General features: G+C 42.7%; 3 protein-coding genes across 9 annotated transcripts; 1 reads left to right on the plus strand and 2 right to left on the minus strand.

Moving 5' to 3' along the window:
- Positions 1-16,453: 16,453 nt before the first annotated feature.
- Positions 16,454-26,116, minus strand: TRMT12 (tRNA methyltransferase 12 homolog). The gene is made up of 9 exons (XM_051969176.1): positions 26,005-26,116; positions 25,615-25,907; positions 23,547-23,761; positions 23,043-23,211; positions 22,578-22,776; positions 22,336-22,486; positions 21,940-22,049; positions 20,183-20,340; positions 16,454-18,544 (listed from the first exon to the last, which is right to left on the minus strand). The coding sequence occupies exons 1-9, from the start codon at positions 26,114-26,116 to the stop codon at positions 18,074-18,076; spliced, it is 1,878 nt and encodes a 625-aa protein (XP_051825136.1). The 3' UTR covers positions 16,454-18,073.
- CSTF2 (cleavage stimulation factor subunit 2) lies at positions 25,931-44,642 on the plus strand. Of its 7 annotated transcripts, none has more exons than XM_051967914.1 (15): positions 25,931-26,237; positions 27,562-27,640; positions 27,819-27,988; positions 30,935-31,071; positions 31,489-31,608; positions 31,733-31,852; positions 32,756-32,873; positions 33,713-33,775; positions 35,619-35,678; positions 36,260-36,401; positions 37,068-37,246; positions 37,884-38,140; positions 40,917-41,012; positions 42,032-42,157; positions 43,698-44,642. In XM_051967914.1, exons 1-14 carry the CDS (start codon positions 26,180-26,182, stop codon positions 42,152-42,154), a joined length of 1,722 nt encoding a protein of 573 aa, XP_051823874.1. In that variant the 5' UTR covers positions 25,931-26,179; the 3' UTR covers positions 42,155-42,157; positions 43,698-44,642. The 7 variants fall into 7 exon arrangements, with proteins under 7 accessions (XP_051823874.1, XP_051823872.1, XP_051823876.1 ...); XM_051967912.1 differs by having other exon boundaries at positions 25,932-26,237; positions 35,619-35,687; XM_051967915.1 differs by having other exon boundaries at positions 25,935-26,237; positions 37,068-37,240.
- Positions 44,643-48,941: 4,299 nt separating this feature from the next.
- NOX1 (NADPH oxidase 1) lies at positions 48,942-102,775 on the minus strand. The gene is given in 17 exon segments (XM_051969177.1): positions 48,942-49,191; positions 49,194-49,234; positions 50,822-50,946; positions 58,294-58,313; positions 58,984-59,118; positions 59,317-59,372; positions 59,374-59,566; positions 59,786-59,867; positions 65,723-65,871; positions 67,638-67,722; positions 67,948-68,029; positions 68,031-68,056; positions 75,455-75,498; positions 75,501-75,584; positions 76,238-76,361; positions 102,234-102,351; positions 102,678-102,775. Coding segments are annotated over 17 exon segments (1,623 nt in total). The 3' UTR covers positions 48,942-49,030.
- Positions 102,776-119,125: the final 16,350 nt, after the last annotated feature.

Consider the following 119,125-nt stretch of genomic DNA (forward strand, 5'->3'; position numbering starts at 1 on the left):
ATCTGGGGAGGAGGGTTCTACAGAAGGGTTACTATCTCCCCTTGACAGCAAAGAAATAAGGTTTGGAAAGGTGGTCACATAGGTTGCCCAGGGCCATAGAACAAGGTGGAACAGAAACTCGTTTCCTTGGCAATCCATTCCCCCGAGCTTCCTCTCTGGCCAGCCTATGCCGGGTGCTGGCTCCTCGGTGCTTGGAAGGGAGCTAGACAGGCCATAGAACTTTTTACCACTAGAATTTACAACCATGAGCAGCATAGATGGCTTTCAGTGTTCTAGGAACAGAGGAACATGGAAACTCATAGTCGTACCCAAAGCACTTCCTGCTAAACTAGCCCTTTCCTGAATTGAGGAACCATTTGTACCATTAACATCGAGTGCTCTACCTCCATCAAAGCTTCATTTGCCAGCCTCAAATAGGGTTAGCCTGTGTAACTCTCCCTTGAGAAGTAAACGAGGGCCTCTGTGAAAATAATGGGGAATCATGGAGACTAGGATGAGAGTTCCTGTGGCCCTACTTTGGGCTCCCTAGGTAGACTATACTCATTGGACTGTTTTGGCTAAGGTCCACACAATATAGAATCGTTTTTAAGTTAGTTAGTTTAAGTTAGTCCAGATATGGTGGAATACTCATTTACAGAGAGTTGTATCTCTGAGCAAAAGGCCAATGGGGCCGTCCCACCCACACTAACAAAAACCATCAGGAAAATGGATAACTCCCTTTCTGTGCCAATCAAATCTGTCCAAACAAAGTCCTCGGAATCCAATGTTTCACAGTTACCTACAAATGGCTTCATAATGCGTCTGTGTTCATACTCATATTACGATAACAGGATGTCAGAGTAAGGACATCTGTATATCCATCAGCCCTCACTCTAGGAAAAACATGGTTTTGAATAGACCTGAACAAGAAATAACCCTAAGAAAAGAACGTTCTGCTCAGTGGCTGACTCACACTGGTGCAACACATTACTCTGCCTCTCCGTGTCCCAGGTAACTCTTAATTAAGACCTGGTTACAGACATAGGGCTGAGATGCATGGAGACAGAGAGCTTGCTACACAGAAGCAAACACAGGTTTAGAGAAACAAAAAAGGGATCCTCCTCTCTGCCCCCCCCCCCATGAATACTCTGTCTGGCCCTTTCTTATACCTACAAAAGGGCAGGTTTCCACATATGCATCTTAGCAAGTAAGAAAACCATTAATCAGGCTGGGAAAACAGGAGTTCCTTTAAGAAAAAAAGATGCCACACTGTGGGTGCCCAGCCCAGTCCTGCCCTCTCCAGAAATCCTCTTTCTTTTCCCCTATCAAAGAAACTGATACAAATATTCCTGTCTTCTGTTATATTTGGGAAAATTGAGTTTTCCAACCGCTTTAGGTATCTCCCATTCGTGGCAGACTAGGATGCTGACCCTGAGTCTGCACACCTACCAGTATCGACAACTATACAAAAGATTCTGCTTTGTCTCCTGGGCCTCCCCGGGCCTCCCCAGGCCTCCTAGATGGAGACCTGGGAACCAGATACAAACAGGATACCTTCTTCCACTGTTACTGCACCCTTGTTACCTTTCTTAAAGGTGCACCCTCGTCTAGAGGTTAACATCAGCCTCATAGAAACCCTGTTCAGTGTGGGTGGTACCCATGTACCCACTGAAGAGTTGGGGAGACTGAAAGGTCTACAGCCATTTGCCTAAGGTCACCCAATGAGTTATTCACCCAGTTGAGATTGGAGCCTAGAGCTTCTGTTCCCTGACTTAGAGAGTGCCCTTCCCTCCCACCCCCACCCGAATGTCCCGGCCCCCTTCTGATTCATTGTGTTTCACGAGTGAGCAGAAACCAAAAATGTTCCCTAATTCCAAATAGTTATTCCTTAGGAAACTGAAAAGTCAGCAATAAGAGCAAGGTGCCCGGGCACACGTGAAGAACCAAAATGGAGAGCAGAAACTGATTTTCTTCCAAACATTTTCCCCTTTCTTTTCAAATTTCATGGGGAATTAATTTTTTCCAATTACGTTTTGCATGACTTCACACGTGCAATGTATAATATTGCTTGCCTTCTCCATGGTTGAGGGGAGAAAATTTGAAACTGGAAAGTTAAAAAAAAAGAATGCCCCAAATAAATAAGATAAAATTTATAGTTGTCTGTTCTGTCACTTTCTAGCGAGTCCTAGTCCCATCCCTCAACCCCGGAATTTGTTTAGTGAAAAAATTCTCTGCACCAAAGAATTACAATTAAGTAAAACATAATTTGTGTCGAATTCCATGCATACACAGTATACCATCTCTCCCGAGAAGGAAACATGTTTCACTTTCAGTGCTCTAGTTACAATTAGTTACAATGATTTGTTCCAAGATCTAGAAACTGATACAGAGAGCCAGCCAATGGAGACAACTTCCAAAATCTTCTCATTCTGAAATTTCACCTAAATTGTCACTTTTTTGATTTCCTAGCTTAATTTCCCGTGTGGGGTTCTGTGGAGTTTTGTTTTACTTGTTTGTTTGTTATTATAGAACTTTTTTTTTAATCTTTGCTATTCCAGAACTAACTTCCATATACAAAAGTGCCTTGGCTTCATTATCTAAAAAAGGAATTGCATCTATTTCTTGGTCAGAAACACGACATGGATTTCCAATGTCTGTTTTCCTTCATAATCTTGTTAAGTACAACAATCATCGATGACAATTGCTGCAAAACTAGTTGCCGAATTTACATAGCCATAATCAAGGCTGCTTGTCCTCTTCTGCCCACAACTTCCCAAATGATTCTGAGCCCAAAAGAGATAGGGCCATTGAAGCTGTCAGAGGGTGGGAAATACAGTCAGAAGACTTATCTGAGTTCAAATCTGGCCTCAGATGCTACCTAGTTGTGTGACCTTGGGCAAATCACGTAATCTTGTTGCCTCAGTTTCCTCATCTGTAAAATAAGCTAGAGAAGGAAATGGCAAACCACTCCAGTATCTTCACCAAGAAAACCCCAAATGAGGATCACAGAGAGTCAGAAACAACAACAGAATAATCTCTAGCCATCCTGGGAATCTTCTCAAAAAAAAAAAAAAAAAAGTAAACAAACTTTCACAAAAGCTGTCCTAGACTAGCAAGTCATATCTCCACTCAGACAAATGCTTGAAACATAAGGAGAATATAAATATCTAGTATTGATTATAACAAAACATTTGATTAAATAGAGTAAAATGCAACCTTAAAGGCTCCATTTGAACCACCAATATTCTCTCAGTAAAGAATGCAAATGGCAGATAGCTTAAAGGGCAATGGAGAGAGCCATAAGTAGACTAGAGCATGCTATGTACTTAAAAAAATTGTTGTATTAGAGAATAAATCAAAGTAGAAATAAATTTTAGAACAGTACCTTTACACTTTCAAAATTAGAGTATATATTTAACATGGTAGAATTCATAGACTTAAGGTTTTTGTATTTAATTTTTTTTTTTCATTTAACAAGTATTTATTCTCTCCCTCCCAACCCCTCCTCTGGAAAACTGGAAAAAAAAAAAAAAAAAAAAACAAAACTAAACCCTTGTAGCAGATATACATTGTCACACAAAACAAATTCCCATTCTGATATAATATCTCTCTTTTTGTGCATTTGATGCAGACCTACCATCTCTCTCTTAGGAGATGAATACTATGCTTGATCACCAGTCTTCTGGAATCCTGGTAGGTCATTGAATTGGTCAGAATTGTTCGTCTTTCAAAGTTAGTTCATTTTACATGTTGTTGTTATTGTATATTGTCCTTCTGGGGCCATCACCAGTTGCCTTGAGTTATGTCTTGCCACTGAATCTCAACAATACTGTCGGTTCTGCTCAATTCACTATCATTCCATAAAATCTTCCTTGGTTTCTTTGAATGATAATATTTCATTATATTTATATAGCATAATTTGTTCCGTCATTCTCAAATTGATGGGCATGACCTAGTTTCCAGTTTTTTGTGTCTACAAAGAGATGTTATATTGGTATAGATTGATCTTTTTCTCTTTTCTCTGATCTCTTTGGAATATAGACCTAACAGCATTATCACTGAGTCAAAAACTATACACTGTTTTAATAATTTGGGGGGCATAGCTCCAAATCGCAGTCCAGAATGACTGGGCCAACTCAGTTTCACCATTTTTGCACTAATGTACTAGTCTTCCCATGGCACACACATTTTGCTTTTTTTTTTTTTTTTTTTTTCCTGAGGCAATTGGGATTAAGTGATTTGCCCAGGGTCACACAGCTAGGAAGTGTTTGTCTGAGACCAGTTTTGAATTCAGGTCCTCCTGACTTCAGGGCTGGTGCTGTATCCACTGCGCCACCTAGCTGTCCCAGATTTCGTATTTTCCTTTTTCTTTTTTTCAAACTTTTTCAATCTCAGGATTGCTTTAATTTACATTTTTCTAATTAGAAGTAATTACAGTGATTTTCAGATGGCTTTTGATAGACTGGGTGTCTTCCTTTGAAAACTGCCTATTCATATTCTTTAACCATTTATCAATTAGAGAATGACTTTTATTCTTATAAATTTGAATCAGTTCTTTATATCCTTATAAAGACTTTTTTTCAGAGAAACTTCCTGCAAAGATGTTTTCCCTAGTTATTTCCCTTCTAACTTCAGCTGTGCTTGGTTGCATTTGCTCAAAGACTTTTTAATTTTATATAATTGAAATGGTCCATATTATCTTCCGTGATCTTCTTCAAACATTGTTTGTTCATGAACTCTTCCCCCATCCATATATCCAAAGGGGAATTTCTTCCTTGCTCCTCTGATTTATGTGATTTTTTATAACTAAGACATCTAAAACTTATCCTGATATATGGTGAGAGGAATTGGTCTAAATTTAATTTCTGCCAGACAGCTTTCCAATTTTCCCAGCAGTTTTTGTCAAAACCCAAGTCCTCTTCCAGTAGCTGAATCCTTTGTGTTTCTCAAACGCTAGGCTACTGGGTAATTTGCACTTGCATGTGGTACAACTAATCTATTCCACAGACTGGACTATCCTTTAACTAGTACCATGTTCATTTGATGATAGCTATTCAGTCATTTTCAGCCATACACAACTCTTCAGAGCTCCATTTGGAGTTTTCTTGGCTAAGACACTGGAGTGGTTTGCCATTTCCTTCTCCAGCTCACGTGACATAAGAGGTAGCTGAGGCAAACAGGGTTAAGTGACTTGTTTGGGGTGCAGGTTTGAACTCGGGAAGAGTTTGTAGCTAATTTCTCTTTCCCTCACTGCTGGGTTTTGCTAGTAATGAACAAAAGTGCCGTCGATTTATACAGGTTCTTTTGATATCCTGAAACTTTGCCGAAGTTATTTTTTCAACTAAAAATGACTGGTAAATCACATTGACTACAAAAAGCGATCACTTTGTTTCCTCTTTATCTCAATTTCTTTTTCTTTTCTTAGTTCTATTGCTAGCATTTCAAGTGCTACATCAAAGAGCAGTAATGATAATCAGCATCCTTGCTTTATTCCTGTTCTTACTGAAAAAGCTTTAGTTTATCCTCCCTCCTCCCCCTTAACATATACTGATGGCTCGTTTTAGCTAGAAACTATTGACCATATTATGGGAAGGCCCATTTGTTCATTTTTCTAGGGGGGTGGGGAGGTTGGAAGGGGGTAGAGAAGAAAATCGGTGTTATATTTCGTCAAAAGTCACATAAAAGAGATCATCCAGGATATACCTGGTGGGAAAAGGAAGTGGCCATGCTCATGGCTTGAGGGCAAGGGATAACAGATGAGCCCCAAACCTACCTAATGTTAGCAACCTTAGCAAAAGACCCTTTCATGGAGGATTTTTCTACCCCTGCAAACAGTTCTGTTGGCGTCACATAGATAGCCGTCCAAATAACGTTCTCAACCAAAACATATGATTTGGTGACCCTATATGGAAACGTCCATTGCCTTCGCATCTGAGTTTATTCACGCAGTTCGGAGCAAAGGCTCATCCACAGGTACATAAATACATTTAACAAGTGATATGAAAGGTGGAAGGGCTGAATGGAGTCTGTCAACTACTCTCAACAGCCAAGCCGTCCAATTCAAATAATCCTTTTTATTCTACAATAAGTAAATAGCCCACTTCAATGTTTAGCGACCCCTATGGCTAAATTTTTGTAGAAGATTCAAATTTATTACTGAACATCCTTTTGCCCCTCTGAGCAGAGGACTGGGATGAGGAGGTGCTTTGGGCCCAGCAGGAGAACAAAGCAGTTGTGCCCCAACCCTTTCTTGCTTAAGATCTTGCATGTTTCTGTGAATGATACTTCAGTGCGTTTGGGACAGATAATGGTGAGGGAGGACATCTAAAGTGGGAACAAGTAAGGAAGTGGCAAACAGACGATCCTCCCTCTCCTTGTGTATCAGGCAAAGGAGCCTTTGCTTATAGGATAATTATTTTGTGGGAAGGGACCAGAAGAAAACACTTACACAGCCTTAAGCTCAAGAATTTATTGTGAAGCAGGAGCAACGCGATTCTATTACAATGAAGATTTGTAAGGTTCAGAAAAACAGCCTTCTCCATGTGAACCAGAACACGATACAGGAAGGTCTTCCCCCCATCCCCGTTCTCATTGGAAATGCCATGTGTTCTCATATTGCGATACATCATCTGAGCAGTTCATGCCAGGGATCCATGGCCCTCATATCCCTCCACCAACAAGGCCCTGGAGTTTGAGCTCCACCTCCAGACATAAACACTCCCAAGCGGGGCTAGGTTCCTGGAAGCCCTGTCCACGGGTACAAAATGAGCAGCCTCAAGCTTTTCCCTACTTTGTCACTACTTCTGACCAGAAGTCCACTGCCTTGGGGCTCACTTCTTGCTTTTCTCTAACTCTAGAATGATCTTTGTCTTCTTTGCTCACCACATTGTGCTAGAGTCTGGCTCCAGGGTGCCCAGGATGAATGTGAGAAGACATGACCAGTATCTCAATCCAGCACTGCTTCCTTCCTTTCCCCAATCTCTTCTCGGACTTGGGGGCCTTTAAGGTAGCCAAGCCTTTAGCCAGTATCCCTCTGAGAACCTCTGAAGCTCACTGCTCCCTCCCTCTCCTGCTGGACTAATTCCTCTAGCATACAAGCAAAAAAGGATGCTTGCTGTTGCTTCACTTGGGTAGAAGACCTAACTGCTCAGAATGGCCAAAGATCAGCTTCCTTCCAATCCTCCCAAGGTACCGGTGCAATGTGCTGGGGCACGCTGGGTGGGGAGAGGGAAGAGCTGCTACCCAAGAAGGGCTTCCACAAGGAACCTGGCCCGTCACTTCCCCCTACCAAAAAAGCACTCCAAATTCTGTTCCACAAACATCCATTAAGCATTTATTACAAGCCGGGCCAAAGAGGTCCAAACACAAAAGTCAAACAGCTCCAGCCCTCAAAGGGCTTCCATTCTATTCCAACCCCAAGTCTGGAGAGGGAGAAGCCTTTCAGCAACCACCAGGGCCAGCCCTTGCCCGCGGGCCCTAGGAACCAAACCGTTAACCGGCTCAGGCTCTATCTAGGTTGTTTTTCCTAGTACAACTTTTTCCAAACTTTGTCTGAGGAAATCAGGAATTGCACAGTCTTCCCGAATTCTTTTCTGGTCAACAAGTAACTCCCTACCCATTTGCTTCAGGTAATTTAGAGATTGGATTAGCAAAGAAAAAAGTTACACAGTGCACTAGGAAGAGCCGAGTTCAAATCCAGCCACTGACAAGTATTAGCTGTGTGATTCAGGACAAGTCATTTTTATCCCATTTGTCTTAATTTCCTCATCTGGAAAATGGGGATAATTATAGCTCTCTCCCTCTCAGGGTTGTTGTGAGGATCGAATGAGGTAATGATTATTTTAAAAAGCACTTAACACAGTTCCTGGCACATAACAGAAGCTATATAAATGTTGGTTATCTTATTAAAGAAAAAAAATAACATAAAATAGCTAAACTGGAGAATTCCCCATGGATATGCTCTGTGGCCTTGTTGGTACGAAAATACAAGTGCACACAGCTGAATGCGGTATTGTCGAAGGGGAGGAGGTATGGTTCGGTGGGGAGAGTCCAAGATCCTGGGTTCGGATCCCAACTGTGCTGCTTCCTATCTATGGGACAATGGGTAAATCACCTCCCCTCTGAGAACCTGTTTCCTCCTCCATAAAATGACAGGGTTAGAGCTCCGAGGCCTCTTTCCATGGGCCTATGAAGAAAGCAGGGAAATGGGAAATGAGACAGATTGCGAGAAGAGTCAAAAAGCCTGATGATCACGATCAGCCAGCATTCAGAGAGTGCTTGCTGTCAGGTACTACATTAAGCATTCCATATATATTCTCTCCTTTTATTTAGACTAGTCAAATACATTACTCTGTAATTCAATTGAAATTACTGCACACTTTCTCCTGGGTAGATTCTATTAGTCTTCCAGCAGTCTCAAGGAACCGAGAGAGACAGAGGCCCCGAGTGGCCGTGCATCTCTGGGTCTGGCTGGGCTGGCCATCTGGTCCATTTGGTGATAAAGAGTTAACTAGGTGCGGGAGCTATTTGGACAGCTGTTAATTCGACTTGGCAGCACTGGCTAATTTGAGGTCCCTCGCTTTTGTTCCATTTCAGCCAGGGAGTACTGGCATTTTCTTTTCTACTCGTTTGCATGCTTCGGAGTCTAGGCGCTCAGGGCCATAGGGCAGAGGGAAGAGAGTGATCACTCAGATCATCTGGAGCTTGTTCACGCTGATCATACACCCACTGAGTACTTGCTGCAGATTCCCTTCGCCTCCCACCGGGTAGGCAAAAGGAAGCTGAGTGTGGACAACTTTTGCCAATTTTGACTTTTCAATCACAATTAAAACACTGATAGAAAACATGTATCGTGGAAAGAAGGCTGGATTTGGAGTCGGGAACCTGGGTTCAAGGCCTTCCTGTACCAAGACCCCCTCCCACTCCAGTGCCTCCTCTGGAAAACAGGGGGTTGGAATAGCTGCCTCCTGAGGCTCCTGTGGGCCTGTATCTCTATGATTTTGCAAAATTCAACTGGCCCCTTACGGAGCAGACCAGTTGCTAATAAACTGCAACCAATTCACTGAGCCTTGGCATTCATTTAAAATAAACAAGCAGGTTTATCGAGTCCATCCTGCCCATATGGCTTTCTATTTGAAACTAAGTAAACCTGGGCTGGTCCTGTCTCAGCATGAACTGAGATGACATTCCCCCCCACCATTACTGCCCGCTTCCCAATAAGTACCCCATGCCACCCCCACCCCCACCCCTTGAACCATGTGACAAACCCACACGATCCAGTCTACCACTCCTCTGGGGAGAGATGAGACTGAGATGAGATATCCAGAGAAGTCCAAACTGGGGTCATGACTAGCAAAAAGACAAAGGAGATGCTGAAAAAAGGAAGACAGGTATTGGATCACTGTGTATGTACACACACACACACACACACACACACACACACACACACACACACGGAAATCAGAGCAGGCTTCAGAGAGCCTTTCTGGGGAGTGAATTAGGAAGGAAGGCAAGCTCTGAGCCTCAGGGGAAAAATGAAGAAATCCACCATGCCTTCCCTCCTCTAAGATCTGGATCCGGGAGGTCCGGCCTGTGAGGAAATCTCCAGCTATTGCTTTCCTTAGTGGTCCCCTAGTCCCCAAACAGAAAGAGGATATTTTCAAGGTAAAGCATACATAGTCAATAACGACAAGTCACATTTCAACAAAGCACTGCCCTCCCCACGCCCTGCGAGGTAGAGAGCGCACACAGCATCGCCCCATTAGAGGTCAAGGTAACTGCATTTCTCTGGGCACTTGAAGGTTTCCAAAAACCTCTGTTCACGTCTGCTCTTTACAACGGGCTGTGAAGTCAGTAATGATTCTGGTCCCATGTCACTGATAGGGAAAAGCCGGCTGGCTCACTGCTCCAGGGCAGGCTCTGTGCCTGGGGCTCCTGGCTCTCCCCACATGCTGGAAGTTCCTAAACTTCAGATTTTCCTCTGAGTTATTGCAAGGGTTCGTTTCACCCTACACAGTTCCAGCATAATCAACAAACACGCTTCCTACAGAATGAAGAAATAACATCTTGCACAAATAGAATACTCTTTTTCAAAAGTTCCTAGGTGCCACTGCAATGAAGAGAATACAAAATCCATTTAAGAGCATCGCTGAATCGTTTGTCATTAGCTATTTTTTTAAGAAACTGACTCTATCTTTGTCCACAAATATACAAAGATAGGCTACGACTCTCTTTGGAGGCTGGGGGGAGGGGGGGGAAAGGGAGGTGTCCACAAAATTGTCCTTCCTACAAAAGAGATTCTAGAAAAGGCTGGTCACTATTATCCTCAAGATTCAAGAGAATAAAGGAAGCTCCCGAAAGACGCACCCCCCCCCCCTTCCCTGCTAACTGTCCCAAAGGCAGCCGAAAGAAACCAGGTACAGGTAGGCAGTGGCGGGACCATGGATGATGGTGGAAATCTGGAGCAGCTGAGCTCTGTAATGGCTCCATTTGAGCCTCTGGTCCATCAGGATCTGCTTTCTCAATCTAATCTCTCTTTTGGACGCCAGAAGGGTCAATTATTGCAGATTAGCAAAACACTGGGCAGAGGGGCTACAGAGACGGGGACGGGGACAGGGACGGGGACAGGGACAGGATGTTCTCAGCAGAAACAATGGGCCTGTTTTTTTCAAAGGGACAGAGAGGAGTCAAATAGCAGGCGCGTCTGGCTCTTCAGATTCTAAGGGAAGACAGAGCAACCTTGGCATCTGGGAAATGAGCTCCAGCTCGAGATGGCCATTGTTAGGGGTGATATGATCAGAGAACACATCTGTAGCACCATGGTGCTAACAAGCTGTTTGGGAAGCCCAGGCCCTGAGGCCCCCTAGGGCCTTGTATGTCTATTTCCAAAGAGTGCTGGTCAGCTAGCCAGGGGGCCTTTATCTTCCCAGGTTTAAGACTTGGAACTTCCTGAGCATGCATGAAAACCAGGGAAGACAGCAGCTACCTGGGGGCTTAAGGGCAGAAGGGGAGGGGCCAAGAGTCCCCACACAGAATTCCCTCCTCCCCACCTCAGCTGACTCCCTTCCTCCTCCAAATGTGTGCTCTCTATGACAACAGGGGCCTGGTTACACTCCAGGGACAGATGAGGATGATTAGGATACACTGGAGCCCCTGTGGATTCTCAGGTGGTACTATAATCCTGAGAAGTGAATTGCTTCTCATTTCCCTGTGGGCTCTAGCTCCCCCCCATCCAGGACAGTCCAGAAAGTGCATGGGAAAACACCCTAGTGAGCCATTCTCCACTTCCAACTCTTCTTCAAAAGCAGGGAGATAAGGCAAAGGAGGAAGATAGGAGCAGATCCAGAGGCAGCGCTCAGTGCACTCCCAAATCAGCTTCTCATCCGAATCCCGCTACACGGCATTTCAGACTCTGAGCTAGCATCCAGCAGCCCAGGGATGACCTAGAGCATTCGTGTGCAGAGTCGACACTGGCTGCCCAGTGACCCTCTCCACACCGAATCCCATTTCTCCACCAATTCCCATAATCGAACTCATTCTGTATTCCTATGAAAATATCTGGGGTACGATGCTGTCTAGGAATAGGAGAAAGCGGAGCGTACACACACAACGTACCAGGGGTGTTTTCCCAAGGTACAGCAGCCCAGGACAAGGGCTGCCAAAATGTGAGGGCAAGGGGGATGAGCAATGTGATTCAGGGATGGGGGATTCAAAAAGCTGAGGGAGGACGCAGAAGAAGCCCACCAAGGAAGATGACAGATACTTTGAGGAAAGAAGTCTTGAAAGGGGCTGGAAATGGCATAGACTGAATAGGGAGAAAAGACTGGCCTGTGTTTGTTCTATAAGAGAAAACCCCCAAGTGAGGAAACTCCATCTACCAAAGCACTTTCTCTGCAACTCAAAGTCTGAGAGAGTGCCCTAGAGCCCGGCTTCTTAAACCGTGGGTCATGCCCTCATGTAGAGTCTCATAACTGAATGCCAGAGTAGTGAAATTATTACTGGTAATGGTTTGATTTGGATACCTATATACGAGGTCACATAAAAATGTCTTGGGTGAAGAGGGGTCAAAAGTGGAAAAAGTTTAAGAAGCCTTGGCCTAGGGCATCAGTTTCCAATCTCTGGGTCACAAGCATCCTGGAGTCTGCAAAATTCCCATGTACAGCCTGAACCAGATTAAACCGTCCTTGAGAAATTGTTTTATAAATAAATACAACAAAGATAATGTGAATTTGTGATTTTCTAAGTCAATATGTAGCCTAAGGGACTCCTTTTCTACTGGTGCCAGTGGTCCAGAGAACTGGGGAGTTGGAGTGACTTCCGCAAAGTGACACGAGCAGCAAGATTCTGAGGCATCATGCAGCAAATAACACAACAAAACGAGAGCAATCAGTAGCAACAGGACGGGAAATGGGAGTCATCCCCGAAATCTGCTGTCTGCGCATAGGCAGACCACTGATTTGCCAGAATCAAGACCAAAATTAGCACAAAGGTAGAAGGTTAAAAGAAAAAAAAAGATATGCTACACAGTGAAAACAGCTCTAATCTGAACCCTATAACCAAGTTACTGACGCCCCCAAGTGGAAATGGATGGAGACTTCGAATAGATCTTTACACACAAGTATAACTGAATCCTATGGAAGACTATGATGAATACTGCCTGACTAGGCAGCAAGAAAGACTAGAGGGAAAAACCAGTCTAAGAGAAAGCTTGACATGACATCCACCTAAGCAAAATCCTCTGAGATTGGAGTAAACTAATACTTGTTGACTTTCCTGGAGGAAATTTAAGGACACGAATGGGAAGACAGCAACAAGCAGATGAGTTTCTAACAAACTCTTTTCTTCCTCAAGGACAGTGGAACCATGTCTGGATTTCATCATCCCAGTCAGGGGTCAGGGGAAAAGGGGATCAGAAATGACATCAAAGAAAGAGTAGACCTGGATAAGGCAATATAATCGGGAGGAAAGCTAAGAGAGATTCCTAAATGATCTCAAGGAGAGGAAGACACCCAAAATGAGGGCGATCATGATTACGAGTCAATGTGCTTCGGTTCCTCTTTGTTAAGTTTTCCTTATAAGAATAAAGTAGTCAAACTTGAGGGGCACGCTAGTGAGGCAGGGGAGACAGGAAGCCAAAGGTCTCCTCAAGGCAATCGTAGGGGGAGCAGGGCAGAGGGTGCACACAGAAGGGTAGTCCCTTGTCCCACCTCCGGGCTATTTGTAAATCAGAGATGCTGCCTTCTTGGCTATTCAAGGAGCTAGGGCCAAGCTGAGGACTGGCCTGGGAAAATGGTTATCAGTCAGAGAGAGGAAATATGCAAAGCAGAGTAAGAATAAGCTCCTGTTGGGGACAAGATTCTGCTTGCTCTAATTTCCAGTCAAAGAGTAGCAAAAGTGGGATGTCCTGAAGAAACAGCACTGGGGGAAAGCAAGCGCTATTAGCGGCAGAAATCCAGAAAAATCACAGCGACCGGAAAGGCCCTTACCCTGGGCAGGGAAGGCTTACGCTGCTGGGGTAAACTGGGCAGGATACAGCTGAGGACATGCCCCCCACACAGTGGGAGTAGCTGGGCTCTGGACTACAACTAGCAGGCCACAGAAAGCTGAGAATACTGAACCGCCGGTTGTTTTATCATCCCTGCTGAGGTCCCACACGTAAGTCCCACTGACCATGGGACAAAAAGCTCCTGTCTGTTTAGTCTGGTATTAGAGATCACCGAGAATCAAGCCCTCTTGCCTTTCCTGCTCTAATCTCCACCAGTGCCCTCGACACAAGCCCAACTCCCATGCCCTCTCCTTCCCAAAACCTTCACTGAAGTTAACTTTGCCAGGAGGGAACTCTCCCGTGGAATCCCCGTACCGTTTACACCAAAGCTACATGGCAGTCATTCCACAGACAGACACTCTAGATGTCCCAAGTCCCACACTAGCTTTGAGGCTCTGGGACAGCTGATCTCTGGCTATCATTGCATCTCCTATAATGTGGCAAAAACAGTAAGGACGTTGCAAGCATCCTGCCCTCACAGTCACCGATCTAGGGATTGTCTTTGCTGAGGATCTGTCCTACCAGCTTTCCTCCAACGGAGAAGCCCGCTCAGCTGCAAACAGCACCAAACCAAGCAGAGGGCCTAGGGAGCCACCCCGATTAGCTCGAGGTGGGGTGGAAACAGAAATACTCATTAAAAAGCCAAGTCAGAGAAAACCTGTCCTCCAGTGACTCCCCACAAAGCTCCCAAAGGACCTTTGTCTAGCTTTGTGATAACAGTCAGAAAAGGGAAAAGGACCATAAAGGACTATTAGAAACCTAAGCTTCTAATCAAGTCTTTGGTTCAGTTTGAAGCTAGAAATTGAGAATCCCTATGTTACAGAAAGGCCGTGACCAGAACACTAGACTTAAAATCAGAAACATCTGGGTTCAAATACTGCCTCGGGCAGTGTGTGACTGAGTGACCCTGGGCAAACCACTTCTCTGAATGTAAATTTCCCAATCGGTAAAATGAGGCTAACAAGGGCCCCTTCCCTCAAAGGGGGTCAGAAGGCTTAAGGAGACATCCGGAAAGTACATGACGAATCTAAAAAAGGCTACAGAAATCAGAGATGTCATTATTGCTTCATCTTGCTCATTTTTGAGGGAATTCAGCTAGAAATGGGCCTGGAGACAATGGGGGCAGCCGGCAAAATGAATCCGAGGCCTGGGACGGAGGCTCACCTTCCTCAGAATCGCCGAGAGCAGTTTTGCTTGTACTCCAAGAATAGCTGGGCTGCCCAGGCCCAGGCTGTGAGACGATGGGCCCAAGCTGGAGCTCTTGATTCCCTGCTCTCAGCTGTTCTAGTCATATCAGTATGGGAGGGTCCAGTGGAAGTTCAGAGAGTGTAGAAAGCAAAGCTAATAGAAAGCCCCAAGGGACTTCTGTGCACATGGCTTGTGCTTGCCGTGAGCCCCCTTGGTTACCAAACCACACTGAATGGCTGCTGGGCTTAGATCTTCTAACTCTGGCTGGGTTCTGAGCCTACTGTTACTCAACACCCCCTTGCCAAGGTAGTCTGGCCCAGACTCCCTCCCTGAGTTCTCCCAGCCAGGCCCAGGCTCTCATCTTCCAAGGTTTCTGCCCTCATTCTTTCTCTTTTTGGGGGTTCCTCAACTGGGCACCATCACCCGTCAGCTCCAGTAGCCGCTGCTGCTTCAGTAAAATGTGAAAAAGTCTCCGAGAAATAGTCCGATGGGGATGCAAAGTGCTGAAGGTTGGCACCTTTTTCTCCAGAGGTTTGTTTAGGGCCAAGATGCAATTGTGTCTTTAAGGCTAATATGCTTCTGTAGAGCTGACGCTTTAGGTCTGGTAATGGGAATTCTGAAGAAGGTCAAGTCTCTGCCACCGCTCCATTCAAATCTCACAAAAGAATAATGGCGGACATTTTGCTAGTGCTCTAAAGCTGGCAAAGCACTTTACAGACGTTATCTCATCTGGGCCTCGTGACACCTGTACTTATAAGAATTATCCCCATATTTCAGATGAGAAAAGCAAGATTTAGAGATGAAGTAATTTGTCCAGGGTCACACAGTTAGGAAGCATCAGAGACAGGATTTGACCCCAGGTCTTCCCGACTGTGAATCTAGCACTCTGTACCGGGGTTTGGCAGAGCTGAGCAGGGCAGGGCTACTGGCCTAGCAGATGAAGAAAAAAAGTTCTCGAGTGGCTTCAAGGTCATGCACACATGGGATTCCTATGTTACAAGCTTGACGTCGCCATTACCATCTCGCTTGCTTGTATTTACGCCCCCAGAACTTATAGCACAATGCATACCATCTAGTGAGTGGCTAATAAAAGCTTTTCCTTTGTGCTCTATCAGGTAGGTGGCCCCCCGGCTTCCTGCTTCTCCTTCTGACTCAGCCATCTGAATCTATTTCCTATAATGCCAGTTTCAATTGGCTGAGCTATGGAGTGGCCTGGAGCTGAAGCCAGAGCCAGATGCAGGGGCCTTCATGCCCCCGGAACCCACGGTGACCCTTTTTCTACAACAAAAACTGAGTCTCTTCACATCCAACATATCCAGTCTTGTGTTAGCAGACACGAGAACCCAACGAACATTTCTCGGGCCGACTCTTATCAATCACACTTTTTCTTTCTTTCTTTTTTAAAAACACGGTAATTGAGGCACTTGCGGTTACAGAAGCTGAACATACTTCAGACCCTACTTAATTTTATTTCCTATTTTCCTATGTTTCGGGTCTCATGAAAATGTTTACTTTGAATCAAAACAGAAAGAAAGCTTGCCACCACCAAGAAAACCGTCCCAAGCGCCCAGAGGAAAAGCTCGAGGCGACTTTTCCCCAAACGCCATCTCAATCGATGTGACTGCTTCCCCAATGCAAGCTAGGATATCAAATAAGCATCGGCCCTGTTCTGCTCCCCCCCTCCCCCCCCTGGCCTGCATGCTTACGGTGTCCAGAGAGTCCCAATCTCTCTGGACATTCAACTGGTCATTAAGCATTTATTAAGTACTTACTATGTGCACACGAAGCTAGAATACAAAAATGAAACCAATCGCCTTACATTTGAACTTTGTTGCTGATACTTTGTTCCCTTTAAACCCACCCAGCAGAGACCTACAAAGTGCCTGGATGAAGAGTAAAGATGAAAGCGCTAGAGCTTCCTGTGGGACACTGACAAAAAAAGTAATAAAGCAGCTGACCTCGTGACTCCATCACCTTCCTCAAAAGAAGCCAATGTAGCGCTTCTCGGTAACAAACTAACCTCTTACCCACAACCTGTCACGATCGCTGGAGTCCCCGAATGAGGATCTCTGCCTGGTGCCGACGCCAGCCTGAGGGAACGGGAGAGCACGAGGCCCTCTCGGAGAGAGGGAGCGACCGATTCAATGGACGGCTCCTGAGCTGCCCCTCTCTCCTCCCGTGGCAGGGACCGCGGGAACAGTGGGGGAGAGATCACAAGCAGGGGCAGGAAGGGCACATCAGACAAAATGGAGCTTCAATTCCCTGACTTAAGAGATTCCATGAGTCTCCATGAGCGGAAAAGTAGAGCTCGGGGGACTCCCTTACTTCTACCATCCCTGTACCATGACCGTTTTTAGCCCTTTTCTCGGTGCAGGGTCCTGCTACTGGGACTCTAAACAAGCAGAGAAGGGAGATCATAGTGCATTGCTTTGAAATCCAGCTGGCCCCACACTGACTGGAGAGCACTTGGGGAGTCACAAGGGGAGAAGTCCGGGCCCTTAGTGGGGAGTCCAGCCAAAGAGCCCTAAGAAATACAAAGCTGTCCTGAAAACGCGGCACTCGCTCCCAAGAAACCAAGCACGATCAGCAAGTTTCTAGCAGCATTCGCATGCCGGGCAGCCAAAATGAGAAGCTATTCGGAAGATCAAAGTTACGAGCCGTCACAAAGGAGGGCCGAGGACAAGCACTGACGAGACCTGACGTCGCTTTGGTCCACTCAGGCAAAGAGTGCTCTGGCTCATTCACCAAGTCCACCCGCCACCCCACCCCTTCCCCACTCTAGAGCCACTATATGCCAACTATCGGAAGCGGCACCAAGGGCTTCATCCCCAGGGCGATCCAAAGCTCTTCACGGGACAGATAGAGCTGCCCGTCCAATTCTAAGATCACTGGAATATTTCTAAGAAACTCGCCAAAAACTCCAACTCCTTAGACAACAGCTACATGAGGTAGTTCAGAGATAACCCCATCTTGGAGATGAGGAGACCCAGACAGTCCAACAGAGCAGAAGCTAGTGCACGGCCACACAGACGGAGCTAAGGCCAAACTGCGGAACCCAAGGCTCTGCAGGTCACACTCGGGTCAACAAGCTAGTTTGCCTTTGCTAGGTTTATAAATAAGACAATTCCTCATGATTAGTGGAAGAGGAGAGCGGAAGACAAGACTCTGGCGCCCACGGCGCTCAGTCTCACATTTACACCGAGCCCTTGGAAGAGATATTCGAATAACCAGTCGCTTTAAAAATTCCTTATAAAAACATAAAAGATCCGCTCCCAGGGGGGAACCTCCCCTTCAGGGGGAAGGGGGCAAGAAGAGGGAGCAAGTCGCTGACTTCAGAATTGTTGGCCAGATGGACCCCAGGCCTCAGACCTGGGGCCCCTGGCCACAGCTCCTTTCAGCTTTACCGATGACTTCACCAGAAGAGTAGGAGATGGGGCGACAGTCCAGATCCAAGACCACATGATCCACATGAGGAGCATAAGACTTCACTGGCTGAACATGCAGGATCTGGATCTTCCACGGCTTCCCGTGCAGCTGCAGAAACAAGACTCCAATGCGAGCAGCCACAGCCTCGGCCCACCTGCGCCACTCTAGCTTGGCGATCTTTGCCGGTGTCTGCCTTTCCGAATTCCTGGCAGCTCTCTGTTCCTTCTGCCCCGCCTCGCTGCTGCTGGGGAGCTGAAGTTCCTTCCCTGGGAAGGACTCCACGTTGTGGTGGATATGCAGGATACCCCCTGTGTCCTGGCGTAGCACCTGGCAGGCAGTGGGCCAGCCCTCCTCAGAGCTGGGGATGAGCCCCAAATTCACCCTGTCAGCAATGCTCCATAATTTCAGCTAAGAGAGGTGGGGGGAGAGAGACACAGAGAGAGAGGGGTGAATAGACCATCAGGACCTCCAAATGAGTCACCACATTAAAGGCCCAAAAGGAGGGAGGGAGGAAGGAAAAGGAGAAGGAAGGAAGGGAGGGAGGGAGGTAAGAAAGAGAGAAGGAAAGAAGAAAAGAACAAAGGAAGGACGGAAGAGAGAAGGAAGGGAGGGAGGGAAGGAAGGAAGGAAGGGAGGTAAGAAAGAGAGAAGGAAGGAAGGAAGGGAGGGAGAGAGGGAGGGAAGGAGGAAGGGAAGAGAGAAGGAAGGAAGGGAGGGAGGGAGGAAGAAAGGAAGGAAGGAAGGGAGAGAGGTAAGAAAGAGAGAAGGAAGGAAGGAAGGGAGGGAGAGAGGGAGGGAAGGAGGAAGGGAAGAGAGAAGGAAGGAAGGAGGGAGGGAGGAAAGAAAGAAGGAAGGGAGGGAGGGAAGGGAGGGAGGAAGAAAGAGAGAAGGAAAGAAGAAAAGAAGAAAGGAGGGAGGGAGGAAAGAAAGAAGGAAGGGAGGGAGGGAAGGGAGAGACAAAGGGAGGGAGGAAGGAAAGAAGGAAGGAAGGAAGGGAAGAAAGAGAGAAGAAAAGAAGAAAGGAGGGAAAAAGAGAGAAGAAAAGAAGAAAGGAGGGAGGAAGAAAGAGAGAAGGAAAGAAGGGAAGGAGGGAGGGAAGGGAGGGAGGGAGGAAAAAAGGAAGGAAGGAAGGAAGGAAGGAAGGAAGGAAGGAAGGAGGAAGGGAGGGAGGGAGGAAGAAAGGAAGGAAGGGAGGGCGGAAAGAAGGAAGGAAGGAAGGAAGGAAGGAAGGGAAGGAGGTGAGAAGGAAAGAAGAAAAGAAGAAAGGAGGGAGGGAGGAAAGAGAGAAGGAAGGAAGGGAGGGAGGACGGGAGGGAGGGAGGTAGAAAGGAAGGAAGGAAGGAAGGAAGGAAGGAAGGAAGGCAGGCAGGCAAGAAAGAGAGAAAGAAAGAAGAAAAGAAGAAAGGAGGGAGGGAGGAAGAGAGGGAAAGCAATAAGCATTTCTCAAGTGCCTGCTATGGACTAGGCCCCGTGTTGAGCACTAACAGATGCTCAGCTGAATCCTTCCAGTTCTCTTTGGGAAAAGGCTGCTCTGAAACACACCATCACCAGCCCCACTCCAAACAAGAAGTTCAGAGTAGACAACAACCTCTTCCTTTGGGTCTTCTCCCAACACAGACTCCCTGTCCCTAGTTACCTACTCAGACCCCTTTTAGGGCTGCTGATTCTTCAGATTTATACTCCACACTGTAAGGACCTGAGGCTTTCTGGCAACCACTCTGTTACCTTCTTGCCCTCGTTCTAACCCTTTGAGGTTCTCCTCCACTGCAAGAACCACCATACATTGCTCTCCATCAGATGCCTTATATATCAAGAACATGAGTCCCACAGAGTGAGATGATCATGGCAGACAGCTCAAGACATCATTTTTCTCCATCCACAAAAAGACAGGGTCTAACTCAATGATTTCTAAGGTACATCCTGGCCCCCAAGCTGTCTGAGTTTTCCTGAGGAAGGGCGGGACTGGACGGGCTGCTTGAGAAGAGGGCAAGAGAGGGGATGGCGGACCAGATGCGAAGTCCTGCTCGTTCAGCTCCGCTTACTCACCTTCCTGTTATCGCCGAGGTGGATATGGCATCGATCCGCCACGCCATTGAGCTCCAGGTTCTTCCTCAAGGCGGCGGCGGCGTGAGGGTCCCACTCGCAGGCATGGACGAAGGCAGCATTTGCGTGGATCAGGAATGGCAAGGTGAAGTAACCAATGCCTGAGAGAGAGGAGACAAGGATGAAGGCCTTGAGCGGGCAGGTCTTGCCAGACCAAGGCGGGCTCCACGCTCTTATGTGCGTTGTGACCCACGAACAGTAGTCTCCCGTGGCAAGAGAAACCGTCTAGGAACAAGGGACGAGGTTACAAAGGGAACGAGATTCGGCCACATGGATGCTGGTGGCAGGTGAAAGCCCCGAGGACCGACATGCAGAAAGGCAACATCTGGCTCACAGCACAGCACATGGCTTACTCTGCCCGCCAAAGCTACGCAGCGACTTCCCACGATCACAGCCCAGCCCCTGGCACAGAGGAGGCACTTAATGCTTGCCGGTTCATTGCTAGCCAAAGGGTAGGGTTAGAGAGGACACAAGAAACCAACTCCCTCAGTCTACTTCAAAAGCGAGACAACTGAATGTTCTTCCTCAAGCTAATTAAGAACCATATTCAGAGCTTCCTGCCGCTTACGGAAGCGGAATCATACAAGCAGACGTCAAAAAGCAGCCAGCTGGCTCCAAATGGACCACATGCCGGCTAGGCACTGGACAGACCCACACGCCCTGCTTTCTAAGGCCCTAGGATCTGACAAAGACGACACTGATGCAGACAGAAAGGAGACAGGAAGGAAACAGAACTCCAGTATTTACATCACATCCATGCCAAGGGTTAAGTGCACATCTGGTGTGGAAACTCAGGCCACAGCTGTGGGAACTTCCTAGCCAAGCAGAGAGTGGGGGGAGAGGGGGTTGGGGAGAGAAGAGATTCCCTCTTCTCCAGTCACCCCAGGAAGGACACATGAAGAAAGGCGGCATCTCCAGAGTCATTTAATGGAAGCCAGAGAGCTTGGTAAGGCAACTGAGGAGATCCCAGGGAAGGGAAGAGAAGGTTCCAGAGTCAGGTATGATTCGGGAGAAGGCCTCTAGGCAGGCTACGACAGAGAAGGAGAGGAAAATCGTGAAACAGTCTGCGGCAGGGAATCTGGTGAAAGTTGGTGAGGGAAACCACGGTGGACCTGCTACAGAGGAAGGAATGGATGGATGGATGGATGGATGGATGGAAGGAAGGAAGGAAGGAAGGGAGGGAGAAAAGGAGGGAGGGAAAAGAACAAAGGAAGGAAGAAAAGAAGGAAGAGCGGAAGGGAGGGAGAGAGAAAGGGAAAAGAACGAAGGAAGGAAGGAAGGAAGGAAGGGAGGGAGGCAGGGAGGAAGGGAGAGAGGGAGGGAGGGAGGGAGGGAGGGGCTATAAGTGGTGAAGGGATATGGTCAAAGCCAGAGGAGGGCCACTCCCAAAAAGGAAACTAAACTATCGGAGGCCCTGGATTCCGATCTCAGCTTTGCCACTTCACAGCTCCTACACGCTCCCTCAGCCTGCCCGAGTCTCCTCTTCTGCATGTAACGTCCAAGGTCCCTTCCAGCTCTGTCTGAAGCTCGGCCTCTCTCCAGGCCGCTCCTTCCGAGCGGGCAGGATTCCTGAATCCGCACGCTCGGGCATCAGCACAGAGCAAGCCTACCAAAAAGCTCCTTACGGTCTGGCACCGACAGCATCGCTCCCGAGTGGAGCGGCGCCTCTGACTCAAGAGGCTGCTCCCAAAGGTTGTCACCTGCATAGAGATCCACCAGCACTTCTCCAGCACAGGTCATTGATGCTACCCGTAGCTTCTCAGTGATGTTTCCAAAGGAGAACATGCTTTGGGTCACATCAAACGTGTACCTAGGGAAATCAATATACCGAGGGGCCAAGTGAACAACATGGCGAGCATCCTCAAACTTCTGAGCGCCCCCCAAGAAACGCTCCATTAGGTAGTTCAGAGAAGAGTGCAGGAAGGAATGAGGTTCTCTCAACCCCAAGCTCTATGGCTCAGCCCGAGAGCCACCGACAAAGAACAGTGCCTGGTGCTCCAGAGCTCTGAGGTGATGCCCTCACCAGCCCTTCTGCTCCCTTCTGCCCATACCCTCAAATGAGTTTCCCTTGGCTCACCATCCCTTCCCGTACCTACCTGATGCCATTATCCACATGCTCCACCCAGCCATGGGCACCCAGCAGCAGGATTACTTTGGGAGCTCGAGTCCCACCTGGTGACACACGCCCCCGCTTTGCCAAACGCTGGCCTCCTAGCGCAGAGGCGACGGTCTTCCAGAGGCCTGGTTCTGGAACAAAACACAGCCCCCAAAAGGGAGATGGGGATGAGGCTGCCTCAGAGGGAGCGCCGAGTTAGACCGGGGTACTTCTTTCACTTACCCAGTTTTTTCCAATGGGCAGCTCTGAAGCTATCCTCACTGAGCAGGAGGAGGTCACCATGACGCTGCCAGGAGCGGGGAAGATCTTTCTCTAGCTCGGCCGACCACACGTGCCCCTGGCCCTCCACCAGATGCCGCACTTCCTGACGTAACTTCTGGGCGGGAGTACGATTCTGAGCTTTCTTCGAGGGAAGGGGGTTCTGGGAAAGGAACACAAAAGAGACGTACGCAGAGGACATATACATGGGGAAGAGTGGCACGGGGAAATTCCAATGCCAAAGCCCACGCATAGAACGAAGGACCGCATCTGGCAGACTGGATGTCAGCTGCCCACAGAGTAAAACCAGCCTCGGCAAAAAGCTCCCCGGGCCCCAGAGAAGCGGAGCCAAACACGGGGTCCCACACCTAGAGCTCATCAACGCCAAGGTCCACTCTTGCCAGCGAGGGCCTCTACCCGGATACTGACCAGGATGTGCGTCAGCCTGTAGGTGCTCTCGGGGAGCCCTTGCTGCCTCAGTGCTTGCAGGTGCTGCTCAGTGAGGCCCTCTTCCAGAACAGGTAGCGCCATGGTACCGTCGGGCAGCTGCTTCACACGGTGGCACTTATCCAGGAGTTGGTGCTTCTCGAGATATTTCCTGCAGGATCAACAAGGAATTTGGCTCTGGGGCCAAGGAGCTTCAAGCTGGGCAAGTCACAGGATGACATTTCTTCTCTGGTGTCCAGTGTCCCCACAGTCCCAGCTGGCTCAGGGACCGAGCCACATTCATCCTGTCACATCAGCGCCCCGGTTGCGAGCACAAGGGTTGAGGACTTTACAAAACCAGTGCCGCCACTGCACCCCCTAATCTGGGATCCATTATCCTATAGTCCTTCACTAAGTTTCATCTCTCATTTCATACAAGTACTAAATCATTTAACCCCATTTCTGCCATGACCATCTCCCTGAGATGTCCCCATAACCTTCTCTTACCTGCAATGCTGTGTAAACCGAGGTTCTGTCACAATAGCCACAATAACCTCAGTCTTTCCACCGTCAGCTTCCGTTTTGTCGGAGCCTGGGGGAAAGAAAAAGTAGCAGCTCAGTTGGAGAGGAAGCCCGAAAGTGTCCGCCTTCCCAGGTTGGGGATGCATCCGGTGGCCCAAATCTCTGTTCGGCCTTCGTGCCTGGAGCGCCACAGCATGAGACTGCCTGGGACAGGCAGAGGAAGAGGGCTCCGGCATATGGACCACACAGGAAATTCCCAAAGGTGAATCTTTGAATGGTGCTCTGGACATCCCATCTCCTCTCTGGTATGTCCAGAGCCTTGAGCAAGCAGCCAGGCACCAGTCTTAGCATACAAGTTGGTGGAGAGCAAGGAGCCAGGCAAGCTTGTGGCCCTCCGGGCCTAGCTGGCCCAACATTCCATGCCAGGGACTATACTGGCACACCTGTGTGAGGAGACTAGGCCACAAGGAGCTGAGAGCACAGAACCAGATAACCCAGCTCACTCTTAAGAAATGCCACACTGCCACAAGGAGACGTGTTCATATGGGGCCAATGCAGGAATTTCTTTTGCTTAAAGACGTAGATTTATTTGGGGGCTGTTTTCCTCCCCACCCTCCCAAATTTAGAAAGAGAAAGGCTAACAATAGGGCTTGTTAAAAAGAAAAAGAAAATGTCACTGAGGGATTTTTAAAGTACACTGAAGACAAAAGAAGGAAGGCAAGTAGAAAAAAATGAGCAGAACAGCTTTGAAAGTGACAGGCTGAATTTATCATATACTTTTCAAGGAAAAAGCGAGCCATACGTAAAGGAGAGTCATGGTTCCAGGGACAATCTTCTTTGTCTCTTCTACTCTGCGCCCTGACTCATTTTATTTGGTGTTGGGTAAGGTGAGAATAAGAATTTAAAACAAAGAAATGCCACATGGGTTTCTGATTCCTGAATTCCTTCTACTTCTGATAAAGACACTGAGTGACTGGGGGAGAGTCATAACTGGGACCTCAAAAAGACTAAGGTTCTAGGGCCAAACACCCCCAAACTATCTGGGACCTAATTTTTTCCAAAGCGGTGATGTAGAGGCTTTTTATACCTTAATTCACTCTTCTTCCTGGCTGTTTCTCACACAAGAGGCTACAATACATTTTTCAGTACCTGGGGGGGAAGAGGGGGCAGGGGGGAGAGATAGTGTCCTCACCCTAATCCCTGAAGGTTTAGCTGAAATTTCAGCTGGGGGGGGCTGAACTCCCATTTACCTTTCATATGTCTTATATGTAACCCAGGTGTTTGCACTTAAGTCTCCCCATGTGACAGGGAGCTCCCTGAGGGCAGGGTCTAGGATTTTGCCTCTATTTTCATCCTCAGTGTTTAGCACGGTGGCTGGCACATGAGGCGTGCTTCAGAAATGCTTGGGGGGAGGGAGGAGGCGCACGCCTGCTTCTACGGGTACAGACTCCCTGCACCCGGCTGTTCAGAGGCTCAGCCGGCTCCTGGGCTGTTGCTGCTGCTTCCTCAATTGCTCAGGGGATAGGGAGACAAGCAGCAAGGCCGAAAGGCTACCGGGAACTGGGCAGCGAACCAGGCTGCCTCCAGCACCCCTTCCTTCCTGCTCCTGCCAGGCAGCCCTCCGTCAAGCACCTCCTCGGGGCCGGCAGGCTGGAGACAAAGGCGCTGGCCCCGGTACCGGCCTCAGGGAGGGAAAGGTCTGGCGAGTGACGGGGCCCGGGGACAAGGCCTCCCCCTCTGGCCAGTAGTGCCCGGGCTAGGCGGCGCCCCCTTCCGGCCGGGTAGCCCCGAAAAACATTCCCCACGGAGGCGCCGGGTCGCGAAGGGGCGAACCTGAATCGGAGCCGCTCCAGCCCCCGGCCCCCTGCCCCGACCCCCGGCTGGCTCCACCCACGCCCCTCTTCTCCTCCCCCCCCCCCACCCGCGCCGAGCACATGGAGCTCAAGCCTCAAGCCCCCTGCCCGGTACAGCGTAGCCCTCCCCCCTCCCCCCCCGGCTCCCCGCTCGGGCCCTCCCTAGTCCCTTCGGCCTGAGGACTCCCTTCTTCGCGTACCCTCGGGCTCTCCAGCTCCAGGTCCGGGGCCCCGGGGGCCGGGGGCCTCGCTGGCACCCGGCCCGGCTGCCGCATGCCGCTCCATGCACTCGGCGTCAGCCCGAGCCGGGGCGGGCGCTGGGGCGGGGCCGGGGGCGGGGCCGCGCGTTTCCCGCTCCCAGGAGGAACCAAAGCAAAGCGGCCCCGGAGGCCGACGGAGGGCTTCGGGGTGGCGCCCCGGACACTGGCGCCGCCATCTTTAATGAGACACCGCCCTCCGCCGGGGGCGGTCCAGAGGAAAGGAGGCGGGTGAGCTAACCGTGGAGAGGGAGGGGCCTGCGTAGACTAAGGACTCCATGGAGGCTGGTTCGGAGGGCAGCTTTCCAGGGAGCCCAGCCAGTTCTTTGTCACCAGCCTGGGGCCCCGCGGAAGGAGCACTGGGGATCCCTCCGCGGCTGTTTACGGAAGAACGCTGGCGGAGTACGAGGGGCCGCCCCTGTGAAGGGAGCCGCCCCTCGCGCATTGCGGAAGTGTGGGCAGGCGCAGAAGCTACTTGTACTCGCACCGGAAGAGGGCTCGGAAGACGATGGCGGGTCTGGCGGTCCGAGATCCCGCGGTGGACCGATCACTGCGCTCCGTGTTCGGTGAGCTGCCCTCGCCGAGAAGGCCGGCTTCAGAGCCGGCTTGCGGGTTGAGTGGCTCTCGGGGTCGGGTTGTGCGGAAGCGAGAAACTGGGGCAGGCCGGGGTGGGGGTGGGGGGGCGCAAGCAGGCAGGAAGGGGAGGACCGCAGGCCGCCAGGAGGAGACGGGAGTGGGGGGGTGGGGGTGGGGGGGGTCGCACTCTCGACCTCAAAGGCCTACGGACCGAGGGCTTCGGGGAGGGGGGGGCGTATGGAATCCGGCTTTTTGGCTACGCGTGTTGCGTCCGTTGGAATGAGTGCGCGTGCTCCCGGCCACCTTGGCTCCCGTGGCCCGCGTGGCTCCCGTGCCTTGCGTGCTTCGCGCTTCTGCGGCCGCCCCGCGTTCCCCTCTCCTTCCGTCGTGGCTACCTCTGCCCCGTTCGCAGCCCTTCGGGCTCCGATCCTGGCGTCTTCTCCCTCCGCCAGGGAGGAGGATGGTGGGCTCTTGGGGGTCCCTGGCCGCTGAACGAATGAATAATGCCCCGGGCTGGCGGCCAGACTTGCAGGCAGCAGAGCGCTGGGCCGACCTTGTGGGCCTCTTCGAATCGTGCATGAGTAGCGCGCTCCAAAGCACCTGCAGAAACATGGGACGCCGAGAAAGGTCGTCTCGCTCTCGGCGGACTCGCAACCAAAGCAGAGCCGGGCCTTTCGTAGCCCTCTACCCCGAATGGGACGGCCTGCACCAGAATAATGAGGGGGGAAGGGGGCGGCAAGCTTTGCTATTCCGGTGGCGGCGGCGGTGGTGGTGACCAGGGCAGACTTTGAAGGGATCCTATAACCTCATCCCTGCTGGGGGTGGGAAGGAGGTAGAAGAGAAGGGTGGTCCCCCCAATGTCCCTCCCCCCAGCTTGGGAAACTCAAAAGTCGGGGCTACTGCGGTATGGGAGCAGAAGTGAGATAAAAGGCATCCTCTGAAGATTAAGATGCCCTAATGTCTAGGGACACTGGGAGCAGGGAGGGTCATTCTCCAGGGGAAGGGGAAACTTAGGTTCCTGGGAGAGGGAGGAACCCACCGAATGGCTCCTAAGTTTGAAATCAAGGTCTACTTGGTAGAAACGTAATCAAGTAATTCATTGCTCCCTCTACTGTCTAGATCCATCCGATCCTTTGCAGGGAATAGGTAGGGAGATAGAGATTAAAAACAGCCTAGACCAAAAATTGGGTGTTTTCTCCCTGATTGCTAAAACTGCTGTGGCCCGTGGAGGTCTACATTCCAGTCAGCTAATCTTCCCCTGAAATTGTCTACTACAAACCTGGGATTTCATCTTTCCTTCCTTTTCCTCCTTAGTGGGAAACATTCCTTATGAAGCTACAGAAGAACAATTAAAGGACATCTTTTCCGAAGTTGGACCAGTTGTCAGTTTCAGGTAACAGGCCACTCTTTCCTGATACTTTTCTAAGTTTCTTTTAGGGAAACTCTTAGAATAGATTGTTACTAGTAATTCTTGATCCTGAATTCTAAGCAGGTTTAAATCCTCCCTGATCCCTTGATAAGATTTCAGTGAAGAAGACTTAAGTACCCTGTCCTTTGGTTCTCTCCTTTAGGTTGGTATATGATCGGGAGACAGGGAAACCAAAGGGTTATGGCTTCTGTGAATATCAAGACCAAGAAACTGCTCTCAGTGCTATGCGCAACCTGAATGGCCGTGAGTTCAGCGGGAGGGCGCTTCGAGTGGACAATGCTGCTAGCGAGAAAAACAAGGAGGAACTAAAGAGTGAGTTCAGTCACAAAGCGTTGTGGGCGTGAAGGGGCAGAGGGCTTGGGGATGTAAAAAATCTCCATTTCTGAATGAGATGCTCAATCCTGCAATATTCACCAAGATGAAGCACTGGTTTGTCAAATGATACGCTTAAAATATGACATGTTAAGGAAATATCAACATTCGACGACCCAAACGTTAGTTTGCCTTGAAGCTCCTTAGTTGAAAGGAGGCAAGACTTGTATTTGAACTTAGGCTCGTGATGCTAATGTGTAACGTTAATGTTTACTCGCTTTGGTGATTACTGGACGTTTAGAATGTTGTGGTATTTCTATGGTGTCCGTTTAGGAATGACCATCCTCTAGAACTTTGACTTCAGTCCTGTTAAGAGGAGTTGGGAAGCCTTGTCTTCTAATGTAAGCTCAAAGCTTTTTGCTGGTTTGTAAAGTTGGCTAGTTGACCTTGTCAAGATCGCTCCCAGTTGGGAGGGAGCAAAGGTGTTTGTTTTCATACTGCCCAACAGCAACTTCCATTTATAGTTTTTATAAATCCCAATAACAAAGGTTACCATCGCTTAGGAGTTCAATCATTACGTACGGGGAAGAAAAATTATAGTGCTGGAAATGCTAACCATGCTGATGGGTTGAGCGAATAAGCATAGGGGGAAAAAAATCTAGACAGTTATGAATTGTTCGTTGGCGTCATTGTCAGAGGAATTTTTGCAGGTGATGCTGTTTATGGTGTACGTAATCCTTGAGAGTCAACTAAAAATTCATTGAAAGGATGAATTAAGTGCAATTGTAGAATATAAGTAAATACATTTGAGTTGCTAATTCTCCTATATATTAGCAGTAAAACCCAGCAAGAAGAGATAAAGTCTACTTAAAGTAGCTACAGAATACATGAGAATACTTGGCAGTCTTCCTATTAAAATACACACACAAGAACTACATGAATCTAACTGCAGAGTACTCAATGGGAAAAGAGAGACTTAAATAATAGGGAAAATATTAAATTCTCGGGCAGGCCAAGGCAATCAAATGAAAATGTCAGCAGCACTTAACTCACTGGGTGCCATACTACTCAATCTGCCAAAGGATTCCTTTGTAGAGCTATGAAAAAGTAAAATAAAGTTCATTTAGAGGAACAAAAGGTCAAGAATCTCAAAGAAAATGATGAATAAAAGGAGATGAGGAAGGGCCTGCCAGTGCCAGTTATGTACTATGTACCTCAAAGTAGTGATTATTAAAATTAATCAAATAATGAGAAGTCAGTGGAACAGAATCGGTATGTGGTAGAGCCAAGCAAATGAACAGTGGTAGCCTAGTGTTCCAAAAACCCGAAGCGCTCGTAGCTGCTGGGATAATGGCTCACTATTTGGCAAAAACTGCTTAGAAAATTGGACTGCTGCTGGCAGAAATTAGAAATAGATTAGCATCTCATACCCCATACCAAGATAAATTCCAGATATCTCAAAGATCATGTTATAGATATTTGAGCAGAATGAGGAAGAAATGACATTTCAAGTCTATGAATAGGGAAAGACTGACCAAGTAAGGGATAGAAGGGGTCACAGAAGGTAAAGTGGATGGTTTTGATCATAAAAAATTAAGAAGGGTTTGTAAACAAATCCAATACAATTAAGATTAGAAGGGAAACAAACCAAGAAGATCTTTGCAATCAATTTCTCTGGTAAAGGCTTCACTTCTAACATATATGAAGAACTTTCTCATATTTACAGGAACCAGCTATTTATCTGTAGCCCTATGAAAAAATGCCCCTTTTTCATTGCATCAGATTGGCAAATTTGACAAAAAGGGGAAATGACAAAACAGACATATCGACACACTGTTTTTGGAGTTGTGAAGTGGTCCAGCTATTCTGGAAGACAGTTTAGAAGTATGGCTCAAAAGTTACTAAACTGTATTTGTCTTATGCCACTGCTAGGCTTATATACCCTCAAAGAGAACAAAGAATGAGGGAAAGGGAACACGTGTGCATAGGTATTTATAGTGGCTCTTTTTATAGGGACAGAGAACTAGAAATGGGGGGTGGCAGGGGCATGGCACTCATCAGTTGGAAATAGCTGAGCAAATTATATATGAATTTATCTAAATGCTGTTGTGTCTAAAGAAGGTTTCAGAGCAACTTAGGAAGACCTCTGAACTAAAAGTGAGCTAAGCCAGTACTTAGACATTGTAAAAAAGCAATTTTTAAGATTTAAGAATTCTGGTCAATATAAGAACCGGTGAATCTGCTAGATTAGAGTTGTCAAACTCATGGGAGGGGGGAAGGGACCGAATTCAAATGCAATTGACAGACATTTAACTAAATACAAGTATAATACAACATAGGCAATGTTAATTGTCATTTTCTGAGTCTCCGATGTGATCTTGCTATTTGAGTTTGATATGCCAGTTCTAGACTGCTACTCATCGTTCACATGAAAGGCACATAAATATAAATATTTGACAACTGGTAGGGGGCAGGGAGAGAAAATGTAATTTTAAAAAGATAGAAAGAAAAAACTATCTTAACAGCAAAATCATTTCTTTTGACTTAAGTTGAAAACTACAAGTTCTGATTCGTAACCTTCTAGAATTTCTGTTAATCTTGCTTTGCTATTGGGTCTTTTCAATGTTCCACCAAGCCAATTGCTACTGTCGATAGTCGATACAATATAGAATTTCAATAGTTTTAAACATTTCTTGGCGTAAAAATTCAGAAGCTTTGATGATAAACATTTGTTTCCCATAGTTTCCACTGTATCAGATTAAGGGCAGGAAAGCTATTGTCTTCATATGGCATGTAGACGTGGTTGGCCTGCTGTGGCCTACGCAGGATTTATAGGACTTTAAGTTTGTAACAGTTTCAAGATGCTCACAGTGAGAAGCAGCTCTGCATTTGGAATCATTTGATTTGGGGTTTCGTTTTGAATTTTGTCGTATTTGTCTTGATTAGGTCTTGGCACCGGTGCCCCCATCATCGAATCTCCCTACGGAGACCCCATTAGCCCTGAAGATGCTCCAGAATCCATTAGCAGAGCAGTTGCTAGTCTACCACCAGAACAGATGTTTGAGCTGATGAAACAAATGAAGGTAAGAAGTTGAAGACAGATGGAACTTCTCACATTGAAAGAGCAATCCCAAATGTTAATAGAAAGTGCTTCCTTTGGTGTGGACAGTGTGGCCACAGATAAGAGTGGTCTTTGCTTGGTTCCGTCCAGATTTAGTATCATTGGCATTCCCTTGTAGCAGAGAAGACAGGTGCTTGTTATCTTTGTAGACCAAGAGGAACTAGTATTTGAACTGGGGGGAGCCCATAGAAAACCTGATCCAGTGGTTAGAAGGGAGGGGTGTAATTAAACAGGCTCTTGAAAGCCCCAAGTTGAATGAGTGCTGCCTGATGGCAGTACCCCCTCAAGGAGAGGACCCTCAGGTTCATCAGTCAGGGCTCTTACTGTTATTTCACTCAGAGGGACCATGGGATCTGATGAATTCTATCTCTTTGCTCAGCTTTGTGTGCAGAATAGTCCCCAGGAAGCACGGAACATGCTGCTCCAAAACCCCCAACTAGCCTATGCTTTGCTGCAGGCTCAAGTCGTGATGCGAATCGTGGATCCAGAGATTGCACTGGTAAGTCCTTCCGGTTGTCTGTGGGAGCGAGCCACTATTCCTTTGTGGTGGGAGGCTGGGCTTGGCAGATTATCCTCTTACATCTTGGCCAGTTCCAGCGCATATGTTTATCTCTTTCCCATAGAAAATTTTGCATCGTCAAGCAAATATCCCATCTCTGATTCAAGGTAACCCGCAACCTGGCCAAGGACCCAGTGCGCCAATGAACCAGCCAGCTACTCCAGCCTCTCAACCACAGCCCTTGGTAGGGGTTCACATATAAGCACTTCTGTCTGTCTTAGAATGTTATTGTTCTCTTGCTGAGAGAACAGTGGAAAGCTAGGGTGGAATAGAGAAAAATAAAAAAGCTGCCCAATTAAAAATCGTTTTTACTTTGTGGTATGTACATCTAATGTGATGCTCTCACAGATGCTGGGAGGGGAGTAGAAATTGGGGATGATTGAATAGTGGAAATGAAGTTGGAGCCTCGAAAGAGGGTAGACTCTGCTCACTTACTGCTCTTAACCTATCTTTGGCTTTGTGCAGTCGTGAGGTCTTTCAAATGAGATCGTTTTTATTTAAAGTGCTTAGCGCAGTCTGGGGCACAAAGGTGTTTCCTAAATGCTTGTTCCCTTCCTCTGTATGTAAAACTGTGGATGTGCGACTCAGTGTGAGAAGTGACCTTTGAAAACAACTCCACCAAATCTACCCCAAAGTCTCCCAGTTGCCTTCTTAAAAGCTTCACTGCTTTGGTACTTCTCTAAAGAGAATCTCAAGACACCTGCCTTTCTTTGCCTTTAGTTACCTAGGAGTTCCCCAACTGGGGTTGAGTGGAACAATTGGATTGATTGGGATATCAAAAGAACAGGTGTATCCCAAGATCTAGGGGCTACCCAATTCCATGTGTACTGAGTTTGGAACATCCCACTCTGTTATGCAAACATTCTTGTACACCCTTCCCTGAGAAGCCCAAAGGATTGCATCTATGCTTTTTTCTGGTTTTGTGCCCTGTGGGTGGGCATTACCATTTGTACAGTGATGTGTATGTGGGGGGGTTGGGGGGATTAGAATGACTAGTTTGAAGGGAATTTAGGGTTATCATCAACTAGTGTATTTATTAAATCCCCACAGGGACATGGGACAGGCTCTGATTTCTTCTCTTGTTCAGGGTGGGATGCATGTGAATGGAGCTCCTTCTCTGATGCAACCACCTCTGCCAGGTGGCGTACCCGCACCAGGAGCAATGCCTACTGCAGGACCTGGCCCTGGCCCTTTGGCTCCTGGAGGTGAGCTGTGCTTCAGATTCTCGCAGTTTGAGGATCTTTAAACACAGTCCCATGGCAGTGTATTCGTTCCATAGGAGCACCAAGGCTCTTGGCATTGATGTGATTCGGTGAGAGAAGCCACGAAAAGTGCTTGGTGAACTATAGGGTGCTATCGAAATGTGCTCTCTTGGAACGTTTTGTTGAGTTGCTCTTAGTCAAGTCCAGTTCTCTGTGGCTTTGGAATAACCAAAGTAGATGATGCTTCGTATCTTTCTTTCCAAAAAAGATGGGATGAAATAGTCTGAGTGAATGCTTTGAACGTGATAAGAAAAGGAGGAAAGTTTTAAGTGTGTAATTAGTCCTGGTCTCCGGTCTTTTTTGCCTGTGGTTTAATGGAGTGCTTTGGGGCCTTGAAACGTTAAAGATGAAGAGAAATGAAGGCCACTGTGCTGTAATTTGCCTTGCGTGACATGATCAAGGCTTGACAAGGCCTCGGCCCACGGTTTACCTTCTTGGCTGCAGTTTGAGAAAGCCTGAGGCCCGGTTGTCTAGCCATGAAGCCCTAGGCACATGGGTAGAAGCCCCTTGTGAACAGGTGGCATCTCTCAGCCTTTCCCAAGTCACAGAAGGCGCTTATTCTTTGTATAGAGACTAGCTGGAGGTCTACTAAACAATAACTGCCTTTGTTACTCAATCCCTAGCCAAGTGTGCTCTTTTTTTTTTTTTTTTTTTTTGAGGGGAATGGAGGAGGAATAGGGATTCTGAACTTGCCTTTGGGGGATTACAATTCTGTCGTAGGAGGAAATGATTCGTGGGCTTCTTCGTTGTCCTAAATTGATCTCTTGGCTTTTGTCTTCCAGGCGGGATGCAGTCCAAGGTTGGGATGCCAGGCGGTGGGCCAGTATCCCTAGACCGGGGCCAAGGTAAGTAGGCTGTGTTGTCTTACTAACACAGATTACTCACACAGTGCTTGAATCTTCCAGACTCTTCATTTAGTAAGGTAAAAGCCCACTTGCACAAGCATCAGTCATGAAACTGAGCCACCCTCAGCCTAAGACGAATCGGACAGCACTTTTTGCTGATGGGTTTAATAGTCGTGCTAGTATGTGCTCGCTCTCTCTCTCTCTCTTCCTGTATTGCTAGTGCTGGCTGTTGAGCGGGCAAAGGGAGCGATGGGCACATGACGGAGCCAGGGTGCATAAAATGACAATGGCTTAAAAAGCCTGCTCAGAGCTGTTGGGCGGAGTACAGGCCAGTGAAGCCCACACGTCTTGGGTCTGGCGTACCAGCATGGCCGCCGCAGCAGCGGCCAACACTTGGTTATCGTCACCGGCGTGCGCAGACTCCTGGTCACAATAGCAGCAGCAGCCCCAGACTTTCTGCCTTCTGTCTCCATGTGGCCAGATCCTTTTAAAAGCAAAGAAAATGTGGTTCATTTGCATTTGAGAACCAGGAAGACCAGTGATGGGGAGCTTCAACTGCTCTTTTCCTCAAATAGCTCTCAGATGCCTCTAGCCTTTCTCGAGGGACAAAACCTCCCCTCAAGGGGCACAGAGCAAAAGTGGCCAGCAAGGAAGATCTGCGAGGCCTTAAGACACAATATTCTACCCTCCTTCTCATTTCGAGCTGGTGTACTGGGGAAGGTTCCTGAAATGACAGGACCGATAATCCACTCCACAGATGACTGACAGCAATCCAGTTCAAGATCCTTGTCTCGCTCTTTCCCTCAGGGTCTGTGTGCTTTGAGCGTAGGTGGATAGGGGTGCGGTGTGCCGCCTATCTGGCCACAGAAGAGATAGGTGAGGGGCTTTCCCTCTTTTCACCCATAGGTAGTGCCACTTTTGTGTTTGAAAATTGCTCTATAGGGAAAGTGGAGAAACGGGGTTCTGAAGCGGATGCTCTTGGGGCTCCTTGGTAGCAGCTCTTCTTGCATGCCTCTAAAGGGCGCAGGAGTCCGGGCTCCCTCTTGCCTTTGCAGCTATCGTCTCTCCCAGCAGTCTTGCTTCTCCTGCATGCGTGCATGCTGTGGCCACAGGGGACAGGGAGCCGGCCTGAGAGTGTGGCATCTCTCTGCCTTCTACACCCGTGATTCTGGTGCCATCGCACCTGTGCTGTTGCTATTTGTGTGCATGGGAGCGCAGCCCTTCCTGGGGCTCGGCTCATCGTTCTTAAAAAGCGATTTCCTTGGAAGCGCCTTGGTCTTCCGAGACCCCACCTGACACTTGCTTCGGTGTAGGCCGCTTTTATGTTTTAGCTATGATTTTGCCTGTGCCATCCCACGTGCTTCGACCCTTTTCTCAGTTAACCCACCCTTCACGCTTGGACTTCTTTTTTTTTTTTTTTTTTTTTTACCTGCTATGTTTTATTTGTGAGCATGTGACCATACTATTGGATGAAGACTATCCATTTTCTAGCTCAAACAACACAGAAGTCTTTTTAGGAAGAAAATAAAATTGTAAGAGAAATAACGATCCAAGGAAGCTAGGATTGCTTCCATAGTCAAATTTGCAAAACAGGCTTGACATTTCTTTTTGGTACTCTGGTCACACACATAGCTTCTGGGAATCCACCTTCCCAAAGTTAAAGTGTGGCTCAGGTACAAAAAGAAACTGAACGGCCTGACATGGGAATGATTTTGAGCTTTGGTGAGCATGTTTACAAATCCGCAGGTGTGGGTACGTGTGTGCGTGTGCGGGCGTGTGGGGGATGTGCAAGCCATTCATGTCTTTGCTCTTTTTCCTTCTCTTTAACTTGCTGCTCACCCAGGGACCCTACAGCACTCGCCCGTGGGACCCGCCGGGCCTGCACCCATTGAGCGAGTTCAAGGTACCCACGGTAACTGCAGGTTTCTTCTGCTTGTGTTCAGGGTGGGGCATGAGAGGAGGAGAGCTGTGTGGAAGTGAGCGTCAAGTTGAGAACCCCAAAGGGTGATACTTTGGCTTTGCTTTTCCCTGGGAGGGAGCCACAAGCCTGAGATAGGCCTTTGTTTTGGAGGCTTGGTTGTCAGGAGGCTCGGATGGAATGACAGTAGTCTGTAGGATGGCAAGTGGTCTTTCCCGGCTAAGAGGTCCTCGTAGGCACAGCCACGTTCACGTGTTCCGAGACAGGAGCTGCTTTTTGTTATTGTGGTTGTTGGGCCGAGGTACAAGTTCTCCTAATGAGGACAGAGGGCACAGTTGGCAATTCTACACGAGCCACCGCTGTGGCCCGGGCTGTGCTCGCTCCCTATTTTCTCCTATGGAATTTATTTCAGGAGTTTGTTTTTGTTTTTTTGTTTTTTTTTTTGGGATGAGGAGTTTTCCTGAGCCCTAGGGTGTGGTAGTTGTGTTGACTGTGGTACACTGAGTTATTACTCTGAGTGTCCTTGGTTTTTCACTTCAGTAATTCCCCCTTTGTTTCCCTGGCAGTGCCAATGCCAGACCCCAGAGCCCCTATGCAGCGTGGACCTATGCCTGCTGGCGGCCCACCTCCCCGAGGTCTTTTAGGAGATGCTCCAAATGACCCACGTGGAGGGACTTTGCTCTCAGTCACTGGAGAAGTAGAACCCAGGTAAGCAAGCACAAAGCGAGAAGGGCGAGCTTTAACTAACTCGTGCCCCCTCGCTTGGAGCCAAAGATTTGCCTTATCAGTTGTGCCCCTCACACCCCCACACCCCCCCACCCCTCAAAAAAGAAATTTTTCTAAAAAGAAAAGAAGGAAAAAAACAAAAGGAAAAAAGAAAAAAGTGAACTATTCTTAGATGCTCTCCAGGACTGAGCGCACCATGGGACAGAACTGCAGATTGCAGACAGGTACATCAACCTGGGCTGACTGTGGCTATTGTTTCCTTGGCAATCTTTCATTAAGTGCCCGACAGTGAAAGGTCAAAACATCCGAACGGGGAGATGGTCAGTGTCGGGTGGTCTCTATGGCATATATGTGTGTGTGGGTAACGCAAGGTCACGGCGTGATATGGCCTAGACCCCGCCAGAGAAACGTGCTGCTGTTCAAAGAACACAAGTGGGACGACATTACTCGGATGGCCATGTGTGACTGTTTTCCTGCCATAATTCTGGCAGTGTGTGAGTTGGATGATTTAGCTGTCCGATAACTATCATCTTACTCCTGCCAATGTGTAGACTTAAGCTCTGGTGTCAGGTTTATGTCTAATCTCTGTTTTTTTGATCCTTTCCTAGCTGACTCCTTCCTTTTGCCTTTCCCTCTCTCCATGTACAGAGGATATCTGGGTCCACCTCATCAGGGTCCTCCCATGCATCATGTCCCTGGCCATGACAGTCGTGGCCCTCCCCATGAGATGAGGGGAGGACCACTGGGAGAGCCACGGCCTTTAATGGGAGAACCCAGAGGACCCATGCTGGATCAGAGGGGCCCACCCATGGATGGCAGAGGTAAGGGTAAGCTCATTACATTAGTTGGCCGTGGCAGTTTTCACTCGAGTCGGGTTTTGTGTTTAAAAGAAAATGGGGGAGGGGGGGAGCCTCACAGAATAGGAAAGAAATGAGTTGAGTATAAAGCAATTTTGACTCCAGAGGACTAACAGTAAAACACACCTTCCTCCTCTCAGAGCAGAGACGGATGCTTGATGTGGAACACAGCGAGGCAGGCTTTCATAGTCAGGTGTGGCCGGGGTGTCGGGTTGTTTTGTTGTAGAGAATGGGGTGTTGGCAAGTGACAGACAAAACGAGAAGTGTGAGCTTTACCTACCTGTTGTTACCTCCTCACTTGGAGCCAAAGATTTTCTTCTGTATCAGTTGCAGCATCCATCTCCCACTCCCACCCACCCACCCCCAAAAAAAGAAAGAAAGGAAATACAAAGTTTTCTTTCTCAATCAGACAGTAAAAAGAAATGAAGATGAAGGGATAGAGCGTTATTAGCCAGGAGTGTGCGACATACACAACGGAGGGACTGTTTTGAGCCAAGTTGTTAGAATTGCATTCGTTACCTGGATGTTTACCTTGTTCGAGCAGTAAGCCACAAGCAACTGTTGGTTTTTGAATTTAGAGCTGTACCTTTCTTAACTCTTACCACAGGTGGACGAGATCCCCGAGGGATAGATGCCAGGGCCATGGAGGCCAGGGCTATGGAGGCCAGAGGCATGGATGCAAGAGCGATGGAAGCCAGGGGGATGGAGGCCCGGGGCTTGGAATCAAGGGCCATGGAGCCTAGGGGCATGGACACGAGAACGATGGAAACTCGAGGACCTGGCCCCAGAGGCCCAATGCCGGGGGGACTCCAGGGACCTGGGCCAATCAATATGGGAGCGGGTGGCCCTCAGGGCCCTAGGCAGGTATGCATACCCCCTCTTCTTTTAGTAATTCTGGATTCTTCTCTTCTGGATTTAAATGGCCACTTCCTTCTTGTTGTGGCTCGAGTTCCTAGAAACAGGAGGCATGATATGTGAGATTCTACTTGAGGTTTGGTTTTTTTTGGTGTTGGTCTTTTTTTGGCCATTGCTACTGTATCCTGGAGACGAAGGTTCTCTTGCTGCAGCTGATACCTTCGAAGAAGCTGTGTCTAACTTGTGTCAATCTCTAGCCCGAATAAACAAACAGGGTGTCACGGGAGTGCTTTGTTAATATAACCCTATCAAAACCTCCTGGTCTCATACCCTTGCCTCCTGGCTTTTTTTCCTTAAATATGCGCCTAAAAACTAAATGGCAACGCAGACGATTCTGCTTGCTTGAGACTTCCTACTCGGTCAGCTCTTCTGTCCCAGGCGCCAAGTGGAGTTTTTTTTCTATTGATTCTCCTTTACCATCATCACTAGTACTCAGCCCGTTTTTCTGGTTCTTTTTTCACTTTGCATTACTTCAGAAGGGTCTTTTTGGACTATTTTGGTCACTTTACAGTGTTTCATTTATAGCACATCTGCCAAAGGGTATTTGATCACTCCTGATCTCTCAAGAATCACCCCCATGATTTCTTTCTCCACGTCTACAGGGTTCTAGCCTCTCACTCCAGGCAAGGTCATCCACCTTCCTTGGGTTCCAGGCAATTCTTTTAAGACTGAGTTACATGTATGGGACTACCTGCCATCTAGGGGAGGGGGTGGAGGGAAGGAGGGGAAAAGTTGAAACAAGTTTTTGCAAGAGTTATTGTTGAAATGCATATGTTTTGTACATAAAAAGCTATAATAATAAAAAAATGTAATTAAAAAAAAAGACTGAGTCACAGGGATTTGCCTTTTCCCATCTTTGTTTATTTTGCCTTTCCCTTTCTCGCCTTCTCTTTTGCCCCTTCACATCTCTTTCTCCCCTTTCTGGGGAAGGTGTATGTCTCCCTTTCTTTCCATTGGGGGGATCAGGGAGCTGTCTCTTGTCCCTTCCCTCCCCACCCATCCCCTCTCATCATTGTGCTCTTTGGTAAAAAGGTGTCTCTTTCTGACTGCACAACTCTCAACTCTAGGGGGAGCCCGAGCCCTGTAGCTTTTTTTTCCCCCTTAATTTAAAGCTTCCTTGGCAGTTTTTACAGCTTAGCCTACAGTACACACGCAGGCTGGCTGGCCTGCCTGCCTCACTGCTAGCTTCCCATTTTCTAAAGAATAGGCTCTGACTGGCTGGCATCTGGCCTACCTTCTATGGCAGGTGTTACTACTTTAACTACAGAACACTCCCCAAGTACAGCAGCATCTGCAGAAGAGGATACTTGGGTTACTTTGTCACCTCTGCTTACTCCTTCAGTTCCTTTTGCCGCTGTGCTTGCTAGAGCTAGCATTTCTAGTACAACATTGAATTTAGTCAGGGATGGCAGACATCCTAGCTTCACCCTGGATCTTATTCAGAATTGGCCTGTGTATCTCCACTACAGAGAGGGTTTGCTCTGGGGCTGACTTAAAGAAACCCTTCGAGGAGGCCTGAACTTTCAGTGGGTTCTGTGTTTGGTCAAAAAGCCTTTCTGCATCTATTGAGATAAATCACGCCATTTTTGTTATCGATATGGTCAGTTATGCTTATGGTTCTCTTAATATTGAACCAGCCCTGCGTTTTTACTATAAATTGAACCTGATCAACATGTGTGCTCTTGTTCTTTTTCTTGCAATTGGAGTTAAGTGATTTGATCGGGGTCACACAGCCAGCATTGTATATGATCTTTGTGATATATTACTATAATCTTGCTAGTATTTTCTTGAAAATTTTTGTGTCGATATTCATTAGGGAAATTGGCTTAGAGTTTCCCTGGTTTAGGTATCAAAACTATAATTATCACAAAGGGAATTTGGTAGGAATCCTTTCTCTTTTTTTTTTTTTCCCTGTTTCTATAACATTGGGATGAATTGCTTTTTTTAATGTTTGGAAATTCATCTGGTGGGGGAGGGATTGTTCTTTAAGGAGATTGATGTTTGTTCAATTTCTTTTTTTTTTTTTTTTTTTAATGGGCTTATTTAAGGATTCTCTTTCTTCTTTTGTTAATCCGGGCAATTTTCTGGCTTCTCATTTCCTCCAAAACATCCCCTCTCTGTCAGTCATCAGTTCTAGCTTCCATAGCAGAGGCTAATTACTTTTTCTCCAGAATACACCTACTCCCATAATCAGAGAGGTATATTTTCCTCATTTTTACGGCCAGTCATAGTCATAATTGTGCAACTTTCTTCATTGTTCTTTGTAATTTGTTGTAGCCATTTTACACGCTCCTTTCCTGGTTTGATTGCCTTGCCTCTGCCACAGAGTTTCTCTCAATTCCTCATCTTTGTAATTTCTTACAAAGCTACTATAGTATTTTCATATACCAGTTTGTTGAACATTTCCCTATTTGATAGTCACTTTGTCTACTGTTATAATTACAACACACACTCCAGACACTGTTGCTCTGACTCTTGTGATGTGCATTTCATTCTTTCTTCCTTTTGACTTTGGGATTAGGGCAATTCCTTAGGTACGTGACTGGGCCTTTGGAGGGTTCCCAATTCCATGTTGTTCTCCCAGCTGGTCAGACTACTTCACAGCTCCACAACAGCATATTATTCTTCTTGATCCTGCTATTGGGGGGGGGGGGGGGCGGGAGGGGGGAACGTTGTGTGTCTCTAAAACTCATCATGTTCTCCTCTCTTTTCTTTGGACACACAGGTCCCAGGCATGCAGGGATCTGGTCTGCAAGGCGGAGGTCAGCCTGGGGGATTTAGTCCTGGGCAGAACCAAGTTACTCCACAAGATCATGAAAAAGTAAGTCAACTCTGCCAGTGATTCAGATGCCTCCTCTCCATCTGAGCATGTGCACAATGAGGCTGTAATACAATGAGGGATTTTCTGTGTCCATTCAGGAGTGGTGTTTTTACTTGTCCACGGGCCCAGAGCTCTGGTAACTGAATGAGATTTCTGTAGTTGCCTGATCTCCATTAAAGACAGGCTAAAAAGAGCCTCATCCTATCTTCTCTTTTATCCTTCACCCTGTAAAAATATTAGTTGAGTTCCTGCTGTTGAGGCAGTAAATATTACTTTCATTGGGAAGTTCAGTTCTATTCTCCAACCTCTGCACAAGTCACTTTATTGACTCAGTTTCCTCAAATATGAAATGGGATTACAAGAGCAGGCCTCTCTCTCCCAAGGTTCTCATGAGGATTAAATGAGAATTTACAAAGCACCCTAAAATGCTGGCTATTGTTAGCTCTTTGCTTTTGTATTAGGTCTTTGCAGGAAACTCATGTATGGTAGGAATAAAAATAGCAAATGGTAGTTTACATATAGCCTCTCTTATGATACCACTGTCCTGCCTGCTATAATCCCTTCCTTTATGGCTGAGGAAATGTATATTCAGGGAAAGGAAGTGACTGAGGTGGAATAGGAGTCTTCCCGACAACAGTCCTGTGTGCTTTGCACTAGCCTTGGCTGCCTTTGGGGGAAAGAAAATAGAGGGATTTGAAGAAAGGAATGCCAGGTCTTGTAAACCAAAGGGATTCCCCTCTGCCTCTAGGCTCCTAATTTGCCAGCCTGGCCTTTGGGCTGCTGGAGGCCCTGGCCTGGCTGTGGTTTTATTTGCACGCAGGCTTCTCTGTTGGCCTTCTCCCTACCCTGGTCTTGTGGCCTGTTGCCTTTGAATAAGATGGTCTTTCTCTTGCCATTTGACGTCTTCTTCCCCGCTTCCTCCCAGTTCCAGGGCTGACTTCATAGGCAGATGATGGCAATGGAGATTTACGTAGCTGCCATTATTACCGTTCCATAATCGTCTTCCTTTCTATCCACAGGCTGCTTTGATTATGCAAGTGCTCCAACTGACTGCAGACCAAATTGCCATGCTGCCTCCCGAGCAACGGCAGAGTATCCTGATTTTAAAGGAACAGATACAAAAATCTACCGGCGCCCCTTGAGTGGTGAGCAAACAGACGCCCAGCCAGGGAGGGCGGGGCTAGAGAATTCTACACGGGTCGCTTTTGTCCTCGTTTAGAAGTTTCAGTCCTTTACTTGTCCGTCCTGATCTCTATTCGGCTTCTGTGGGACCAATCCAGCCCCTGGGAGGTGGGGTGATACTGTGGGCCTGCGGCCCATCATCAAGGCTCCGAGTTAATTGCTTCGGATATGCTCGTATATGGAACGTTTCAATAAATATGTAGCTTAGTAACGGTAGTATTGACTTCTGAAGCAAATTCTGCTCTGAAAAGAATAGAAGTATGTAGCCAAGGAAGCAAATGGTCAAAAAAATCCGCCGTAAGCTCTGACAGGTTTTAGAATGAGTTAGTACAGCCTGACATGTAGCTCACTCCCATTATCACCCTTCCTCCTTTGCCAAACTCATCTTCCCAATAAAGTCATCGTGACCCTGAAAGTGGTGGTTCACTTTACAGTTTGGTCTCTGATATTTTCGAGATTCAGTGGCTTAGTGGAACCTAAGCTGTCTGGCTAGTTTCACGACTGGGTTGATTCCACCCTGCCAAGTTTTTCTACTCTCCTCCCGTGCCTCTTTCTTTCACCGGGAAGGTGACATTGCCAGCCAAACCCAAATCGCGACGGGTCCTGCCTGAGCCGTAAACAACCTCTATCACAAACCACAGGCCTAGCCACCTCCACGGAGCTTTGCTGCCATTTAGAACTTCTTTGGATCCCATCTCCCGGCCCGTGATACATCCCTGGCAACAGCCAGTGATCTAGTGATCTTACTGCACGACAAGCTAGATCCCCACATCAGTCAGTCCGTGAACAGTTATTGTCCACTATGTGTCATGGCGCTGGGCTGATTGCTAGGAATACAAAGAGACAGACAGTCCCCCCCCCCCATTGAGTAGGCCACAAATAGAGCAGACTTCTTCCCCAAAGTTTTCAAGCCTCTGGCCACCCTTCGAAGCATTGCATTCAAGATTTGACATAAGTCTTAGTTCATCATCTTGGCCACAAGTGTGTTTACACACTGTTTTCCTGCCCCAGGAAATGGAAAATACGAAGTCTGCTTTGGGGCCAAGAGTGGGAGAAGACCCTCTGGGAAAGGTTGCCTGAGGGCCTCACGTGGTCCTGTGTGTATCTCTACTTCATTCCCTAACTCATCAGGATTCCCCAGCTTGGATGGGCCTGCATTTTCTGACACCAGGAGATCTTTCTTTGAAGATTTAAGCTGTCAGGTAGCTTCTACTGTAGTTAGGCTAGGTACTTACTAGGGGAAGAGGAATGGGCCACTCTTTGTAATTGCCTGGAGCCAGCCCCCATAAGCTTCTATAGGAGTTTCCTCTGTTGTACTTGGGGGGAGAAGAGGCCTCTCCTTGCAAATAACAACTGAAAATTGCCAAGGAGGTTCCATGTAAGTGGGTAGCAGGCCCAGCTTCTCCCTCCCTGTCTCAGAGGCCCGTTCTTTGTGATCTACATGGTCTTAGTGGCATTTCTTCACTAATAGATTTTCCCCAACTTGTCTTTGCATGTTTACAGAATGCTTGACAGCAATCCTGCTTGTCCGATTGATCGATGTGGAGAAGGAGCCAGGATCAGAAGATTTCTGTATCCCAACACTTGAAAGATCTTAAGTGGTGGTGAACGGAGGATATCTAACACCTCCACCAGAAGTAAAATCTGCTTGTCTTCATTCTGCTCATTGTCATTGTCGGGTTTTAGTTGGGGGGTGGGGGGTGGGAGTGGGGACAGGGACAGGGACAGCGACAGCGGTGGGGAGGGGATAGAAGGGGAGGTCTATTTAGTTTATTTTATGTGAATTAAAAATAAATATTCCCCAGGACTCGAGTGTACCACTAATCAAGATGTATATGACCTTTTTGCTTTGAGGACAATTGTTGTTGCTTTTGCTTCAATTGAAGGCTGTGAAACAACTTGTTAGATTATGGCTTCTATTATCTCTGAGCTGTGTTCCCCAGCTCCGCCTTCCCCTGTGTATCAATGATTGAACAAGCATTTATTGCTAGCGTATGCGAGATATTGTGCTAATCAGTCTTTTATTCTTCTAGATGGTTAATTTTCGGCTCTATGGTTTTTCAAAACCAGTTTTTCGTGTTCACTTTGTTCCTATCCAAAATAACATGATGTATCTCTTGAAAATGTACAACTGTGTATCTAATAAGAGTAAACCATAAATGGATCCGGCCGTGGATGCTCGGTTGACGGGAGCAAGCAAATATCTAGAAAGGCGACAAAGCAATGACGCTGACATAACACTATGTTGCTTCTGGAAAAGTACCATCATGCATCTTTATGTCAATAGCAGACGGATTCTTGTGTATGTCGTTCTGAGCTAAAGTAAAGATGGTGTGATTGATGTTGATGACCCGGTGTCATCGACATAGAAGCAGATGCCATTTGCCTGTTGTGTCATAAAGCTCTTGGGTCTCTGGAAAGCCAATTAAAAGCTCTTTTTCAGGTGTTCGTGATGCCTTTTATTTGCCCATCAGTCATAGGCACGTATGTTATTTGGGTCGAGAGGTTTCCAGCCCAGTGTTAGTGGAAGGGTATAGAGCCTGGTCAACAGAAATTACCAATCAGGGAGGGTCTGCAACACTTGGCTCCTATGTGGGACCTTTCTTCTGAGAAAAGGGACAGGTTTCGTTTTCTGTTGTCTGACGTTAAGATCAGTCGTTAGAAATTACATTTAAGAGGCAGCTAGGTGGCGCAGTGGATAGAGCACCAGCCCTGAAGACAGGAAGACCTGAGTTCAAATGTAACCTCAGACACTTAACACTTCCTGGCTGTGTGACCCTGGGCAAGGCACTTAACCCCAGTTGCCTCAGCAAAGGAAAAAAAAAGAAATTACATTTAAGTTAAAAAGAAGTTCCCTTTCTTTGTTTACATAACTGTTACCCTGCTGTGGGCTCACTTCACCCTACTTCAGTCTAGCTGAGTCTTCCTGGATTTCACTGAATTCCTTAGACTTGCCATTTCTTACTGTAGAACAATGTTCCATTGATTCTACATGCCATAGTAAGTCCTCAGCCCTTGTCCCCAGAATTTTCTCTCCCCAAAAGACAGACGGGGGAGATGAAGGTTCAGAGTCCAGAGTCTACTCAAAACTTGCAAATCTGGATAAGAAAATAAGCTCTCGTCTGTTGCTCTTTATTTGTCTCTTCTAAAAGCTCCATCCTGACTTCTCGGTCTCTTGAGCAATGCTTTGCTAAAAGACATCCCGGCTCCTCCCTTATCTGTACCTTGCTTTCCCGCAGGCTGCCTGCTGCCTGAATCCCCATATTTCTGTATCTAAAGTTCTCCCAACTTTGATTTATTGCCAGTCTGTTTCCCTCCCATATGAAGTCTTTTGTGACTACAAAAGAATTTATTTGGATTCTTTCAAACCAACGATGTGAGTCCGGGACGCATCAATAGTTTGTTCAGTCATTCTCCAGTGAATGGACACATAGTATGTAAAATCCATTTAAAAGGAAACCGACCCCAAATAAAGTGAAATAAGAACAGAAAGCTCAAAATCCAGGCCTCTCCTGCCATCTGGAAAAGGCTTTCAGCATGTGATCTGATTGGCTTCCAGTTGCATTACTCTAGTTAAAAATAGTTGGGAATAAATGTAGATGATGTACTAGAGGATTCTAAAGTGAGTATATTGCCTGCTGAAAAGCCTAACTCAAATGCTGGGAGCTGGCTACCCATACACCACTGCTTTTGCCTTGCAGATTATGTAAGAAAGGCCAGTTATCTACTCAGCTCTCTGATCCTTCCAACCCAAACTGCCTGGGACCAGTGGCATTCAGAGCTATGTGGTAAAAGATCATGATTATCCTCCATTCCACGAAGGTGATTTCAGAACATTCTTAATAATGCAGTAGAACTGTTGTTCAGGAATTGATATAAATCATTCTCAAAACCTATTTCTATTTTCAGCCTGTGCTGCCTCTTGAGATTACTTGCAATCAGTTGTATTAAGAGGCTCACAGAAGGTGATGAGCATGTACCGAGCCTGAGATTTAGGAGCCAAAGGCCATGAGATCCCAAAAAGAAGCAAAGAAAAATTGGATGCTAAAAAGCTGAAGGAGAGCTTTTTGACTGTGATGTGTAAAGAACTTGAAAAATTCTCATAAAATGGCCCCCCTCCCTTCTAGTACTTTATCGCTGGGGTAGGGGACCAGGGAAATGAAATGAACTATTATTTCCTCCTTCCTCATGTGTTCTGTAAAATTGTTTTTAGTGTTATATATAGTGCAAATCCTATTTTTAAAAATTGCTGTCGAACCGTAATACTTAAAAGATCACAAGCTATCCTATCGCTAGTGGTGGTTATTAGTAGAGTGATACCAGACTGAGAACCAATCTACCAATCCCCAGTCATACAGGCCTCGGGGGAAGTTTCAACAGTCAACTGTTTACCCTTTCTACCCATTTGAGGTTGTAGAGAAGTGAAGAGAGATCTGTTCTAGTACACCTAGCCAATGGAAATCCCATTGGAGGTCCCTGTTGTATGAGTAAACTAGTTCATCAAAACCAGCTGTCACTGTGTATATATGACACTCTCTGCTTGCCGTGTACCACCTCTCTGCTCAAAGAGTTGATGCGACTGTTTACAACCAGAATGACTAACTAGTCTGAAGCCAGGACAAACTTTGCTTTCTGTGTGACACTTCCCAACCGATTGGCTGGTCAGCTGAAAAATGAGGGAATTGGATTTGATGATCTCTAAGGTCCCTTCCAGTCCTCCATCTGTGATGGAGCAATGATATAAAGGTGACTTTAAGTATCCAAGAGAGGTAAAGGAAGAAGCCTTTGAGGAAATGGTCAAGTTCAACAAATACAGGACCACTGGAGTTTATCAGTGGGAGAGGGGGGAATGGAGGATGCCATGGTCAGACCTGTGCTTTGGGAAAAACCACTTTGGGAGCTGAATGGAAGATTGGTTGAAATAGGGATAGGCTTGAAGCAAGGAAACCAGTTTAGAAAGCTTTTGCTGATGTCTAAGTGAGAGGTTTTTGAGTGCCTGACCACGATGGGCAGTTACGTGCAGAGAAAGGAACGTGTGTAAGAGGTGAAGGTAGGAATAACAAGATTAGATATGTGTGGAGGAATTGAGGAAGGCACTTAGGTTGTAAGCATGGGTGGCTGGGAGGATGGTGGGATGTTCAACAGTAATAGGAAGCACCTGGAATCAGGAGAACCTGAATTCAAATCCATTCTCTGCCACTAGACACAGATTAGCTAAGTAAACTTAACCCCAGTAACCTTGCCAAAAAAACAAAAATCACACAAACAACCAAAACCAGGAATAGAGAAGTTGGAAAGATGGGACGACTTGGGGGGAAAGATGAGTTTCATTTTGGACATGCTGAGTGAGGTTAAGATACCATCCAATTTGAGATGTCACATGATGTTCCCAGACAAGCAAAGGGAGTATTCAAGAGAGTGTTAAGTTACAAAGTATCTCACCAACATAGACAAGATTAGAAGGGAAGCAATAAACTGGGAAACCTTTTTTATATTCAAGGGTTCTGATAAAGGCCTCATTTCTAAAATAGAGAACTGATTCAAATATATAAGTATTCAAGCCATTGTCCAATTGGTAAATGGAAAATTTTCAGATGAAGAAATTTAAACCATTTCTAGTCACATGAAAACGTGCTCTAAATCACTATTGATCAGAGAAATGCAAATTAAGACAACTCTGAAATATCACCTCACACCTCTCAGATTAGCTATGAAGGAAAAGGTAATGTGGAATGTTGGAGGGGATGTGGGAAAACTGGGACACTATACATTGTTGGTGGAACTGTGATCGCATCCAACCATTCTGGAGAGCAATTTGGAACTATGTCCAAAGAGTTATCAAATTGTGCATCCCCTTTGATCCAGCAGTATCTCTACTGGGTCTATATCCCAAAGAGCTCTTAAAGGAGGGAAAGGGACCCACATATGCAAAAATGTTTGTGGCAGCCCTTTTCGTAGTGGCAAGAAACTGGAAACTGAATAGCTGCCCAGTTGGGGAATGGCTGAATAAGTTATGGTATCTGAATGTTATGGCACATTATTGTTCGGTAAGAAACAATCAGGATGATTTTAAGGAGGGCTGGAGACACTGAACTGAATGCAACAGATTATATGATGATCAATTCTGATGGACATGACTCTTGTCAAGAATGAAATGACTGAAGCCAGTTCCAGTGGTCCTGAGATGAAGAGAGTCATCTACACCCAGAGAAAGGACTGTGGGAACTAAGTGTGGACCACAACATAGCATTTTCAATTTTTTGCTGTTGTTTGATCGCATTTTGTTTTCTTTCTCATCTTTTTCTTTTTTGATCTGATTTTTCTTGTGTAGCATAAGAAATGAAGAAATATGTATAGAAGAATTGCACGTTTAACACATATTGAATTATTTGCCATCTAGGAGAGGGGGTAGGGGGAAAGGGTAAAAATTTGAAACACAAGGTTTTGCACGGGTCAGTGTTGAAAATTTATTCATATATATGTTTTGAAAATAAAAAGCTTCAATTTTTCAAAAGAATAAAAGAAAGAGTGTAGGACGCGTACAAAACCAAATCCCAGATTGAGCATCAGCAGGGAAATTGTCATCATCAACCTGGGCAGGTTTAATGGGGAGTTCTTACCAAGCCGAGCCTTAAAGAGTAGCTAGGAGGTCATCCAGACAAGGGGGATGGAGATGGAAAGAAAACCTAGAGGCCATCCACAGTATAGTGAGAAGAGACAGAGATACAAAGGAAGGCCTTCCTAGGGCACATTTTGGAGGCCATCCTTCTGTCTCAATATTGAAGTGATGTGGGTCGAAGGTAAAGACTAGATATTAGAATCCTGATTAAAGAGAGCTAACATTTGCCCAAGTATGATCTCTCTATCTGGGGGCACAGAAGGAGAGCTGAAAGAAACCAGGAGCTCATGACCAGCTGCTCTTGTCTTGCCTCCTCCATATTGAGACAGAACTGGATCTTCCTAACATCCAAGCTGGAGCAGTGGTTACAACATTTTTTGCCAGGGTCTGGGGACCTTACAGGAAAACCCCACCCACTGATCTACATAAACACAAAAGGAGTAAGGGCTGAGATACAGGAGATCATGTGGGCATGGCACTGTTGTTTCAGCCACTTTCTCTTTTTAACATTAGTTTTTAAAACTCTCAGTTCCAGATTCTCTCCCCCTCCTCACTCTCCCCATTGAGATTGCAGGCAATTCAATATAGGTTATACATATGTAGTCGTGCAAAACATTTCTGTAATATTCATGTGAAAGAAAACAGACCAAAAGCCTTCAAAAATAAAAATAAAAAAAGTATCCCTCAATCTATCTATAATCAGACATAATCAGTTTTATCTCTGGGGATGGATAGCATTTTTCATGATCAGTCCTTCAGAGTTGTCTGTATTGCTGAGAACAGCTAATCATTTTACAGTATTGCTGAACTTGGCACACAGTACATGTCACTTTGCATCAGCTCATGGAAGCTATTCCAGGTTTTTCCAAGATGAGGGAATCCTGTTCATTATTTCTTATAGCACAATAGTGTTCCATCACAATCCCATCATAACATACCACAATCCCATTCAGCCGTTCCCCAATGATGACCATCCTCTCAATTTCCAATTCTTTGCCCTCAGAAAAGAGCTGCTATAAATTTTTTTGTACATATGGATCCTTTTCCTTTAAAAAAAATCTCTTGGGATACTGACCTACTAGTGGTATTCCTAGGTCAGAGATTGGCCCTTTCCTAGCCCTTTAGGCATGGTTCCAAATTGCTTTATAGTAAAGCTTTTTAAACTGGGTAAAGACTCCGTATGGCATTGCATAACTGAATGTGGAGGCCGCACAAAATGTGGCAACAACTGACCATGTTGCGTCTCGCAACTTCACTGCAGCCTTGCTTCTGAACACCCAACAGGCGCACTCTGCACTGTCCAGGCACAACTACTTCCAGAAACATCTGGGTGCTTTCCTAATACAGTCAAGCAGGGTCCCTCTGTCCCGAGGCTGGAGGACACAGCTTCCAAGAGATAATGCTACCTCCTAGTCCACTGACTGAAAGCAATTTGAGTAACTGTGCAGCTCTCCAACACAATATCCTGCCTCCTGCTTCCATTCCTCAAAGGAATGGTAGTTCTACACTAGCACTAGGAAGGAACGATTCAGGCAACTATCCAGATTCAATCCCCAGCATTTTCACATTAAAAACAGCCGTAATTAAGGTAAAAGCGTCTCTGTTGTCCACTTCATTTGCTAGCTTAGGTCAAGTACCTGACTGTGCTTTCTTGCCACAGGAGGTGGCAAGTTCTCACTGCTGCCAAAGCATTAATTCTTCCTTAATGGCATTCTAGATGACATTTTCTCAGTCAGTGGTCAAGAGTTTCAGAGTGCCCCAGAGAGATTTCCACAGGAGAGCTCCAACTGATTGGCTCATTCCCTTTCACTCCTAATACTATAATTTATGTCAAAGCATCCGGCTTTAAATCCTGCCTTGCCACTTACTATACCAGTGGGCCCATTCACTTCCCCTCTCTTCTCTGAGTCTCAGTTTGCCCATCTTCAAAATCAAAGGTTTAGATCAGGTAGCCTCTGACACCCCATTCTACTCCAACTCTATGATCCCATGATACCACGGGTCTTACCTGGGATGGACAGCAGCCACAGCCAAAACTTCATTGTCCCACACAGATCTCCTGAAAGAAGTTTCCTGCTTCAAACCAGTCGCAACATCAGTAAATTTGTCAACATGCAGTGCTGCATGACCAGCCTAGGGCCAGAAAGGAATATGTTAGAAGGAGCCCCGGACTGCAGGCCATTCACTCCTGGAGGTCGGGTCACTAAAGCTGGGAGTTTCCTGCTCTTCCCCAGCTCTTCACTAACTTGAGAGGATCCAGAGGGGCAGCAGCTCATACTCAGTCCAGTGCACCAGAAAGAATCGGGAGTCTGGAGGCATTTAGAGTCATCTCACTGAATTCAGTCCCCTGCCTGCATGCCCTGTGGATGAAACAGTTTACAAAGACTATTTCCAATCAGTATGCTTCTAAGATGAGAGGGAATATATTTACTATTCAAAATAGGTGTTGCAGTTAAAGGGGCAATTTACTTTTGCTTGATTTCACAGATGTTTACAAGAGTGATTTTGTTTGCTTGATTTCTCAGTGGGAAGGGGTGGGAAAGTTAGGGAATGGTAAAGAGGACAATTCTTCCTTTGAAACTAAAAATTAATCTCAAAAAGTAAAAAATAAATAAAAAGAACTTAAAAAATAGGTGTTGGCAACATACACATTACTGCATCATGGCAAATAAAAATAATTACTAAAGACAACTGAATGCTGGATCACTGATATGACCAACCTGTGCCCTGAGCAAAGACAAAGATGTGCAACTAACTCCTTGTGTTAGAAAGGGGGGAGACTACAGGGGTGGAATGTTGATGTTGCATGCAATAATTAGTTGGATTTGCTTACTTTTTTTTCATTTGTTAAGAGAGAAGATTCAGGGGGAGGTGGGCAAGGAGGATACCTAAAATGACTGTGATGTAAAAACAAAAGATAGCAATAACAGTTCAATTAAAAACAATGTTGGGAACTTACAATGTCCTACACAGTGAGGAAGAGCTCATATAGGATGAGAAATTCACTTTTTCATACTCTTCTACCTCCTAGGGAAACCAGCAAGTCATTGAATGAGATGAAGTAGAAATAAATCTGGAACCCAAGAGAGAGTACAACTTTACCCTATTTGTACTTTGAGGAACATGTTAGATATGTCATCAAGAGGGCTTCTAAGGACCAACAGGACAAATCCCAGTTTTCATTGCTGACTAAGTGACTTTCTAAGGAGTCCTAAAGAGTTTTCCGTGATGTCCAGAGAAGCCTTCAACGGGATGTAATTTGTAGGTGATAGCCATCATGACAATGAAGCAGTTGACAATGGTTCTCTAGTGGCTAGAAGCCCATTTGCCAAACTGTCATGTATTTTGGAGGCACTAGGGATTTCTGTTGTTTAAATGCTCTTAGAAGAGTCCCTTGCTGTGGTGGAGCCAAGATGGTGGAGAGTAGACAGGTCTTTATCTGAGCTCCTTCTAAGTGTTCCTCAGACCAACACCAGATCAAGCCTCTGAACTGGTTTTGGAGTGACAGAACACACAAATATTTGGAGTGGAATAAATTTCCAGCAGAAGATACTTTGGAGGAACTTCAGAAAAGGTCTATTTCAATCAGACCTGGAGGGAGGCAGCTGAGCACAGGTGCAGCACAGAGACCCAGGGTGGTGGGTGTTCCTGCGCCAGGGAATCTACCAGAGGAATCTACAGCTGTGTTGGCTATTCTGTCCTGGTTGCAAGCCAGAAGAACAGCAAATTAGCTGTGAAACATCCAAGACAAATGGTAAGCCCCTAAACCCTAGAATAACATGGGACATCTGGCCACACCTACCCAGCAACAGAAGTAAGTCAACACTGACTCAGCACAGCCACTATCACCTGTAGAGGAAGTTGGACATTCCCCCCCCCCCCCCCCCCCCGCCCTTTGCCCTAAAAGCAGACCTCAATTTTTTAAAAAATGAGCAAAAAAGCAAAAAGTACTCTGATCATAGATAGTTTTTATGGAGAAAGAGAACAGATTTCAAACCCTGAGAACACTAAAAGCAGATCATCTCCAGATGAAGCCCCAAAAGATAATATGAATTGGTCCCTATCTCACAAGACTCTCTTGGAAGAATTCAAAAAGGCTCTTAAAAGAGAGTTAGAAGAAAAATGGGGAAAGGAAATGAGATCATCGCAAGAAGGTATGGAAAAGGAAAAATAGAAATTATCTGAAGAAAACGCCTTAAAAAATAGACTTGAGGAAATGGAAAAATCAAATAACTCCTTACAAAATAGATATGAAAAAGAAACCAATTCATTGAAAAAAAAAATCTGTGGAATGGAAAAAATGCAATGAACAAAACACTTCACATAAAAGTTCAATTAACCAAATGCAAAAGAAGATAAAAAAGCTAAGTGATGAAAATAAATCACTAAAAATTAGAATTGAACAAATAGAAATGAATGAATCAATAAAACTTCAAGAATCAGTCAAACAAAAAAAGAGAGAGAGAGAGAGAGAGAAATAAAAGAAAATGTAAAATACCTCATTGGAAAAACAACTGACCTAGAAAATAGATCTAGGAGAGACAATCTAAGAATTATTGGACTTTGTGAAAACCATCAAGAAAAAAAGAGCCTAGACATTTTCTTTCAGGAAATCATCAAGGAAAATTGCCTGAATGCCTGAACCAGAGGGTAAAACAGCCAATGAAAGAATTCACTGATTACCTCCTGAAAGCGACCCCAAAATGAAAACTCCAAAGAACATCATAGCTAAATTTCAGAATTATCAAATCAAGGAGAAAATATTGCAAGTAGCTAGAAAGAAACAATTCAAATATTGAGGAGCCACAATCAGGATTACCCAAGACCTAGCAGCTTCTACTTTAAAAGATCAAAGGGCAAGGAATATGATATGCTGAAAGGCAAAGGAACTTGGATTGCAGCAAAGAATCAATTATCCAGCAAAACTGAGCATCATCTTTCAGGGAAAAAGATGAACATTCAATGAAACACAGGAATTTCATCTATTTCTGATGAAAAGACCAGAGCTAAATAGAAAATCTGATCTTCAAATACTGAACTCAAGAAAAGCATAAAAAGGTAAAAAGGAAAGAAAAAATAACTTTTAAAAAAAGGTTAAAAAGCTTATATACCTATATGGGAAGATGATATGTTTAACTCTTGAGAGCTGTATCTCTGTTATGGGTATACATAGAGGGTACAGGTATAATTTAATTTTATTGTGATGATTTAAAAAAAAATTGGAGGACGAATGGTTATTCTACTGGAAAAAGAGGAAAATGGAGTTAAAATGAGGTAAATTACATCTCATGAGGAAGCAAAAAAGACCTATTGCAATTGAAGGAGAGAGGGACAGGAAGATGAGCACTGTGCGAATCTTACTTTCATCAGATTTGGCTCAAAGAGAGAATATCAGACACATTTAGCTTCAGAGAGAAGCTTGTTTTACCCTACAGGGAGGTAGAAAGAGAAGAGGGAAAGGAAGCGGGGAGGCTAATAGAAGTGAGAACAGAAGTAGAATGGGAAAAGTAAAAGAAAGGAGGAGGGGCTGCAAAAGGGAAGGGCTGTTTGAGGGAGGGGGTGATTAATAACAAAATCCTGGGAGGAGAGAACAGGGGAAGAAAAAATATAACTAGGAGTAAACAAGATGGCAGGAAATACAGAATTAGTAATTTTATCTGTGACTGTGAATGGGATGAACTCTCCCATAAATCAGAAGCAGATAGCAGACTGGATTAAAAGTCAGAATCTGACAATTTGTTGTTTACAAGAAACTCATTTAAAGCAGAGTGATACATTTAGAGTAAAGGTAAAAGGCTGGAGCAGAATCTATTATGCTTCAGCTGAGGTTAAAAAAAGCAGGGTTAGCAATCCTAGTCTCAGATCAAGCAAAAGCAAAAATAGATCTAATTAAAAGAGATAAAGAAGGAAACTATATCTGACTTAAAGGTACCATAGATAATGAATTAATATCAATACTAAACTATACCAAGTGGTATAGCATCCATATTCCTAGAGAAGTTAAGAGAGCTGTAAGAAGAATTAGACAGCAAAACTATACTAGTGGGGGATCTCAACCTTGCTCTCTTAGAACTAGATAAATTGAACCACAAAATAAATAAGAAAGAAGTAAAGGAGGTAAATAGAATCCTAGAAAAGTTAGGGATGATAAACCTTTGGAGAAAACTGAATGGAGACAGAAAGGACTTCGTAGCCTCTGACAGTCCATGGAACCTATACAAAAATTGACCTTGAATTAGGGCACAAAACCCCCAAAATCAAATGCAGAAAGGCAGAAATAGTAAATGCATTTTTCTTAGATCATGATGCAATAAAAATTGCATGCAATAAAAGGCCAGGGGAAAATAGACCAAAAATTAATTGGAAACTAAAAATCCAATTCTAAAGAATGAGTGGGTGAAACAAAAAATCATAGACACAATTGATAATTTCATGCAAAGAATGACAGCAATGAGACAACATACCAAAATTTGTGGGATGCAGCCAAAGTGGTTATTAGGGGAAATTTTATATCTCTAGATGCTTACTTACATAAAATAGAGAAAGAGAAGATCAATGAATTGGGCTTGCAACTAAAAAAGCTAGAAAAAGAACAAATAAAAAACCCCCAATTAAATACCAAATTTGAAATTCTGAAAATAGAAGGAGAGATTAATAAAATTGAAAGTAAGAAAACTATTAAATTAATAAACAAAACTAAGAGTTGGTTTTATGAAAAAACCAACAAAATAGATAAACTTTTAGTTAATTTGATTAGAAAAAGCAAAGAATAAAATCAAATTTTGCCCAACTATATGTCAATAAATGTGAAAATCTAAGTGAAATGGAGGAATACCTACAAAAATATAGATTTTCCCAATTAAGAGAAGAGGAAACAAATTACTTAAATAGTCTCATTTTAGAAAAAGAAATAGAACAAGCTATTAATCAACTTCCTAAGAAAAAATTGCCAGGCCCAGATGGATTAACATATGAATTCTACAAAACACTTAAAGAACGATTAATTCTAGTACTATGCAAACTATTTGGAAAAATAAAGGAGTCCTATCAAATTCCTTTTACGACACAGATATGGTACTGATACCTAAACCAGGTAGGATCAAAACAGAGAAAGAAAATTATAAACCAATTTCCCGAATGAATATTGATGCAAAAATCTTAAATAAAATATTAGCAGAGATTACAGCAAGTCATCCCCAGGAAAATACCCCATGACCAAGTAGGATTTATATTAGGAATGCCAGGCTGGTTCAGTATTAGGAAAACTATTAGCATAATTGACTATATCAATAACCAAACTAACAAAAATCATATGATTATCTCAATAGATGCAGAAAAAACATCTGACAAAATCCAATACTCATTCCTATTAAAAACGCTAGAGAGTATAGGAATAAATGAGTTTTCCTGAAAATGATCAGTAGCATCTTTTTAAATTATCAGCAAGCGTCATATATAATGGAGACAAACTAAAACCATTCCCAATAAGATAAGGGGTAAAACAAGGTTGCCCTATTATCACCATTAGTATTCAGTATTGTATTATAAATGTTAGCTTTGGCAATGAGAGAATAAAAAGAGATTAAAGGAATTAGAGTAGGAAATGAAGAAACCAAATTATCACTCTTTGCAGATGATATAACGGTATACTTAAAGAATCCTAGAAAACCAACTAAAAAACTACTAGAAACAATTCACAACTTTAGCAAAGTTGCAGGATACAAAATAAATCCACATAAATCATCAGCATTTTTATATATTATCACCAAAGTCCAGCAGCAAGAGATACAAAGAGAAATTTCATTTAAAATAACTGTTGATAATTTAAATATTTGGGCGTCTACCTACCAAGGTAAAGTCAGGAATTATAGATACACAACTACAAGACACTTTCCACACAATATAAAAATATCAAATGCTCATGGGTAGGCTGAGTGAATATAATAAAAATGACAGTACTACCTAAATTAATCTACTTATTCAGTGCCGTACCAATCAAACTCCCAAGAAATTATTTTACAGATCTAGAAAAAATAATAACAAAGTTCATCTGGAAGAACAAAAAATCAAAAGTTTCAAGGGAATCAATGAAAAAAATGAAAATGAGGATGGACTAGCTGTACCAGACCTAAAACTATATTATAAAGAAGTGATCATCAAAACCATTTGGTACTAGCTAAGAAATAGAGTAATTGATCATTGGGATAGGTTAGGTTCACTGCACAAAATAATCAGTGACTATAATAATCTAGTGTTTGACAAATCCAAAGACCCTAGCTAACTCACTATTTGATTCACTATTTGGCAAAAACTTCTGGGAAAATTAGAAATTAGTATGGCAGAAACTAGGCATTGACCCACACCTAACATCGTATACCAAGATAAGATCGAAATGGTTTCATGCTTTAGACATATAGAGTGATATTATAAGGAAATTAGAAGAATAAAGGATAGTTTACCTTTCAGATTTGTGGAGAAGGAAGGAATTTGTGGCCAAAGAAGAACTAGAGATAATTATTGTTCACAAAATAGATAATTTTGATTATATTAAGTTAAAAAGTTTTTGTACAAACAAAACCAATGCAGACAAAATTAGAAGAGAAACAATAAATGGGAAAGCATTTTTACATTCTAAGGTTCTGATAAAGGCCCCATTTCTAAAATATATAGAGAATTGATTCAAATTTATAAGAATTCAAGCCATTCTTCAATTGGTAAATGGTAAAAGGATATGAACAGATAATTTTCACATGAAAAATTGGAACCATTTCTAGTCATATGAAAAGGTGCTCCAAATCCCTATTGATCAGAGAAATACAAATTAAGACAACTCTGAGGTACCACTACACACCTCTCAGATTGGCTATGAAGGAAGAGATAATGATGAATGTTGGAAGGGATGTGGGAAAACTGGGACACTGACATATTAGTGGTAGAGCTGTGAACTGATCCAACCATTCCGGAGAGCAATTTGGAACTATGCCCCAAAGGGCTATCAAACTGTGCATCCCCTTTGATCCAGAAGTGTTTCTACTGGGTTTATATCCCAAAGAGATCATAAAAGAGGGAAAGGAACCCATATGTGCAAAAATATTTGTGACAGCCCTTTTTGTGGTGGCCAGGAACTGAAAACTGAGTAGATGCCCATCAGTTGGAGAATAGCTGAATAAGTTATGGTATATGAAATATACCAAAATTATTATATGAAATATGGAATATTATTGTTCTATAAGGAATGATTAGCAGGATGATTTTAGAGAGACCTGGAGATACTTACATGAACTGATACCGAGTGAAACAAGGTGAACCAGGAGATCATTGCACACGTCAACAGCAAGAAGGTTATATGAAGATCAATTCTGATGGACGTGGCTCTTTTCAACAATGAGATGATTGAGGCCATTTCCAATGGTCTTGCAATGGAGAGAACCATCTGTAACCAGAAAAAAAGTGGGAACTGAGTGTGGACGACAACATAGCATTTTCAGTCTTTTTGTTGTTTTTGTGCATTTTATTTTCTTTCTCATATTTTTTCCTTTTTGAGCTGATTTTTCTCATGCAGCATGATAATTGTATAAATATGTATACATATATTAGATTTAACATATTTTTAACATATTCAACATATATTGGATGACTTGCTGTCTAGAGGAGGGGATGGGGGAAAGGAGAGAAAAATTTGGAACACAAAGTTTTGCAAGGATCAATGTTGAAAAATTATCCATGTATGTTTTGAAAATAAAAAAGGTTTAATAAAAAAAAAAAAAGTCCCTTACTATCCTCACTTCAAATTACCTCTAAGGAAGCATTCACTTTCCTAGCTACTGGCACAGTGCCTTACACATAGTGTTTTATAATGCTCGTCTACCCTGAACTAAGTGTTTGCCCACAAGTCAGGCCCAGGGACTGATCCCCACAGAGGATCCAGGAGGGAAGTAGTTCAGAGATCAAGGGAGCTGACCAAAAAGTACGATTACCCTTTTGGTTTTGAAAGTGGGGTCTGTACCTACCATCTAGGGGAGGGGATGGGGGGAAGGAGGGGAAAATTTGGAACAGAAGGTTTTGTAAGGGTCAATGTTGAAAAAATTCTCCATGTATATGTTTTGTAAATAAAAAGATATAGTAAAAAATTTAAAAATAATAAAATTTTGCTGAATAGGAAAGAAGTGGGGTCTGCATGTCAAAACTTGTACCAAATGGATTTCAGGATGGAGGCAAAGAGGGTGACCCCAATTCCTGCTTCCACCAACATAGACACTTCATACTGAAAAACATCCTCATTAACTATATCAAATGGACCATCTACTTTCAGCTTAGAAAGAGTCAAAAGAAAATGGGTCAGAGGAAGTTCTCATCTTCATAAAGGTCTGAGGGCTCCCTTGTTTTCTGTATGTTTATTTGGATTAGAGGAGATGGCCTAGAATTTCAGATTCTACCGAGGAATTTTCCGAACTTGCTTGCCAGGCTACCATTATCTTTGCCCATGTCTTGGATCTCGGCTGCTTTCTAGATCACATGTGGGTACAGGGGATTTCTGTTGTTCAAATGCTCTTATGAGTCTCTGTCCAGTCCCCAGCTGCCTGAATGTAGATAGAAAAAAAATGTTCTTTGGGTGTTGAGGTGAAGGTGAAAGAGTTTCCCTCCAAGGGAGACACTGAGGAGTAACTGACAAAGCTATACTGTCCCACTTCCATATTGAAACCTCACTTGTTCATCTGAAGCTCCAGTACTTTAGAAGGGTGCTGAACCACCTATGAAAGTACATGAACACACACTGAATATATTTGTCCCACTATTCCCTCCCTGATTCTGTGTAGGACTAGAAGTACTGAGGTATATACTTAATGCCCAGGATTTCATTCTAGCTCCCTTCAAGGCTGCCACCTCTCAGGGCCAAAATGCAACACGGTTTCTTTAGGGAGGTGGAGAGCCAGGACAGTACACTCAGAGCCAAGCCCCCCTCCCTTATTCTTGGAGATCAGCACCTTCAGCCATAATCAGAGGTGCTGTTCAAAGACATAGCGGATGACTGGGGCTAGAGCCCACTTCCAGGACTATACGGAGACAGGGGCAGAAGGCAGATATGACATTAATTACCCAGGAGTCTGATGCTCCCACTAGGCACTCCAACATCTGAGCAGAGCCCTAGTTCTTCCATTGAAGGAGAGAGAAGGAAAGAAATACCAGCCATTTTACTCATTCAGCTGTCATTCAAAGCAGATAATTTCCTACAGGTTTAAAAGGCTGGCTAAGTAGCAAAACAGAACTAATGTATTTCAGACTGCTAATCTGGATAGTTAGCTAATACCAAAAAAACAACAAAAAAACCCAGTGGGAGTGAGATGGGAAGCAGGATAACATGACCTTGAAAACATCAGGAAGCATGCACATAATAACAATGACATCTCCTCCAGTACATCAGGGATCTCATTGACCTAAATGTTCTCTCTAACCCAAGCACACCTGCCCTTCCTGTGTGCCTCTTGTCTCTGTCCTTCCAGAAATATCCTGCAAGGGGGGGGGGAGGCAAGAACAACATGCTGAGCACCTTCCACTAGTTTTCTTGCCATTTCAAGGATCCCAATGGAACACACGAGCAGGCCCATAGTTCCTCATCACCTGCTGTGTGACATCCCCCTCCTTTTTCTGGCCTCTGAAAGTATTTATGTGATAGCATCATTTATGAAAGATCATATTCAGTGACAGAGCGAGCATTTGAACCCAGGTCCTCTGACTAGTAGTTGGTCACTCCAAGCTCAGTGTTCCATACCATCACCGTCAATCCTTCCCTTCTTGGGAAGCTGAGGGATTATCCCCCACCCCCAAACAGTTCTACCAAACACCTGACATTTTCTTGCCCTCCCCATGCAGTCTCATTGACCTTTTCTCTTGAAGAAGTCTCTAGAAGTGCCTCTACAAAGCACAGCTCAGATGGGCCATGTGGATTTCTTATCATGGATGGAACACAGGCATTGCTAAGCATTCACCGCCAGCATCCCACTTGCTGTTTCACTAGCTCCCTCCTTAGCCTGTAAGACTCTCAGGTGCTGACTATTTCAACACAGTTTTGTGGATGTCATTTATTTTTCTATCAGTCATTTCTAGATATCCTACACTTTATTCTCATACAACCCCAGTGAATCATAGGATCCGAGATCTTTAGCTGAAAGGGATTTGAGTTAGCCAATTCAGAGGAGGAAACTGAGGCTCAGAAAGGTTAAGGGCCCTTTTAACCAAAAAAAAAATAAGTTATATAACATTGACAGTAACTGACAGGGTAAGTCACATCCCATTGCACCCTCCCTCGTCCTTTTTCAAAAAAAGGAGAGAAAGTCATTTCTTCTTCTCTCCTCTAGAGCCAAGGTTGGACACGCCAATTATCATCAGGGATTGACCCTGAGGATTGCATCAGATGGTTTGTTTTAACACTTCAGAAAGACTGCACTTTCTCTTCTTACATGAAGTCAGGGAAGAGGGGTTCACACATTTTTACTACTCAAATAGAATATATCCCCCAACTCTTGAGTCAGGTAGATGATGGAAAACACAATAGAGAAGCATGCCAATCAGTGAAGCAGTCCTTTTTAGCGCTCACTGTGTGCCAGACATTGTGTTAAGTGCCAGGGATACAAAAAAAAAGGCAAAAGACAGACCCTGTCTTTGATTCAAAGGAGTTATAGATGAGATAAACTGGGGTAGTCTCAGAGGAAGGGCATTAAGATTAATTGCAAAAAAGATAACATTTTGCCTTTGGTTTCTTAGTAACACACACCCAAAAATTCCTTAAATTTAATTAATTAATTCCTTTTGCCTTTTTAGGTAAGGGCGGAGATATTGCTCTCTCGAGACACTTCTTTTGATTTTTGATTTTCTGTGTTTTTGATTCAAAGCGGTCATTCGTTTACAGGTCATTTGGGGGGGGCGGGGACTACCTTCTGCCTTTCATCCTTCTATCTTTAATCTTTATGAGCAAATAAAAATAAATCCCAGGACCTGAGACACCATTAGCTTTGTAGCACTATCTGATGTCATAGATTACTGCTCTAGTTCTATATAACTGTTGTACTATTGGAATCAACAGGATGAAATTTGGAAGCTCGCTTCCCATCCCACTCCTTGCCCTTGAGAACAAAGTACCTTTCAAGGGCTTTTGGGTCTCAACAGTTTCCTAATAGCCTTAGTTATTATTACCCCTACTGCAATTTCTCAGGTTGCCTGCTATAGTCCATCCTAGCATACGAACAATTGCAACTGGTGTGGACTTCCCAAAGAATGTTCTTGAACATAATGCCTAAAGAAAATCCCACCTTTCAGTTGTTTACTCTTCTGAGAAATTTGAATGGAATTCAGCTCCAGAAGAGATGTCATCCTCTCTACCTTCAGAGAGTAGTCTCAGAAGCTGTTGCTACTTTGAGTTGAAGATTCATATTTTCTACATCCTTGGGACCTTTCCTTGTGAGGATCTTCTAGATTGTCTCCCCTTTTAGAGAAGGGATCACATACCATACTTCTTGGAGCAACCCTTCTCCCCAGCCAAGACCTCCCAGTATTATATCTGTTCAAAATGCTCAGTAAGGGAAATGAATGTAAACTGTTTGCATTTTTGTTTTTCTTCCCAGGTTATGTTTACCTTCTGAATCCAACTCTTCCTGTGCAACAAGAGAACAGTGCAGTTCTGCACACATATATTGTATCTAGGATACACTGCGACATATTTAACATATATAGGACTGCTTGCCATCTGGGGGAGGGGGTGAAGGGAGGGAGGGGAAAAGTCGGAACAGAAGTGAGTGCAAGGGATAATGTTGTTAAAAAAAATTACCCAGGCATGGGCTCTGTCAATAAAAAGTTATAATAAAAATAAAAAAAAATTTAAAAATTAAAAAACAAAACAAAACAAAACACCAAGTACTCAGTAAATATCTGCCAAAACTGTGAATGCATTAGTGATTCAGGGAACCTGAGGACCCGAAGGTTCAATTCCTTTTTAAAGGTGAGGCAAATGAAACCAAAATAAGGGTAGTGATTTGTTCAGGTAGGAAAAAGCAAGGCTGGGGCTAGAATCCAGGGGTCTAGCCTCTTGAGTGAATGCTTCCCTTTTCCCAGACTGCAACTTTCTTCTTAAGTCAGCAGCAGCCCTTGATATGACCTTTGGAGGCTTGTCACCCGGCCAGACTCTCCACATGGAGCTTCTGTCCAGTTCCAAAGCATCCTGACTTCACCAGCAGGCAGCTGTTCTGCAGTGTGTTGCAGAAATTGCCAATAGCCAGTATGGAGACTCTGCTCTGAGCCACCCTTGTGATCTGGGTCAAATTGTTTAACCTCTTTGAGCCTCAGTTTCTTTTTCTATAAGACAAGAGACTTGGACTACATAGGAGTTGACATTTAGAAAACATTTTAAATTTCTCAAAGTATATTATGTTATTTGACCTCCACAAGCCAACCCTACTCAGGAAGGCAACATGGGTATTATTATTCTTGTAGATGAGAAAACCAAGTCTCAGAGGGCCTTTTAAACCCAAACTCATAGGGTCAGAGATCTAGAGCCAGAAAGGACTTTAGAGCCACCAAGACTAATCTCATTTAAAAAAAAAAAAAAGAAAACTAAGTTCCAGAGTAGTTAAGTGACATGTCCGTGATGAAATAAGTAGCAAGTGATGGAAATGGGATGCAAAGCCAGGCCTTCCTGGCTCCCAGCCAAGGGCTTTATCCACTGCCACCCCTTCCAACTCTGATGCTGAGGAAGTGGGGGGGGGGAGGTGGAGCCAAGATGGAGGAGAGGAGACATGTTTTTATCTGAGCTCTCCCTGATGTCCCTCAAATCAACACCAAATCATGCCTCTGAACTGGTTTTGGAATGACAGAACACACAAATATTTGGAGTGGAACAAATTTCCAGCAGAAGATACTTTAGAAGAACTTCAGAAAAGGTCTATTTCAATCTGGCCTGGAGAGAGGCAGCTGAGTGCAGGTGCAACACAGAGACCCACGGTGGTGTGGGTCCCCATGCTGGGGAATCTACCAGAGGAATCTACAGCTGTGTTGGCTACTTTTTTTCTGGTTGCAAGCCAGTAGAACAGCAAATTAGCTTCACAGCTAACATCCAACACAAATGGTGAGCCTCTGAACCCCAGAATAATGTAGAACATCTGGCCACGCCCATTCAGCATCAGAAGTTAATCAGCACTGACCCAGAGTTGCCACTGTCACCTGTAGAGGAAGCTTGGACACTCTCCCCGCTAAAGCAGACCTCAACTTTTTTTTTAAAAAATGAGCAAAAAACCAAAAAGCAGTCTGAGCATAGATAGCTTTTCATGAAGAAAGAGATTTCAAACCCTGAGGAGTAGATCATCTCCAAATGAAGCCCTAATATGATATGAATTGATCCCCATCTTACAGGGCTCTCTTGGAAAAATTCAAAAACGATCTTAAAAGAGAGTTAGAAGAAAAAATGGGGAAAGGAAATGAGAACTTTGCAAGAGGGTTTGGAAAAGGAAACACAGAAATTATCTGAAGAAAACTCCTTTAAAAATAGGCTTAGTGAAATGGAAAAAGCAAATAACTCCCTACAAAATAGATTTGACAAAATGGAAAAAGAAAACAACTCCGTGAAAAACAGAATTTATGAAATGGAAAAAATGATCTATTGATCAAAGCAACTCATTTAAAAATTCAATTGGCCAAATACAAAAGAAGCTAAAAAAAAAAAAAAAAAGGCCAGTGAAATAGATGATGAAGAGGTGGTGTGTGTACCAGAAGACCTCAAAGTAGCAGCAGCAGATAGACTCTGTGACCTCAGACAGACCCCTGAAGATCAGGGCTAAAGTGATGATCACTCCAGTATGGAATGGTTATGTGCTGGTGAACATCAAATGCTCTACAAATGCTCTCTCAAGAATCAGTCAAATAAAACAAAAAAAAATAAAAATAAATATTAGAAAATATAAAATACCTCATTGGAAAAACAACTGACCTGGAAAATAGATCTAGGAGAGACAAGCTAATTTGGACTTCCTGAAAACCATGATGAAAAAAAAACTTAGACATCATCTTTCGGGCAATCATCAAGGAAAACTTGCCCTGATGTACCAAAACCAGAGGGTAAAACAGCAATTTTGAAAGAATTTATTTATCACCTCATGAAAGAGACCCCAAATGAAAACTCCAAGGAACATTGTAGCTAAATTTCCAAATGATCGAATCAAGGAGAAAATACTGCAAGTAGCCAGAAAGAAACAATTCAAATATGGAAGAGTCACAATCAGCATTACCCAGGACCTAGAAGCTTCCACCTTAAAGGATCGAAGGGCCTGGAATCTGATGTTCCAAAAGGCAAAGAAACTTGGATTGCAGCCAAGCATCAACTATCCAGCAAAACTGAGCATTATCCAAGTGTGATGCCATACGCTGCCTAGAGATGTGTACGCTATGAGGGCTCACCCCATTTCTCATATGCCTGTGTCTACTTTCTGGGGCGGGGGTGGGGGGGGAATATTCTTTCCTGCTGTCTTCTGACCTCAGACAATTCCTGTGAGACACCAAAAGAGTAGTGGTTTGGACCAGAGGATGAGACTTAAGGCAAGGAGTGGGCAGGTGGGGAGGGGAGGCATCCAGGGACTTAATTCCACGAAGTACAAGGCCAGTGAAATAGATGATGAAGAGGTGGTGTGTGTACCAGAAGACCTCAAAGTAGCAGCAGCAGATAGACTCTGTGACCTCAGACAGACCCCTGAAGATCAGGGCTAAAGTGATGATCACTCCAGTATGGAATGGTTATGTGCTGGTGAACATCAAATGCTCTACTATGTACAGTCAGAAGAAACAAGAGACGGCCTGTCTCAATGGGTGTGTGAATACCCCTCACCACTCACTCCAGAAGCCTCAATGCTTGGCCATTGGAGCTACTTACCATGTTTGGGAAGAGAAAAGGGCTTAACCACAGGCTTCCCTTCTCATGGAGGCATAGAGTAGAGAGGGTGAAAGTCAGAGAGTCCTTATCAGTCTTGTAGCTCATGTTGAACCATTCAAAATTGAACAGGTGGGCAACAACGTGAATGACTAAATAGAAAAAGAAGAGACAAATAGAGCAGGAAAGTCTCTGGGAAACCATCATAGCCAAAGCCACTCTTTTCTGGGCACTGGGAAAAAGGTCCAGTATCAGCACAGTGCCGGAAACATAGGAGGTACTTAGTCGGTGTTTGTTAAATAATTGCTGATGGAGGTCATAGTATAAAGGAATTAGAGTTAGAAGAGGCCTTTTAGGGCATCAAATCCAGCCTTCCCATTTATCAAATGAAGAGACTGAGGTTCAGGGTGGTTAAAGGATTTGCCCATATCAGCCTTGCCCAAGAATAGCAACTGTGGCTGCATTCTAACATATGTAGTTTCCTAAAGAAATGCAGGCTCATTCTCCAATTGATAAATGGTCAAAGGATATGAAGAGTTTTCAGATGAAGACATTGAAAACATTTCTAGTCATATGAAAAGGTGCTCTAAATCACCACTGATCAGAGAAATGCAAATTAAGACAACTCTGAGATACCACTACACACCTCTCAGTTTGGCTAGGATGACAGGAAGAGATAATGATGAATGTTGGAGGGAATGAGGGAAAACTGGGACACTAACACATTGTTGGTGGAGTTGTGAATAGATCCAGCCATTCTGGAGAGCAATTTGAAACTATGCTCAAAAAGTTACCAAACTGCGTATCCCCTTTGATCCAGCAGTGCTACTACTGGGCTTATTTCCCAAAGAGATCTTAAAGGACGGATAGGGACCCACATGTGCAAAAATGTTTGTGGCAGCCTTTTTGGTGGTGGCAACTGAGTGGCTGCCCATCAGTTGGAGAATGGCTGAATAAATTATGATATATGAATGTGATGGAAAAGACCAGCAGCATGATTTCAGAGAGACTCATGTGAAGTGATGCTGAGTGAAGGGAGCAGAATCTAGAGATCATGATACATGGCAACAACAAGATTATACAATCATCAGTTCTGATGGACGTGGCTCTTTCCAACAGTGAGATGATCCAGGACAGTTCCAATGATCTTGGGATGAAGAGAGCCATCTTCACCCAGAAAGAGGACTGTGGGAACTGAATGTGGACCACAATACAGAATTTTCACTCTTTTTGTTGTTTGTTTGCATTTTGTCTTCTTTCTCATTTTTTTCCTTTTTAATCGGATTTTTCTTGTGCAGCAATATTATTGTATAAATACAAATATATATATATATATATATTATATTTAACATCTATTGGATTACTTGCCATCTAAGGAGAGGAAAATTTGGAACACAAGGTTTTATAAGGGTCAATGTTGAAAAATTATCCAAATATATGTTTTGTAAGTAAAAAGCTTTAATAAAAAAATGCAGGCTCTTCTTGGCCAACCCTTGGTCTCCTGGAGCTCCAGTGTGGGTCAGTGCAGTTAGAAGGCCTGGCTTTCAATCTCATTCTCCAAACTCGAGCTCTAAACACAAATTCAGTGTTCTAGCCAGTATCCTGAGCTACTGAGTATATATTATGAAACTGGATGTTATCACAGAGAGATTCTAGTGGCTTTTCTCAGTGCAAAATTTTCTAATATCAAGAGGGGAATTCAGTGACTCTTAAATATATTTCCATATAATATAACTTGGGACTGTCTTATTGATAGAAAATATGAATTGTAGATTTGTATTGGCTATGTGCTACAGGCTCCTGGCCTGGCTGCTTACTGTGACCAAGTCACTCCCCCTTGCTGGACCTCAGTTTACTCACTGTTAAAGTGAAAAAGCTGGACTACATGGCCTACTTTCTTTCTGTCTGCTTGAGTTACCTGTGTGCAGGCAAATTATATAGGATTCCAGCTTGTGGAAGGTGAGATTATGATCCAATTGCTTCTTCAACATGCACCTGCAGCACTGGGGACAGTGGTTGGGGGACCAAAATGTCAGCCTCTTGAGGCTCCATAGGACCACCTACACCCCAAGATAGAGACTACCTCTAAAATCCCTCTCCCTGAACTCCCCCCAGGAGCATGAGACCTTGCTCAAAGGGCTCGGCAAAGAGCTGGGAGTCCATTGCTCAATAAAGATGAGGAGCCAGCTCTGAGCTGAGGTTTGGGCCAGAAAAGATTCGTGGCTCACCGAGCAGTTGCCCCTTAGGAATGAGAGTACATTCAGGTACATGGGGAACAGGCCCAACAAACTGTTAAAGTTCAGAGCAAGCAGAGGCCTGGGCCTATGCTAGTGAAGACTGGGAAGGAAGGGCAGAAGAAGGAGAAGGAGGAAGAGAAAGAAGGAAAAAGGACAAGGAGAATGAGGAAGAAAGAAGAAGAAAAATTATTCTTTCTGGATCCTGGCCTGGGTAGATACTATCAATAAGCAGGACTTTACATCTCGATGAGGAGACATGTTCTAATGGATGAACGAAGTGAAAAAACACATCTATTTATTAAGCACTCTGTGCCAAGCATTGTAAACACCAGGGATTTTTCTGGATATCATTTGGAGTAAGAATCAATGCAGTCATTGAAGGACAGTAACCCAACAGTCAGAGGCAAGTTCCAGATTGCTGCCTATAAGAGGAATCCTTAAAAGCCTGCAAGAAAACCAAAATATAATCTGGAGGAGCCTAGGTATGTGACCGAGCATCTGCTACATATCTTGAATAAAATACTAGAGCTACAATCTGCTTTACTCCAATTTCTTTGATATGGATATCAATGAAGGAGATGGTGCTACTAAATTCAAAGGCAAGGAAACCTAAGGGAGGCAGGGGCAGGTCCTGAATCCCTCCTTCAAGCTGTTTCCACCTGGAAACTTTTAGGGAACCTCTTCTACCAGCTACTAGGTGTAATCAATGCTTCCATTCCCCTGGAGCCAGCTATAGGGGGTAGGCTGGGGCAATGAACACACACAAACCTAGATGAACAAGGGCCACCTAATGCAGATACCTTACCATCTGCCCCATCCAGCTCAACCTACCCATTTCCCGTGACCTCTTCCTCCACTCCACCTCAGCTACACACAGGGTGGCCATACTCTTGATCTTGCCATTATCCACAAATCTTTCACTTCTACGTTCAGGAATTCTGAAATTCCCTTATTGGATCACAATGTTTTCTCTTGCCAGCTTTTTCTCTGGCTTCCAACCCCTATCCTCACCATGGCCTGGAGCTGTTCCAGCCCTCAGTTCTTTCTTGGACCATCATCCCTGCAATGACTTCACCATCCTCCCTTCTCTACCTTGACCCTTTGCTGAATCAGTTCAACCCTATATTTAAATCCCTAGTCCCTTTTCTTACTGCTTATCACTCCAACCTTGGATTACTCCCACTACCCACCATCTTCACTCCTATTTGTGTGAAGCCCAATGGCATTTTAGAAAAGCACAAAATCCTGCTGATGGGTTCCATGAAAAATTTCGGTTCCATTCTTTCAAGTGGACCCTCACAGCAGCAAGACAATACTTTGACACCTCCCTAATTAACTCTCATTCCCCTCAAGAGCTAGATTTCCTTACCTTTGAACTGAATAGAACCATTCCATTTATTGGGATCAGTACCAAAGAAATTAGAGTCGAGTGGATCATAGAGCCTGTAATCCAAACTTTTTTATGCCATCCTCAAGCCTTCTAAAGCACTTCTCCACCCTTCTTTCCAAGCTGAGGACTTTTCCTCATACTTTCTGGAAAAAATCGGAGCCATTCACTGAGACCTTCTTTTGTTCCCCATCACTTCATCTCACATCAATCACATGTCTTCCCTGATAATTTCCTCCTTCATTCCTGTCTCACATGAAGAGGTGGCCCTTCTCTTTGCCAAGCCAAATCCCTCTATATACTCACTTGACTCTGTTCCACCTATCTTCTCCAGCAGATTGCCCCTTCTATCATCTTCTTCCTCTCTATCTCTCTCTTTCTCCTTCTGTCTCTGTCTTTCTCTGTCTCTCCTTTAATTCCTTCCTCTCCAGTGGCTTTCTCTGCTACCTACAAATGTGCTGATGTTTCCCCTATCTTGTCCTCCTATATTTCTCCTGCCCTTCTCAGCTGAATTCAGAAAGCCATCTATATCCAAGATCTCCATTTCCTTTCTTTTTTTTTTTTCCATTTCCTTTCTTCCCACTCTCTTTGAAACCCTTTACAATCTGGCTTCTGACCCCCTCGTTCAACAGAAACATCTTTTTCCAAAGTTATAATCTCTTTTTTTATTTGTACATTCGTTTCTAAATTCTCTCCCTCTCTTCAACTCCTCCACTCTCCATTGAGAAGGCAAGAAATACAATACCCATTATACACATGAAACCAGGGAAAACATTTTCAGATTGGCCATGTTGTGAAAAAAAATGCAAGAAAAATAGTGAGAAAATAATATGCTTCCATCTGCACTCAGGGTTCATCAGTTCTCTCTCTGGAGGTGGGACAGCTTTTTTCATCATGAATTCTTTGGAATTGTTGTGGATCTCAATGATCTCTTTTCTTTTCATTTTTAATAGCTTTTTATTTTACCAAATACCAAGATAGTTTTCAACATTCACCTTTGCAAAACCTTGTGTTCCAATTTCTTTCCCTCCCTCCGCCCCCTCCCATAGACAGCCAGCAATACAATATAGGTTCAACATGAGCAATTCTTCTAAATGCATTTCCATATTCGTCACGCTGCACAAGAAAAATCAGATCAAAAGGTGAAAGGAAAAAAACGAGGAAAAAAACCCAAGCAAACAACAACAACAAAATAAGATAAAAATACCACACTTTGATCCATATGCAGTCAGTCTCCATAGTTCTCTCTCTGGATGTGGATGGCTCTCTCCATCACAAGTCTATTGGAAGTGGGGCAGCTACATGGAATAGTGGATACAGCACCAGCCCTAAAAACAGGAGGACCTCAATTCAAATCCCAGCCTCAGATACTTAATGCTTTCTAGCTGTGTGACCTTCGGCAAGTCACTTAACCCCACTTGCCACACCAAAAAGAAATTAATATTTTATTCAAATATATAAAGATAGCCTTTCTATATACCACGAGTCTATTGGAATTGCCTTGAATCGTCTCTTAATGGCCAAATTCGATGACCTTTTCTCAGCCGTTAGCCTTTAAGAGCTCTCTGTGACTTTTGATACTGTGGTTCATCTTCTTCTGATGGATAGGCTCTTCTCTCTAGGTTTTCATGACACCAATCTCTCCTGGTTCTTTCACCTGTCTGCTCATGCCTCAGTTTCCTTTGCTAGCTCTTCATCCAGATCATTCCTACTATCCCACTCCCCACTCCAGAGCTCCCATCCTCTCAGCCAAAGCTCAGTCCTGGGTCTTTTCCTCTTCTCTCTAGAGTAAAGATAGTCTAGCCAAGGGTGTGAAACTGAAATAGGAAAGGGGCTGTAGTTAAGGATACCTAAATTGATTTAGACAACTATATATTACCATTATCTATGTTCTACTGTATTTTTGTTTTGCTAAATATTTTTACTTTTTAATCTGGTTTCACCTACAGAGTTTTGTAAACTGCACCCTTCTGTTCTAGACTATCTCAATTGGTGATCTAATCAGCTCCCAAGAGTTCCATTACAATGTCTATGCAGATGACTTCTAGATCTACAAATCCAGCTCTAATCTCTGTCCTGGAGCAAGTGCAGTAGATAAGAGGAGTGGGGAAGACCTGAGTTAAAATCCCATTCTTACTAGCTGTGTGACTCAGGGCAAGTCATTTTGAACGAGGTTGGGGTCCCTTTAAGAAACTGTATTTCCTATTGATCTGTGATCCCTTTCAGATTCCCAGCCCCTCCCGGCAGAGGCATATTCTCCCCAGACAAGTTGTCTTTCCATTCAATTACAAATCCTGGTCAAAAAGCATCCCTTTGGATTCCAATAGGAGATCCCGGCTGTCCCATCCCCCCACCCCCACCCCGCTGGGTCTGAGTCAACTTGGGCTGTTCCAGCCCGACTCTGACTTGCTTGGGCTGCCCCAGCCCCCACTGGTTCTGATCTGCTCGGACTGTCCTAGCCCCCACTAAGAAACTCAATATAAAAGAGCCAAACTAAAACCCTCTCTTTGCAGAGGTTCCAAACATGCCAGCTACGCTATGCTTGCTATGCCAAGGAGCCTCTGTCTTTTGGAATATTCTTTTCCAGTGTCACCCTCTCTTTACCCTCACCTATTTCCCTAACCAGACTTTATGCCTCTCTGACAGGATTTCTAACCTTCCCTATAATAAACTTCTTTTATCAATCTAGGTTTTCAGGTCTGTGAATTCCTTTACAGAGAACCTCTGCGCCACCAGAAGGGAGTCCCCAAAACTCCCTATCCTTGCGCAGAATCTCAAGGGGTTGCAGGGGAGCCAAACCTCTTCATTTGGTTCCCTGAACCTCACCAGCCACTGAACCAGCCACTAGGCCTTATCATTTAACTCCCTGATACCAGAAACCCTAATCTCATTTTGGTTCCCTAATCTAGACCTTATCGATTTCATCCTGTTTGTCTCAGTGTCCTCTTTTGTAAAAATGAGCTGGAGAAGGTAATGGCAAACCGTTCCAGTTATCATCGCCAAGAAAACCCCAAATGAGATCTTGAAGAGTCAGACATGACTGAAAACCATTGGAACCACACTCTCTCCCTTAGTTATTATACTCCCACCTCACCAAGTGCCTCTTGGACATCTTGAACTGGGTGTCTTGTAGACTTCTCCTATTCAGCATGTCTGAAATAGGATTTATTCATTATATTTGCTCTGAAAAGCTTTTCTCTTCTGAATTTCCCTGTTGCTGCCAAGGGAATCACCATCCTTCCAGTTACCCGGGCTCACAATCTAGGTGACATCCTGGACTGCGCACTCTCTCTAGCCTCCTATATCCAATCTATTGCCAAGGTCTATGTTAATATAGTACAGCTGTTGTCAGGAACATGAACTCTACCTAAAAGAGTCCATCCTGGCAACTTTATCACATACTCAGAGGGAGGCCAAATTCCTGAGACAGTTTGATTTCAGAATGATTAAGGCTCACTCAACTCAAAAGATCTTGCAGATAAGGGATCCTTCCTCCCCCAAGCAGGCATACTGGAGATATTCTCACCTTACAAATAACCTTTGTGACCAAAAGCACCTTCATTATCTTGGATTAGCATATCCCGCTTCCTGGTATCCCATCATGCAGTTGCGGACAGACATAATGTGCACCTTTACATTTAGCCTGCTGCTAAATCATTTTGACCAGGCCATTTTGTCCTTTCTGTGATAATAAAAGGTTCCTTGTGGCTAAGATAATACCTTTGTGAGTTTTTCACTGCTGTTCTTCAAGAACCTGGTGCTTCATGAGAGGGAGTGGGTCAGACCCTGGGCCTAAATTTCAGGAAATCATGGGATCCCTATTCCCAGATGGCTGTAGGGCAGAAAAGATCAGACTCTAGGTCAAAACTTCAGGAAGTCATGTGATCCCTATTCCCAGAGGGCTATAGGGTAGAAAAGGTCAGACCCTAGGGCTAAGCTTCAGGAAGTCACGTGACCCACAGTAAGTAGACAGCATTGCTGACCGTTGGTCAAGGGTTACTTCCTTTTCAGTCCATCCAATCAACCCAAGTCTTTTGCTATTTAACTAATTCACTATTTCCAGCCCACCAGGCCAGATAGAACGCTGGGAAATGAGACTTGAGAAGCTATGTGTCTGTTCAGGTGTGCTTGGATCTTTCCTTGCAAGGACTGAATAAATGCTTCCTATTTGTATCTGAAGATGCCTCTGAGTAGTCACTCTGGGCAAGGGGGTCTAGCACCATCCCCCACATGGCTACGATAACACCTTTGTGACTTTTTCACATTTCAAATTCCTCTCCCAGAACCTGGTGCTTCATCCTTTCTACTTTCACAACTTTCAGAACAATCCTTTTCTCTGACACAACCTGGAGCCTAATTCAGGTCCTTATCATCTCTCGTCCAGGCTATTGCAATAGATTTCTAATCAGTTTCCTGGTCTCAAATTTCTCCCCACCTCAGTACATTCGCCACTCGGCTATCAAGATATTTCTTCAAAAGTGTAGATATGGCCATATTACATATCCTACCCTGTTCAATGAGTTTCAGTGACTCACTGTTATCTCCTGTCCTTGGTTCGGAATTGAAAAGCCTTCATAAAAACTTAGCTCCTCTGAACGACAATCCAAAGGACTCATGATGAAAAATGTCAGCCGCCTCCAGAGAGGGAACTGATGGACTATGAAGTCGTGCAGATTGAAGAGGATTTTTCTTTCTTTCTTTATTTTTCCTTGCTGGGTAATGTGGAAATGCTTTCCATGACTTCATACATATAACTGGTATAACACTTCTTGCCTTCTCAATGTGTTGGGGAGAGATTGGTGGGAGAGAGACAATTTGGAAGTAAAAATCTAAAAACTATCAAAAAATAAGTAAAAGTCTTCCTAACCAGCCCCCTTCCTACCTTTTCAGTCTTATAATATCTTATTCTTCTCCGCAGACCATATGGCCTAGTGTCATGAGACTACATTTTCTCAAATAAGACACTTCATCTCTTAATACCATAGCATCTTTGCACAAACTATCCTAAGGCCTCAAATGTCTTGCCTCCTCACCTCTGCCTCCCAGTCTTCCTGACCCCCTGCAAAACTCAGGTCAGATCTCACTTTCTGCAGGAGGCCATTCCTAGTTCCCTCCATCCCCCAGCTGCTAGAACCTTCCTATTTGAGATTACCTTTGGTCCTCCATGTATATCTTATATGTAGCTAGTTATTTGACTGTTGTTTCTCCATTAAAATATGAGCTCCTCAAAGGCAGGACTTTGGGTTTTTTTGCCTTTTTCTGTATCCCTTGAAATGAACACAGTGCCAGAACACAGTAAGTTCTTAGTAAATGTTGGTGCATTGACTGAAAGAGTGACAATAGAGGCACAGTGATGATCAAACATGTTATCAGAGGACCAGATGACCTGAGTGTAGAGAAGTTCATCTGTAGGTGGAAGAATTTTTCAGCCACAGGAATGGAGGATGGTGCTTAGCACAATGTCTGGCATACAGTAGGCACTTAATAAATGCTTGCTGACTGACTGACTGGGAGAAAGAATTTCAGACCGAGTCAAAAGATCTGGATTCAAATCCTGGCATTTATTTCCTATAGGAGCCTAGGCAAGTATCTTCCTCTCTCTGGGTCTTACTTCATCTGCAGAGAGAGAGAGACAGACAGACAGACAGACAGAGAGACAGAAAGAGAGAAAGACAGACAGACAGAGAGAGAGTGAGTGAGTGTGTGTGTGTGTGTGTGTGTGTGTGTGTAAATAATTGCTAAGGTCCCTTCTAGGCCAAAATATATGATATATTCCAAGGCAGAGAGAGGCTGCACATAGGATACTTCATCAACATTTACTGAGTGACTGACAGACAAAATGATAGATTCTTGAAATATGGAAATAGTTTTGATGAATCGTAGCAGGCGCTGGAGAAAGACTAAGGTGGGATTAACCCTGCCCTAAAAATGCTTCCGTTCCACACAGGTCCGATGGGATGGGATGGTACCACTCAGACACAGTTCTGCCACTATTGAAGGAGGGGGAACACAGAGTTGGTAGAGACAATGAACCCAGCACTGGGGAGGGACCTGGCCTTTCGGTGAGGTGTGGGCCACAGCCTCTAGGCCATCTCCAACCTTTCCATTTACCCCAATGATTTCCCTGGTGTTGTAGTACTTATCTGATTTCTCAGGAAAGCGTACCCAAACAGGAAAGCATTTAGGCCCAGCCAAACAGCTCGGAGAAGGCAGAAAGAACAAAGAAACAAAGCACGGGCTGCTGGAAATGAAATGGGAAGCCAGGGCTTAAAAGGAGAAGAATATATCCGCCACTCCAGTGCTTTATATGTACCTGCCTTCATTCACAAAGAGTAAAATTGTGCCAGCATCTCATTTGCTGAGGTCTTTAGGGAGAGGCTTGGAGACAGGCAGCCTTGGGTGCAAATCCTATCTTTGCCATCCTTCCCTTCTATGTAAGCTTGGACAAGTCTCAACGTTCCCCAGATTCAGTTACCTCATCTGTAAAAATGGGGATAATATGCTCCAAACACCAAGCTCCTAGGATTATTGTGGAGCTCAGAAAGCATGGCAAGGAGTTCCGAAACAAAAGATGTCGAGATGTTTAAAAGGGGGGCTTGAAAAAATCTGCAGTTTAGGATGATACATGATGAACTCTTTGTGATCAGTCACTGGAATAAATAGTCGGATTTCTACAGAGACAAAGACTCCTCCACCTGAAGACTAAAGTATTGCTGATGGAGCCGCCCACTACATTCTGATGCACGTTCTCCTCTGCCTGGCTTGTATGTGTATTTTTTTAAACAAGCTTATCATTGCTCCAGACTTTGTACTGTGGGACTTATTGTCTCAGGCTACAGTGGGCTCCCAGGGCTTCCTGATCTGCTCATACCTGCAAAGGCAGCTATGTATTACCTGCTTCCCTGGGGACCACTGGGTCTGCAACTTGCTGGGATAGTTGTAGGCCTGTCTTGCTTGCCTCACCCCCTAGCTTATTCCCTGGATCTGGGGCAGTGCCAGGGACGGCTGGCTCAAATCTCTGGGCAATATAAGAATAATCCCAGAAGTCTTCAGCCTAGGAATATCTAAGAGTTTGTCCAGAAGACCCAGGCAGCTAGCCAGTCATGATACTAACTCTAGCCTCAGAAAGACCTGACTTCAAATGAAATCTCAAGTATCTACTAACAGCTTTGTGGCCCTTGGCAAGATATCTAACCTCTGTATGTCTCAGTTTCCTCATCTGGAAAATGGGAGTAATAACACTGCTAATCTGGTTGGATGGTTGTGCAGATCAAATGAGATATTTGTAAAGTGCTCGGTATAGTGCAGGGGAAGTACGTTGTAAAGGGTCTGTTTCCTTCCTTCTTCCAGACTTAGCCTCCCCCCTCCAACAGATTCATGCCTCATCCCCCAGAGTAGAGTTGCATTTGTCCAGCTCTCTGGTCCAATCAACCTCTCCTATGTCGATCTCTGGAAGAAGAAAAGTGTGGAGGGCACTCTCTGCTGACTCCCAGGACCCTAATTCCTCCTCAGCCCCATGTCTCCTTCTCCCCCCCCCCCAACTCCCCTCATCCTGGACTAAGAACCGAAAAAGGAGAGGAGATGGAGGGGGACTGCTAGTGAGGGCCTCTCCCCTCAAAAAAAAGGGCACCAATGAGACCTTTTAAAAATACACAGATAAGTCAGTTAGTTGTCGCAATGATAAATGGTCTTATTCTTTTCAAGTTGTCTTGGCAATGATGTAATTATATAAATTGCTCTCCCTGCTCTGCACCTCCTGACAGAGAGGTGAAGGACTGAAGCTACAGAACGAGCCACATACATGGGGGATTTGTTTTGCTTGACTATGCAGATTTGTTACAAGGATTAAGTTATTCTTTTTCTTTTTTTTAGGGAAGGAAAAACCAATTTTTATGAGTCAAAACCTGAAAAATTCAACCTTAAAAATATGCACAAAAGAGATCAGAAGGAAGTTCAGACAAACAAAGGGACAGCTTTGAAAGTACCATGTTCAATTTACCACATACTTAGATAAAACATCAAGCTGGATTCCCATTTTCATAGACTCTGCTTTTTTTCTATCTTTCTTTGCATATGGGGATATTTGTTTGTGGATATTTGTCAACATCCTTATGATAAAAAAGTGCCATGCTATTATCAGTATTCTCATTAGATAGCCGGGTGCCACAGTGGATAGAACTGGGGTCTGGAAGCCCTGGGCTCAGACACTTCCTAGATGTGTGACCCTGGGCAAATCACTTAACCCCATTTGCCTCAGTTTTCTCATCTGTAAAATGAGCTGGAGAAGGAAAGGGCAAACCACTCCAGTGTCTTTGACAAGAAAACTCCAAATGGGGTCATGAAGAGTCAGACACAAGTGAAATGAATGAACAAATTATTATTATTACCCAAAGAAAAGGCAAGGTTCCCTCAGCCTCAGCTATAAGATGATGTGGGGGTCAGAGAGCTAAGGTTGGCCCTTCCATGGTTTACTGGCTAAGGCCTAGTTTTCCAACCCTACTTCAGATTAAGAGACTTGGGCAGCAGTGGAAACTACACCAGGGTGATCATCAATACCAGACCTACCTTCTGGTAGAGATTTTTATTATGAAAGCTAGGTTGGTATCCTGGATGGAGAGTTAGTCTCAGAAAGATCCAGGAAGCCCCTGGGTTCAAGGCTTGTCAATAAAATCTTGGTTGTGTGTCTGTGGACAAGGAAACCTCTTATTCTCTTAGTACTCCAAGCCATTTTCCAAGACTCTAAATTATATAGAGAAAGAATAGCTGTGTATTGGGAAAGAGAGTTTCCTCATCTGGGAGGTTCCTAAGCCAATGAAATCACAGGTTTTCAATCCCTCTCCCTATCTTTTTTCTTTTTAGGAATTTACCATACACCACAATGTAAGCCAGGCACTCAAGAAGAGTGGACTTTGTAGACGTCCCCAAGTAAATCAGTCACGTGCTCCAGGACTCTGTCTCTAGTCAAGAAGGAAGAAAGGAAGAGAGGGAGACTGAAGAGTCACCCTTGACTTTTACAGAGATGAAAGGGATGAGACTGCCAAGGGAGTCCCATTTTTGCCCGGAGGATATGGCTGCACATTGACAGGGATTGGAGTGATTTGAATAAAAACTATGCAGTTGAAGAACAGTAAACTAAGAAGAGGCAGAAAATGTCAGAGCTGGAGTGACCCTCAGTCTAATCACCTCATTTCACAGATGGCAAGAGTGAGGGGATAAATGAGGGGTAACAAAGGGGAAGTGATTGATCTAAGATCACATGGGCAACTAGTGCGGGAATTGGAACAGGGCTCATGACTCCTAGATCAGAGCTTTCTTTAGCCTGAAAAAAGAAATACTTTTTGATTGATGCCTTTTGTTTTCACATCACGGGCATTTCGGGAATTCTCTCCCTCTCCCCCGCCTCATCTCCCACCCTGAGAATCAAACCCTCCCTTTTAACCAAAAAAAAGACCAAAAAAACAAAAACAAAAAAAAAACCCAAAAAACAACAACAACAAAAAAAAACTGAAAACACTCAAGTGAGAGCACAGTGAGCTCATCTGAGCATGTGGGCCAGATTGGGCTCTAGGAGCCCCCCCTGCCTAAGGCTGAGAGGAAGAAGGCATATTTCATTGTCTGGTCTGCGGCACCATTATTGTGCTTTCAATTACTCAGAGTTTGGCTTGCTGGCAGCCAGTTTTTTCCCTGAAATTGCAATGGGCTGCCTTTGGTTCTGCTCATTTCATCTGCAGCAATTCATCCAGCTCTATTAAGGGCCCTTTCCATGCTAGGCACACATAGGGACAAAGGCCAGAAGTCTAAATTCAGAGAACTCCAATAAAAAGAGAATCACACTGTTCATGCAGGCAAGGACAGCACATAGAACCTTCTGTTCCCCAAATTCTCAGCTTTTCAATAGAGAGTGCCCTCCCTGCAGAAGCAGTCCTGTGGGACTCTGAGGAAAAGTGAGAAGCCAGGCAGGCTCCATAAGGAGTGCTGAAGTTGAAGGAAAAGCCCTTAGAAATCTGGGAAAGGAGACAAGTTTTGGCAGCTAAGAAAAGAGGATGAGAAGGAGGAATGAGAAGTGAAGTGCTGCTCTGGGAGCTCCACTTTCTGGCCTATCATTGACTGCTTGTGTGACTATAGATTAGCTGCTTACTTTATGCCACAGGTTCCCCATCCCCTGACGATACTGAAAATGTCCTATAGGTATATGATTTAGACATAAAACGGGATATCATAAGGAAGTTAGGGCAGAATGCAAGTTTACCTGTCAGATTTATGGATAAGGATAGAATTTATAGCTAAATAAAAGATAGAAAGTATTGTGGGATATAAAATGGATGATTTTGATTATGTTAACTTTTTAAAATGTGATTCAATTTTTAAAAGCCCAAAATTAATGCACTCAAAATTAGAAAGGAAGTAGGAAATTGGGGGAAAATGTATAGCAAGTTTCTCTGATAAAAAGCCTTATTTCTCAAATATAGAGAGAACTGAGTAAAATGTATAAGAAGATGAGCCATTCCCCAACTGATAAATGATCAAAGTTTTTAGAAGTTTTTAGAAGAAGAAATCAAAGGTATATATAGTCATATGGACAAAATACTCTACAGCACTACTGATTAGAGAAACACAAATTAAAACAATTCTGAGGTATTACCTCATACCTATCAGACTGGCTAATGCGACAGAAAAAGAAAATGACAAATGGTGGACAGGACAAATGGGGAAAAACTGGGACACTAATGCACTATTGGTGGAACTGGAAATTGATCCAAATTATTGATTCAAAAGCAATTTGGAATTGTGCCTGAAGGGTTGGAAAACTGTGTACGGCCTTTAACCTAGAAATACCACTATTAGATCTGGACCCTAAACAAATCAAAAGAAAAAGGAAAAGGACCTCTAGGTACAAAAATATTTATAGCAGCCCTTTTCTGGGGGCAAAGAATTGGAAATTGAGGGAATGTCCATAGACTGAAGAATGGCTGAACAAGTTGTGTTATGTGATTATAACAGAATACTATTGTGCTATAAGAAATAATGACCAGGATACTCTCAGAAAAACCTAAGAGGGTTTACATGAATTTATGCAAAGTGAAGTAAACAGAATCAGAACATTGTACACAGTAATAGCAATATTGTGCCATCATCAGCTGTGAAAAATTTAAGTCTCTTCTCAGTGATACAGTGACCTAAAATTTCCAAAAAACTCATGATAAAAAAAATGCTATCTACCTTCAGAGAAAGAACTGGTGGAGTCAATGCAGATTGAAACATACTATTTTTCCATTTTTAAAATGATTTTTATGGGGTCTTTTTGGATCTGTATTTTCTTTTGCAACATAGCTACTGTCATTGCACATGTTTAATCTATATCAAATTGCTTGCTTTTTCAAGGGATGGGATGAGGGAGGGATGAACAATTTAGAACTCAAAATTTAAAAAAAATGTTAAAAATTTTTGCTTCCATGTAATTGAGAAAAAAAGAAAGAACAAAAATGTCTGTTTTTTTTTTCTTATGAGACATTGATGAGCAAAGGGAGGATAGGATTAAGAGCAGAGATTCTTTTGAAGATTGTTAAGAAGAAGGGGGGGATGATATGAGAGGAGATAGGTCTGAAACCCAGTATTTAGAATTTGGCTACACTGATACTTCTCTGCTACTTGGCTCTGTCCCTCTGGCCACCCCAAGATTTGGCCATATTAATGCACATTTTCTTCACAAAGAATACCAGGAAAGTCCAAGAATCAGCCACATATCTTTCCTCCCACAAGGAATTATCAAATACAAGTGCTTGGGTCCTTCTACTCTGTTAGCCTTCCTAATGAAATGATAGCTGTGCCACTTAACAGAATCACAGCTGAGAACCAGTGGTTAACCTCCCGCCCATCCCCACTGACTATGGGCAGTCTACAGTTTCTCTCTGGGCAGAGGGACAAGGGAGGCCACTTGGTTTCTGTGAAGGGCCTTCAGGATCTAGTATCTATCTAGAGTACTGACTGACTGCTCCTGGGACCTGGATTTTAAAATGCAAATCTTCCTAACAATCTTCTAGGAATGAATGAGTGAATCATATATGAATCACATGCATGAATGAATGAATGTTCCTCCTTGGAACACCACTCATCAGCTCAGGTGGAATAGCCAGCTGTCTTTACAAGAACCACAAGGTTTTTTTCTGAAACCTTGAAGAAATAAATTTTCTCCCACCCTTGAAGAAATAAATTTTCAATGGGTTATCAGACTGACCCAGTATGAGGTATCCAGAGAGTGCTTCTATTTTTTTTTTAATGGATAGGAGATGTTCTTTCAGGAAAAGCAAATATTTGCAAAAATTATTTTAAAAAAACTTTTAAAAGAAAAGGAACTACTTGCACAAAAATGTTTGTGGCAGCAAGAAACTAGAAACTGAGTAGGTGTCCATCAGCTGGAGAGGTTGAACAAATTATGGTATATGAATGTGATGGAATATTATTGTTCTATAAAAAACCATCAGCAGATCCCAAAGAGATTTTAAAGAAGGGAAAGAGACCTGTATGTGCAAGAATATGTGTGGCAGGCCTCTTTGTAATGGCCAGAAACTGGAAACGGAGTGGATGCCCAAACAATTGGAGAATGGCTGAATAAATTGTGGTATATGAATATTATGGAATATTATTGTTCTGTAAGAAATGACCAGCAGGATGATTTCAGAAAGGCCTGGAGAGACTTACAAGAACAGATGCTGAGTGAAATGAGCAGGACCAGGAGATCACTGTACTTCAACAACAATACTATATGATGATCAATTCTGATGGACGGGACCCTCTTCAACAATGAGATGAGCCAAATCAGTTCCAATAGAGCAGTAATGAACTGAACCAGCTACACCGAGGGAAAGAACTCTGGGAGATGACTAGGAAACACTACATAGAATCCCAAATCCCTCTATTTTTGTCTGCCTGCATTTTTGATTTCCTTCACAGGCTAATTGTACACTATTTCAAAGTCTGACTCTTTTTGTACAGCAAAATAACAGTTTGGACATGTATACATGTATTATATTTAGCTTATACTTTTAACAAATTTAACGTATATTGGTCAACCTGCCATCTGAGGGAGGGGGTGGAGAGAAGGAGGGGAAAAGTTGGAACAAATGGTTTTGCAATTGTCATTGCTGAAAAATTACCCAGGCATATATCTTGCAAATAAAAAGCTATAATTAAAAAAAAAAATTTTAAAAGAGTTCAAAAAACTAGAAGGGAAAAAAAAGAAACAATCAGCAGGATGATTTCAGAGAGGCCTGGAGAGACTTACAGGAACTGATGCTGAGTGAAATGAGCAGGACCAGGAGATCATTATGTACTTCAACAACAATACTATATGATGATCAATTCTGATGGACGTGGCTCTCTTCAACAATGAGATGAGCCAAATCAGTTCCAATAGAGCAGTAATGAACTGAACCAGCTACATACACCCAGGGAAAGAACTCTGGAAGATGACTAGGAACCACTACATAGAATCCCCAATCCCTCTATTTTTGTCCACCTGCATTTTTGATTTCCTTCACAGGCTAATTGTATACTATTTCAAAGTCCGATTCTTTTTGTACAGCAAAATAACAGTTTGGACATGTATACATGTATTATATTTAGCTTATACTTTTAACAAATTTAACATATATTGGTCAACCTGCCATCTGAGGGAGGGGGTGGGTGGAAGGAGGAAAAAAGTTGGAAAAAAAGATTTTGCAATTGTCATTGCTGAAAAATTAACCATGCATATATCTTGTGAATAAAAAGCTATAATTAAAAAATTAAAAAAATTTTAAAAAGAGTTAAAAAAACTAGAAGGGAAAAAAAAAAGAAACAATCAGCAGGATGATTTCAGAGAGGTCTGGAGAGACTTACAGGAACTGATGCTGAGTGAAATGAGCAGGACCAGGAGATCATTATGTACTTCAACAACAATACTATATGATGATCAATCCTGATGGACGTGGCCCTCTTCAACAATGAGATGAGCCAAATCAGTTCCAATAGAGCAGTAATGAAGTGAACCAGCTACACCCAGTGAAAGAACTCTGAGAGATGACTATGAACCACTACATAGAATCCCCAATCCCTCTATTTTTGTCTGCCTGCATTTTTGATTTCCTTCACAAACTAATTGTACACTATTTCAAAATCCGATTCTTTTTGTACAGCAAAATAACAGTTTGGACATGTATACAATCACTATATTTAGCTTATATTTTTAACAAATTTAACATATATTGGTCAACTTGCCATCTGAGGGAGGGGGTCAGGGGAAGGAGGGGAAAAGTTGGAACAAAAGGTTTTGCAATTGTCATTGCTGAAAAATTACCCATGCATATATATCTTGTAAATAAAAAGCTATAATTAAAAAAAAAATTAAGAGTTCAAAAAACTAGAAGGGAAAAAAAAGAAACAATCAGCAGGATGATTTCAGAGAGGCCTGGAGAGACTTAAAGGAACTGATGCTGAGTGAAATGAGCAGGACCAGGAGATCATTATGTACTTCAACAACAATACTATAGGATGATCAATCCTGATGGACGTGGCCCTCTTCAACAATGAGATGAGACAAATCAGTTCCAATAGAGCAGTAATGAAATGAACTAGCTACATTCAGGGAAAGAACTCTGGGAGATGACTATGAACCACTACATAGAATCCCCAATCCCTCTATTTTTGTCTGCCTGCATTTTTGATTTCCTTCACAGACTAATTGTACACTATTTCAAAGTCTGATTCTTTTTGTACAGCAAAATAACAGTTTGGACATGTATACATGTATTATATTTAGCTTATGCTTTTAACATATTTAACATATATTGGTCAACCTGCCATCTGAGGGAGGGGGTGGAGAGAAGGAGGGGAAAAGTTGGAACAAAAGGTTTTGCAATTGTCATTGCTGAAAAATTACACATGCATATATCTTGTAAATAAAAAGCTATAATTAAAAAAAAAATTAAAGGGCTCAAAAAACTAGAAGGGAAAAAAAAAGAAACAATCAGCAGGATGATTTCAGAGAGGCCTGGAGAGACTTAAAGGAACTGATGCTGAGTGAAATGAGCAGGACCAGGAGATCATTATATACTTTAACAACAATACTATATGATGATCAATTCTGATGGACGTGGCCCTCTTCAACAATGAGATGAGCCAAAAATCAGTTCTAATAGAGCAGTAATGAAATGAACTAGCTACACTCAGGGAAAGAACTCTGGGAGATGACTATGAACCACTACATAGAATCCCCAATCCCTCTATTTTTGTCCACCTGCATTTTTGATTTCCTTCACAGGCTAATTGTATACTATTTCAAAGTCTGATTCTTTTTGTATACCAAAATAACAGTTTGGACATGTATACATGTATTATATTTAGCTTATACTTTTAACAAATTTAACGTATATTGGTCAACCTGCCATCTGAGGGAGGGGGTGGAGAGAAGGAGGGGAAAAGTTGGAACAAATGGTTTTGCAATTGTCATTGCTGAAAAATTACCCAGGCATATATCTTGTAAATAAAAAGCTATAATTAAAAAATAAAAAAAATTTTTTAAAAGAGTTCAAAAAACTAGAAGGGAAAAAAAAGAAACAATCAGCAGGATGATTTCAGAGAGGCCTGGAGAGACTTACAGGAACTGATGCTGAGTGAAATGAGCAGGACCAGGAGATCATTATGTACTTCAACAACAATACTATATGATGATCAATCCTGATGGACGTGGCCCTCTTCAACAATGAGATGAGCCAAATCAGTTCCAATAGAGCAGTAATGAAATGAACCAGCTACATACACCCAGGGAAAGAACTCTGGGAGATGACTAGGAACCACTACATAGAATCCCCAATCCCTCTATTTTTGTCTGCCTGCATTTTTGATTTCCTTCACAGACTAATTGTACACTATTTCAAAATCCGATTCTTTTTGTACAGCAAAATAACAGTTTGGACATGTATACAATCACTATATTTAGCTTATATTTTTAACAAATTTAACATATATTGGTCAACTTGCCATCTGAGGGAGGGGGTAGAGAGAAGGAGGGGAAAAGTTGGAACAAAAGGTTTTGCAATTGTCATTGCTGAAAAATTACCCATGCATATATATCTTGTAAATAAAAAGCTATAATTAAAAAATAAAATAAAATTTTTAAAGAGTTCAAACAACTAGAAGGGAAAAAAAAGAAACAATCAGTAGGATGATTTCAGAGAGGCCTGGAGAGACTTACAGGAGCTGATGCTGAGTGAAATGAGCAGGGCCAGTAGATCATTATATACTTTAACAACAATACTATATGATGATCAATTCTGATGGACGTGGCCCTCTTCAACAATGAGATGAGCCAAAAATCAGTTCCAATAGAGCAGTAATGAAATGAACTAGCTACACTCAGGGAAAGAACTCTGGGAGATGACTATGAACCACTACATAGAATCCCCAATCCCTCTATTTTTGTCTGCCTGCATTTTTGATTTCCTTAACAGACTAATTGTATACTATTTCAAAGTCTGATTCTTTTTGTACAGCAAAATAACAGTTTGGACATGTATACAATTACTATGTTTAGCTTATACTTTTAACAAATTTAACCTATATTGGTCAACTTGCCATCTGAGGGAGGGGGTCGGGGGAAGGAGGGGAAAAGTTGGAACAAAAGGTTTGGCAATTGTCATTGCTGAAAAATTACCTATGCATATATCTTGTAAATAAAAAGCTATAATTAAAAAAAAAATTTAAGAGTTCAAAAAACTAGAAGGGAAAAAAAAGAAACAATCAGCAGGATGATTTCAGAGAGGCCTGGAGAGACTTAAAGGAACTGATACTGAGTGAAATGAGCAGGACCAGGAGATCATTATGTACTTCAACAACAATACTATAGGATGATCAATCCTGATGGACGTGGCTCTCTTCAACAATGAGATGAGACAAATCAGTTCCAATAGAGCAGTAATGAAATGAACTAGCTACATTCAGGGAAAGAACTCTGGGAGATGACTATGAACCACTACATAGAATCCCCAATCCCTCTATTTTTGTCTGCCTGCATTTTTGATTTCCTTCACAGACTAATTGTACACTATTTCAAAGTCTGATTCTTTTTGTACAGCAAAATAACAGTTTGGACATGTATACATGTATTATATTTAGCTTATGCTTTTAACATATTTAACATATATTGGTCAACCTGCCATCTGAGGGAGGGGGTGGAGAGAAGGAGGGGAAAAGTTGGAACAAAAGGTTTTGCAATTGTCATTGCTGAAAAATTACACATGCATATATCTTGTAAATAAAAAGCTATAATTTAAAAAAAATTTTAAAAGAGCTCAAAAAACTAGAAGGGAAAAAAAAAGAAACAATCAGCAGGATGATTTCAGAGAGGCCTGGAGAGACTTAAAGGAACTGATGCTGAGTGAAATGAGCAGGACCAGGAGATCATTATATACTTCAACAACAATACTATATGATGATCAATCCTGATGGACGTGGCCCTCTTCAACAATGAGATGAGCCAAATCAGTTCTAATAGAGCAGTAATGAAATGAACTAGCTACACTCAGGGAAAGAACTCTGGGAGATGACTATGAACCACTACATAGAATCCCCAATCCCTCTATTTTTGTCCGCCTGCATTTTTGATTTCCTTCACAGGCTAATTGTATACTATTTCAAAGTCTGATTCTTTTTGTATACCAAAATAACAGTTTGGACATGTATACATGTATTATATTTAGCTTATACTTTTAACAAATTTAACATATATTGGTCAACCTGCCATCTGAGGGAGGGGGTGGAGAGAAGGAGGGGAAAAGTTGGAACAAAAGGTTTTGCAATTGTCATTGCTGAAAAATTTCCCATGCATATATCTTGTAAATAAAAAGCTATAATTAAAAAACAAAAAAAATTTTTTAAAGAGTTCAAAAAACTAGAAGGGAAAAAAAGAAACAATCAGCAGGATGATTTCAGAGAGGCCTGGAGAGACTTAAAGGAACTGATGCTGAGTGAAATGAGCAGGACCAGGAGATCATTATATACTTCAACAACTATACTGTATGGTGATCAATCCTGATGGACGTGGCCCTCTTCAACAATGAGATGAGCCAAATCAGTTCCAATAGAGCAGTAATGAAATGAACTAGCTACACTCAGGGAAAGAACTCTGGGAGAGGACTATGAACCACTACATAGAATCCCCAATCCCTCTATTTTTGTCTGCCTGCATTTTTGATTTCCTTAACAGACTAATTGTACACTATTTCAAAGTCTGATTCTTTTTGTACAGCAAAATAACAGTTTGGACATGTATACAATCACTATATTTAGCTTATACTTTTAACAAATTTAACCTATATTGGTCAACTTGCCATCTGAGGGAGGGGGTCAGGGGAAGGAGGGGAAAAGTTGGAACAAAAGGTTTTGCAATTGTCATTGCTGAAAAATTACCCACGCATAGATCTTGTAAATAAAAAGCTATAATTAAAAAAATTAAAAAAAAATTTAAGAGTTCAAAAAACTAGAAGGGAAAAAAAAGAAACAATCAGCAGGATGATTTCAGAGAGGCCTGGAGAGACTTAAAGGAACTGATGCTGAGTGAAATGAGCAGGACCAGGAGATCATTATATACTTTTAACAACAATACTATATGATGATCAATTCTGATGGACGTGGCCCTCTTCAACAATGAGATGAGCCAAAAATCAGTTCTAATAGAGCAGTAATGAAATGAACTAGCTACACTCAGGGAAAGAACTCTGGGAGATGACTATGAACCACTACATAGAATCCCCAATCCCTCTATTTTTGTCCACCTGCATTTTTGATTTCCTTCACAGGCTAATTGTATACTATTTCAAAGTCTGATTCTTTTTGTATACCAAAATAACAGTTTGGACATGTATACATGTATTATATTTAGCTTATACTTTTAACAAATTTAACGTATATTGGTCAACCTGCCATCTGAGGGAGGGGGTGGAGAGAAGGAGGGGAAAAGTTGGAACAAATGGTTTTGCAATTGTCATTGCTGAAAAATTACCCAGGCATATATCTTGTAAATAAAAAGCTATAATTAAAAAATAAAAAAAATTTTTTAAAGAGTTCAAAAAACTAGAAGGGAAAAAAAAGAAACAATCAGCAGGATGATTTCAGAGAGGCCTGGAGAGACTTACAGGAACTGATGCTGAGTGAAATGAGCAGGACCAGGAGATCATTATGTACTTCAACAACAATACTATATGATGATCAATCCTGATGGACGTGGCCCTCTTCAACAATGAGATGAGCCAAATCAGTTCCAATAGAGCAGTAATGAAATGAACCAGCTACATACACCCAGGGAAAGAACTCTGGGAGATGACTAGGAACCACTACATAGAATCCCCAATCCCTCTATTTTTGTCTGCCTGCATTTTTGATTTCCTTCACAGACTAATTGTACACTATTTCAAAATCCGATTCTTTTTGTACAGCAAAATAACAGTTTGGACATGTATACAATCACTATATTTAGCTTATATTTTTAACAAATTTAACATATATTGGTCAACTTGCCATCTGAGGGAGGGGGTAGAGAGAAGGAGGGGAAAAGTTGGAACAAAAGGTTTTGCAATTGTCATTGCTGAAAAATTACCCATGCATATATATCTTGTAAATAAAAAGCTATAATTAAAAAAAAAAAAAAAAATTTTTTAAAGAGTTCAAAAAACTAGAAGGGAAAAAAAAGAAACAATCAGTAGGATGATTTCAGAGAGGCCTGGAGAGACTTACAGGAGCTGATGCTGAGTGAAATGAGCAGGGCCAGTAGATCATTATATACTTTTAACAACAATACTATATGATGATCAATTCTGATGGACGTGGCCCTCTTCAACAATGAGATGAGCCAAAAATCAGTTCCAATAGAGCAGTAATGAAATGAACTAGCTACACTCAGGGAAAGAACTCTGGGAGATGACTATGAACCACTACATAGAATCCCCAATCCCTCTATTTTTGTCTGCCTGCATTTTTGATTTCCTTAACAGACTAATTGTATACTATTTCAAAGTCTGATTCTTTTTGTACAGCAAAATAACAGTTTGGACATGTATACAATTACTATGTTTAGCTTATACTTTTAACAAATTTAACCTATATTGGTCAACTTGCCATCTGAGGGAGGGGGTCGGGGGAAGGAGGGGAAAAGTTGGAACAAAAGGTTTGGCAATTGTCATTGCTGAAAAATTACCTATGCATATATCTTGTAAATAAAAAGCTATAATTAAAAAAAAAATTTAAGAGTTCAAAAAACTAGAAGGGAAAAAAAAGAAACAATCAGCAGGATGATTTCAGAGAGGCCTGGAGAGACTTAAAGGAACTGATACTGAGTGAAATGAGCAGGACCAGGAGATCATTATGTACTTCAACAACAATACTATAGGATGATCAATCCTGATGGACGTGGCTCTCTTCAACAATGAGATGAGACAAATCAGTTCCAATAGAGCAGTAATGAAATGAACTAGCTACATTCAGGGAAAGAACTCTGGGAGATGACTATGAACCACTACATAGAATCCCCAATCCCTCTATTTTTGTCTGCCTGCATTTTTGATTTCCTTCACAGACTAATTGTACACTATTTCAAAGTCTGATTCTTTTTGTACAGCAAAATAACAGTTTGGACATGTATACATGTATTATATTTAGCTTATGCTTTTAACATATTTAACATATATTGGTCAACCTGCCATCTGAGGGAGGGGGTGGAGAGAAGGAGGGGAAAAGTTGGAACAAAAGGTTTTGCAATTGTCATTGCTGAAAAATTACACATGCATATATCTTGTAAATAAAAAGCTATAATTTAAAAAAAATTTTAAAAGAGCTCAAAAAACTAGAAGGGAAAAAAAAAGAAACAATCAGCAGGATGATTTCAGAGAGGCCTGGAGAGACTTAAAGGAACTGATGCTGAGTGAAATGAGCAGGACCAGGAGATCATTATATACTTCAACAACAATACTATATGATGATCAATCCTGATGGACGTGGCCCTCTTCAACAATGAGATGAGCCAAATCAGTTCTAATAGAGCAGTAATGAAATGAACTAGCTACACTCAGGGAAAGAACTCTGGGAGATGACTATGAACCACTACATAGAATCCCCAATCCCTCTATTTTTGTCCGCCTGCATTTTTGATTTCCTTCACAGGCTAATTGTATACTATTTCAAAGTCTGATTCTTTTTGTATACCAAAATAACAGTTTGGACATGTATACATGTATTATATTTAGCTTATACTTTTAACAAATTTAACATATATTGGTCAACCTGCCATCTGAGGGAGGGGGTGGAGAGAAGGAGGGGAAAAGTTGGAACAAAAGGTTTTGCAATTGTCATTGCTGAAAAATTTCCCATGCATATATCTTGTAAATAAAAAGCTATAATTAAAAAACAAAAAAAATTTTTTAAAGAGTTCAAAAAACTAGAAGGGAAAAAAAAGAAACAATCAGCAGGATGATTTCAGAGAGGCCTGGAGAGACTTAAAGGAACTGATGCTGAGTGAAATGAGCAGGACCAGGAGATCATTATATACTTCAACAACTATACTGTATGGTGATCAATCCTGATGGACGTGGCCCTCTTCAACAATGAGATGAGCCAAATCAGTTCCAATAGAGCAGTAATGAAATGAACTAGCTACACTCAGGGAAAGAACTCTGGGAGAGGACTATGAACCACTACATAGAATCCCCAATCCCTCTATTTTTGTCTGCCTGCATTTTTGATTTCCTTAACAGACTAATTGTACACTATTTCAAAGTCTGATTCTTTTTGTACAGCAAAATAACAGTTTGGACATGTATACAATCACTATATTTAGCTTATACTTTTAACAAATTTAACCTATATTGGTCAACTTGCCATCTGAGGGAGGGGGTCAGGGGAAGGAGGGGAAAAGTTGGAACAAAAGGTTTTGCAATTGTCATTGCTGAAAAATTACCCACGCATAGATCTTGTAAATAAAAAGCTATAATTAAAAAAATAAAAAAAAAATTTAAGAGTTCAAAAAACTAGAAGGGAAAAAAAAGAAACAATCAGCAGGATGATTTCAGAGAGGCCTGGAGAGACTTAAAGGAACTGATGCTGAGTGAAATGAGCAGGACCAGGAGATCATTATATACTTTAACAACAATACTATATGATGATCAATTCTGATGGACGTGGCCCTCTTCAACAATGAGATGAGCCAAAAATCAGTTCTAATAGAGCAGTAATGAAATGAACTAGCTACACTCAGGGAAAGAACTCTGGGAGATGACTATGAACCACTACATAGAATCCCCAATCCCTCTATTTTTGTCCACCTGCATTTTTGATTTCCTTCACAGGCTAATTGTATACTATTTCAAAGTCTGATTCTTTTTGTATACCAAAATAACAGTTTGGACATGTATACATGTATTATATTTAGCTTATACTTTTAACAAATTTAACGTATATTGGTCAACCTGCCATCTGAGGGAGGGGGTGGAGAGAAGGAGGGGAAAAGTTGGAACAAATGGTTTTGCAATTGTCATTGCTGAAAAATTACCCAGGCATATATCTTGTAAATAAAAAGCTATAATTAAAAAATAAAAAAAATTTTTTAAAGAGTTCAAAAAACTAGAAGGGAAAAAAAAGAAACAATCAGCAGGATGATTTCAGAGAGGCCTGGAGAGACTTACAGGAACTGATGCTGAGTGAAATGAGCAGGACCAGGAGATCATTATGTACTTCAACAACAATACTATATGATGATCAATCCTGATGGACGTGGCCCTCTTCAACAATGAGATGAGCCAAATCAGTTCCAATAGAGCAGTAATGAAATGAACCAGCTACATACACCCAGGGAAAGAACTCTGGGAGATGACTAGGAACCACTACATAGAATCCCCAATCCCTCTATTTTTGTCTGCCTGCATTTTTGATTTCCTTCACAGACTAATTGTACACTATTTCAAAATCCGATTCTTTTTGTACAGCAAAATAACAGTTTGGACATGTATACAATCACTATATTTAGCTTATATTTTTAACAAATTTAACATATATTGGTCAACTTGCCATCTGAGGGAGGGGGTGGAGAGAAGGAGGGGAAAAGTTGGAACAAAAGGTTTTGCAATTGTCATTGCTGAAAAATTACCCATGCATATATATCTTGTAAATAAAAAGCTATAATTAAAAAATAAAATAAAATTTTTAAAGAGTTCAAACAACTAGAAGGGAAAAAAAAGAAACAATCAGTAGGATGATTTCAGAGAGGCCTGGAGAGACTTACAGGAGCTGATGCTGAGTGAAATGAGCAGGGCCAGTAGATCATTATATACTTTAACAACAATACTATATGATGATCAATTCTGATGGACGTGGCCCTCTTCAACAATGAGATGAGCCAAAAATCAGTTCCAATAGAGCAGTAATGAAATGAACTAGCTACACTCAGGGAAAGAACTCTGGGAGATGACTATGAACCACTACATAGAATCCCCAATCCCTCTATTTTTGTCTGCCTGCATTTTTGATTTCCTTAACAGACTAATTGTATACTATTTCAAAGTCTGATTCTTTTTGTACAGCAAAATAACAGTTTGGACATGTATACAATTACTATGTTTAGCTTATACTTTTAACAAATTTAACCTATATTGGTCAACTTGCCATCTGAGGGAGGGGGTCGGGGGAAGGAGGGGAAAAGTTGGAACAAAAGGTTTGGCAATTGTCATTGCTGAAAAATTACCTATGCATATATCTTGTAAATAAAAAGCTATAATTAAAAAAAAAATTTAAGAGTTCAAAAAACTAGAAGGGAAAAAAAAGAAACAATCAGCAGGATGATTTCAGAGAGGCCTGGAGAGACTTAAAGGAACTGATACTGAGTGAAATGAGCAGGACCAGGAGATCATTATGTACTTCAACAACAATACTATAGGATGATCAATCCTGATGGACGTGGCTCTCTTCAACAATGAGATGAGACAAATCAGTTCCAATAGAGCAGTAATGAAATGAACTAGCTACATTCAGGGAAAGAACTCTGGGAGATGACTATGAACCACTACATAGAATCCCCAATCCCTCTATTTTTGTCTGCCTGCATTTTTGATTTCCTTCACAGACTAATTGTACACTATTTCAAAGTCTGATTCTTTTTGTACAGCAAAATAACAGTTTGGACATGTATACATGTATTATATTTAGCTTATGCTTTTAACATATTTAACATATATTGGTCAACCTGCCATCTGAGGGAGGGGGTGGAGAGAAGGAGGGGAAAAGTTGGAACAAAAGGTTTTGCAATTGTCATTGCTGAAAAATTACCCATGCATATATCTTGTAAATAAAAAGCTATAATTAAAAAAAATTTTAAAAGAGCTCAAAAAACTAGAAGGGAAAAAAAAGAAACAATCAGCAGGATGATTTCAGAGAGGCCTGGAGAGACTTAAAGGAACTGATGCTGAGTGAAATGAGCAGGACCAGGAGATCATTATATACTTCAACAACAATACTATATGATGATCAATCCTGATGGACGTGGCCCTCTTCAACAATGAGATGAGCCAAATCAGTTCTAATAGAGCAGTAATGAAATGAACTAGCTACACTCAGGGAAAGAACTCTGGGAGATGACTATGAACCACTACATAGAATCCCCAATCCCTCTATTTTTGTCCGCCTGCATTTTTGATTTCCTTCACAGGCTAATTGTATACTATTTCAAAGTCTGATTCTTTTTGTACAGCAAAATAACAGTTTGGACATGTATACATGTATTATATTTAGCTTATACTTTTAACAAATTTAACATATATTGGTCAACCTGCCATCTGAGGGAGGGGGTGGAGAGAAGGAGGGGAAAAGTTGGAACAAAAGGTTTTGCAATTGTCATTGCTGAAAAATTTCCCATGCATATATCTTGTAAATAAAAAGCTATAATTAAAAAACAAAAAAAATTTTTTAAAGAGTTCAAAAAACTAGAAGGGAAAAAAAAGAAACAATCAGCAGGATGATTTCAGAGAGGCCTGGAGAGACTTAAAGGAACTGATGCTGAGTGAAATGAGCAGGACCAGGAGATCATTATATACTTCAACAACTATACTGTATGGTGATCAATCCTGATGGACGTGGCCCTCTTCAACAATGAGATGAGCCAAATCAGTTCCAATAGAGCAGTAATGAAATGAACTAGCTACACTCAGGGAAAGAACTCTGGGAGAGGACTATGAACCACTACATAGAATCCCCAATCCCTCTATTTTTGTCTGCCTGCATTTTTGATTTCCTTAACAGACTAATTGTACACTATTTCAAAGTCTGATTCTTTTTGTACAGCAAAATAACAGTTTGGACATGTATACAATCACTATATTTAGCTTATACTTTTAACAAATTTAACCTATATTGGTCAACTTGCCATCTGAGGGAGGGGGTCAGGGGAAGGAGGGGAAAAGTTGGAACAAAAGGTTTTGCAATTGTCATTGCTGAAAAATTACCCACGCATAGATCTTGTAAATAAAAAGCTATAATTAAAAAAATAAAAAAAAAATTTAAGAGTTCAAAAAACTAGAAGGGAAAAAAAAGAAACAATCAGCAGGATGATTTCAGAGAGGCCTGGAGAGACTTAAAGGAACTGATGCTGAGTGAAATGAGCAGGACCAGGAGATCATTATATACTTCAACAACTATACTGTATGGTGATCAATCCTGATGGACGTGGCCCTCTTCAACAATGAGATGAGCCAAATCAGTTCCAATAGAGCAGTAATGAAATGAACTAGCTACACTCAGGGAAAGAACTCTGGGAGAGGACTATGAACCACTACATAGAATCCCCAATCCCTCTATTTTTGTCTGCCTGCATTTTTGATTTCCTTAACAGACTAATTGTACACTATTTCAAAGTCTGATTCTTTTTGTACAGCAAAATAACAGTTTGGACATGTATACAATCACTATATTTAGCTTATACTTTTAACAAATTTAACCTATATTGGTCAACTTGCCATCTGAGGGAGGGGGTCAGGGGAAGGAGGGGAAAAGTTGGAACAAAAGGTTTTGCAATTGTCATTGCTGAAAAATTACCCACGCATAGATCTTGTAAATAAAAAGCTATAATTAAAAAAATAAAAAAAAAATTTAAGAGTTCAAAAAACTAGAAGGGAAAAAAAAGAAACAATCAGCAGGATGATTTCAGAGAGGCCTGGAGAGACTTACAGGAGCTGATGCTGAGTGAAATGAGCAGGACCAGGAGATCATTATGTACTTCAACAACAATACTATATGATGATCAATCCTGATGGACGTGGCCCTCTTCAACAATGAGATGAGACAAATCAGTTCCAATAGAGCAGTAATGAAATGAACTAGCTACACTCAGGGAAAGAACTCTGGGAGATGACTATGAACCACTACATAGAATCCCCAATCCCTCTATTTTTGTCCGCCTGCATTTTTGATTTCCTTCACAGGCTAATTGTACACTATTCCAAAGTCTGATTCTTTTTGTACAGCAAAATAACAGTTTGGACATGTATACAATCACTATATTTAGCTTATACTTTTAACAAATTTAACATATATTGGTCAACCTGCCATCTGAGGGAGGGGGTGGGGGGAAGGAGGGGAAAAGTTGGAACAAAAGATTTTGCAATTGTACTACCTGAAAAATTACCCATGCATATATCTTGTAAATAAAAAGCTATAATTAAAAAAAATTTTAAAAGAGCTCAAAAAACTAGAAGGGAAAAAAAAGAAACAATCAGCAGGATGATTTCAGAGAGGCCTGGAGAGACTTAAAGGAACTGATGCTGAGTGAAATGAGCAGGACTAGGAGATCATTATATACTTCAACAACAATACTATAGGATGATCAATTCTGATGGACGGGGCCCTCTTCAACAATGTGATGAGCCAAATCAGTTCTAATAGAGCAGTAATGAAATGAACCAGCTATACTCAGGGAAAGAATTCTAGGAGATGACTAGGAACCACTACTTAGAATCCCCAATCCCTCTATTTTTGTCCACCTGCATTTTTGATTTCCTTTACAGGCTAATTGTATACTATTTCAAAGTCCGATTCTTTTTGTACAGCAAAATAACAGTTTGGACATGTATACATGTATTATATTTAGCTTATACTTTTAATATATTTAACATATATTGGTCAACCTGTCATCAGAGGGAGGGGGTGGAGAGAAGGAGGGGAAAAGTTAGAACAAATGGTTTTGCAATTGTCATTGCTGAAAAATTAACCATGCATATATCTTGTAAATAAAAAACTATAATTTAAAAAAAATTTAAAAGGGCTCAAAAAACTAGAAGGGAAAAAAAAAGAAACAATCAACAGGATGATTTCAGAGAGGCCTGGAGAGGCTTACAGGAACTGATGCTGAGTGAAATGAGCAGGACTAGGAGATCATTATATACTTCAACAACAATACTATAGGATGATCAATTCTGATGGACGTGGCCCTCTTCAACAATGAGATGAGCCAAATCAGTTCTAATAGAGCAGTAATGAAATGAACTAGCTACACTCAGGGAAAGAACTCTGGGAGATGACTAGGAACCACTACAGAGAATCTCCAATCCCTCTCTTTTTGTCTGCCTGCATTTTTGATTTCCTTCACAGGCTAATTGTATACTATTTCAAAATCCGATTCTTTTTGTACAGCAAAATAACAGTTTGGACATGTATACATGTATTATATTTAGCTTATACTTTTAACAAATTTAACATATATTGGTCAACCTGCCATCTGAGGGAAGGGGTGGGGGGAAGGAGGGGAAAAGTTGGAACAAAAGGTTTTGCAATTGTCATGGCTGAAAAATTACCCATGCATATATCTTGTAAATAAAAAGCTATAATTAAAAAAAAATTTTAAAAGAGCTCAAAAAACTAGAAGGGAAAAAAAAGAAACAATCAGCAGGATGATTTCAGAGAGGCCTGGAGAGACTTACAGGAACTGATGCTGAGTGAAATGAGCAGGACCAGGAGATCATTATGTACTTCAACAACAATACTATAGGATGATCAATTCTGATGGACATGGCCCTCTTCAACAATGAGATGAGCCAAATCAGTTCCAATAGAGCAGTAATGAACTGAACCAGCTACACCCAGTGAAAGAACTCTGAGAGATGACTATGAACCACTACATGGAATCCCCAATCACTCTATTTTTGTCCACCTGCATTTTTGATTTCCTTCACAGACTAATTGTACACTATTTCAAAGTCTGATTCTTTTTGTACAGCAAAACAACAGTTTGGACATGTATACATGTATTATATTTAGCTTATACTTTTAACAAATTTAACGTATATTGGTCAACCTGCCATCTGAGGGAGGGGGTGGGTGGAAGGAGGAAAAAAGTTGGAAAAAAAGATTTTGCAATTGTCATTGCTGAAAAATTAACCATGCATATATCTTGTGAATAAAAAGCTATAATTAAAAAATTAAAAAAATTTTAAAAAGAGTTAAAAAAACTAGAAGGGAAAAAAAGAAACAATCAGCAGGAAATTTTCAGAGAGGTCTGGAGAGACTTACAGGAACTGATGCTGAGTCAAATGAGCAGGGCCAGGAGATCAATATGTACTTCAACAACAATACTATATGATGATCAATCCTGATGGACGTGGCCCTCTTCAACACTGAGATGAGCCAAATCAGTTCTAATAGAGCAGCAATGAACTGAACCAGCTACACCCAGTGAAAGAACTCTGAGAGATGACTATGAACCATTACATAGAATCCCCAATCCCTCTATTTTTGTCCACCTGCATTTTTGATTTCCTTCACAAACTAATTGTACACTATTTCAAAGTCCGATTCTTTTTGTATACCAAAATAACAGTTTGGACATGTATACATGTATTATATTTAGCTTATACTTTTAACAAATTTAACATATATTGGTCAACCTGCCATCTGAGGGAGGGGGTGGAGAGAAGGAGGGGAAAAGTTGGAACAAAAGGTTTTGCAATTGTCATTGCTGAAAAATTTCCCATGCATATATCTTGTAAATAAAAAGCTATAATTAAAAAACAAAAAAAATTTTTTTAAAGAGTTCAAAAAACTAGAAGGGAAAAAAAGAAACAATCAGCAGGATGATTTCAGAGAGGCCTGGAGAGACTTAAAGGAACTGATGCTGAGTGAAATGAGCAGGACCAGGAGATCATTATATACTTCAACAACTATACTGTATGGTGATCAATCCTGATGGACGTGGCCCTCTTCAACAATGAGATGAGCCAAATCAGTTCCAATAGAGCAGTAATGAAATGAACTAGCTACACTCAGGGAAAGAACTCTGGGAGAGGACTATGAACCACTACATAGAATCCCCAATCCCTCTATTTTTGTCTGCCTGCATTTTTGATTTCCTTCACAAACTAATTGTACACTATTTCAAAGTCCGATTCTTTTTGTACAGCAAAATAACATTTTGGACATGTATACATGTATTATATTTAGCTTATACTTTTAACAAATTTAACATATATTGGTCAACCTGCCATCTGAGGGAGGGGGTGGGGGGAAGGAGGGGAAAAGTTGGAACAAAAGATTTTGCAATTGTACTACCTGAAAAATTACCCATGCATATATCTTGTAAATAAAAAGCTATAATTAAAAAATAAAAAAAAATTTAAGAGTTCAAAAAACTAGAACGGAAAAAAAAGAAACAATCAGCAGGATGATTTCAGAGAAGCCTGGAGAGACTTAAAGGAACTGATGCTGAGTGAAATGAGCAGGACCAGGAGATTATTATATACTTCAACAACAATACTATATGATGATCAATCCTGATGGATGTGGCCCTCTTCAACAATGAGATGAGCCAAATCAGTTCCAATAGAGCAGTAATGAAATGAACTAGCTACACTCAGGGAAAGAACTCTGGGAGATGATTAGGAACCACTACATAGAATCCCCAATCCCTCTATTTTTGTCCACCTGCATTTTTGATTTCCTTCACAGGCTAATTGTATACTATTTCAAAGTCTGATTCTTTTTGTACAGCAAAATAACAGTTTGGACATGTATACATGTATTATATTTAGCTTATGCTTTTAACATATTTAACATATATTGGTCAACCTGCCATCTGAGGGAGGGGGGTTGGTGGAAGGAGGGGAAAAGTTGGAACAAAAGGTTTTGCAATTGTCATTGCTGAAAAATTACCCATGCATATATCTTGTAAATAAAAACCTATAATTAAAAAATTAAAAAAATTTTTTTAAAGAGTTCAAAAAAAACTAGAAGGGAGAAAAAAAAAAAAGAAACAATCAGCAGGATGATTTCAGAGAGGCCTGGAGAGACTTACAGGAACTGATGCTGAGTGAAATGAGCAGAACCAAGAGAACATTGTATGTGTTAATAGCAAGATTATAGGATGATCAATTCTGATGGCTGTGTTTCTTATCAAGAATGAAGTGATTCAGACCAGTTGCAAGGGTCTTGTGATGAAGAAAGCCATCTGCTCCCAGAGAGAAGAGATGGGAACTGAATGTGGAACACAACATAATATTTTAACTTTTTTCTTGTTGTTTGCTTGCATTTTGTTTTCTTTTTCATTTTCTTTCCCTTTTGATCTAATTTTTCTGGAGCAGCATGATATTTGTGGAAATATGTACAGAGGAATTGCACATGTTCAACATATATTGATTGCATCACTTGCCAAATGGGGGAGGGGGTGGGAGAAAGGAGGGAAAAAATTAGAACACAGGGTTTTGTAGGGGTGAATGTTGAACATTATCCATGTATATATTTTGAAAATAAAAAGCTTTAATGAAAAAGAAAGGAGCCAGTTCTGCCATAACACCTTCAAGGGAAAAGAACATCACCTGCCCCCAAAGAGAAGTATAAGAGTGCAGATCAAAAAGTTTGCTTCAGCTTAAGCTCTGGGCTTGTCATCATCATTGGCCTAGTTTCATCTCAGGTTGGCATATTCAAAAATGGTTTACATTAATTTTTCTTGGGGTGACGAGGCTGGGTGGGACCATATTTAGATCCTAGAGCTAGAAGTGGAAGAGAACTCAGAAGTCACTAATTCAACCTTCTCATTTTACAGAAGAAAAAATGAAAATGATTTGTGCAAAGTCACGTAGGCATCAGAGGATCTGCCCTGCCATGGCCTGGCTCACCTTCACAAGCGACTGACTCAAAGGTTGGAATGCTAACAGTTTTATTTTACTAAGAGGAGACACACTTATCAAAGTGAGTGAGTAGTACTGGCAATTCATGCCTCCTAGAAAGCCAAATCAATGATCACATTGGACATTCTAGTGAGAAGAGAACTAGAACAGAAACATCTGGCTAGTTTTAAGAGACGCATGGCTGAGGAGAACACAAACTGGATTCTTGAGGCTTGAGATCTGAGCTCAAAAATCTATCTTTTCCACTCCCAAATCTACAACTTTAGCTTTCCTGTAATTGATGACTTACCATCAAGATCTTTTTTTTTTGCAATTTTGTCGGCTTCCTCTTTAAGAAACCAGGCTCCGTGCCATTGGCTGTGTATATTTAATCAGCATAGTGTTGCATGATCTATAGTTCTTTCCAGCACAATGACATTTGTCTGGGTTATCTCACTTGGCCTTATTGATTTTGCCTTTTGTCCTATCTGAAATCATGATTGCAATTCCGGCTTTTCTGGAATTGCCTAAGGCATAGGACATTTTTTTTCACCCCTCCAATCTCCCCCATTTTCACTCTCTAGGTCTTTCTGTTTTAGCTTGCTTTCTCACATGTAGCAGAAGTTTAGATTTTGTTTTTTCATCTATTCTTGGGAGACAAGAGAATAAAAAACATTGTGGCCTTGAGAGTCAGAGAAGTTAATTTTAAAATTCCTCTTTGCTATTGATGACCAAATTCCTCTTCTGTGAAATAAAGGGGATGGCCTAGATCAGAGATGTTTGATCAAATACTGGGCAGCCCCCATATGGCCCACAAACACTCATGTGTGGGTTCAAAACAGACAAGGTGAGATTGAATAAAATTATTAAAAATACCATAAAATACAATAAAACGATAAAACCTGCAAGGATCCTTATGTATGAATTACTGGCCCAATTTCTTTTTGAGTTTGACATCACTGGCCTAGATGAGCCCTATGGTCCCTGCTGGGCCAATCCTGAAATATGCATCGCCAGAAACCACAGAAACCATCTAGGTCAATCCATGCATGAATGAGAATCCTCTTATCTACAACACCCCACAATTAGTGATCATTGAACTTTTGCCCTTTCCAAATAATGAAGGGGAACACAATAAGAAAGTACTCAGAGCCCAACTTAAGAAAAAGAATTTATTAACCCTCCCAAATCTTAGAATGATTTTTTAGATTAGATAGATTAGATAGAACATCCAGTCAAAGCTGGAAGAACCATTCAAAATGTATTTCAACTACCTTACATTGTAGAGGTGGAAACAGGCCCAGAGAGGGGAAATTTCTCCAAAATACCGTTCACACAATCTTTGAGAAATAGGTCCAAATGGAAGAACATTTGCGACGTATAGATGTAAGGATCTATATATGGATATGAAGTATATATAAGACGTAAAGGATCTAAATATTCTATCAAAACAAACTTTCTTTTTTCAATAGAATAATTGCCTTAAATTCTTGATTTGCCATTCTCTTTCATTTCATTGGTGAGTTTAATCCATTCACATTTCATGTTAATTATGCACTTTGTAGTTTCCCTTCATTTAATTGCACCAAAAGAGTTTTGTTATCTGGGTTTCGGCAAGTCATTCGACCTTTCTGGGAATTAATTTTCCCATTTGTACATGGGAGAGGGGTGTGTTAGCCTAGAAGATCTCCAAATCCTTCTTTCAATTTCATATATTTTGAGTTTGTCACTAAGCTGCTGCAACAGCTATCGCCACTGCTACAGCTATCGCCATTGCCACAGCTATCGCCGTTATTGTTTCTGCGCATACTCGGCACGCCGTTCGAAATACGGTAAGCCCTTTGAAATCTTAAAGGGGTAGGCAAATGTCGGTTAATATGACTGTCCTTTTTATGTATAGATTGCATCACCAGAGAAAGCTGACGACTCAAAACTATCAGGAACCCCAAAATCAAAGGCTGCCAGAGGACACAAGCACTCCTTCTTACTGCTTTTCCCTCACTTTGAGGTTGTTCCTCTTCTCCCCGCTACCCTCTGTGTGCCATATTACCCTAGCAACCGCTTGGTGACGTGGGTACACAACATAAAATTCCCCGCCTAATCTTTGGTGGGTTGGGTTACCCAGAGCTCAGAGGGGCTGAGAGAGCTGGTGGAGGTAGTCGCTTTCATCCAACCTCCCACCGGGTCCCAGGTCCAGTATTTCTGACCGAGGCCCATATTCGCTCAGATTCTCTCGGTCTCTCTCCGGAACACCAAAGGCAACAGCCACCATGGATCTGCCCCCTAATGAAGGGTCTGATGGATTTGGGGAAAGCCCTTACTTTTTGGACTGGCAGGACAATCACAATTCCACCATTGAAGTAACCTGGGACGAGGTCGAGGGTAAATTTGCTATCACTTATCACGACCTTTCTGAGCGCGAAAATGGCAACGCCAGCATTGCCGATGCCATCTCCACCCTCCCGATGAACGTCGGCCAAACCGCGGAGGCCACTGACGAAGCCGTGCCTGGAGCTATGGCAGGAGCCATGGTGGGAGTCCTAACAGCGATCGATATCAGAAATGGCCAGAATGGCCAAGGAGATGCTGCTATGGTGTTCCCAGAAGCTCAGCTCTCAGCACTCACTCACGACACCGAGCGTCAGGGAGCCTCTGAGTCCCAAAGGCTCTCCACTAGGGCCCACGAGATGCTGATGTGGTACCACGCCTTGCCAGCCAGTAAGATCGCCGAGGTGAACTACGGCTTCAGTGCTGCCGAGGCCGCCGAGGCCGCCGCCGCCGCCGCCGCCATCGCTGCCACCGCTGCTCCTGCAGGGGACGTCTCCATGTTGCAAGGTAATGGGGACGGAGAGGAGAACGAGATCCCGAACCAGAGCGAGGAGGCTTCCGCCAGCCTGTTCATCGATCTGTCCGGGCCTGGGGAAGAGGAGGAGAATTGCCTAGAATACCAACAAGATAAACTGGACCTAGACCTTGAAATTCAGGTCGACACTGAGGATCCGGAAGCCATCCCCAGGCTGACGGAGCTGGTTCTAACCCCGGAGATGTCGGAGGCTGCTGCTGCTGCTGAGGCCCAACGAAGGCGAAGCTGGACGGGCCTCTTCTCTTTCCAAGATCTTCAAGCCATGCACCAGCAATTGAGTGCCTTGTACCCGGAGCTAGAGCCCTGTCTGCCCCCTTTCCCCGATGATATGTGGTTGGCCACGTTCACGGCCAACCCAGGAAGATTTCCGAGTTATGTAGATTCGCTTTGCAGCCAGCTTCAAGTCTACCTTGATTTCGCCCTAATGGTGTGCGGCCACGAGTTTCTTTTCCACGTGTTGTTCGGAGAGGAGGCGGAAGCCGAAAGCCGTATACCTCAGATGAGCCCTCACTTCTCACGGAGCCTGTTGCACCTGCCTCTGGGAAACGTACAGCAAGACCCGGCTTTCACCTATCTGACGACGCCTTACCAGGACTCCTGCTGTGATGTCGACCAGAATTCCGAGCAAGATCCTGATAGCAGAGGCAATGGCGGAGGCCCCGGAGCCGGAGACCCCAGCGGAGGCTGTGGAGGAGCAGGTTTTTGAATTCTTTAACTGTTTTTTGGGTTTCCCTGAGCCCTCCAAATTCTGAGTAACTGCAGAATTCGTTCTCAAGGCCTCACAGTTTAACAGTTTAAACCCAACTTTTTATTTTTTTACTGGGTTCCATTTTTTCCTTCCATTAAAAAAATTTTATTAGGTTTTTTTCCCTTAAACTCGTTGAAATAAAATTAACCTGGTTCACTGCAAAAATCTCATATTCTTAAGCGCCTCCTATTTCACAAGTACTAGACATCCACAACAAAAAGAACAGGCCTTGTACTCAAGGGAGTTACTTTTCACTGAAGGGAGGAAGGGGGGAAGGGGGGAAAGGAAGGAAGGGGGGCACAACAGACACACACACAGGAAAGGCAATGGAGCAGGGGAACAACACACACGCTGAGTAAAGGTAATGGGTGGAGGAGACATACACACCCATATAGACTTATAGAAAAGGTATTAAGAAAGGTAAGGGGGGGGGGGTAAAAGGCTGAGTGGATGAAGGTGGGGCAGGTTTCCATTCTTGCACTAAAGAGTCTAAAAAGCAGAGGCATTCTAGATCTGGGAACAGCCAGTGTTAAATGGCTGAAGAGGAAAGATGCGGGATGGTGGTTCTGTTCGATTGAACTGTTGGAAGGCTTCAGAGGGTTAAGGGCAGAGAAAATGCCTTCAGATTAAGCATTTAAAAATATACTTCATTTAATATTTTTCCCGAGTTACATGTAAAACAATATTGTTTATTTTTAAGACTTAAATTTTCTCCCTTCTTCCTTCCAACCTCCCTATTGAGAAGGCACATGTTGAAGTTATATAAAACAATTCCATAAAAATCATGTTGTGAAAGAAAAAGTATATTTCTCCTCCCCCCCCCAAAAAAAAACCCTCAAGAAAAATAAAGTTAAAAGAAAAGGTATGCTTTAATCAGTATTCAGACACAATCAGTTCTTTCTCTGAGTATGGAGAGTGTTAAAAATATACTTCACCAAGTGTTATATTCTTATGCTAAATGATGGGGAAAAAGACAAAATAATAATTATTCAGGGCTTATACAAACCCTTTCTCTTCCAAGGTGTCAGTGAGCCATAGTGTCTACAAATAAGAATAGTAACTGACATTTTAATAGTGTCTCAAAGTTGCCAAAGGGCTTTCCAGCCCATCTCCCTAGCACCACACAACTGAGGCCCCTGCCTCCAAATCCAGCACCCAACTCCACAAGGATGAGGCGGCAGCGGGTGAGCAATCAGCAGCACTCAGTCTTGTCCGTGGCAGCCCCTCTCATTATTTTCTTTTGGAAGTATCATACGTTTGTGTCCCGGTCCAGCCCTTGGCTGGCCTCCGACCGTCCACTAAAGGTGGGCCCAGTTTTATGCAAAGGCCGTTGGCATGAGCCTTCCATTCCTAAAGGCTCAGCATCTGATGATTAAAGGGATAACAAATGCAAAAGCAGCCAGCCAGAGCAGTCACAATCATGATATATAGGCAAGCACCCATGGGAGCTTTTTGTGGCAGAATGTTTGTGGTCTGCAAACAGTATTGCCGCTGCTAACGGTTTGTAAGGCCCCATGTCCTCTGCCCAAATCTGCCCTGACCCAATGCTTCCTCTCCTCTGAGGAACTTTTCCATTTTCCAGTTTAGTAATCTGAGGCTCTGTTTCAGCCATGGCCACATAGTTCGGACGCATCTGAGCTGGCCACTGAAACTGGACCCCGTGCATCTAAACTTTTCTGAGAAAACAGAACTCGAGTCCCTTTCGTTTAAAGAAGACTGTTCAACCCTCAAGGGAAAGAGTCAAACACTATCAAGCCAGGAAGGAAACCCCCAAATCCCAAGCCTTTCTCTGAGCTGAGATGAAAGGGAAAGCCTCTGGTTCATTGTGTAAACATGAGAGATTCTTAGAGAAATATGAGAATCAACATTCATGTCCCAACTTCTGCGGGCAGCTCGAGAGAAGCTGCTTTCGGATTTCTAGCAAGGAAATTGGTACCTGCAGATGTTGTCCCGGCCATCTCCTTGCCCCAGACCCCTGACAAACAGCAGGGCTGCCGGTGCTAATAACACAGTTCGATTTTGCTTTCATCATAACTCAGTTGTACAGCACTTTAATCACTAGAATAACACATTCATGGAGCATTTTTACTAATAATGACTCACATTTACATAGCTCTTTAGGGTTTACAAGCATCTGCCATAAAGCATTTCCTTTGATTCTAGCTTCTGAGGGAAGTCTTACAGAGATCAAAGATTATTATCTCCTTTTTTCAGAGGAGGAAACTGAGGTATTATGACTCCCCTGTAAGTGTCTTAGAGGGGATTGGGAACCAAAATTCACAGGTCAGCCTGGGCTGCCTCCAGCTTTAAGGCTTACAAAACTCTTTTTGAATGTTATCATATCTTTTTTTTTTTTTTTTCTCCCCAGCCAGCTCTAAGGCAGGCACCTCCCTGACTCACCCAGCTAAACCTTGCAGGCTGGGGCTCAGCTTAGCTCTTTGTACAAGGTTTCCCATCTCTCTCTGAGTTTCTCATATTTGTAATTTTCCTTAACTGGGTAATCCACTCTGGAAGAGAACTCTCTTCCCCTAAGTGGGCACACTAGCTGTGTACTTGAGGGCAGGTAGAGGGTGACACAGCAGAAATCTTTCAGTAGAGGTAGTTGGTCTGAGGTAGTTAAGGAGTTTAGAAAACCTCTCCTGAATCTGTTCTCCTCAGGGGTCTGACCTTCTGCTATCCCATCAGAATCCCAGCTAGAGTGGGAAATGTTGGAGACCACTTGAGTGGAATGATAGATAGCATTTTATATTTTATTTTGAAAAAATGATCTGCAATAAAACAGACATGATTGATTTGCTGGTTGCTTTTTATTGAGTGGTTATTTTTCCTTTTTTTTTTTCCTATTCTCTATACCAAGGGAAGGCTCAGTGGACTAGGCAAGGGGAAAGACGTATACATTTATCAGAGATTGCTGTAACATATATGTTTAAAATACTTTTAAAATAACTTTTAAAAATGAATTTGCTCTACGACAATGGAAAATTACAGTATCATAAATTACAAATATGAGAGACTCAGAGAAAGATGGGAAACCTTGTACAAAATTATATAGAAGGAAGTAAGCAGAACCAGGAGGAGGATATGCAAATAACTATGGTGTAAAAGAAAAGAATGAAGGTTAATGTTGTGTAATTGCTCTTGGCCCCAGAAAAGAAATAAAGAAATGTATTATCTTTCTTTTTTTTCCTTGGAGACAAGGAAAGCTTTGGATACACAGATGATAGATGTGGTCACCATGGCAATCAGATTCACTTAGCTATTTTTCTTTTTATAAGAAAAGGCTCCCTGGCTGGCTGGCCAAGGAGCAACTGTTGGGGGCAGGGAGTGGGATAATATGCAGAAATGATTATGATATAAAAAACAAAAGACATCAATAAGGCTGAAAAAAACCATCTGCAGGCTTGGTGAGAAAATACCAGACTAGAAATCAGGACAACCTGAATTTTCCATGCCTCAGACACTAGCTGGGTGATTATAAGCAAGTCACTTAACCACTCTGTGCCTCAGTTTTTACATCTATAAAATGATAAATCTATTAAAAAAAAAAAAGAGGCAATAGCACCTAACTCACAATGTTGTTATGTGCTTTGTAAAGTGCTACATAAAGTGATTTGCAAACTAGAGTTCAACATAGGTGCTAGCTATTGCTGTTATTATTACTAGCCCACTTCAAGGAAAGGAAAAGGAAGCTCACAATAGCTATATGAAAAAAGGCTCCAAATCACTAATAATTACATAAGTGAAAATCAAAACAACACTAAGGTTCTCCTCATACAAATCAGATTAACAAAGCATTCCCCCTCAGAAAAGGAAAATGACAAATGGTGGAGGGGATCCAGGAAAATGGGCACATTAATGCATTATTGGTAGAGTGGTGAATTGGTCCTGTCATTCTGGAAAACATTTTGGAACTATTTGCCCAAAGATCCCCAAACTGTACATTCTTAGGCCCAATGATATCATTATTAGACCTATACCCTAAGGAGATCACAGGATGAAGAAAAGGTCCCATATATATATATGCCCTATGTATACAAATATATTTGTAGCAGCTTTTTTTGAAGTGTCAAAAAAAGAAAAGTAAGGGGGTGCCTATCTAACCAGGAAAGCCTGAGTGAATTATGGAATAGAAATGAAATAATAGAATACAGTACAAGGGTACTGTAAGAAATGATGAAAAGAATGATTTCAGATAGTACTGGGCCTTGGGGAGTCAACTAAAAATTAATTGAAATAATAACTTCAATAAATTTGTAGGCTACAAAATAAAGCTATCTAAACCATAAGTATGGCTTTTTTTCCTGAAAACTTTTTTATTGTATTTAAAATTTTTTAATAATAGCTTTTAATTTTTCCAAATGCGTGCAAAGATAATTTTCAACATTCACCTTTGCAAAACCTTGTTACAAATTTGTCTCCCTTCCCCCTCCCCCCTAGACTGCAAACAATTCAATAGAGGTTAAACATGTGCAGTTCTTCTAAACATATTTCCATATTTGTCATGCTGTGCAAGAAAAATCAGATCAAAGGGGAAAAAAGAAAACACAAGAAAGAAAAAAACAACAAGCAAGCAAACAACAACAAAAAGGTGAAAATACTCTGCTTTGATCCACATTCAGTGTCCATAGTTCTCTCTCTGAATGTGGATGGCTCTTTGTATCCCAAATCTTTTGAAATTGCTTTGAATCACCTCATTGTTGAAAAGAGTCAAGTCCATCACAGTTGAGCATCACATAACTTTGTTGTTGCTGTGTACAATGTTCTTCTCTTAGTTCATTTCACTTCACTTAGCATCAGTTCATATAAGTCTTTCCAGGCTTTTCTGAAATTGGCCTACTTGGCATTTCTTTTTCTTTTCTTTTTCTTTTTCTTTTTCTTTTTTTTTTTTTTCTTTTTCTTTTCTTTTTCTTTTCTTTTTTTTTTTTTCTTTTTCTTTTTCTTTTTCTTTTTCTTTTTCTTTTTCTTTTTCTTTTTCTTTTCTTTTTCTTTCCTTTTCTTTTTCTTTTTCTTTCCTTTTTTTTTTTCTGAGGCAATTGGGGTTAAGTTATTTGCCCAGGGTCACACAACTAGGAAGTGTTAAGTGTCTGAGGTCAGATTTGAACTCAGGTCCTCCTGACTTCAGGGCTGGTGCTCTACTACTTGCCATTTCTTACAGAACAATAAATTCCCATTATCTTCATATAACTTATTCAGCCATTCCCTAACTGGCCATCAGTATTTCTGTATATTATCAACACAACCCAGCAGGAAGATATAAAAAGAAGATTTCCATTTAAATAGCTACAGAAGGCATGAAATACTTGGGAGTCTATCTACCATGGAATATATAGGAATTATAGGAACACAATCAAAACTACTTTTGGCAGAAATGAAGAGAGACTTCGATAATTAAAGAAATATTAGTAGCTCATGGGTAAGCCAAGTCAAGGTTGTTTGGAACAGCAAATCAATATAATGAAAATGATGGTACTACCTAAATTAATTCATTTTTGGAGTGTCATACCAATAAATCTACCAAAGAATTATTTTATAGAACTATTACAATAATAATGAAACTTATCTGAAGGAACAAAATGTCAAGGATCACAAAAGAAACAAAGAGAAAAATGTGGGAAGGAAGGGAGGCTGGCAATTTCAGATTTCCAGCTATATACCACAAAGCTGTAATCTTCAAGATGATTTGATACTAATTAAAAAACAGAGAGGTCAATCAGCAGAACAAATTAGGCACACAATATACCGAAACAGATGAACCCATAACAACTGCAGCAGAAACAAAGTAAATTATCAGAAACTATTTTACCCAATTATATGCTAAAGACAGCTGATAATTTAGAAGAAATGGATGAATACTTACAAAATATAAAATACTCAGATTAATCAACAAAGAAATAGAGAACTTCATATCAGACAAAGAAACTGAACAAGCCATAAATGAACTCTCAAAGGAAATATTCCAGAACCAGACGCATTTACAAGTGAATTTTATCAAACATTCAAAAACCAATTAATTCCAACACCACAGAAACGGTTTGCAGTTAAGAGAGGAGAAAAGCATCCTTCAAATCCCTGTCCATGAAACAAATACGCTCTTGATACCTATACAAGGGAAAGGCGAAGGAGAAAAGGACAATTATAATCCTATGTCTCTGATGAATATCGATGCAAAAGTTTTAAATCAAATATTAGCACAGAGGTGACAATCACATGTTATAGAGATTTTATACTACGCATAGGCTGGATTTACACCAGGAATGCAGGGTTAATTCAACATAAAGAAGTCTATAAACAGAATCAATAATATAAATAATAAAGCCACAGGATTATATTAATAGATGCCAAAAAAAAGTTTTAATAAAAATCCTACACACACACTAGAAAGCACAGGAATAAACAAATCTTTCTTTGCTATAGTAAATAAGCTCGGTCTAATACCAAGAGCAAACATATACAACAAAAAATACAGTAAGATCAGTGTCAGAGAAAAGATGCTATCACCACTACTGCTTAATATAATGTCAGAAAAGCACGCTGTAGCAATAAGCTATGAAAAAGAAATTGAAAAAATAAGAATAAACAAAGAAAAAATAAAATGATCACCTTTTGGGGAGACAATAATGAAGATTTACTTAGAAATCCTAGAATCAACCAAAAATTGAAATAATAACTTTAGCAAAATTACAGGATAAATAAATATGATATAAATAAAATAAAACCACAGAAATCTTCAGTGTTTCTGTAAATTTCCAACAAAACCCAGCAGGAAGAAATGGAAAGAGAAATTCCATTCAAAATAATCAAGGGAAGGCATAAAATGCTTGGGACCTACCAAAATGTACATATGCAGTGTGTGACTCCAACTATGAAACACTTCTTACAGTATAAAGACAGACCAGATAGTTGGAGAAATATCATTTGCTTAGGGGTAGATCAAACCAATATGATAAAAATGATGCTACCTAAATTAATATAGTCACAAAATTTGTAACCTAGCAAACTAGTGAAGGATCACTTTATAGGACTAGAAAAAATAATAACAAAATCAATCTGGAGGGGGAAAAGGGCAACTCTCAAAGGGAAATGAGGGGGAAAAAAGGAAAAGAAAGGAAGCCCAGCAATTTCATATGTCTATCTACACTACACAGAACATCTTAGGTGTACCACATACAGAAACAATGAATACTAAGTACTACAGTGTTCAGTAAATCAAAAGGCCCCAGGAAAAGGAAAAGGACTCGCTATTTGACAAAAACTGGAAAAACCGCTGGCAGTTTGGCAGAAATTAAACTTAATCCAATATCCTACACCATCAACCAAAATAAACTCTAAGTGGATATATAACTTAGCCATACAAGTTGACATCATAAGCAAATCAGAGAGACTAGGAAACAATAACCTTTCCAATCTATGAATAACAAGTGACAGACAGGATCACAAAACACAAAATATGAGTATGTAAAATCAAAAACTAGTTTGCCCCATCAAAATATAATATAATTAAAATTAGAAGGGAAACTGGGAAGAAATTTTGCTATGAGGTTCTCTGATTATGGTGTCATTTCCAAGATCTATAAGGAATGATTTTAAACCTATATAAAGATGAGCCATTTTTCAATTGATAAATGGTCAAAGGAAATAAGTGGGTAGTTTTCAAAGGAAGAAAACCAAGTTTTCAATAGCTATATGAAAAAAATGCTGTCAATAATCATTAGAGAAATCCAATTAAAAGTAACTGACTTTCCACATCATAACCATCGGATTAACAAAACTGATAAAAAAAAAGAAAAGGGGAAATGTTGGAGGGGGCTGTAGGAAAATAGGTATGTAGATATATATACCACTGTTAGTGGAGTTATTATTTGGTCCAGTTGCTCTGGAAAGCAGTTTGGAAGTATGCCCCGCAAAGACACTAAATTGCAAACCATTTGAATCCTACTAGAGGGCTTATACCTAACAGAGAGCCAAGAAAGAAAAGCTCCCATATGTATAAAAAATTCTAAATGCTATTTTTGTAGTGGCAAATAACCAGAAACTAACAAGGTGTTTTCTCATCAATTGGGGAACAGACGCACAAATTATGGTCCATGAATGTAATGGAATGCTCTAGTGCTCTAAGAAATGATGAAAGTGAAAACTCCAGAAGCTTTGTATGAAATGACATAGAACAAAATGAGCAAGACCCGGAAAACAATTTATGCTATAACGACATCATAAAGAAAAACCACTTTGAGAGACTTAAGAAGTCTGATCAATAAAAGGATGAGTCAGAATCCAGAGGGCTGATGATGCACCCTGCCACCCACTTCCTGAAAGAGAGATCAGGGTGCAGAATGAGGCACGCTTTTTTTTTTTTCTTTAACATAGTCAATGTGGGATTTTGTTTTGCATGAATATCCAGATTGGTTACAGAGTTTTCATTTTTCTTTTTCCAAAGGAGGAAGGTAGGGAGCTGGGGGGAAGAGAAAATATATTTTTGTTCATTGAAAAAATGAAATGTTTTTAAAAGATGGGAAGAAGAAAACATATACTTTTGTTCATTGAAAAGAATGAAATGATTTTAAGAGGTGGGAGGGTGGGAAAATATACTTTTGTTCATTGAAAAAATAAAATGATTTTAAGAAATGGGAGGAAGAGAAATATACTTTTGTTCATTAAAAATGAAATTTTTTTTAAAAGATGGGGAAGAGAAAATATACTTTTCTTCAGTGAAAAAAATGAAATGATTTTAAGAAATGGGAGGAAGAGAAATATACTTTTCTTCATTGAAATCTTTTTTAAAAAATTTAAGAAGAAAAGGGATGGATTTGTGGGGAGATCGATATTTTCCTAAGAAATGTGATGATCTTCCCCCCTCCATTCCCATCGGATAACTGGGTTTCCAGGCAAAGAACAGGCCCAAAAGTTCTCTGGGCAGAGAAAACTGGACCAGTCGACAGCATTCATGGTTCATGCATGCTGGTACAAAGCAAAGTCTATGAGCCCGTGCAGCCTCTGGTAGGCTTGAGTGGGCTGCAATCTATAATGGTGAAAGGCACATTAACATCCCTGACATTCATGGGAGTACTGGGTCCCCACAATAACTCCCAGTCCCTTCAAGACTACTCACTCATCTTGTGCTAGCCTGTGGAGTATCTGGATCCTGTGGGAGCCCAATCAGTGGCCTCCACAAGCCATGTGATGTCAAGATCTCTCTTACCTGTCTGTTCACATCAGGGCCAGGCAGATTTCTTTTCTCTCCCAGACAGAAAGCAGCAAGCATTTCCTCTCCTGCTTGACTGGTTAGGAGCAGGCTGTAATCATTTCAGGCTGGAGGGAGGGGAAGTGAGAATAGGGGTCTCAGGGAAACAATTCCAGGCAGGGATGGAGATCAGATCTGGTAAGTCTGCCTTTTGCCCCAGCTTCTACAGACTACCTTTTCCACAGCCGTCCTCTTCCTCCTTGTGGTGTCCCATCCAGCTCAGCAGGCAGCCTCCATGGGCCCAGCTCAGTCCTCTCCTGGGATTATAGATTTGTCAGAGTTGGTCCAGTCTGGGGGGGTGTGTGTGAAGAAATGATCTGAGGACTCAGTAGCAAGCAGCAGCAGGAGACTGTCTCTGACCCAGGACCAGGCCTCTTGGTCACGTGGAGCGACCTGCAGGATCCCTTTCGTCCAAAAGCGTGCTGATCTTCCCTCCATCCTCTGTCCTCTCCATTCAAAGTGGAGCCGGTGCAAGTCTCAAGGCAATACTGACTATTGGAAAGAGCACGTGATTGCAAGTTGAGAGACCTACCTAGGTGGTGAACTGCATATGTAACCTTGATCCTTAGTTGATTTGGGGGATCCTCATTGGCTCATCTGTAAAATGGGCATCACCTATGTGCACATCCAAGTGGGCAACTGAGCTGTGTACTGTTTTATCACTCAGACTGGCCACGGGAGGGTGCTAGTGCCAAAGAAGGAAAGAAAAAGTTAGAAGAGGAGAGCTTTCTCTGGGGCAATCACTTCAGTTTGGAGGGAGTTGGGGGCCTCCAGGAGGGCCGGTTTCCAAGTTAGAAACGACTAACAGGAAACAAATGCTTTGGGAAGTATAAACACTTAGTTGAACATCTGGTCTCTGCCTCAGTACGGGGGGGAAGGGGGGGGAAGAAATCTGGGCCTTGTCACCCAGCACAGGTGCAAGGGAGATCATGTGACCAGCGTAGGCAGCTGAGGGTGTTGCCTCTCTCAGCCAGAAAGGAGTCAGAGCTACCCAGCTAGGCCTAGGCCTGGCACTCCACACGGGGCTTTATAATCCAGCCTCACTCCTGGGAAACAGAATCTCAGAGTCCCTATTGGAAGAGATCCTCAGGGGCCATCTGGTTTAACCCATAGCTTCAGGAGACAACTCTCATATTTCCCCGTCTCCTCTCTCTCCTACAAGCTACTCACACCCATTTCCTTCATCTAAGGACTTAGGCCCTTCCTCAGTCTGGTCCTGCTCCCCCGGCTGTTCCCCAGATCTTCAGTGTCTTCCATAAATCCTGGAACCCAGTGTAATATCCATGTGGTCGGTCTGGCAGCTAAACCAGAAGCTGCTGCTCAAGATCATATTAGCTTGGGGCAGAGAGTGGGGCTGTCACATGACACTCTAGAGTCATATTTAGCACTCAAGACCCTGGTCTTTTGTAAACTGCTCTGTAACCCTCTCAGGTCAGCGGCCTCCACCCCCACCCCCCACATCCTGTATGTCTGAAGTTGAATTTGGGAACCCACGTGGGAGAGTTTTCCCCCCTATATCCCTGCTAAACTATCTTATTCGAGCCATCCCAGTGGTGCCCACCTCTCTACCGTGGCAACACTTAAGATGCAGAACGAGACGTGCATTTTTGGAAATGAGCAACATGGGGATTTCTTTTGTTGGGCTATGTATGCATGTTTGTTATGGGGGATTTACTCTCTTTTTTATCGTTTAATGAGACAAGGGAAAGTTGGTAAATGCTTGCTAAATTAATTGTTTGATTAATCATTTAAAAAAGACTTAGTGTAATGCGCTAGCCTCTCCGATCCCTGTCATTCAGTGGGTTTCTGACCAAACAGCCTTGTGTCACATGTAAATTGGATGAGCAAAAAAATCTGCGCTTCTGTCTTTAAAAAATGTAAAAATGCTAACAGCGTCAAACCCAGATCTCTGGAACACACTAGTGGAAAACTCCAGCCAAGTTGACTTTGAACCATTAAAGAGTACTCTTTAAATCCAGTCAGCATTCTGGATGCTGACGAACCCTGAGCCCACAGCACAGGACTGATGGCAAAACTGGGCCGTTTGCTCCCGGAGAAGATAAGGTTTGGGAGAATATGATAACTGTCTTCGATTTCTGAAAATCTGTACCCTGAACACCAAATAAAATATGTATTTTCCTATGCATTGCAGAACAGGAAAGGGGAATATTTGAAATTGCAAAGCTCTCATAAAGAGCTGAGTTAAAATACATCTAATAAATTCAGGCTTTAGCTTTCAAAACTGTTCTCGTCTGGGATTAAAAAATGCTTCTAATAAATAGGCATAGTCAAGCAAAACAAATGCCCCCCAATAGCCACGGAGTCTCATTCTGCATCTTGAATTGAGTAGCTCTCCCTCGGGAAGCAATCACGGCCGGTCACTAAATTGGCCATAGCTGTCTTTAAAAATTTAAAGGGCTGCCCAATAGGAAAAGGGATTCGATTTGTCCTACTTGGCCCTAGAGAGCAGAAGGAGCAGCACAAATCAAAGAGAGGCAGAATGTCAGGAAATGCTACTTACCACTTAGAACTGTACCAAGACCCTAAGAGAGGCCTTTAAGCAGAGGCTGAGTGCTGCTGGGGGATGTACTAGATGCCTCTCTACTCCCTTCAGATCACTATTCAAGGATGCTCCCAAAGCACTTGGGCATTTCCTTTTTACCTTCAATCATATAATACTTTGCTTGATCATTTCCAAGTTTCCCTGCTCTACAGCCATATTGTAAACCCCTTGAGAGCAAAATCTATAATTTCCTTTCTCTATTCAAGAAACATTTGAGTTGAAGGCATTGGGGGATAGTCTGATGGTTAAGGAGAGAATGCTGGACTCGCAATCAGGAAGACCTGGCTTGGATTCCTGCCTCAGACATTTAATAGCTGTATAATCTTGGGCAAGTCGCTTAAAGCTCTCTGAGCCTCAGTTTCCCCATCAGTGAAATGGGGATAATATAATGAGATATCTACCCTCACAGGATTTCTGGGAGACTCAAACTTGGTAAGTAAAGGAAGCCTTTTACAAGCTTTAAAGAGCATATTTATTAAGCACCTACTCTATTGCCAGACTGTGACAGATATTACTTCTTTTGATCCTCACGACTATTATTAACCCCACCTTAAAAACTGAGGAAACTGAGTGTAAGTGGCTTGTCCAGGGTCACACGATGGGGCAAAAGAGAAGTCCGGGTCAAGGACTCTGGGAATGTTTGGAGAGAGTGATCTCTCGAATCTAGCTTGGGAGTGGCAGGGTAAAGAACACGGAAGGTCACACTGACTGGGCAGTCCATGAGCTCAACACATTCTAGGCACAGGGTAAGGGTTCATTCCAACCATCTCCTGTGGGATATGGCCTACAGAACATAGCACAGTTGGGCTGGATCAAAGAAGGCATGATAAGGTATTGTGGGAAAGAAGGGAAGGTAGGAGGTCCAACTGGTTTTTGTGTTTGTGGAACCTGATTTGTTGAGCTGATACTTTTTAATTCCGTCCTCTATGTGCACGCTCCCCGCCCTCTCCCACCCCAGTACTCAATGAATAATGCTGAATGAATGAATGATAGGGAGCCTGTTATTTTATTATAAGCTGTCTCTCTGGTTCATTAACTTGGACAGCCTTAGCACAGCTGAATTTACAGGGGTCAGGAACACACCTCTTAGCTGAACTCCACTGGCCCAGCATTTCCCCCCAAACGAATGGGGTCCTTCCTTCCCTCCTCGGTTCCAGGGTCCGTTGCCTTCCCATGCCCTTGTATCACACCATTCCTCTTCTTGGCCCCTTACCTCGTTCAGAAAGAAGCTTCCCTGGTCCAGCATGAGAGTTAGAGGAGCTTACTTCAGGCGGCGTTGGAAGATGGGAAGGTAAAGCGAGATGGGCCGAGCATTCTCCAAAACCTCCTTCCTGCCCCACAAAACCCTGTAGCTAAATAATTGTTATTTCTATAGTTCTCGAAGATGAACGATAACAACATATTATCTCTCGTGCTAAACAAGAACTTAATATACGATCTCTCATTTGATCCTCACAACAGCCCTGGGAAGTGATGTGTTACTGTGGAAAGTTCTGGATTTAGTCAGGGAACCCGAATTTGAATTCTGCCACTGCTACTTACTGCCTTCCCATGGTGGGCAAGATGGGCCTCAAGCCCCTTCTACCCAGGTCTCTGACAAGTCAATTCCTCTCTCTGGAGCTCAGTCTGTCAAGTCTCTGATGTCCCTTCCAGCTTTAAATCTAGGAGCTGATGAGGTACCATTATAGGAAGAGTTTCCATCACCATTCTACAGCTGAGAAAGCCGAGGTTGAGAAAAACTAAGCGACTTGATTGGCCAGGGTCAGACAGCCTATATCATCAGGCCGCGATGCAGTTTCACCGCTATCAAAGATCCGTCTGTGTCTCCTCCTGGCCTCTACAAGTTTTTCAGGTTAAAGGCTCTCCCCACCCTTCTCTCTTCATTTTTCACATTCCCAACATGTTGGGGCACTGGGATCTTCAAGGAAATGTGGTAGACTCTACCTACTAAGTCGTGTCTTCCCCTGCAGGGCAATCAACCTGCCAATCCAGTCCAGACGTTTCCCTTCTAGCTCTATTGGGCTTCCCGCCCAGCCATGGCTGCCCGGCTCCATATTTCCATGATGTACAGCATTCAAGTCACCAGATCACATTATGGCTGGGACAGATGGAGTCAACTTGTGCTCACAGCTGGTGAAAGTTAGTAGGTCAGGTGGCTGTATCCCAAGGCCTAGCTCTTTATTTACTGGGAAGCGGGCCTAGGACAGCCAGTCAAATACCACACAGTGGCAGCATGAGATGATGGGAGAAGAACAGGATCTGGAGCCCAAAGACCTAGGCTTAAATCCTGGCTCTACCATATCCACAATTCACTCATTCTCAGTTTCCTCTCCCTGTAAAATGGAGATAACACCTACTTCACAGGGTTGTGGTGAGCATGAAATTGAGATGGTGTATGAAAATCCTTTGCAAACATGAAACGAATAAATGTTAAATATCATTTCAAAGCCGGGAAAATAAAGTAATTCACTAGACATTTATTAAGTTCCCACTGTATACAACGTATCATAGTAGGCACTGAAGATACGAAGATGGGCCTTGCTCTTAAGAAGCTTAAAGATATAGCTAATACTGAATAGAAAACATAGAAAAGGAAATAAATACCTGCATCCATCTGCCCAGAGACAAGAAAGTTGTGAACACAAATTACTTACTGTGAAGTGAACTCTTCTTGAACAAAGATGAGGAAGTATGGAGAACAGGTCATCTGAAAAAAGATCTGAGGGGCTGAGGGGACAGTATGATTTACGAGTCAACAACATAAGACAGCCAAGAGATTGAATGGGATCTTGTGTTACATTGAGGGGCCCAGGTGGAAGGAAAAGGGAGTTGACAGCCAATTCCATTATATTCTGCCCTGATCAAACCTTAAAGAAGGTCACTGTGAAGAGGAAGACCACGGGGAAGACGGTAACCTGGATCGTGAAAGGCCTTAAGTCTATGCCAGAGGAGGGTGGATTGAAGGAACTGAATATGTTTAGCCTGGAAAAGAAAAGTCTTAGATGGAGAGAGGGTGGGTGGGACATGCCTGCTGTCTTCAAGTCCTCAAAAGGTTATTCTAGGGAGGAAGACAGAACCAAGAGCATGGGGAACGGGAGACTAAGTAGGGGACATTGCAAAAGAGGCAAATTGGGGGGTTAAGAAAACTCTCCAATAATTGGAGTCTCCCAAAGAGGAAGGACCCGCCTTAAGAAATGATGAGTTCCCTTT

The sequence above is a fragment of the Antechinus flavipes genome, chromosome X (genome assembly GCF_016432865.1).
Source record: "Antechinus flavipes isolate AdamAnt ecotype Samford, QLD, Australia chromosome X, AdamAnt_v2, whole genome shotgun sequence".
NCBI classification, from domain to species: domain Eukaryota; kingdom Metazoa; phylum Chordata; class Mammalia; order Dasyuromorphia; family Dasyuridae; genus Antechinus; species Antechinus flavipes.

Coding starts and splice junctions, on each gene's coding strand:
- TRMT12 (XM_051969176.1), bottom strand. CDS start 26,116: ATGCGCGAGGGGCGGCTCCCTTCACAGGGGCGGCCCCTCGTACTCCGC. Junction 23,212..23,546: donor CGGTTTACACAGCATTGCAG/GTAAGAGAAGGT, acceptor TTGATCCTGCAG/GAAATATCTCGAGAAGCACC. Junction 18,545..20,182: donor ACCTCGGCGATAACAGGAAG/GTGAGTAAGCGG, acceptor CACCTCTCTTAG/CTGAAATTATGGAGCATTGC.
- CSTF2 (XM_051967912.1), top strand. CDS start 26,180: ATGGCGGGTCTGGCGGTCCGAGATCCCGCGGTGGACCGATCACTGCGC. Junction 31,853..32,755: donor CCTCTCAACCACAGCCCTTG/GTAGGGGTTCAC, acceptor TCTCTTGTTCAG/GGTGGGATGCATGTGAATGG. Junction 32,874..33,712: donor TGGCCCTTTGGCTCCTGGAG/GTGAGCTGTGCT, acceptor TTTGTCTTCCAG/GCGGGATGCAGTCCAAGGTT.